The sequence below is a fragment of the Lucilia sericata genome, unplaced genomic scaffold (assembly GCF_015586225.1).
Source record: "Lucilia sericata isolate MDLA Ls3-8-SP2 unplaced genomic scaffold, ASM1558622v1 Contig001087F_arrow, whole genome shotgun sequence".
NCBI lineage: Eukaryota > Metazoa > Arthropoda > Insecta > Diptera > Calliphoridae > Lucilia > Lucilia sericata.
Genome location: NW_023995062.1, coordinates 1 through 127,500, shown reverse-complemented (window position 1 = coordinate 127,500; position 127,500 = coordinate 1). Strand labels below are relative to the sequence as shown.

The 127,500-nt window shown below is 30.2% G+C and overlaps 14 protein-coding genes across 26 annotated transcripts in view; 5 read left to right on the top strand and 9 right to left on the bottom strand.

Annotated features, from left to right (window-relative positions):
• The window catches only part of LOC119609929 (F-box/LRR-repeat protein 20), a 38,127-nt gene extending 32,913 nt beyond the window's left edge, over nucleotides 1-5,214 (bottom strand). The window contains exon 1 of the mRNA XM_037964965.1: nucleotides 4,427-5,214. Within this exon, the coding sequence (XP_037820893.1) occupies nucleotides 4,427-4,501 (75 nt within the window). The 5' untranslated portion in view covers nucleotides 4,502-5,214. The remainder of the gene's footprint in view (nucleotides 1-4,426) is intronic.
• A 1,573-nt stretch (nucleotides 5,215-6,787) lies between these two features.
• Nucleotides 6,788-11,511, top strand: LOC119609938 (myosin-2 essential light chain). Of its 2 annotated transcripts, XM_037964990.1 has the most exons (3): nucleotides 6,788-6,920; nucleotides 6,988-7,015; nucleotides 10,836-11,511. In XM_037964990.1, the coding sequence occupies exons 1-3, from the start codon at nucleotides 6,918-6,920 to the stop codon at nucleotides 11,246-11,248; spliced, it is 444 nt and encodes a 147-aa protein (XP_037820918.1). In that variant the 5' UTR covers nucleotides 6,788-6,917; the 3' UTR covers nucleotides 11,249-11,511. The 2 variants fall into 2 exon arrangements, with proteins under 2 accessions (XP_037820918.1, XP_037820917.1); XM_037964989.1 differs by lacking the exons at nucleotides 6,788-6,920; nucleotides 6,988-7,015 and adding an exon at nucleotides 9,835-10,121.
• A 71-nt stretch (nucleotides 11,512-11,582) lies between these two features.
• On the bottom strand, nucleotides 11,583-13,146 carry LOC119609937 (putative serine/threonine-protein kinase STE20-like). Its single transcript, XM_037964988.1, has 4 exons — nucleotides 12,707-13,146; nucleotides 12,210-12,647; nucleotides 11,899-12,147; nucleotides 11,583-11,840 (listed from the first exon to the last, which is right to left on the bottom strand). The coding sequence occupies exons 1-4, from the start codon at nucleotides 13,014-13,016 to the stop codon at nucleotides 11,764-11,766; spliced, it is 1,074 nt and encodes a 357-aa protein (XP_037820916.1). The 5' UTR covers nucleotides 13,017-13,146; the 3' UTR covers nucleotides 11,583-11,763.
• Nucleotides 13,147-13,466: 320 nt separating this feature from the next.
• Nucleotides 13,467-15,970, top strand: LOC119609940 (N6-adenosine-methyltransferase MT-A70-like protein). Its single transcript, XM_037964991.1, has 5 exons — nucleotides 13,467-13,799; nucleotides 13,861-14,178; nucleotides 14,238-14,350; nucleotides 14,441-15,393; nucleotides 15,458-15,970. Exons 1-5 carry the CDS (start codon nucleotides 13,598-13,600, stop codon nucleotides 15,888-15,890), a joined length of 2,019 nt encoding a protein of 672 aa, XP_037820919.1. The 5' UTR covers nucleotides 13,467-13,597; the 3' UTR covers nucleotides 15,891-15,970.
• A 2,585-nt stretch (nucleotides 15,971-18,555) lies between these two features.
• Nucleotides 18,556-26,401, bottom strand: LOC119609933 (mitochondrial Rho GTPase). 5 transcript variants are annotated; one of them, XM_037964976.1, is made up of 8 exons: nucleotides 26,152-26,401; nucleotides 25,587-25,860; nucleotides 25,316-25,527; nucleotides 25,087-25,239; nucleotides 23,553-24,407; nucleotides 23,131-23,480; nucleotides 20,007-20,069; nucleotides 18,557-19,496 (listed from the first exon to the last, which is right to left on the bottom strand). In XM_037964976.1, the coding sequence occupies exons 2-8, from the start codon at nucleotides 25,783-25,785 to the stop codon at nucleotides 19,361-19,363; spliced, it is 1,968 nt and encodes a 655-aa protein (XP_037820904.1). In that variant the 5' UTR covers nucleotides 25,786-25,860; nucleotides 26,152-26,401; the 3' UTR covers nucleotides 18,557-19,360. The 5 variants fall into 5 exon arrangements, with proteins under 5 accessions (XP_037820907.1, XP_037820908.1, XP_037820904.1 ...); XM_037964977.1 differs by lacking the exon at nucleotides 26,152-26,401 and adding an exon at nucleotides 26,017-26,091 and having other exon boundaries at nucleotides 19,361-19,496; XM_037964979.1 differs by lacking the exon at nucleotides 20,007-20,069 and having other exon boundaries at nucleotides 18,556-19,496; nucleotides 26,152-26,373.
• Nucleotides 26,402-26,641: 240 nt separating this feature from the next.
• LOC119609944 lies at nucleotides 26,642-27,368 on the top strand. Of its 2 annotated transcripts, XM_037964996.1 has the most exons (2): nucleotides 26,642-26,726; nucleotides 26,842-27,368. In XM_037964996.1, exon 2 carries the CDS (start codon nucleotides 26,862-26,864, stop codon nucleotides 27,294-27,296), a length of 435 nt encoding a protein of 144 aa, XP_037820924.1. In that variant the 5' UTR covers nucleotides 26,642-26,726; nucleotides 26,842-26,861; the 3' UTR covers nucleotides 27,297-27,368. The 2 variants fall into 2 exon arrangements, with proteins under 2 accessions (XP_037820924.1, XP_037820923.1); XM_037964995.1 differs by lacking the exon at nucleotides 26,642-26,726 and having other exon boundaries at nucleotides 26,733-27,368.
• Nucleotides 27,369-29,433: 2,065 nt separating this feature from the next.
• LOC119609931 (F-box/LRR-repeat protein 6) lies at nucleotides 29,434-35,444 on the bottom strand. The gene is made up of 9 exons (XM_037964972.1): nucleotides 33,852-35,444; nucleotides 33,433-33,771; nucleotides 33,160-33,370; nucleotides 32,923-33,092; nucleotides 32,724-32,864; nucleotides 32,493-32,660; nucleotides 32,194-32,423; nucleotides 30,633-30,767; nucleotides 29,434-30,574 (listed from the first exon to the last, which is right to left on the bottom strand). The coding sequence occupies exons 1-9, from the start codon at nucleotides 34,659-34,661 to the stop codon at nucleotides 30,259-30,261; spliced, it is 2,520 nt and encodes an 839-aa protein (XP_037820900.1). The 5' UTR covers nucleotides 34,662-35,444; the 3' UTR covers nucleotides 29,434-30,258.
• A 3,349-nt stretch (nucleotides 35,445-38,793) lies between these two features.
• LOC119609928 (probable cytochrome P450 4aa1) lies at nucleotides 38,794-53,096 on the bottom strand. The gene is given in 7 exon segments (XM_037964963.1): nucleotides 38,794-39,604; nucleotides 39,606-39,644; nucleotides 39,646-40,243; nucleotides 40,320-40,386; nucleotides 40,467-40,847; nucleotides 42,841-43,012; nucleotides 52,951-53,096. Coding segments are annotated over 7 exon segments (1,515 nt in total). The 5' UTR covers nucleotides 52,969-53,096; the 3' UTR covers nucleotides 38,794-39,364.
• Nucleotides 53,097-57,843: 4,747 nt separating this feature from the next.
• Nucleotides 57,844-84,556, bottom strand: LOC119609941. Its single transcript, XM_037964992.1, has 19 exons — nucleotides 84,252-84,556; nucleotides 69,849-70,053; nucleotides 69,274-69,778; nucleotides 66,519-66,714; nucleotides 66,195-66,443; nucleotides 64,949-65,080; nucleotides 64,752-64,880; nucleotides 64,606-64,691; nucleotides 63,389-63,584; nucleotides 63,077-63,316; nucleotides 61,032-61,163; nucleotides 60,842-60,970; nucleotides 60,719-60,776; nucleotides 60,582-60,588; nucleotides 60,249-60,447; nucleotides 59,948-60,187; nucleotides 59,751-59,882; nucleotides 58,388-58,513; nucleotides 57,844-58,282 (listed from the first exon to the last, which is right to left on the bottom strand). Exons 2-19 carry the CDS (start codon nucleotides 70,044-70,046, stop codon nucleotides 58,174-58,176), a joined length of 3,063 nt encoding a protein of 1,020 aa, XP_037820920.1. The 5' UTR covers nucleotides 70,047-70,053; nucleotides 84,252-84,556; the 3' UTR covers nucleotides 57,844-58,173.
• A 17,656-nt stretch (nucleotides 84,557-102,212) lies between these two features.
• LOC119609935 (protein CDV3 homolog) lies at nucleotides 102,213-103,912 on the top strand. Of its 4 annotated transcripts, none has more exons than XM_037964984.1 (4): nucleotides 102,213-102,328; nucleotides 102,435-102,674; nucleotides 102,841-103,119; nucleotides 103,525-103,912. In XM_037964984.1, the coding sequence occupies exons 2-4, from the start codon at nucleotides 102,474-102,476 to the stop codon at nucleotides 103,765-103,767; spliced, it is 723 nt and encodes a 240-aa protein (XP_037820912.1). In that variant the 5' UTR covers nucleotides 102,213-102,328; nucleotides 102,435-102,473; the 3' UTR covers nucleotides 103,768-103,912. The 4 variants fall into 4 exon arrangements, with proteins under 4 accessions (XP_037820912.1, XP_037820910.1, XP_037820913.1 ...); XM_037964982.1 differs by having other exon boundaries at nucleotides 102,214-102,328; nucleotides 102,838-103,119; XM_037964985.1 differs by lacking the exon at nucleotides 102,213-102,328 and having other exon boundaries at nucleotides 102,339-102,674.
• Nucleotides 103,913-104,261: 349 nt separating this feature from the next.
• LOC119609936 (putative gamma-glutamylcyclotransferase CG2811) lies at nucleotides 104,262-107,118 on the bottom strand. Of its 2 annotated transcripts, none has more exons than XM_037964986.1 (3): nucleotides 106,661-107,118; nucleotides 106,482-106,589; nucleotides 104,262-104,700 (listed from the first exon to the last, which is right to left on the bottom strand). In XM_037964986.1, the coding sequence occupies exons 1-3, from the start codon at nucleotides 106,981-106,983 to the stop codon at nucleotides 104,640-104,642; spliced, it is 492 nt and encodes a 163-aa protein (XP_037820914.1). In that variant the 5' UTR covers nucleotides 106,984-107,118; the 3' UTR covers nucleotides 104,262-104,639. The 2 variants fall into 2 exon arrangements, with proteins under 2 accessions (XP_037820914.1, XP_037820915.1); XM_037964987.1 differs by having other exon boundaries at nucleotides 106,391-106,589; nucleotides 106,661-107,117.
• An 858-nt stretch (nucleotides 107,119-107,976) lies between these two features.
• LOC119609943 (receptor expression-enhancing protein 1-like) lies at nucleotides 107,977-108,899 on the top strand. Its single transcript, XM_037964994.1, has one exon. It carries the CDS (start codon nucleotides 108,094-108,096, stop codon nucleotides 108,769-108,771), a length of 678 nt encoding a protein of 225 aa, XP_037820922.1. The 5' UTR covers nucleotides 107,977-108,093; the 3' UTR covers nucleotides 108,772-108,899.
• LOC119609942 (GATA zinc finger domain-containing protein 1) lies at nucleotides 108,890-110,035 on the bottom strand. The gene is made up of 3 exons (XM_037964993.1): nucleotides 109,452-110,035; nucleotides 109,200-109,386; nucleotides 108,890-109,136 (listed from the first exon to the last, which is right to left on the bottom strand). The coding sequence occupies exons 1-3, from the start codon at nucleotides 109,917-109,919 to the stop codon at nucleotides 108,946-108,948; spliced, it is 846 nt and encodes a 281-aa protein (XP_037820921.1). The 5' UTR covers nucleotides 109,920-110,035; the 3' UTR covers nucleotides 108,890-108,945.
• A 1,855-nt stretch (nucleotides 110,036-111,890) lies between these two features.
• Nucleotides 111,891-122,113, bottom strand: LOC119609932 (zinc-type alcohol dehydrogenase-like protein C1773.06c). 3 transcript variants are annotated; one of them, XM_037964973.1, is made up of 3 exons: nucleotides 121,776-122,113; nucleotides 114,294-115,115; nucleotides 111,891-113,098 (listed from the first exon to the last, which is right to left on the bottom strand). In XM_037964973.1, exons 1-3 carry the CDS (start codon nucleotides 121,814-121,816, stop codon nucleotides 112,681-112,683), a joined length of 1,281 nt encoding a protein of 426 aa, XP_037820901.1. In that variant the 5' UTR covers nucleotides 121,817-122,113; the 3' UTR covers nucleotides 111,891-112,680. The 3 variants fall into 3 exon arrangements, with proteins under 3 accessions (XP_037820901.1, XP_037820902.1, XP_037820903.1); XM_037964974.1 differs by lacking the exon at nucleotides 121,776-122,113 and adding an exon at nucleotides 118,394-118,537; XM_037964975.1 differs by lacking the exon at nucleotides 121,776-122,113 and adding an exon at nucleotides 115,629-115,769.
• Nucleotides 122,114-127,500: the final 5,387 nt, after the last annotated feature.

Sequence of the window (127,500 nt, the reverse complement as noted above, 5' to 3'; positions counted from 1 at the left end):
AGTCTATAGTCCAGACTATTGTCTAGTCTATAGTTTAAACTATTAACTAGTCTATAGTCCAGACTCTAGTCTAGTCTGTATTCTAAACCAAAGTCTAGTCTATAATCCAAGCAATATTCCAGACTTTAGTCTAGTCAATAGTCCAGAATATAGTCTATAGTCTAGCCTATAGACCAGACGGTAGTCGAGTCTATAGTCCAGACTGTAGTCGAGTTAATAGTCCAGTCTATAGTCTAGTCCATAATCTAGACTTGTGTAATATATTGCTCAAACTATGTATAGTCTGTCTATCGTCCAGACTATAGACTAGTGTATAGTGCAGACTAAAATTTTGTCTACAGTCCAGACTGTAGTCGAGCCTATAGTCCAGATTTAGTGCTGACAATAGGCTAGTCTATAATAGAGACATTCTTTAGTCCAGCCTATAGTATCTATTGTTAGAGAGTAGTCTAGTCTATAGTCCAGTGCAGACTCGGATCTAGTCTTTAATATTTATTAAACTCTAGTCTTGATTTTCGTCCAAACTACAGTCTAAATCAAATGCATCCATCAAAGTAACCTAAGATTCTCCGACCTCTTCGGTATATTAGCAAATACATTCAAACCATTCCCATTTAGCCAATAAATATCGGTGAAAAACATTTGTTACTGATTTAAATCTTATCTTGTTTTATAAAATAAAACACAAATATACTATATTTCTTATCACAAATCCTTTAGATAAGCACCAAATAACATTTTTGTTATTATTTTTCTATTGATAAAAATTCAGATCCGTTTTATTAGTTATAGTTCATTCTATTTCATTAATATCTAACATAAAGTGAAAACTTTTACCTTTTTGTTCTACGCTCAAAATCGATTAGTCAGTTATGTCCGTCCGACAATTTTTCTGTCTATCAAAATCATGATATGAAAATGCATTAGATAATTGGATATTTACTCAATCAAGCCTTTCATTTATTTATTTATATTTACCTTATCGTTCAAAACATTTAAATCAGAAACAAATAAAACAGACACATTCAATGACAGACAATAACGTTTTTTTACCCAAAGACAAAGGGTAATGTTCGGGAGTTGCTGTTTTTATCGTAAATTGAAAAATAGTAGATTCGAAATGTATGAATGCGAATCCAGACATAGGAGGAAAAGTAATAGAGTGAATAAAAAAATAGAAAAACAAAAAAACAAAATTAATAAATTACGTTTTAACAAAAAAATATTTCTTGCTAACAATGGAGTTAAATTTGTATTTGTTTTTACTCATTGGTTTGACTCAGTTACATGGGAAGTATTAGTTTTTTCATTTGAGTTTTAAAAGGTTAATGATCAATTTCATAAATGACAACTGTCAGATTTGCAACTGAACTAGAACTGAACTAGAACTGAACTAGAACTGAACTAGAACTGAACTAGAATTGAACTAGAACTGAACTAGAACTGAACTAGAACTGAACTAGAACTGAACTAGAACTGAACTAGAACAGAACTAGAACTAGAACTGAACTAGAACTGAACTAGAACTGAACTAGAACAGAACTAGAACTAGAACTGAACTAGAACTGAACTAGAACTGAACTAGAACTGAACTAGAACTGAACTAGAACTGAACTAGAACTGAACTAGAACTGAACTAGAACTGAACTAGAACTGAACTAGAACTGAACTAGAACTGAACCAGAACTGAACTAGAACTGAACTAGAACTGAACTAGAACTGAACTAGAACTGAACTAGAACTGAACTAGAACTGAACTAGAACTGAACTAGAACTGAACTAGAACTGAACTAGAACTGAATTAGAACTGAACTAGAACTGAACTAGAACTGATCTAGAACTGAACTAGAACTGAACTAGAACTGAACTAGAACTGAACTAGAACTGAACTAGAACTGAACTAGAACTGAACTAGAACTGAACTAGAACTGAACTAGAACTGAACTAGAACTGAACTAGAACTGAACTAGAACTGAACTAGAACTGAACTAGAACTGAACTAGAACTGAACTAGAACTGAACTAGAACTGAACTAGAACTGAACTAGAACGGAACTAGAACGGAACTAGAACTGAACTAGAACTGAACTAGAACTGAACTAGAACTGAACTAGAACTGAACTAGAACTGAACTAGAACTGAACTAGAACTGAACTAGAACTGAACTAGAACTGAACTAGAACTGAACTAGAACTGAACTAGAACTGAACTAGAACTGAACTAGAACTGAACTAGAACTGAACTAGAACTGAACTAGAACTGAACTAGAAACTGAACTAGAACTGAACTAGAACTGACTAGAACTGAACTGAACTAGAACTGAACTAGAACTGAACTAGAACTAGAACTAGAACTGAACTAGAACTGAACTAGAACTGAACTAGAACTGAACTAGAACTGAACTAGAACTGAACTAGAACTGAACTAGAACTGAACTAGAACTGAACTAGAACTGAACTAGAACTGAACTAGAACTGAACTAGAACTGAACTAGAACTGAACTAGAACTAAACTAGAACTGAACTAGAACTAAACTAGAACTGAACTAGAACTGAACTAGAACTGAACTAGAACAGAACTAGAACTAAAATTAAACTGAATTAGGACTGAACAAGAACTGAACTTTTGTTTTGAGGATTATTGCACTTTTAGAAGTAAAACAAGGCAATGAACTAAATATTTTTGACTTTACATTTAGAAAAAAGAAAATTAAAAAAAAAGATTGTTGAACTTCTTCTGGTTACCAAATAGATTCTAACAAAGATAAAGAACTGTGGAAATGTTCTGCTTTCAAACAAAGGACTCTACACCGAAATAGCTAAAATATATTTGCTTTAAAAATATTTCAAGTTTTTTATGATAAAGGATATAAAAGTTGGATGCATAACTACCAGAATTTAAAATTCATTATATCAAAAAAAAAAAAAAAAAATTGTGCAATTCAATAGCTTTTCGCTTTTTACGTAAAAGGTACAAAGAACTCATAGCAACAAAAGGTTGTGAACTTGTTAAATGCCAACCAGCAACATTTTTATTTATGCTTGAATGGAAGACTGGTGGTCGGTCGGTTGTATAAATTTGTAAGTAAATATTGTTGGAACAAAGACATTTTTTTTAAATGTTTACACATTTAAAAAATGTTTAAAGAATTTACCGGAATTATTATAAACATAATAAATAAAGTAGGGATAAACAAAAATAAAAACAATGGAAGAATTTAAATGTTGTCAGACATGGAGATATTTTTAATACAAATGGAACGATCATTCAAAATTCGCTAGTACATTCGGATTCAATAGATTGTTTAATAGACAATAGTCATTCCACAAAAGTCTTTCGACTTTTTTATAGAGTTCTCCGTAAACATGTTTACTTTGGTTATAGTTCAGTTCTAGTTCAGTTCTAGTTCAGTTCTAGTTCAGTTCTAGTTCAGTTCTAGTTCAGTTCTAGTTCAGTTCTAGTTCAGTTCTAGTTCAGTTCTAGTTCAGTTCTAGTTCAGTTCTAGTTCAGTTCTAGTTCAGTTCTAGTTCAGTTCTAGTTCAGTTCTAGTTCAGTTCTAGTTCAGTTCTAGTTCAGTTCTAGTTCAGTTCTAGTTCAGTTCTAGTTCGGTTCTAGTTTAGTTCTAGTTCAGTTCTAGTACAGTTCTAGTTCAGTTCTAGTTCAGTTCTAGTTCAGTTCTAGTTCAGTTCTAGTTCAGTTCTAGTTCAGTTCTAGTTCAGTTCTAGTTCAGTTCTAGTTCAGTTCTAGTTCAGTTCTAGTTCAGTTCTAGTTCAGTTCTAGTTCAGTTCTAGTTCAGTTCTAGTTCAGTTCTAGTTCAGTTCTAGTTCAGTTCTAGTTCAGTTCTAGTTCAGTTCTAGTTCAGTTCTAGTTCAGTTCTAGTTCAGTTCTAGTTCAGTTCTAGTTCAGTTCTAGTTCAGTTCTAGTTCAGTTCTAGTTCAGTTCTAGTTCAGTTCTAGTTCAGTTCTAGTTCAGTTCTAGTTCAGTTCTAGTTCAGTTCTAGTTCAGTTCTAGTTCAGTTCTAGTTCAGTTCTAGTTGAGTTCTAGTTCAGTTCTAGTTCAGTTCTAGTACAGTTTTATTTCAGTTCTAGTTCAGTTCTAGTTCAGTTCTAGTTCACTTCCTCAAAAATTCCTTTACATTATAACAAAATTTATAAAAATTGGCAACCCTTAATAACAGCTACAAAAGGGATTAAGAAAAGAAAAATCAAAACAAACTCAATAAAAAACCTAAAAGATAGCAAGGCAAATATGTATGAAAATTGAAAAAAGAAGGAAATGAAAATGAACATGAAAACAGATAAGAATGAAAGGATCAAAATATAACTAGATAAAATTGTTATACTTTTTTTTTTCGTATGAAAAAGATGACAAATGATAAAATATCTAAAGGATAAAAGAATAACGAAAAATAAAATTATGAAACTTACATCGTTACGTTGATTTTGATGTGTGATGGTTTTTCCAAGAGAATTCATGGTTTTCGGTTGAATTTTACATGACATTTAAAACAAAATCAAAAGAAAATTTTATTTTATTTTGCATTAAAATGTTAGAAAGAGAACCCAAATAAAAAGGAACTAATAAATCAAAAATGAAAATAAAGCAAAAACGAATAATCAATGATAGCCAACATGAATTAATGACTTTTTTTTCGATTTTTTTTTTCTGGCAAATTTTCTTTTATAATTATTACATTAGTAGTTTTTCTTTTAATTTTTTATCCCAACTTCTAATATTGCACTCAATTCAGATTTTTTACTTTTTCTTTGATTGAATTTTTTCTTTTAAATTGAAAACCACAATTCAATTAATGATGTGTTGCTTTGCTTTAATTTTATTAGCTTTTATGTTATTAATTTATTTTAATTTTATTATAATAACTTTTCCACAATGACCGACACAATTTTTCTTTTATTTTTTTCTTTATTTTGTTGATTTTTGTAAATGCGTAGTTAAAGTTTTGTTGCAATTTATTCGCGAAACATTTGTAGTTGTTGCTGGTTCTTTTCGTTTCCCCACAAAAGAATTTCTTTTCTGCTCACTTCTTTTTTTCTTCTTGCTTTTAATTTCACACTTTTTTTATTATTTGTTAATTTATGTTTTAATTTTCTCCTTTTTTACTCAATTATTAAATTGTTTACAAATCTACGCGTTATTTTCATTCAACCACACTTTAACTGCACTTGTATAAAACTGATTCGAAATACAACAAAAACAATGTATTTTAAATACAAAACACAAAAAATCTTCTTTATTGTTGTTGTTGTTGTTAAATCAAGACGAAAAATACAATTGGGAATTTTGTTTTTGTGTTTCATTTGTTTTGATTTTTTTATTTGTTATAATGTGTTGCCAGACTTAAGATTTGCTTGGATACACTTAAAAAATAAGAGTAGAATTGGAAAAATATACAGTAAAATTATTTTAAGTAGAGAAAACTTTTATACAAGAGATTTTCTATAGTAAAAACTGTTATACAAAATAATTTCTGTAAAAGTATTTGTTATAGGAAATATGGAAACTCTAAATATAACTTTTATATATATTTTTTCTGTAAAAACTGTTATACTAGAAATTTTCTGCAGAAATAATAGAAAAATAAAAACAAATTAGAGATAAATTATCTGCAAACAAAACTGTTATACTATATATTTGTCTAGAAAGAACAATGAAAAAACATTATACAGGAAGTTTTCAAAAAAAAAATAACTGTTATACACAAAAGTTTTATAGAAAAACCTGTCATTTTTTAACGAAAACACAACACAATAATTTATAAAAAAAAACTGTTATACAGAAAGAATGTTTTTTAAAATAAAAACTCTTATACAGAGTTCTTTTTCTGACTTCGATCTATTTTTGACTTATTTTTCAATATATATGGCAAAAACTATTATGTTTCAGAAATGAAAAATTTTGTTTTTAAAATTTTTGTAATAAAAATATAAAAAATTTAGGTGTTTTCATAAGTTTTAGATTTTAAATTGATTTTTTATAAAAATATTGGATATAAAAGTGAAAAAGTATTAAGATTTTCTACGTCGTAACAAAAAATAAGTTTGTTCAATATCAACTTTTTTCGATTGATTCCAACGTCTTAAATATTTTTTACAACTTATTGACTTTATCAAACATATTTAGAACTTTTTCGATTTTTTTACGCTCGACTTTGTTAAAACAAAAAGTCACTTCGACTTTTTAACATTTTGGAATCAATATTAACATTTTTTAATTTTGTTTGAAAGGTAGTACTTATGTCTTTCAAATAAAAAAACAAAATTGTAGATTGGTTTCATTCCAGCAGGCATTAAAGAGTTATTTATAGTTTTTAATATCGCTTAAGGTGGAAGTACACAACACGCGGTGTACGCGGCAACGCGTTATAGGCTTCTGTCAAAAAAAGTTTAAATAGTGTATTTTCATTTAACAAGTTACACATTGTAGTTTGTAACGCGTTTGCCGTGAAAAGTTCAGCAAGTTTCAACTTTTGACACGTCGGCAGCTGATCACGGTTGTATTTTGTTTTGTGTAGATACTAAAATTAAAAAAAAATTTCTCTAACAATGGAAGAAAAATATTAAAAAACTTAAATTTTGATTTTTAAAACAGTTAGTCCTAAAAAACATCAAAAGAAAGATCACAATGATGCGTAGTGTGTAACTTGCCGTTTATAAAGCGCGAAAAGTTTGAAAAGAGTGAAACGCGTTGCCGCTTCAACGCGTGTTGTGGACTGCCACCTTTAATAATTTATTACACACATAGCTGCAAACTTAGGCGTATTAACGCCGTTTTTCAGACGCCGTCGAATTTTTTTGTGTCAGCAGACGCCGACTTAAATGTTTGTCGGCACAGCTCTTTGGTGACACATTCCAAAAGTGTTTTTTGCAAGAAGAATTTTTATTTAAACAACAATAAAAAATGGTAAGTTTGAATATAAAATTAAATAAAAAAATTGTATATAAATTAATAAAATATCTTTTTTAATTAGGCCAACTATTCCGAAGATCAATTAGCTGGTAAGTTTTATTATTTATTAAAAACAAAACGAGTAGTTCGTGGAAAATTAGTTGGTGTTGGAGTCTCATAAAAAAAGTTCTTGACAATTATTGGGGAGTTGCCGTGAACAAAGTTTTTTTCGTTGTTAGGGCTGGCTGTCTTTTTGAGTTTAAGAAATCTTAATGGAAATGAGTCATATTAGGAGAAAGAAAGAAATCAAGTAAATATTCGTATTTGTGAAGAAACAAAAAGTAAACAATGATATTGTTGAAAGTTTTGCATACAACATATTATTTTTGTGTGTAATTTCTTAATTATTCGGTTGATTTGGTGCCAACTCATCTTGTTACAGTGTTATAAGTACTTCAGTTAGGTTTATTATAATAAATAGCATTGTTAGTCATCGTTTTATTTATTATTTTTGTTAAAATTTTTGATAAGATTTGTCGTTATAGTATTTGATTTAAAGCAAATAGTTAAATTTTGTCGGTATGTACTAGTCATAGCTCCTATAAGTAGTATTGTTTTTCTTAAAATGTTTAACAATTTTCCGCCAACAATTTAATTTATAGCATTTTCTTTTTTCTGTTAAATACTCGTGAAAATTTTGTTTCTTTACTCGATGTTTTTGTTAGCCATATAAAGCTCAAGAGACGTTCTATAGATAGCGACTATACATTTAGCTGTATTTGCCTTAAATGGTAATGTTTACTGCTAAAATAAATGGCTTTTATTTGAAATCTGTCAGCTTTTTGTTTAAACTCATAAACAGTTTTACTAAGGTTTATTATTTTCGTTTTTGTTCAGTTTTTTTTTATTTATATGTGTAAGTTAGTTTTTATTAAATATTATGCAACTGACTAATATTTTTCTATTATTTTCTTTTTGTTTTATTTTCATATCAGTTTATTTCTATATAAAATTAACTGCTAATCTTAAAATTCTAGTTATTGTCGATAAAATATTGATAAGACTTTGGTTTAAGTAGTACTTTCCATTAAGGTAGTTAAAGATTAAATAAATGACGTTTTTAAGGAGATTGATAAACTAAAGAAAATTTGGATTAACTTGTTTTCTCTCTACGCACTGGACAGATCCGAGCTTTTTAGTTAAATTTTAATAATTTTCTCTTACCTCACAGTTATAAGATAGATAAATAGATAGATAGATAGATAGATAGATAGATAGATAGATAGATAGATAGATAGATAGATAGATAGATAGATAGATAGATAGATAGATAGATAAATAGATAGATAGATAGATAGATAGATAGATAGATAGATAGATAGATAGATAGATAGATAGATAGATAGATAGATAGATAGATAGATAGATAGATAGATAGATAGATAGATAGATAGATAGATAGATAGATAGATAGATAGATAGATAGATAGATAGATAGATAGAGAGATAGCTAGATAGATAGATAGATATATAGATAGATAGATAGATAGATAGATAGATAGATAGATAGATAGATAGATAGATAGATAGATAGATAGACAGATAGATAGATAGATAGATAGATAGTATGATAGATAGATAGATAGATAGATAGATAGATAGATAGATAGATAGATAGATAGATAGATAGATAGATAGATATATATATAGATAGATAGATAGATAGATAGATAGATAGATAGATAGATAGATAGATAGATAGATAGATAGATAGATAGATAGATAGATATATAGATAGATAGATAGATAGATAGATAGATAGATAGATAGATAGATAGATAAATAGGTAGATAGTTCTGTTCTAGTTCAGTTCTAGTTTAGTTCTAGTTCAGTTCTAGTTTAGTTCCAGTTCAGTCTTGTTCAGTTTTGCTTCAGTTCCAGATCAGTTTCAGTTCTATTCTAGTTTCAGTTCAGTTTGAATTCAATTCTGGTTCTAATTCAGTTCAGTTCTAGTTTAGTTCTAGTTCAGTTCTAGTTTAGTTCCAGTTCAGTTCAGTTCGAGTTCAGTTCTTGTTCAGTTTTGCTTCAGTTCCAGATCAGTTTCAGTTCTGTTCTAGTTTCAGTTCAGTTTGAATTCAATTCTGGTTCTAATTCAGTTCAGTTCTAGTTTAGTTCTTCTTTAGTTCTAGTTCTGTTCTAGTTCAGTCCTACTTCAGTTCTAGTTTAGTTGAGTTCTACTTCAGTTTAATTATAGTTTTAGTTCAATTTTAGTTCGGTTCTAGTACAGACAGAATTGATAGATAGATATAACGGGACCGTTATAGTGGTGTGTAAAGAAACTATTTTTGAAATGTTAAATTTTATTAATAATTTATATTGCATTGTTTACAACATACGTGCTTGCCATTATTAATTTTAATGAAAACAATTTTCAATGTTAGATTGTTTTTTTTTACCATAAATGGCATATTCACAACCCAGATTTTATTTGAGAGTCTCTACAAAAATGAGCAATTGATAATAGCAACAAATACAGTTTAAGAAAAACTATAAATTATACATCTACTGTAAAACGGAGGTAGTTTATCTTAAAATAGGGGATATCGATTGTTTTATATTTGAAAATATATAAAGGTTTTTTATTACAAAACAAATTCTATATGAAAATCTTTTTTTATGGATGATTTTCAATAAAATATCAACTCCTCTTCATAAACTACGCCTCTTTGTATTTAATCAAATATCAGTATTTGCTGTGTTCCATTATCATCATTAACGTTAGAGGCGTTTTAAAAGTTAAAACAAAACGAACACATACTCAATTCTTAGACAAATTTGGTATACAAATACTAATATACATACATACAGACCATAACCACATTTCATATGAATGAAAATCAAATCTCGGCGAAACGCTTAAATTGCAAGAGAAGACAACAAACAAGACGTTCTAAACCACTAAAGGGGGAAAGTAGAGGGAAAACAACGACTAAATAAACTTGCCACAATTGCGGCCTAGTAAACGACATGCAACACAAATAAGCTTTAGTTGTTATTGAATTATTACCCCGATAAATTGTGCTTATTTTCCACTTAAAGCCACAACAATAAGTTGTCAAACAGTTAGTGAAATAAAATTTATTTAATTAATTAAAGAAGAAAAAAAAATGTTCCTTTATGAGGCTCCTACAAAATATAAATTTTCCACTGTTGAAGGTTAGAGAGTGAATGAATCAAGAAGTTTTGAATTCTAAGGGAAAATTTAAAAGTTTTTATGTTTGAGAAACAAATCATTGATTTGTTAAATAATTTAATTAAGTGCGTGAACAAAATTAATTAATGACAAAAATTTATTGAAGAAATTTTTCAACATTTTTAATTGTTAAAAGAAAAAATTTAATATTTTTCTAAAAAAAATTTGAAAATCTAAAAATACATTTCTTTCAAAATTATAACTTTTTTAAAAAAATGTTATAAATTTTTAAAAATTTTAAAAATTATTTAAAAATTTCGAAATCCCCACAAACAAATTTTTCTCAAAATAATTTTTTATTAAATTTTTTTTTTAAATGATTTAAAAATTTTAAAAAATTATTCAAAAATTTTCAAAAATGATTTAAAAATTATTTGAAAAATTTCAAAAATTATTTAAAAATTTAAAAATTTTTTTAAATTTTTTAAAAAAAAATTATTAAAATATTAAAAAATTATTTAAAAATAGAAAAAAATTTCAAAAAATATTTAAAAATTTACAAAAAAAAATTTAAAAAATTATTTAGCAATCAAAAAAATTATTTAAAAATTAAATAAAATCAAAAAATTATTTAAAAATTAAAAAAAATCAATAATTATTTAAAAATTTTCCAAAATTAAAAAAAAGATTAAATTTATTTAAAAATATTTCAAAAATTTCCTTTCCCCCTTTTACAGAATTCCAAGAAGCCTTCAATCTCTTTGACAATCGTGGTGATGGCAAAATCCATGTCAGTCAAGTGGGTGAATGCTTACGCGCCCTGGGACAAAATCCCACCGAATCCGATGTCAAAAAATGCACACATCAATTGAAACCCGATGAGCGTATATCTTTCGAAGTTTTCTTACCCATTTATCAAGCCATTTCCAAGGCTAGATCTGGTGATACGGCCGATGATTTCATTGAAGGTTTACGCCATTTCGATAAAGATGCCAGTGGTTTCATTTCCTCAGCCGAACTAAGACATTTACTCACTACCTTGGGCGAGAAATTGATGGACGAAGAAGTGGAACAATTGTTGGCCAATCAAGAGGACTCACAGGGCAATGTTAATTATGAAGAATTTGTACGCATGGTTATGAATGGTTAGGAAGCGTAAAAAAACAAACGTAAAAGGAGAGAAGCCAAATATCAACTTTAAATGTATTTGTTTTTTTATTAACCACCAACAACAACAAAAAACTCTTCAATTACAGCCATTTTTTTCTTACCTAACTTATAAATAAAGTTTTTTTTTATAATTCGGCAACTTAACTTAAGTAGAAACCTTTTAAATTCCTAAAAACCCTTTTGAAAAAAGTATTTTGTAAAGTATTTTCTTAAACAAATAATTTATTTTCTGCTTGTTTTGCATTTAATGAAAAAAAAAAAGAAATTTTAATTTAAAAATTAACTTTATGCGCAAGTGTATTTATTAAATTTATTCCACATTTTGTTTTTCTTTTATAATTATAATATGTATTTTTAAAAAATTATACACTCACCTATAAAACACATACATAATTTACTAATTTTTTGTATTAAACATAAAAAAAGAAAACAAAAACTACTTTTTATTTCATTTAAACAAAAAAACAACTTAATTAGTTAAACAGCTTTTCCCATTCAAAATTCCCATTGCCAATTATTAGGATCATTTAAATTTAAATCATTTAATTCTTTATTCAACTGCAGGCTCTCATCTGCAAACAAGTAAACATAAGAATAAACATTTTATAATAAAGTTTTTCTATCACTCACCTCTTAACTGGTCATAGTCGGACAATTGCATGCCAAAACGTTGGGTTACATCTAGAATACTATTATGGCGGCATTGTTTGAAAAATGAATGTGATAAAAGCTTTAAGGCTGACCATCTATTGCTGGGTTTCTTTTCCATACAAATTTCGGTAAACTGATGGAATTCATCGGAAAACATGCGCTGCAAATAGATTTGCTGGGTTTCCGCGGCTATAGTTGAATCGGTTTTATTGGCAGTGGCTATGATTTCTAGAAAAAAATATGTAAAATTGTTTAGCTCTATGTGGATATGTGTAATGTTTCCAGACTACCTATCATTTCATCTACCGCCGGACAGGTAGAACGATCCAATAAAGTCGGCACATTGCCTCTAATCTTCTCGGTAAACATAAATGTAGGTTGGGAATCAGCAAAAGGTTCCACCCCATTAGCCAATTCACAGCAGGTAATGCCTATCGAATAAATATCTGATTTTTCATTATAACCAATAAGATTCTGTTCCAAAACTTCGGGGGCCAACCAATTTAAACTGCGTATACTGTGAGGAGGTAGTTGATGTAGGGCAGTGACACGGCCACCATGAGACATAAAACTAGTACAATCTCTAAAGCCTGTTAAAACAGCTTTCGTTTGATTAAGTAATATATGACTGGCTCTAACAGAACGATGAATATAACCGCGTCTATGTAAATACTCTAGGCCCGACAAAACATCACGCATTATTAAAGCAATAAGAATTTCAGGGAAACCTTAAAAACATAATCACAATTAAAATATTCCTTAACTACTCCTCAGCTTAATAGCTTGCCTGTGGGAAAACAATTTCTTATGGTATCCCGGCAACTGCCAAAACACATCAGTGGACTTACTACGCACAAATCAAATTCGGTTACAAATGTTGTATAGAATTTATGTAGATTGGGATGACTAAAGTGTCGCATAGCCAATACTTCGTCACGTATATTTTCCGCCTCTTCTTTGGTGGTCCTTTCCAAATGGTAGCGTTTCAAAGCTACATGCTGATCATTGGGTAAATATTTGGCCATATAAACAGTGCCATTAGAGCATTTAGCCAGTTCCAATTTTATATCATAATCACGTATATTCCAGCCAAACATTGTAAATATTTGGTTGGAATACTTTTTTGTATAAGAAATTTAATATTTGCTTAAAAAAATAGATTTTTATTAATTAATTTACAAATAGACACACTAAAATCAAAGTGAAAGAGAGAATCAATTGAAAAACAATAACAAATTTATTCATTTGAAATGTCAAATTTTGTAAAGCAACAAAAAAGAGTTGCCGGTAGTTATAGAGAGATGCCGGATTTCATTCTTTAACATTCATTACAAGTGGAAATTATTTTGTTATTTAAAATGTTTACTGAATATCTTATAAACAATCAAATGTAAAAACTAAAGAACCTAAATTATTAGCTTTTCATAAAAATACATTTATTTCTAAAATTTCTTCTATAAAATTCAAAATATTTAGTTTATTTACCTCGGTCTTTATCCCCATTTGCAAATTTTCACATCTGGTTACCTTTTGGCTTAACTTTGGCTACTCTTTGCCATCTGGCATCACTAATAATTTGCTTGTTGCAAAAATATAATTTTTTTATAGTTTATTTTTATAATTTTGCTATTTTTCTAGGAGAATTGCAAGGATTTTATAGAAAAAATCCTTTAAAAATATGGCTGATGCCTGGGATGATATCAAGGCATTGAAAAGCAAACGTAATACGCTCAGAGAAAAGTTAGAGAAACGTAAAAAGGAAAGACATGGTATTTTGCAAGCCACCGGTGGAGCCAGCAATTTAGCGGCTTCTTCAAAGACCGAAGACAACAATGTGGGTCTAGTCAAGAATCCAGCTATAGTCAGGAAAACGGAAAATGGTATTAAATTATTCACAAAAAAGAGCAAAACATTTTTATAATGACCTAAATTTTTTATTAGAATCCGACACTTTAGTAGAGCAAGCACTGCTGGAAATATTAACCACCCCATCGTTAGTATTGCCCATTATATCTACCCAATTGCTAGAAAAAGTTTCGCAGATAACAAAATCTCCAGTGGTAGCTGAAAGTGTTGATTATATTTTAAATAAATTGGCCAAACAGGGAGCCGTTTGTATCAAACGGGTGACAATTGGTGAAGAAAGTGGCTGTGAGGTTATTTCTTTGGAATCGAAGATATTATTAGATCTTTATAAGAGTTTCATAAATGACAATTTCGATTTAACGGAAGAAATTAAACGAAAATATAAGAAACTATGTAAGTTTTGAACAATTTTCTCAAAAGATGAAATAGACTTTAATAATTCAAAATTTTAGTTGAAGATGGTGATATGCTGGAGGACAATATGAGTAATGATCAAGCGGATGAAAGTGAAGATAGTTCAGATCGCAAAGATATCAATACAAATGCAGATTCGGATGATATAATGGTGGGTTAAGGAAACTATCAACTATTCTGTCTAGAAGCTGCGGAAACTTTACAAAATTGCTTTCTATTGTCCTTTTTTACTCTTTTCCAGTCTCTCCTCTCTATGCCCTCGACCCGTGAAAAACAAAGTAAACAGGTGGGTGAGGAAATTCTTGAACTTTTAACAAAACCTACCGCCAAAGAGCGTTCGGTAGCGGAAAAGTTTAAATCTCATGGTGGTGCCCAAGTCATGGAATTTTGTCCTCATGGCACTAAAATCGAATGCCTTAAAGCACAACAGGCCACCGCTGAAATGGAAGCTAAGAAAAAGAAAGAACAAATCGAAACTCAACACAAACTTAAAACTCAAAAGCGCCAAATAGCGGCGGAAGACAGCAACTCCGAATCACCCTCCACAGAAGATTTGGCGGTTAAACGTTTAAAACCCAATGAAGAAGGCGCAGATAACGAAGAAACCTCAGAAGAACTAGAAACAAAAGCTAATGACTCGGGCGCCGAAGATGGTGAAATAGTGGCGGACAATACAAAAGACGAAATCACCGTGCCAGGTGGTGAGGAGGATACAAACGATGAAAATCTACAACATTTGAATAAATGTACAAAATTGCATTTTAAAAAAATCATTCAATCGCATACAGATGAGTCTTTGGGTGATTGTAGTTTCTTAAATACTTGTTTTCATATGGCCACTTGTAAATATGTCCACTATGAGGTCGACACTCTGCCCAACATAAATACGAATAAGCCAACCGATGTCAAAACCAATAGATGTATTAAACGCAGCGTAGATCCTAGTGTAACTTTGTATCCACCTCAGTGGATACAATGTGATTTGCGTTTTCTCGATATGACCGTTTTGGGTAAATTTGCGGTTGTCATGGCTGATCCACCATGGGATATTCATATGGAATTGCCGTATGGCACTATGTCAGACGATGAAATGCGACAATTGGGTGTGCCAGCTTTGCAAGATGATGGTTTAATCTTTCTTTGGGTTACCGGCAGAGCCATGGAGCTAGGACGTGAATGCTTAATGTTATGGGGGTAGGAATTCAATCCAAATGATTGTAAACAAATTGTTAACCATTTAATTATTTTAAAATTCCAGTTATGAACGTGTGGATGAATTAATTTGGGTCAAAACCAATCAATTGCAACGTATTATACGCACCGGTCGAACCGGCCATTGGCTTAACCACGGCAAAGAACATTGTTTGGTGGGCATGAAGGGTAATCCGAAAAATCTTAATCGCGGCTTGGATTGTGATGTTATTGTTGCCGAAGTGCGAGCTACTTCTCATAAACCCGATGAAATTTACGGTATTATAGAACGTCTTAGTCCGGGTTCACGTAAAATCGAATTATTTGGCCGTCCTCATAATGTTCAACCCAATTGGATTACTTTGGGCAATCAATTGGATGGTATACGTCTAGTGGATCCTGAGCTTATAACACAATTCCAAAAACGTTATCCCGATGGCAATTGTATGGCACCAGCTACGACTAGTGTTACTCCCACTAATCCTACAGCTAAGAAATAAATTGTGAAGAGAATCAAGTAAATTGTTTACTATGAAATACAATCATGAATAAAGTGTTTTTATTAAGAGTTTTTCGTAAAGAGCGGGAGTGTTTTTTTTATTAAGAATTATTTAATAACATCTTTAAAAGTAATTGTGGTAAAGGAAAATATTAAACGACTTCCTAATAAGAATTTGACTCTACAGTAGAGTAAGCATTCTCTTCAAAGATCTTATTTGATCAGTTCTAGTACAGTCTTAGTTCAGTTCTATGTATTACGTTTCTAGTTCAGCTCTAGTTTCGTTAAGATCAGTTTTATTTCAGTTCTAGTTTAGTTCAGTTCCAGTACAGTTCTAGTTCACTCCTAGAACAGTTCAGTTCTAGTTAAATTCTAGCTCAGTTCCAGATCCGTTCTAGCCCAGTCTTAGTATAGTTTTGATGCAGTTCTATGAATTCTAGTTGCGTTCAAGTTCAGATCCATCTTAGTTCAAGTTCAGTTCTTGTATAGTTCTATTTGAGTTCTAATACAGATCTAGTACAGTTCTAGGTCAGCCCTAATTAGTTATTGTACAGGTCCAGTTCAGTTCTAGTATAATTCTATTACAGTTCCAGTTGAGTTTTAGTTTTGAACTTGAACTATAAGTTCAGTTTCACTTCAGTTCTTGTACACTTCTAGTTCAGCTCTAATTTGGTTTAAGTTCAGTTCTAGAACAGATCAGTTCTACTTAAGTTCTAGTTTAGTTCTAGTTCAGTTCTACTTTAGTTCTAGTTCAGTTCTTATTTAGTTCTAGATCAGTTCAAGTTCATTTCTAGTTCAAATCTAGTTCAGTTCTAGTTCTGTTCTCGTTTAATTCTAGTTAAGTTCTACTTTACGTCCAGTTTAGTTCAAGTCGGTTTAAATTCAGTTCTAGTCCAGTTGTAGTTTAGTTCCAGTTCAGTTCTAGTTTAGCTCAGTTCTAGTTCAATTCTAGTTCAGTTCTAGTTCAGTTCTAATTCAGTTCTAGTTCAATTCTAGTTCAGTTCTAGTTGAGTTCTATTTCAGTTCTAGTTCAGTTCTAGTTCAGTTCTAGCTCAGTTCTAGTTCCGATCTAGTTCAATTCTAGTTCGGTTCTAGTTCAGTTTTAGATCAGTTCGAGTTCAGTTCTAGTTCGGTTGTTGTTCAGTTCTAGTTTAGTTGTAGTTCAGTTCTAGTTCAGTTCTAGTTCAGTTCTGGTTCAGTTTTAGTTCAGTTCTAGTTTAGTTCTAGTTCGGCTCTAGTTCAGTTATAGTTCAGTTCTAATTCAGTTCTAGTTCGGTTCTAATTCAGTTCAAGTTCAGTTCAAGTTCAGTTCTAGTTCAATTCTAGTTCAGTGCCAGTTCAGTGCTAGTTCAGTTCTAGTTCAGTTCTTGGTCTGTTCTAGTTCAAATTAGTTAAGTTCTGGTTCAGTTCTAGTTCAGTATAGTTCAGTTCTAGTTCAGTTCTATTTCAGTTCTAGTTCAGTTCTAGTTCTAGTTCAGTTTAAGTTCAGTTCTAGTTTATTTCTAGTTTAGTTCTAGTTCAGTTCTAGTTTAGTTCTAGTTCAGTTCTAGTTTAGTTCTAGTTTAGTTCTAGTTCAGTTCTAGTTCAGTTCTAGTTCAGTTCTAGTTCAGTTCTAGTTCAGTTCTAGTTCAGTTCTAGTTCTAGTTCAGTTCTAGTTCAGTTCTAGTTCAATTCTAGTTCAGTTCTAGTTCAGTTCTAGTTCAGTTCTAGTTCAGTTCTAGTTCAGTTCAAGTTCAGTTCTGGTTCTAGTTTTAGTTCAGTTCTAGTTCAGTGCCAGTTCAGTGCTAGTTCGGTTCTAGTTCAGTTCTTGTTCAGTTCTAGTTCTAATTAGTCAAGTTCTGGATCAGTTCTAGTTCAGTTCTAGTTCTGTCTAGTTCAGTTCTAGTGCAGTTTAGTTCTATTTCAGTTCTAGTTCAGTTTAAATTCAGTTCTAGTTTATTTCTAGTTTAGTTCTAGTTCAGTTCTAGTTCCGTTCTAGTTCCGTTCTAGTTCTAGTTCAGTTGTAGTTCAGTTCTAGTTTAGTTCTAGTTCAGTTCTAGTTTAGTTCTAGTTCAGTTCTAGTACAGTTCTAGTTCAGTTCTAGTTCAATTCTAGTTCAGTTATAGTTCAGTTCTAGTTCGGCTCTAGTTCAAAATTCCACTAAAAATTAAAATTCGACTAAAAGTTCGTAATTTCACTAAAACTGAAAATTTCACTAAAAATTCAAAATTTCAACATTAAATTAGATTTGTTACCAAAAATTAGCAATTTCACTACAAATTCAAAATTTCACCAAAAATTTAAATTTTCACTTAGACATTTTTAGGTGAAAAATAGTTTAAAATTTCACTATAAGTTAAAAAAACTTAAAATTTAACTAAAAATTTCAAATATCATTAAAATTTTTAAATTTCATTAAAAATTCAGAATTTCACTTTAATTCAAAATTTCACCAAAAATTTCAAATTTCACCAAAAATTTAAAATTTCACCAAAAATTTCAAATTTCACCAAAAATTTCAAATTTCACTAAAAATTCAAAATTTCACTAAAGATTTAAAAAGATTGACAATTTTTTTTAAATTTTGTTAAATTTAATTTTATAATTAAAGAAAATCTTTGTAGAATTCTTTAGTATATAGTAAGACAATTAAATTAAATTCAAACACATGTGGGCTATTATTTTTTGCAGAAATATTTGCTTTGTATTTTTTTCCTTTAAATTTCTATACAGTGTAGGTATTGTTTTCATTTCTTTTAATTTAAATATAATTAATATATAATATTCCAACTAATGTATACAATTACTTTTTTTTTTATTAGAGAAATATTATATAAGGAAATGTTTAGTAATTGTTAATAAAACAAAAAGATGTTTAAACTAAATGTTTACAAGTAGTCATTAGTATTAATATAATTTGTTTGGTACTTCAGGGGGAAGAGGGGAGGGAGTTAATCAAAGATTAGTAAAGGTTAGAGTTTAAAACGTAAAATCTTTTGATAAGAGTTTTGGGAAGGGAATTTTAATTAAGGAAGCTATAATTTATATACAATTTAAAATTCTTGTTGTTTTTATAAATTTACTTATTTAATATATAAAAAATATATTCTGTTATGTTAAAGTTAGGTTATATTTTGTAAAATGAAAACGTAAGAAAAAAAAAATAACGACAATTAATTTTTATATCCATTTTAAATGTATAATATGATTTGATCAACCTCCATTTACTTAAAATTGTGTTTTTTTTAATAATAAAAAAAATAAATTGCTTAAATAACCTGATTTAAATTACAAAAGAAATTAAAACATACAATTTGTAAAATATTTACAAAGAAGAAAACCAAAAAAAATTAACGACAACACAGACCTAATTGCTGTTGTCTAGTTTATAATTTATGATGATTATGAGGAGGACTAAATAGAGGATAAATATGTACGACTAAAATATGTTTGTGTTTTAGGTTTCTTGTCAAAATTTTCTTTCCGGCACATTTAACGTGAAGGAGATGTTAGACCATGGACTGCCTTTAGAACCACAAAACCTAAAACAGTGGCAGCAGCTACACCCAAACTAGCCTTCCACCACAAAGTAGGATCTTCAGTCATAAGGCCAAATTGACGTAAGTGGCTAAAGTTTAAAAGAAAAATAGACAAAACAAACACCAACCAAGTAAGTAAAACTATAATTTTCCATTAAAACAAAACATTCACACATAAAAACATTATTAAATAGTTTAATTATTATTAGTTATTACAATGAATAAGGAAAAAGTTTTACCGCCTGTAGCTGATTAGAAAAGCATTTTAAAAAATGTTGTTTTAATAACAATGAACTTGAATGAAATGCTTAATAATTTAAAATAAAAATAAAAAAAAAACTAAAAATCATAAAATATATAATAAAGTGCAGAGTTGTTTGCGCGCAGCAGCTTATGTTTTGTTTAATTTGTTGCTCATTATTTTGGTGTGTATGATTTGTTTAATTTTATACACAGAATATTAAAATAATAACAAAAATAAAAAATTAAATACATTTTATTGTATTTATATAGGAAAAAAAAAGTAAGAAGACATTGATAATATTGTTATTAATTAACAATTTATTGCTTTTTATTAGAAGTAGTTAAATTAAACTTACGCCGATTCCCACAGCTGTACCAACCTGTGCTTGTAAAATAATATCCATGCGGCTTGAAAGCGTCTAAATATTTTTGTTTATTTTTTTATGCAAATGTTTGGTTATATGAATTCCACATATTGTTTAATTAAGAAAGACATTTTAACCATATACCAGTTATGAGGTTTTTATTTTTTGGAATAAAAAAACACCACCATTTTATAAAAAAAAAGATTTAGTTTTTTTTTAAGAAACAGCAAAACAAAATTTGAAAAAATAGAAAAAGAAATTTTTATTATTATTGGTTTATATATTTTTAACGGTATTTCAATATTTTTAAACGGAAAAACTAACGTAGAATTTTGAAAAGAAAGTAAAAATTATTTTCGTGTAAATAAAAAAAAAAAATAATATGAATTACAAATTGAGGTTTGAATTGAGTGGGAGATATTGAAAACAAAATAAAATAAGAATTATGTATGTAACACAGAAAAAAGTTCTCAATTATTGTTTTAATTTTTAAATTTATGTTCCAAATATTTTTAGAAAGTAAATAGAACTGAACTAAAACTGAACTAAGTTTTAGTTCTAAGTGAACTAGAACTAAAGTAGAACTTTACTGGAACTGAACTAGAACTAAAGTAGAACTTTACTGGAACTGAACTAGAACTGAACTAGAACTGAACTAGAACTGAACTAGAACTGAACTAGAACTGAACTAGAATTGAACTAGAACTGAACTAGAACTGAACTTAGAATGAACTAGAACTGAACTAGAACTGAACTAGAACTGAACTAGAACTGAACTAGAACTGAACTAGAACTGAACTAGAAACTGAACTAGAACTGAACTAGAACTGAACTAGAACTGAACTAGAACTGAACTAGAACTGAACTAGAACTGAACTAGAACTGAACTAGAACTGAACTAGAACTGAACTAGAACTGAACTAGAACTGAACTAGAACTGAACTAGAACTGAACTAGAACTGAACTAGAACTGAACTAGAACTGAACTAGAACTGAACTAGAACTGAACTAGAACTGAACTAGAACTGAACTAGAACTGAACTAGAACTGAACTATAGACTGAACTAAACTAGAACTGAACTAGAACTGAACTAGAACTGAACTAGAACTGAACTAGAACTAAACTAGAACTGAACTAGAACTGAACTTGAACCGAAATAGAACTGAACTGAACTATCTATCTATCTATCTATCTATCTATCTATCTATCTATCTATCTATCTATCTATCAAATATCTATCTATCTATCTATCTATCTATCTATCTATCTATCTATCTATCTATCTCTCTATCTATCTATCTACTATCTATCTATCTATCTATCTATCTATCTATCTATCTATCTATCTATCTATCTATCTATCTAAATATCTATCTATCTAAATATCTATCTATCTAAATAGCTATCTATCTATCTATCTATCTATCTATCTATCTATCTATCTATCTATCTATCTATCTATCTATCTATCTATCTATCTATCTAAATATCTATCTATCTATCTATCTATCTATCTATCTATCTATCTATCTATCTATCTATCTATCTATCTATCTATCTATCTATCTATCTATCTATCTATCTATCTATCTATCTATCTATCTATCTATCTATCTATCTATCTATCTATCTATCTATCTATCTATCTATCTATCTAAATATCAATCTATATAAATAGCTATCTATCTATCTATCTATCTATCTATCTATCTAAATATCTAAATATCTATCTATCTAAATAGCTATCTATCTATCTATCTATCTATCTATCTATCTATCTATCTATCTATCTATCTATCTATCTATCTATCTATCTATCTATCTATCTATCTATCTATCTATCTATCTATCACATAAAAATTCAAAATTTCACTAAAAATTCAAAAAATCACTAAAAATTCAAAATTTCACTAAAAATTCAAAATTTCACTAAAAATTCAAAATTTCACTAAAAATTCAGAATTTCACTAAAAATTCAAAATTTCACTAAAAATTCAAAATTTCACTAGTTAGTTAGTTAGTTAGTTTGAAAGGAGGATGTATATACATCAAATCCGAAGAAATACACCTAGGCCTCTATCGGGCCTGTTGTGCGCTCCTTAACCAGTGCCTCAGGTGGGAATCGAACCCACCACCTCCGGTCTACCAGCCTAGAACACTAACCACTAACCTACCGGAGGCCACTAAAATTTCACTAAAAATTCAGAATTTCACTAAAAATTCAGAATTTCACTAAAAATTCAAAATTTCACTAAAAATTCAAAATTTCACTAAAAATTCAAAATTGCACTAAAAATTTCAAAATTTTACTAAATTTACAAAACTCAAAATTTCATTAAAATTTTAAATTTTTAGTTTAAAAGTTCAATAATTTCACTTGATTTCAAAAAATCATTGAAATTTAAAAATTTCACCAAAATATTTAAATTTTAAAATAAGCAAATCCGAAAATAACTTAATTGAACAGCGTTTAGAGACTACAACATCCTATGAGAAATTATTGATCAACTAGAGGATTTCTCTGAATCAAGATCCCTTTACTTTTATTTTTATTTTTCTTTTTAAGAAAAATTGTTGAAGAATTCTCTTTTGGAAAAAGTAATATATTTGCCAGTCACTATCTAACAAAGATGTTCTAAAGTTTTTTTCCTGTTAAGATAAAATATAATATAAATAGGCAATGAAGAAGACATTTTTGCTAAGGTCATCATAACCAACGTTATCTATTTTTAAAAATGCCATCATAAATGTTTTTAAAACAATATTAAGTGCAAGCGTACCTAACATATAATCTGATTGATGCAAAATATGTATTTTATAAATATTCCTACAAACCTACAAAATTAAGCGTAAATTTAACGATTTTTTCCTATTTTCCCAAAATTTTAGTGATTAATTACCAAAAGCAATTAGCCTTCGCTATGGAAAAGATTAGTATAGCCGCTAAATTCCAAAAAAAAACAAAATAACATTTAACAAAACCTCTAGACAAATGAGAATGGAATTAATTAGGAATAAAAACAGGACAATGAATATAGTTTGAACAAGATGCCAATAAAAAAAAAGAAATTGGATTTCAAAAAAAAAAATGTATGAAAGAGAAAAAATACTTACGGAAAAGCCGCCATGGTAGCCAATTTAACATACAATTCTTTTTTATCACTTTTCAAGCTAAACAGATGAGGTGGTAACAGCTTGTATTTATCGCAGAATTCAGCAGGCTGCAGCAGATAATCCTGACGACGCTCATCCATATCCGATTTGGTGCCAACAATCATGACGGGAATTTTACTCTCGGCATAGTATTTAATGTAAATGCGTGCAATATATTCAAAAGAACGAGGATTGGAAGAATCATAGACCAAACAGGCAACATCACAATTAATCTCTTGGGGTTGTAGAGGATCTAAAGCGTGTTTAACATCGATATCACGTAAAATTAAGTGTTTCTCTTGGCCATAGACCTAAGAAAAGGGAAATTTTAGAAAATTATTATTTGCAAATATTAAGGTTTTTTCTTTCCACCTTCTCCTTACCTGGACCGTATTGCAGCAGTGTACCACATTTGTTTTAAACTCTTTGCCTATTAAAGATTTCATATCATCCTTGAGTAGAAAACCACGACAAAGACCAGTTTTTCCTGAACCCTTGGGTCCTATAACATGACACATATACACTGAACGACTGCTTTGGCGTTTAGCCAAATCTATGCGCCTCTCTCTTGTCACATGTATGGCGGCCAATTGTGTATCATTTTCATGCACATTAAAACCCAAATAAGCCAGATATTCCATGGTTTTATAAACATCTGTTAGAGTCATTAAAGTCCAACGACACAGCCAACCATTTAAATTAACCCAACCCTGTTCATTGACGGGACATGATTTACGTATATCCGTGGAATAAGACCAGGGTGGTGTAGGACATGTACTAAATAACATTTTATGCTCCTCGGGTGATAGAGCACCATCAGCATCCTTGTCATAACGCTCGAATAAAGCAATTAAGAACTGTTGGCCACGATGTGATAATTCGGTACTACTTCCTGGTGGTATTTTCAAAGTGGGCTTTAAATAATCTTTACACATTTCCAATTGTTCATTGTAACCGAAACGTCTTAATACCGCCCAAGTGGTTTCATTGCGTCCTCGCTGTATAAATAAACAGTGAAGGAAAAGGAAACCTTTTAATGTTACCGAATCATTGTAAATGCCATCGGCTACATTTTTCTGTATAACCGATTTGACTTCATCGAGAATTTGTGGCTGCAAGGGTGTGTTGAAACAACGTCTTTGGAAAAGATTCAGCTCGTAGTCGTTGAGAAGATTGTCACCATCAATGTCACAAATTTTGAAAATACGCACCAGAGATTTTTTGCAAGCGGGAGTGAGCTAAAGATAATTGAAATGTTTTTATTAATTTTGTTTTTGAACTAAACTAGAACTGAACTAGAACTGAAGGAGAACTGAACTAGAACTGAACTAGAACAGAACTGGAACTGAACTAGAACTGAACTAGAACTGAACTAGAACTGAACTAGAACTGAACTAGAACTGAACTAGAACTGAACTAGAACTGAACTAGAACTGAACTAGAACTGAACTAGAACTGAACTAGAACTGAACTAGAACTGAACTAGAACTGAACTAGAACTGAACTAGAACTGAACTAGAACTGAACTAGAACTGAACTGAACTAGAACTGAACTAGAACTGAACTAGAACTGAACCAGAACTGAACTAGAACTGAACTAGAACTGAACTAGAACTGAACCAGAACTGAACTAGAACTGAACTAGAACTGAACTAGAACTGAACTAGAGCTGAACTAGAGCTGAAATAGAATTGAACTAGAACTGAACTAGAACTTAGCTAGAACTTAACTAGAACTGAAGTGGAACTTAACAAAATCTAAACTGGAACTAGAACTACTAGAGCATAAAGAATTTTTTCTTAAAACAAAAATATTGTCAACAGCAAACCCTCTTCTCTGCTGACTCACTCAAATTCATACATGTTGAAATTGTGTCAAATTGTTTAAAAAAAATAAAACTATTGTGAAACTACTTACATCTTGTTCTTCCATAATATAGAGGGGGGATGTTGGATGTAATACTGCCTTTTGTGCGTAATAAAACATTTCGGATATATTGTGTAAAGTTTTGGCCGAACATTCTACACAACTTTCAACCTCAGGGAAATCCTCCATAATGCAAAGAACACTCTGCAATCAGAAAGCAAATAAAATATTATAATATACATAGTTATTAAGCAAACAAATTGACAAATAATAAACTAACATTAATGGTTGAGTAATCGATCAAATCAACTTTATTGCCAACCAAAACAACCGGTTTCCTAGGTTGATCTTCACCCACAGCATTACGTATCAAAGGCAACCAATGTGAAGTAATACGATCCAAAGTATCATCATCATCGACCGCATAAACAATGCAGACAACATGAGATTTAACGATTTCTTCATTTAAGATTTCGTCGTTTTGTTCAATGCCTATGCAATAGAAAGCTTATTAATAAATATTTTCTAAAATCCTAATACTTGCTACTTACTTGAATAATCCACTATATTGGTGGGCACTTGCTCCGGTGTAACATTAGCAGGTATGGTGATCTCTTCTGCTTTAGGGGGTACATCTTCTGGAAATTCTTCACTTACCAGGGAGAGTATAAGGGAAGTTTTGCCAACGCCCGCATCACCCACCAATAGTATGCGGACATTTTTTCGTTGTGCAGCATTAAAGGATACCATTTTTGTTTTTTTTGTACAAATATTCTTTGTCTATGTCTCAAAACTAAAAAGCACGCCCAGTCTGGTTAAAGAAATCTGTAAATAAAAAGTGAAACTTTTAAGAATGTCCATATTATTCAACTTGGAAAATTGCTACAACTTTTAACCACTAATGTATCTACATATATTTTTCTTTTTATAATAAACACTATTTTTAATTAATTAGCCACATGGGGGGTCGGTGTCACTAACAACTTGGCATCCATCTGTATGGTCTTACTCATTTGCAGAGATTCTTTTACGATTCTTGTTCTTTGTCTCCCTGCCAGAGTCGGTCGGTGAGTGTGTCTCACATGCAAATCAATAATTTTCTTGTCACATACTTACATTTATTTTGTTTTTCTTTTACTCTTCTCACTTTTCTTATTATCCTTTTAAGGTTTTATAACTAAAGTTTTTTCTATTTTGTTACACAGCTAAACTAAAAACATTGTAATTTATTTGTTTTTAAAATTATTTAAACTAAAATTACATAAACCCTTTAATGTAGAAGTTTAGTCGGAAAATATAATTTTTTTCTTCTAATTAGACAAAAAAAGTATTTCTTTTGACAAGTTGCGAAATTTATGTTGCCGGATGGTTGAGGGAAAAATGTAAGAAAAATTTAATGTGGCCAGATGGTAAAACAGTTTTAAAAGTATATAAGGGAGAGTAAAAGTTAAAAATTAATGCAAAATATTATTTTCTTTTAGAAAAATCAACGCACAAATGGTTTTGTAACTATTAACACCAACAAAAATACCATAATTAATTAAAAATTTTGTAAATTTATTTTTAAGCCTTATTGCAAATCTGGCAGCCTGCTTTATTAGTTACAGTATGATTCATAACTAAATATTTTTGTTGTAGCTATAATTTTTGACAACTATTTGACAGCCGCATTTTTATATAACAAATTTACAGTAAGCATTTTTTCTACCGGAGTGTTATATTTTTTGCATATAATCTCAGTTAATCTATTTAATTTATTTGTAATTTTCTCAAATTTTTTGTAAAAAAAACACAATAAAATGGCAGCCGCCGATAAAACCTGCAACATGTGCGATAAATTGGGTTTGAAACCCTTCACCAAAGAAAACATTTACTATTACTACATTCCCCTACAGGGTTTGGTCAGTTATGGAGCATTATCGGTTAATGTTATGAATCCCGCTTTGATCTCCAAGATTCTTACACCCAAAAAGGATTTAACTAATGTTTTGCTTTTGGGCTCAATTGTGGGTGGTGCTTTCTATGTCTATGGTCGTCCTGCCCTGGCCGAGGTGCCCAATAGCAAACGCGGTTTGTATGCTACCTTGGGTGGTGGTCTATGGGCCATGGGCTCTGTTTTAGGCTGGGCCATTATTAAATCTGTACTGCCTAGAGATAATGCTGCTGTGGCTACTATTGCTGGTTTGGCTACTGGTGCTGCCATCGTTAAGGTGACCACAGATTACTTTGCCGATACCGATAAATTGGCGAAAAAGAACTAAAATTATATGGAGTTCGTTCAAAGTTATCATAATCTTGAAACCTGTGTGCTAGTAGTAGAAGTAGCTGTGTCTTAAAAAAAACACCACTTTGCATTATGAAAATAAAAAAGAAAAAATTTCTAAACATGTTCTGCCAAATAATTGCATCATTTTCTACATCAGTTGCTGTGTGTCATAAACACAAGTGCATGTATAAAAATAAATATTAGAAAAAAAAAATAATGTAAAGCAGTTATGATTCTTTAAAGTTTTGTGTATATATAATTTTTTTAATTTATCATTTATTTCCTCGTAAAAATAAAAGTTACCAAAAGGATAAATCTATTGTGAAAGTTTTATTTATTGGTTGCGCTATAGGGTTTTTTTTTAAATTTCTAAAGTTTTTTTTAAGTATTTTTAGTTTAATCGAATTCCTTTTAATACCTCTTCGGTCAGATGTAAATGAACTTTTGGTTAGTGTTGTTAATTTAGTGATTTTTTTATACTAATTGATTTTTCAATGAGAATGTAGAATAAAATATTTCCAAAAACGTTTCAAATTCCGGAATAATACTATGAAATTTACCAAGTGACCTTTTGATAAACCAAGGACGTATAACATATTTATGATTGAACAGTGGGAGTCAATCTGCAAAAGGTTTCTTCAACGCTTACAACCGTTTGGAAAAGGTAAAAAGTTAACGGTATTTAGGCTAAGAATATTTTAGCGGTAACGGTAGTAAAGCTGAAAAGGGCAAATTCAGCATAATTCTGACAAATTTAGAAAAATCGTTAAGAAATTCAAAAGAATTTTGTTAAATTTAATTTGCGCAAGCGACAAGTTTCAAAATAACACTACCGCTTGCGACAAGTTTTCAAGGAAACCTTTAATATGGCGACAAATATTCATAGAAGATCTTGCGCTAGCGATAAATTTCAGAGAAAAGCCCGAGTTACATACAGTTATATAAAAAATCTTTGCGACAACGAGCTAGTCACAACTTTTCATAGAAAATCTTGTGCTAGCGACAAATTTTTAAAAGTTAGCGACAGGATTTCACAGAAAACTTTGCGTTAGTGACAAGTTTAATAGATGATCTTCCTTTTACTACAACTTTTCATATAAAACCTTTCGTTGGCGGCAATTTTTCAAAGAAAATCTGATTTATCAAAGAAAATCTCAAGCTTGCGACAAATTTTCATAAAAAATCTAGTGCAGCTACAACAGTTCATAGTAAATCTTACGCTTGCAACAGGTTTTCACAGAAAATTTTACGTCAGCGACAAGTTTTTTAGAAAATCTTGCTCTTTCTACAAATTTTCAATTAAAACCTTGCTAGCGACAAGTTATCTTAGAAAATCTCGAGATAACAACAAATTTTAATAGAAAATATTGAATCATTAAACAATTTTTATAGAAAATCATGCGCTTAACTATTGGCTTCAAATCTAGCGACAAGTTTTCATAGAAAATCTAGAGCGACAAGTTTTTATAGAAAATCTAGAGCGACAAGTTTTCTTAGTTAATCTAGATTGACAAATCTAGCGACAAGTTTTAATCGAAAATCTTGAGTTAACGACAAGTTTTTATAGAAAATCTAGAGCGACAAGTTTTCTTAGTTAATCTAGATTGACAAATCTAGCGACAAGTTTTAATCGAAAATCTTGAGTTAACGACAAGTTTTTATAGAAAATCTAGAGCGACAAGTTTTCATAGTAAATCTTGTGGTACTAGTTATCATAAAAGTTATCATAAAAAATCTTGCGTACGCCAGAAATTTTCATAGAAAAATCTACGATAGCGAGAATTGTTTAAAGAAAATCTAGAGCATGCGACAAATTTTTTCAGAAAATCAAGCGCAAGCAGTAAGTTTTCATAGTAAGTCTCGTGCTAGCAACAGTATTTGATTTTGTTTGCAACAGGCGAAAAGTTTACATAGAAAATCTTGAACTACAAGTTTTTATGGAAAATCTAGAGCGACAAGTTTTCATAGTTAATCTAGAGTGACAAGTTTTCATATTTCGCTAGCGTTAAAAATTCATAGAAAATTCTGCGCTAGCGACAAATTTTCTTAGAGCGACAAAATTTCTTATAAAACCTTTCTTGCCTTTCAAATTTAAACTAAAACAAAGCAACGATAATATAATTATTTTTTATACGATTTTTTTAATGCAACAAAATATAATTTTCTTATAAATTACATTGTTTTTTTTTTAATCTTGTATGTTTTGTTTTTTTACGTTAGTAAAGAGGCTGTGAAAAGATTTTAAAATATAATTTAAAAAAATCTGTAGATAAAAACCGTTTGCACATAAAAGATAAACTAAGAAAGAAAATTATGAATAATTTTGCTTAAACCTTAAATATTAATAATCTTAGATAAGATTTTGTTTTTACTTGTGATTTTTGTGTTATTTATTAAAATGTTGTAGTTAGAAATTTTAAATTTTTCAAATTTAAAATATTGCTATAAACAGGTTTGTTATTAATTATTACAACTTGTCGTATAAGGAGAGAGATAATAAGATATAGAGTGGTAGGAAGGGGGAGTTAGGGAAATGTGTAGTATTATTTATGTATATGTTGTTATTAATAAAATATTTAATATACAAATTACAACACAAATATTAAAAAAAAGGATTTTATTAATATAAACAAAAAAATTCAAAAAATTTACAACAAATCATAAAAAAGTTAAAATAAAAAAATTTGGAAAAAATTTAAATTTAAAGAAATCTAATATGTATAAGGACGCTAATACAAATACAGTTGTTGTTTGTATACAAAGTATTACTAAAATTTTGGAAATTATAATGGAAGAGAGTGAGAGAGAGGTATGGAAAATGTTCAAGAAAAGCTATTACAAATATAGCTAAAGAAAATTAAAAAAAAAATAATAAAATTTGGACAAATAAAACTTTGAAAATAAAAGGATAAATACATTTAAATTATGTAAAAATATATATATTTTTAAGATAAACACTATAGACTACCAACACCACCACCTCCACCACCACCATCGTTTGTATTTGCACTCGTTGTTGTGGGTCCAGTTGTAGACGAAGACGACGACGCTTCATTTTGAGCTGCTGTTACAGTTTCTGGTAATTTGACTTTTAATTGAACTTTTAAAACTTCTCTCAATTCATTGAGTTCTTGGGGTCCTTGCATTTGACGTTTAACTCCGCGTGGCAAACCACGACATGATGACAAATTTAATGTGCTCATTAGAGGACAATTGGCTAAAATCTCTTTAACAGCATCTTCGGAAACGGACGAACCACATAAATTAAGATGACTGCAAAAAAAATTATTATATTTTTGTCTATAACTTTAAATAAAAAAAAAAAACTTACGCTAAACGTGACTCAGCGCCCTTGTCGGCCAAGGCACGTAGGGCGTTATCCAACGGAAGTTGCACATTAGCCCAAGCAAGATCCAATTCGATTAGACTATGAGCCCATTTTGAAGCAATCAATTCAAGACCCGATCTAAAATAAAGGTTTTTTGTTAATACATTTCAAGTTAGAATTAAAGTTGCCTAAGGAACAATGTTCCTTTTTAAAATCCTAAGCTAGCGACAAATTTTCATAAAAATATTAAGCGACAAGTTTTCGTAGAAAATCCAGATCTTGAGCGTCAAGTTTTAATAGAAAATCTAAAACATAAAAAAGCTGAGCGACAAGTTTTCATAGAAATTTAGAGCTAGCGAAAAGCTTAAAATGTTGAGCTAGCGACATGTTTTCATAAAAAATCTTGAACTAGCGACAACTTTTTATAGAAAATCTTGAGCAAGCGACAAGTTATAATAGAAAATATTGTGCTAGCGGCAAGTTTAATAGAAAGTCTAGAGATAGTGAAAAGTTTTTACAGAAATTCTGTGCTTGCGACAAGTTTTTACAGAAATTCTTGAGCTAGCGACATATTAACATAGAAAATCATGAGCTAGCGACAAGTTTTCATACAAAATCTTGAGCAACAAGTTTTTATAGTTAATCTAGAGCTACCTGCGATTTGTTTATAGAAAATCTTGATGGAAAATTTTCATAAAAACTCTTGAGCGACAAGTTTTAATAGAAAATCTACAGCATAAAAAACGTTGAGAGACAAGTTTTTATGAAAACTTCTTCAGCTACAAGTTTTCATAGAAAATATAGAATTAGCGACAAGCTTAATACTAGCGACAAGTATTCATGGAAAATCTTTCGCTAGCGACAATCTTAAGACAAATCTTGAGATAGCGACAAGTTTTTCTTGACCTAACTACATCTTTTCATTTTATAGCAAATCTAGAGTGACACATAGTTAATCTAAAGCGACAAGTTTTCATAGTAAATCTTGAGCTACTAGCTACTTGTTTATAGAAAATCTTATGCTATTGACAAAGTTTCACAGAAAATCTTTAGCTAGCGACAAGCTTTCATAGAAAATCTTGAGCTAGCGATAAGGTTTCATAGAAAATCTTAAGCCAGCGACAAGCTTTCATAGAAAATATTGAGCTAGCGAAAAGTTTTTATAAAAAATCTTAAGCTAGTGACAACTTTTCATAGAATATATTGAACTAGCGTCAAGCGTTCATAAAAAATCTTAAGCCAGCGACAAGTTTTCATAGAAAATCTTGAGCTAGCGACTTTTTATAGAAAATCTTGACCTAGCGACAACCTTTTCAGCGACAAGTTATTATGGAAAATCTAGAGCGCCAAGTTTTATAGTAAATCTTAAGATACTAGCGAATTGTTTATAGAAAATCTTGTGCTAGCGACAAGGTTTAATAGAAAATAATATAAATTTTCATAGAAAATCTTGAGCTAGCGACAAGATTTCATAGAACTAGCGACAAGTTACCATGAAAAATCTTGAACTAAAGATAAATTTCCATAGAAAATCTTACGCTGGCGGTAGAAAACAAAAACTTACCCCATATCTCTGGTAACTGAGCAGCCAGATAAAAATAAATGTTTTATATCCCAAGCAGGTAAACGTATAAGACTTTCATGGGTTAAACGAGCGCAGCCACGAACATCTAACAGTTTTAATTTTGAAGATGATTTCAAAATACGTTGAATATGTTCATCGCCAATAACACGTGATTCATCGGTAACAGCCACAGAAAGTTCCTCCAATTCGGGAAAACCTGGGGAATCCATCTGGAGGGTGAAAAAAAAGAAATGAATAAATAAATATAAGAGTCATATTGACGCAATAATTTCAATTACCATTTCCTGCAGTGAAGCTGTACTTAAGGTTATATGAGAATTTGTAATACGCAAAACTTTAAGTTTTGGACAGCCTTGCTGTAATTTTTCTATATGTAAAATACCATGAGATGTGGCTTGAGTTGTTACATTTGATAAGTCTAAAAGTACTAAATTTGGGCAATGAGTCTGTAAGAAAAATTAAGTTTAAATTTTAGACATTCTAATGTTTTCTTTTTTGAAATATTTTACCGATAAAACATTGACTAATTGTGGTATGCCAGCTAAACGATTGTGCGCCAAATAGAGATGCGTTAAACGTTCGCCCATTACTTGCATAGAATTGCACAGTGATTGTACTCCCACAGCACTTTTACTAGCATTCATTTCAACCTATTAAAAAAAGGAATTGTAAAGAAAAATCCTTGTGTTTATGGAAATGTTTACTTACATTAACGGAACTTAAATCTATACGTTCGAGTTTTTTCATATTCTCAACCAGATATCCCAAATGATCATAAGTGAAACCTTTCCAACCGGACAAAGTGATACTGGTTAAATTTGGAGCACCCACAGCAAGTTTTAACAAAAAACAATTGATATCAGTGACTTTCCATTGTGCTATACGAAAAAAAAAAAAGAAAATTAGGTTAAAAAACAGCAAAAGTTAATTATAGACAATACTTACAAACATTCAATTCTGTACAGCAGCTACAACGATTATCCACAAACCATTTCAGCTTCAACTCCGTGCGATACTTTTCCTTTATCCAAGTACTTAAATCCATAACACGCCATAAGGTAGGGGACAATGAAACGCGACGCCACAGTGAGCATACCCTACCCAAACGGAATAGTGTTGGAAGGCAACCTTCTTTATCCACAACATATTGAAAAATCTAAAAGTTTAAAAACTTTTTTAGGACTAACGTTTAATATTAAAAATTATTTGTATAAAAACCTTAAAAAGTACTGGTTCTGGTAATTGTGATCCCCATATGGTCTGTTCTATTGCTTCTCTGGGTTCATCAGTGTCATTTATTGTTACGGCCGTGGCTGAAGGTGTTTGTCTTTTTGTATTACGTTCTTTTTTACGTTTAGGTTCATAATCCATTTCATCGTTTTCATGATCATCCAGTTTAACACGCTGCTTAACAGTTCTTGAACTTTTACGACTTCTCACCGATGATGTGCCCGATTTATTAAGACCTCTGGCTACGGCAGCCATAACGGCTGAGGTATTCAGTGAACTGTCTGATTTCTTTATGCACAACTTAATGCCACTCTGATTTTCGCTTATCTGTAAATTAAATAAAGAGAAAATTATGGTATCAGTCTGCAAACTTACTAAATGTTTTAGTAAAAAGATTTAAAACTTACCTCACTTTCATACATGGCCACCGATGACTTTGGTTTTCGTGTACGTGTTGTTTTTACAGATCTTTCCAATTTTTTACTCATGGTCGATAGCAATGGTTTGCCAGCATTCGGTATTGTGCCGTTGCGCACCACATTGATGGGCTGTTGTATACAATTATTGGCCAAAGTAGTTGGACTTTGGGGTACAGATTCGGGAGAATGTTTAGGCGTACTGGTGTCTGTGGGCGGTGTATTAACAGATGAATTCGCTGGTGAACGTTCTTGACCCATAGCTGGGCCAACAACTGTCGCTGAGGGAGGTGTGGAGCCGGGAGTGGAAGCATGAGGAGAAGTTATACACGATGATTGTGTTTTATCATCATTTTCACAGGTTAAACTGGGGGGTGATTGTATTGAGGAGGGTAATTCGTTACTAGAATGTGTTGCTTTATCCTTGGCTGTATTATTGGTATCATCTGGGGCGGCGGACTTAAGGTTGGCATGATTTTTTATTTCTCCTTGAAGAATGCCTGCATTCTTATTGTTTTCCGTTTCATTCAACAATTTCATTTCAATATCGTGCTCTTCTTGTTCCAAAGAATCATTTCCATCATCTTCATCTTCCTCACCTGTATGTTCATCTTCCTCGTCCTCATCATCCTCAATCTCTGCAGGCACTTGATTAACTAACAACTTCTTAATAGAGCCATGTTCATCACTACTTGCCGCTTTTTGGGTATTTTCACTAGTTGGCCGATAGTTGTCAATATTCAAATCCATACTTGCGCCACAAGAATCTTCCTTATCCGTGGAATTATCATTCGAATCCATGGATTATATGGAAAAAGCAATCACTATTTAAACTCTCGTATAGAAACTCTAAATCCTTTCGTCCATCAACTGAAGAATGAAGTTTATTTTTAGTTGTTGTAATTTTCTCTACGTATTGTTGTTGCTTCGTTTCTTATTATTACGTTTAGCGGTTTTTTGGTCTATTTTTATTATTTTTTTCTTTAATTCTTGTCTTTACACTACAAGTACAGTTATTTTCCTATTTAATACTTGTTTTATGCATTTTTTACAACAACAATTACTTTATTATAATTTATTTTCTATTTATTAATAAAAATTATTTGTGCACTATTTTTTTTTTTCAAATTTTTCTTATTTTTTGTAAGGATATTTTTTGCTTTTTGACTTTCTTAACGTTGATTTGTTAGTGGACGCGACTAAAGAAATTTTTTTCTTCTTCCAGTTTTTCTGTACTCCCGCACTCACTATTTATTTCATTCTCTCTCTACTGGCTCACCACATTAGAGTGAAGAGTTCAGCTATAGGTGTACTCTTCAATTGTTTTTATTTTATTGACTTTTTCATCTTTTTCAATAGATAAACAATTTTATTTATTACATTTTCTTTGCTCGTTGATGTATATTTTTTTTTGTTTTATAAAAACTTGTTTTAGTTTATTTTCTTTAATGTAGTTTTTATTGAAATTGCATATTTCTAGTTATTAAAGGTATTTGTTATTTTATTTCCCACCATTTAACGACGTAGAAAAGTAATGCAAAATTGATGACGATAAAAAGTTGTCTTTTACTAAATAACGATTACTTGCCGCAAGTGGTTACTTAAAGGTTTGTGTAGGGAGAAATTAAGCAAAAAGTAACCAGTAAATTTAGTGATTAGTTATGTTGAAGTGGCGATAATTTTAAAAGTACAAGTTATCGTTTAAGGAATAGTTGGACAGTTTAATTTTGAATATTGTTTGTAGAGGAATGGTTTATTAAGTAAACACTAAGTTTATTAAGTAAACACTAAGCCTAGCCGCCGAACAAAATGTCAAAGCCGCAGCCGCCGCTGAAAATTTTTCAGTTTAATAATTTCTCCATATTTTGTACAATTTACAGAACTCTTTCGCTAAATTTATGGAATTTTACAATATAAAATTAATTTGCTTTCATTTAAGCAAGTTTTTTTTATCTAATAATAAGCCGCTCATTGAAATTTGGCCGGTGAAAACTTTGCTCAACGTTCGATGCATATGCTTCGCCTCAGATATTTTTGTGTTTACGTGCCTAATTCGAGTCGCTGCTTTTACTTCAAACACTTTGTGTTTGTAGCAAACACGAGATACGAAAAATTTATTGCTGATTGACAAACCAGAGTTTCCTATGTCGTCAAACAAATGTATTTTAAATGGGACGTCAAACAAAATCTGTTTCCGAAGGAAAAATTCTGAAATTTTTTGCGCGCAGTTGCATGTTTTCGCGCCAATTTTTGCAAATTCTTTATTTGATCTTCTGTCATTTTACATACATTTTGAGTTTGTAACAAACGTAGAACGTGTTCAGTTTGGAAATTGTTTGAATTTTTTTTAAAAAAGTTATAAAATATACTATATTGAAAATAACATAATTGTTTATTGAAAAAGTGTTAATACTAAAAATATTAAATGATTTCTCCTGTTTGTGAGATCTAGAAGATTAAAAAATGTATGTAATGATGTTAATTAATTATTTATTTGTCTCTAAAGAACGTCTGTCTTTTAAGAAAGAGCAGGCATCATGATGTTCTCCTGGAAGAATTCCCACAAGAGAGTGGCAGTTGTATACCTCCCTAGTCACCTAGGCGGGTGGTGGTCGGTCGGCTAGTAGTGACATGGTATATTATCACCTAGAGGCAATGGACGGACGCTGATTGCCGTATCCAGGGGTTACCACAAGGATACATACTTATTATTATACCATTGATCTCAGCAGAATCACTACCATACACCCATAATAGAGAGCGATATCTGTCTGGTGTGCCTTTCAGTGAAGCTCTTGTTGTCTCCAAACACTATGGTGGCCGAATATTTACAAGAAACAATTTGTAAGTCGCCTTTTTCCATATAATCCATGGATTCGAATGATAATTCCACGGATAAGGAAGATTCTTGTGGCGCAAATATGGATTTGAATATTGACAACTATCGGCCAACTAGTGATAATACCCAAAAAGCGGCAAGTAGTGATGAACATGGCTCTATTACGAAGTTGTTAGTTAATCAAGTGACTGCAGAGAATGAGGAGGATGATGACGAGGAAGATGAACATATAGGTGAGGAAGATGAGTATGATGGAAATGATTTTTTGCAACAAGAAGAGCAAGACATCACGACAATCTTAAGTCTGTCGCCTCAGATGATACAGCCAAGGAACACAATATATTACCGAATTACCCTCCTCAATACAATCAACTCCCAGTTTAACCTATGAAAATGATGATTAAACTCAATCTTCGTGTATAACTTCTCCTCATGCTTCCACTCCCGTCTCCACACCTCCCTCAGTGACAGTTTATGGATCAGCTATGGACCAAGAACGTTCACCAACTGTTAATACACCGCCCCCATACAAGTACACGTTCCCCAAAGTCCAAGTATTTTGGCAAATAATCGTATACAACAGTCCATCTATGTAGTGACCATGAGTAAAAAATTGCGAAGTGTAAAAACAACACGTACACGAAAACCGAAGTAAGTCATCGTTGGCCATGTATGAAAGTGAGGTAAAGTATAAATCTGTTTAGTATTATTTAGTAAGTCTATCTATCTCTATATAAAAGCCCATTACTGCGGTGATAGATAAAGATAGATGATGATAGATAGAATGATCGATAGATAGTATCGATAGATAGATAGATAGATAGATCGATCGATAGCTATAGATCGATAGATCGATGCTAGCTAGATAGATAGATAGATCGATAGCTAGCTCGATCGAGCTCGATAGCTCGCTCTATCGCTCGTCTCGCTCTCTCGCTAGCTCGCTCGCTCGCTCGCTCGCTAGCTCGCTCGCTCGCTCGCTCGCTCGCTATCGCTCGATCGCTCGCTCGCTCGCTCGCTCGCTCGCTCGCTCGTCTCGCTCGCTCGCTCGCTCCTCGCTCGCTCGCTCGCTCGCTCGCTCGCTGCTCGCTCCTCGCTCGCTCGCTCGCTCGCTCGCTCCTCGCTCGCTCGCTCGCTCGCTCGCTCGCTCGCTCGCTCGCTCGCTCGCTCGCTCGCTCGCTCGCTCGCTCGCTCTCTCGCTCGCTCGCTCGCTCGCTCGCTCGCTCGCTCGCTCGCTTGCTCGCTCGCTCTCGCTCGCTCGCTCGCTCGCTCGCTGCTCGCTCGCTCTCTCGCTCGCTCGCTGCTCGCTCGCTCGTCGCTCGCTCGCTCGCTCGCTCGCTGCTGCTCGCTCGCTCGCTCGCTCGCTCGCTCGCTCGCTCGCTCTCTCGCTCGCTCGCTCGCGCGCTCGCTCGCTCGCTCTCGCTCGCTCTCTCTCGCTCGCTCGCTCGCTCGCTGCTCTCGCTCGCTCGCTCGCTCGCTCGCTCTCGCCGCTCGCTCGCTCGCTCGCTCGCTCGCTCGCTCGCTCGCTCGCTCGCTGGCTGGCTCGCTCGCTCGCTCTCTCGCTCGCTCGCTCGCTCCTCTCTCGCTCGCTCGCTCGCTCGCTCGCTCGCTCTCTCGCTCGCTCGCTCGCTCGCTCGCTCTCTCGCTCTCTCGCTCGCTCCCGCGTGTTCCGCGCCCCGTTCTCTCGCTTTTGTTCCTCCCGCCCGTTTTCTTCCTTTCTCTTTTGCGCCTCTGTCCTTTTTTGTTGTGGGCCTTTCATTTCTTCCCCGACATTTCAGTTTCGCCATTTCACCCCTGCCATTAGAACCTTTCCAGGTGCCTTTACCCGTCGAGAACTTACTTATTCGCATTTTGGTTTCATTAAGCTTTCTATTTCCTTGATCACAACATGATCATGATTATTATTGAAAATAACCTAAGATCTTAGAACTACAAAGATCTTAAAACTACAAAGTAAATAAAACAAAATTTAGAATATTTATTTAAGAAATTAACACCTAAGCAGTATTTACTTCTTAAAAAGTTAACAAGAATACAAAAATACATACAATTATTAATAATTTCTTTAAAAAGGCAAAACCATAGCCATATACTTTTTTTTATAAGAATTTATTTATTTTATTAGTTTTGCAATGAAAAGTTTTAAATATTAAATACTTGCTACATGTGACTATAAAAACTTTGTATTTAAATTGTTTAAATTATTATTAAGCTAAGAATAGGGGTTTTTTCCTTTTATTAACCTTAAACCGGGAGGAAAATTTAAGGAGTGTTTTTTTTCTGTAAAATAAAACTTTTTTAATTTTTATATTTATTTTGGTGTTTAAGGTGTTAATTAATAGCTCACTAGAGGGTTTAATGTCTGCTAGTTGTTAGCATATTACTCAGTAGATTTGACCAGAGTTGGACCATGTTTTTAGTGTAAGTGTGAAAGCTAATTAGTGTTAAACGGCAAGTGCTGGGCAAACTACTACGTTCTGCACGAGTTAATTTATATGTTTTTTTTTATTAACTACATAATTTTTAAATATTTTTTTTATATTTTTAAATTCCTCATTTTTTTCATCACTTATAAAACTAATTACTTTAAGCTTAAATCTAATTTACATCTATTATATAAAACTATAAAAGATTATTTCGAGTCCTTGATTACACTTTTGTAGATTTAACAACTAAAATTTGTCATTTTATGTTCTTTGGCCTTTAAACGTACCCATAAGCCTCCTGAAGCCCTTAAGGTTATACGAAATGTGGCCTCAAAATTTGTTTTTCCCGGCACTGGTAAAATATAATAACTGCGCAATAATCTAGAGATGACAGTTTTCATTTCCATAATAGCAAAACGATTGCCAATGCAATAGCGAGGCCCAGCACTGAAAGGCAAAAAGGCATAAGGATGTCTTTTTTTCCGCATTTTCGGGAGAAAAACGTTCTGGATCAAACTTCTTCCGGTTCAGGATAGATATGCTCCAAACGGTGGGTGGCATAGGGACAGATAAAAACATTACTACCCGCCGGCAAAGTGTATTTAGCCAAACGCACCTCTTCACCCAGTTTACGTGCTATTAAAGGAACACTAGGATATAAACGCAATGACTCCTTAATGCACATTTCCATATAACGCATGTCGCGTAAATCTTGCATTGTCGGTGCCCGTTGATCATCACCAAATATACGCTCTAACTCCTCAGCACATTTCTCTTGGCATTCTTCGTTTTGAGCCAATAAGAAAATGGTAAAGGCTACTGCTGCTCCCACAGAATCTTGACCGGCTAACATAAAAGTACATGCCTCATTGACTATATCTTCTTCGGTGAAATCAGGATTATTATCTGATATATCGATCATATAGTCCAGTAAACATTTCTTCTCTGTTTCATTATTGTTACTCTTCAGTTCACGTCGTTTGCAGATCATTTTCCTAGTGAATTCATGCAAACGTTTCTTTTGATTAAGTTCATCCGAGGCCAGTTTAGTCATGTGATAAACACTATCCCATAAGAGCCAAGGTTGCAGGAAACGTTGTGGTATCACCAGTTTTCCCCTGTAGACAAAGAAAAAGGCAAAATTAAGAAAATTTTATTAAGGAAATGGTTTAGTATTGAAAACTAAATACTTACTGCCTGAAAGGTGATTGTTCCATATCAATGTTATTCTTTTTCTTAACCGGCACTCCCAAAACCGCTTCTGGAATAAAAAGAGCATTTTAATCAAATTAACAAAATCCATATTCTTGTTTTCACCATAATAGTTCTAAGAAAACTTACCATTTAATATATCTACCACACAATTATTAACATATTTGGCAATATTTATTTCCTGCCCACCGATAACATCCAACGATTCATACAAAGCCTGTGAGGCATCTGCAAAGGTACCAATAAAACGTTCCAAAATACTTAAATGAAAGGTGGGTTGTATTAAACGTCTATGATTGTGCCATTTATCACCGCTGCTCGTAATCAAGCCATTGCCCAAGAAATTATGCATTAAACGATAGAAAAACACTTTATTGGTATGTTTTTTCGAAGATAAAATCAGTTGCAAATCATCTGGCTGAAGAACAACAAAAAATGGAAATAGTAAAACCCAAATGCGTACCAAAGAACCGTAGAGACTGAAGGCATTGGCGGCACGTTTGCGCATTACTGGAAATGAAATGGAGAAATATATTTTATTTTTTTTTTTTTTGTTGTAATTTATAATATATTTTTTGAAAATTTTCTATAAAAACGGAAAATTTCGTTAAATTTCTTTAAAAAAGAGAAAATTTGACAATTTTCTTTAAAAAAGAAAAAATTTCGATAATTTTCTTAAAAAAAAGAGAACATTTCGATAATTTTTTTTTTAAATAGAAAATTTCGATAATTTTATGAAAAAAAGGAGAAAATTTCTAAAACATTCTTTTAAAAAGGAGAGTAATTCGATAATTTTTTTAAAAAAAGATAAAATTTCAATAATCTAAAAAAAAGCGAAAATTTTGTTAGTTTTTCTTTAAAAAAGAGAAAATTTCGATAATTTTCTTTAAAAAAGGGAAGGAAAATTTTCTTTAAAAAAGAGAAAATGTCGATAATTTTTTGGAAAAAGAAATATAAAATTTCAATAATTTTTTAAAAAAATTTCAATAATTTTCTTTAAAAAAGAGAAAATTTCGATAATTTTTTCAAAAGAGAAAATTTCAATAATTTTTTTTAAAAAGAGAAAATTTCAATAATTTTTTTAAAAGTGAAAAATTTGATAATTTTCTTTAAAAATTAGAAAAAGTTAATATCTTTTTTAATAGAAAATTTCAATAATTTAAAAAAAGTGACAATTTCAATAATTTTCTTTAAAAAAAGAGACTAATTCGATAATTTTCTTTAAAAAGAGAATTTTTGTTAAAGAGAAAATTTCGATAATTATCTTCAGGTTAGGTTGTCACATAGCCAATGCAGCTTTACTTGGGTCCAAGACGTTCCAATTGAATATTCTACAATTCGGTTAGACCGCCAAAGTAGGTCTATTCAAGCGTCCGAATTCGGGTCTCTGCCAAGGCTGGACAATTACAGAGAAGATGAGATATAGTCTCTTCATACTCATTTTGACAACTCCTACAGAAGTCCTACAATCGGTCACGAGCAATAGAATAACAGTTCTCACTGATCTGTCTATTTATTGCAAGAAGTGGAACACTACAGAACTGATCGATTTCCAGTCCGCTAAGCGTGGTTCCAACTCTTGCCAAAGTGTCAGCAATATTATTGTCATACGTACTCCCGTGTCCCCTGACCTAAAAATTAGGGTGATGTTCGAATGTCTCACCATCTCGTTGAGAGACGTCTGGCATTCATGGACAATTCTAAATGTGGAAAACACACGAATTATATGGCTATCGTTATAAATTCCTATTAGATATCCGATAGTATGAAGATGCCATCACCAACACTTTTCGTCGTCTTGGATCCGTCTGTATACACACGGCAGCAATTGCTTGGCGGAAGAAGGGATTCTTGAGACTCCGTAGATATGTAATACAGGAATTGTCTTATTAGAAACTGTTCCGGAATGCAATAATCAAAAGCGTTTGTTTCGCGTGACCCATGGAACAGTTGTTCCACTTGCCAGTTAAGCTCAATCTGGCCGCAGTGGACAAGCCAATTTCTTGGCTAGAAGATCAACTGGAAGCCAGTTGAGCATAATAAACAACACCTTTGAAAAAGTTGTTCTAAGGGCACCGGTTATGAGAAGCCCATGACCTTTTCAAGGTGCTGCCTGATTGAAGCTTTTGCAAGCATATGTCACCAGACAACTACTTCATGCAACATTTATTGGTTTAAGTCAGTGAACATTTCTCGGGTTTATACCCCCGCATGATCCTATTGCCTTCCTGCAAATGACTTTAGATGCCCTAGATATCACATTAAGAGAAAATTTCGATAATTTCCTTAAAAAGAGAACATTTTATAATTTTCTTTAAAAAATACAGAAAATTTCGATAAATTTCTTTAAACAAGAAAAAATTTCGATTGATTCCTTTTAAAAAGAGAGATAATTTTGTTAAAAAACTTTAAAAAAGAGAAAATTTCGATAATTTTCCATAAAAAATGGAAAATTTCGAAAATTTTTAATGAAACATTTCGATAAAAATAGAGAATTACTTACAATCTTTTTCTTTGATTAACAAACAGTTGCCCAATATGGGTACGGGGGCAGGTCCTGAAAGTTTCAACGACAGAAACACTGTTTTCAAATAACCCCAGAAAGTATAAATAACAAATACTCCCAGTGAGAGAGTAAAAAAACTCCACAATTCTGATTGGGAGGCATTGTCAATCTGTAAAGAAATTAAAAAAAAGAAAAAAATTTCAAAAACAATGAAATAATTTTACAGTTTTATAAACCAAACGAATAGTTTGAGTGACAGATTTTACAAGTATTTTGTTATTATAAAGTAACAACATTTTCCTTTGGTTTATAGAAACTGTTAGTTATTTTTCCTATATTTCATATAAAACAGGTGTTAATAATACATTTATTTACTTAATAGTGTGAAGAGAAATATTTACATTTATTTATTGTTTCCTATTTATTTATTAAATAATAAACAATAAATTTTTAGTATAAAATTACTTGCAATATTTATATTTATTTATATATTTTTCAATAATTTTTAAATATGTCATTTATATATATGTCAACTTCTATGACCTTGAAACACTTGTATGTATTTCCTAAAACCTTTTGATAAACTTAAGACAAATGTTAACAATTTGTCAAATAGAAAGGAAGAATAAATAATATAAAATAATTAATTATTTTTGCACATGTCTTAACGTTTATTGTCAAAAATTAAGTCATTTCCCTGTTATGTTATTGTAACAATTGTATTTCATTTAACTCTTCACATTCATCTTCATTATAGTTAAATGTCAAATTAAAAAGAATAATAATAATAACAAAACGTATGTAGGTGATAGCTTTTAAATCATTAACATTTTTTTTGAAATAAAAAGCCATCTAAAGATGTCACGTATTTGTTAAATATTTACTTAAAAACTCCATTACAAAAAGTAAAACAAAGTTTTTTTATTTATAGTAATTGTTGCTATTTAATTTCATAAATTTTAATCTAATTTTATAATGAGTTTTTTAGAATTCTGAAGTTTAAAATTTGCTTCATTATGGGCAATATTTTTTAATCAAATTGCAATTTATTAGTTAATGTTCATTTACTTTAATTATTTTTATGGACTTCTTTTCTAAAAATATATAAAACAACCGACTTTTTATCAAAAAAGTTGAAGCCGACTATTTTGTTTTAAAAAAGTGGACTTTATATTGTAAAAAAAGTAAAATTATTCGATTTTGATGAAAATCAAAAAGAAGTCGAATTCAGGAATTCAAAAAGTAACATAGTCTAGTTTATAGTCTAAACCTATAGTCTAATCTATAGTGTAGCCTATAGTCTAATCTATAGTGTAGCCTATAGTCTAATCTATAGTCTAATCTATAGTGTAGCCTATAGTCTAATCTATAGTCTAGTCTATAGTCTAGTCAATAGTCTAGGTCTATAGTCTAGTCTATAGTCTAGTCTAGTCTATAGTCTAGTCTATAGTCTAGTCTATAGACTAGTCTATAGTCTAGTCTATAGTCTAGTCTAGTCTATAGTCTAGTCTAGTCTATAGTCTAGTCTAGTCTATAGTCTAGTCTATAGTCCAGTCTATAGCTAGTATAGTCTAGTCTATAGTCTAGTCTATAGTCTAGTCTATAGTCTAGTCTATAGTCTAGTCTATAGTTCTAGTCTAGTCTAGTCTAGTCTATAGTCTAGTCTATAGTCTAGTCTAGTCTATAGTCTAGTCTATAGTCTAGTCTATAGACTAGTCTATAGTCTAGTCTATAGTCTAGTCTATAGTCTAGTCTATAGTCTAGTCTAGTCTATAGTCTAGTCTATAGTCTAGTCTATAGACTAGTCTATAGTCTAGTCTATAGTCTAGTCTATAGTCTAGTCTATAGTCTAGTCTATAGTCTAGTCTATAGTCTAGTCTAGTCTATAGTCCAGTCTATAGTCTAGTCTATAGTCTAGTCTATAGTCTAGTCTATAGTCTAGTCTATAGTCTAGTCTATAGTCTAGTCTATAGTCTAGTCTATAGTCTAGTCTAGTCTATAGTCTAGTCTATAGTCTAGTCTATAGACTAGTCTATAGTCTAGTCTATAGTCTAGTCTAGTCTATAGTCTAGTCTATAGTCTAGTCTATAGACTAGTCTATAGTCTAGTCTATAGTCTAGTCTATAGTCTAGTCTATAGTCTAGTCTAGTCTAGTCTATAGTCTAGTCTATAGTCTAGTCTATAGTCTAGTCTAGTCTATAGTCTAATCTATAGTTAGCCTATAGTCTAATCTATAGTGTAGCCTATAGTCTACAGTCTATAGTCTACTATAGTCTACCTATAGTCTATCATAGTGTAGCCTATAGGTCGAATCTATAGTCTAGTCTATAGTCTAGTCAATAGTCTAGTCTATAGTCTAGTCTATAGTCTAGTCTATAGTCTAGTCATAGTCTTATAGTCTAGTCTATAGTCTAGTCTTAGACTAGTCTATTAGTCCTAGTCTATAGTCTAGTCTAGTCTATAGTCTATTCTAGTCTATAGTCTAGTCTAGTCTTGTCTAGTCTAGTCATAGTCAGTCTATAGTCTAGTCTATAGTCTAGTCTATAGTCCTAGTCTATAGTCTAGTCTATAGTCTAGTCTATAGTCTAGTCTATAGTCAGTCTATAGTCTAGTCTATAGTCTAGTCTATAGTCTAGTCTATAGTCTAGTCTATAGTCTAGTCTATAGTCTAGTCTATAGTCTAGTCTATAGTCTAGTCTATAGTCTAGTCTATAGTCTAGTCTATAGTCTAGTCTATAGTCTAGTCTAGTCTATAGTCTAGTCTATAGTCTAGTCTATAGACTAGTCTATAGTCTAGTCTATAGTCTAGTCTATAGTCTAGTCTAGTCTATAGTCTAGTCTATCTAGTCTATAGTCTAGTCTATAGTCTAGTCTATAGTCTAGTCTATAGTCTAGTCTAGTCTATAGTCCAGTCTATAGTCTAGTCTATAGTCTAGTCTATAGTCTAGTCTATAGTCTAGTCTATAGTCTAGTCTATAGTCTAGTCTATAGTCTAGTCTATAGTCTAGTCTATAGTCTAGTCTATAGTCTAGTCTATAGTCTAGTCTATAGTCTAGTCTATAGTCTAGTCTATAGTCTAGTCTAGTCTATAGTCTAGTCTATAGTCTAGTCTATAGACTAGTCTATAGTCTAGTCTATAGTCTAGTCTAGTCTATAGTCTAGTCTAGTCTATAGTCTAGTCTAGTCTATAGTCTAGTCTATAGTCCAGTCTATAGTCTAGTCTATAGTCTAGTCTAGTCTAGTCTATAGTCTAGTCTATAGTCTAGTCTATAGTCTAGTCTATAGTCTAGTCTATAGTCTAGTCTATAGTCTAGTCTATAGTCTAGTCTATAGTCTAGTCTATAGTCTAGTCTATAGTCTAGTCTATAGTCTAGTCTATAGTCTAGTCTATAGTCTAGTCTATAGTCTAGTCTATAGTCTAGTCTATAGTCTAGTCTATAGTCTAGTCTATAGTCTAGTCTATAGTCTAGTCTATAGTCTAGTCTATAGTCTAGTCTATAGTCTAGTCTATAGTCTAGTCTATAGTCTAGTCTATAGTCTAGTCTATAGTCTAGTCTATAGTCTAGTCTATAGTCCTATAGTCTAGTCTATAGTCTAGTCTATAGTCTAGTCTATAGTCTAGTCTATAGTCTAGTCTATAGTCTAGTCTATAGTCTAGTCTATAGTCTAGTCTATAGTCTAGTCTAGTCTAGTCTATAGTCTAGTCTATAGTCTAGTCTATAGTCTAGTCTATAGTCTAGTCTATAGTCTAGTCTATAGTCTAGTCTATAGTCTAGTCTAGTCTATAGTCTAGTCTAGTCTAGTCTATAGTCTAGTCTATAGTCTAGTCTATAGTCTAGTCTATAGTCTAGTCTATAGTCTAGTCTAGTCTAGTCTATAGTCTAGTCTATAGTCTAGTCTATAGTCTAGTCTATAGTCTAGTCTATAGTCTAGTCTATAGTCTAGTCTAGTCTATAGTCTAGTCTATAGTCTAGTCTATAGTCTAGTCTATAGTCTAGTCTATAGTCTAGTCTATAGTCTAGTCTATAGTCTAGTCTATAGTCTAGTCTATAGTCTAGTCTATAGTCTAGTCTATAGTCTAGTCTATAGTCTAGTCTATAGTCTAGTCTATAGTATAGTCTATAGTCTAGTCTATAGTCTAGTCTAGTCTATAGTCTAGTCTATAGTCTAGTCTATAGTCTAGTCTAGTCTATAGTCTAGTCTAGTCTAGTCTAGTCTATAGTCTAGTCTAGTCTAGTCTATAGTCTAGTCTATAGTCTAGTCTATAGTCTAGTCTATAGTCTAGTCTATAGTCTAGTCTATAGTCTAGTCTATAGTCTAGTCTATAGTCTAGTCTATAGTCTAGTCTATAGTCTAGTCTATAGTCTAGTCTATAGTCTAGTCTATAGTCTAGTCTATAGTCTAGTCTATAGTCTAGTCTATAGTCTAGTCTATAGTCTAGTCTATAGTCTAGTCTATAGTCTAGTCTATAGTCTAGTCTATAGTCTAGTCTATAGTCTAGTCTATAGTCTAGTCTATAGTCTAGTCTATAGTCTAGTCTATAGTCTAGTCTATAGTCTAGTCTATAGTCTAGTCTATAGTCTAGTCTATAGTCTAGTCTATAGTCTAGTCTATAGTCTAGTCTATAGTCTAGTCTATAGTCTAGTCTATAGTCTAGTCTATAGTCTAGTCTATAGTCTAGTCTATAGTCTAGTCTATAGTCTAGTCTATAGTCTAGTCTATAGTCTAGTCTATAGTCTAGTCTATAGTCTAGTCTATAGTCTAGTCTATAGTCTAGTCTATAGTCTAGTCTATAGTCTAGTCTATAGTCTAGTCTATAGTCTAGTCTATAGTCTAGTCTAGTCTATAGTCTAGTCTATAGTCTAGTCTATAGTCTAGTCTAGTCTATAGTCTAGTCTAGTCTATAGTCTAGTCTAGTCTATAGTCTAGTCTAGTCTATAGCTAGTCTAGTCTATAGTCTAGTCTATAGTCTAGTCTATAGTCTAGTCTATAGTCTAGTCTATAGTCTAGTCTATAGTTTAGTCTATAGTCTAGTCTATAGTCTAGTCTATAGTCTAGTCTATAGTCTAGTCTATAGTCTAGTCTATAGTCTAGTCTATAGTCTAGTCTATAGTCTAGTCTATAGTCTAGTCTATAGTCTAGTCTATAGTCTAGTCTATAGTCTAGTCTATAGTCTAGTCTATAGTCTAGTCTATAGTCTAGTCTATAGTCTAGTCTATAGTCTAGTATAGTCTAGTCTATAGTCTAGTCTATAGTCTAGTCTATAGTCTAGTCTATAGTCTAGTCTATAGTCTAGTCTATAGTCTAGTCTATAGTCTAGTCTATAGTCTAGTCTATAGTCTAGTCTATAGTCTAGTCTATAGTCTAGTCTAGTCTATAGTCTAGTCTATAGTCTAGTCTATAGTCTAGTCTATAGTCTAGTCTATAGTCTAGTCTATAGTCTAGTCTATAGTCTAGTCTATAGTCTAGTCTATAGTCTAGTCTATAGTCTAGTCTATAGTCTAGTCTATAGTCTAGTCTATAGTCTAGTCTATAGTCTAGTCTATAGTCTAGTCTATAGTCTAGTCTATAGTCTAGTCTATAGTCTAGTCTATAGTCTAGTCTATAGTCTAGTCTATAGTCTAGTCTATAGTCTAGTCTATAGTCTAGTCTATAGTCTAGTCTATAGTCTAGTCTATAGTCTAGTCTATAGTCTAGTCTATAGTCTAGTCTATAGTCTAGTCTATAGTCTAGTCTATAGTCTAGTCTATAGTCTAGTCTATAGTCTAGTCTATAGTCTAGTCTATAGTCTAGTCTATAGGTCTAGTCTATAGTCTAGTCTATAGTCTAGTCTATAGTTTAGTCTATAGTCTAGTCTATAGTCTAGTCTATAGTCTTGTCTATAGTCTAGTCTATAGTCTAGTCTATAGTCTAGTCTATAGTCTATTCTATAGTCCAGTGCTGCCTTTTCAGAGGTAGGACTAATAAATTAATTTAGCTTTTAATTGGTTAAAAAAAAAAACATTAAAAAGAGAAAGCAAATGAAAGAGTTTTAAAAAATTTAACGAATATAAAAGAGAATGGGTCAACGTCGTATTAAATTTAAAGGAAGCCAAAAATACAAAAAACAAAATATGTAAGATATGCAATTAACGATTTTAATAAATTCGACCGGTTTTAAGTGTAATTTTCAAAAAAAAAACGAATATTCTGGAATTAGAAAGGGGTTACGAAGGGGGTAGAAGTAATATTGATTGTTGTTAAACAGTAATTATATATTTTATTACAAATATTATATATATATTTTTTTCAAAATCTTTCACTCCTTTTATGGAATACCGGTTTAAAAACTGTACTAGGGTACTTTTTAGAAGCCTATCCATCTTAAAAAACAAGTCAATTCAGATATCAAATTTACTTATATTTATAACTTGTCCAAAAATTGCGTCTAAAAATTTGGTGTTTTTAGAAAATTTGAAATTTTAAGACGTAAAAATTGTATCTACATATATTTGGTACTTTTATAAAAAAATCTATAAATTTTTAATTATAGACTTTATTTACGATATTGGAAGTTTTTGCTTTTTGAGCAAATCTATGTTAATCTGTGATATAAAATATTTAAAATTTTGAAATTGTACTGTTATAAAAAGTGTGTTTTTGACCGAAAGGGGAAATATGGTACTTTTCACACATTGTTGCACATTTTCATCCTTCTCAAGATATTTTTTATTTTAAAAATATTAGTAAAGACCCATGGATTTAAACAGCGGCCTGATTGACTGACAATCTACAAAGGAGAACTTTTTTGGTACTTTTTTGAATTTTCTTTAGAATTGAAACTAGAAACATGAAATTAAAATTGAATGAAAGTCTGTAATTGGAAACTTTTTGGTACGTTTTTTCGCAAGGTCCTAATCGAATGAAAGTCTATAACAGGAGACCTGTCGGTACTTTTTCGCCTCCAAACGTAACTTTTTGAATTGTTTATATTATATGAAGAATACAATCTACAATATATTTATAAACTGAGAATCTATAAGAAGGAACTTCTTGGTAAATTTTCGATCTTCAAATAGATCTTTTTGAATTTTCTATAATATGGAACTAAAATATATCGTGACCCTATATTCAAAAAGTGCGAACTCAATTTTGGGCAAAGTGAGTTTTTGATGCAAAAGGATTCCTCAATGCATGATCCACGTCTGGTATAAATTTGAAACCAAAAAAGTAATTTTTGCACTTTTAACAACAATTTTTGTTAATATGCTATCTCAAAGTTAAATTTTTATTGAAGAAAATAAGTGCTAACTTCCATACAAATTTTAAAAAATTTTTTAAAACTTCAAATTTATTTAAAATTTATTTTGTATATTAACAAGATGAACATGCTGAACACAAAACAGGTGAAGATTAATAAATTTAATGTATAGTTTTTAAGATATTATCATTTATATATTTGTATATAAAGCCAGTTTTAGACTTTAAATAATGTTTTTCCGAAAAATGTAAAGTTATTTCAGAAATCGTTTATAACATTAAGATCTATAATATTCTATGGTTGCAATTTATAATTTTTATTATAAAAAAGTCTTTAAATGTGCAAATTATGGAATATTATTCAAAAAATATTGGTACTTTTTATATTCAAAAACGTTTCATAATTTAAAATATTTGTACTGAGAATAAGGAATAGTAAACAAGCAGATATGCCATGAGTTTTTCTACTTAAATGGTGTAAATACATCTTATTGGACTTATTGGTTTGACTTATATCCCTTTAAAAAAAAAAAAAAAAAAACATTTCATAAAATTATAAAATAACGCATATTATTAGAAGAAATTTTTGTTCTATTCTTTGAACAAAACATGCTAACTTAGAACAAATATTTATTTTTTGTCGACCAAAAAGTGCTATCTTAAATAAGTCGCTAAAATGTGCAAAATATTAAAATTTTTTTATAGGTAAGAATTAGTAAGTATGTTAAAAACGTATTATGGAAGAAATATTCTCTTTTAGTGCAATATTTCACGAATTAAATAGTTTTTTTGCTTTCCTGAAAACTAGACTTTATTGATTTAGCACTTTTTGAATATAGGGTAACGATATACAATTTAACATGTAAGCGATTGATATTCTATAAAGAAAAGTTTTTGGTACATTTTCGTTCATTAAATGTTAATTTTTAAATTTTATATAAAACAAAATCTAGAAACATTTAATCGAACCTTAAACGGTCCAATTAAATAAGAATCTATAAAAGGTAACTTTTTGATACTTTTTCGTTCATCAAAATTTCTATAATATTGAACCTAAGAACATCAAATTAAACATGCAGGGACCCGAGTCAATAAGAATCTTTAAAAGGGAACTTTTTGGTACTATTTCGTCCTTCAAATGGTACTTTTCGACTTTTCTATAATATTGAAACTAAGCACAAACAATTTTAACATGCGGGGATTTGATTGAATAAGAATTTATAAAAGAAAACTTTTTTGATACTTTTTCTTTCTACAAATGGCACTTTTTAAATTTTTCCTTCTTCAAATTGTACTTTTAGAATTTTCTTATAACATTGAACCTAAAACCGGGAAATTTTAACATGCAGGGAGCTGATTGAATAAGACTTTATAAAGGAAAACTTTTTGGTACTTTTTCTTTCTACAAATGGTACTTTTTTAACGTTTTCCTTCTTCAAATTGTACTTTTTGAATTTTTTAATAACATTGAACCTTAAAAACGGAAAAATTTAACATGCAGGAAGCTGATTGAATATGATTTTATAAAAGAAAACTTTTTGGTACTTTTTTGTTTTTCAAACGATACCTTTTTTAACTTTTTCCTTCTTCAAATGTTACTTTTTGAATTTTCTTATAACATTGAACCTAAAAACGGAAAAATTTAACATGCAGGAACCTGATTGATTAAGAATTTATAAAAAAAACTTTTTAGTACTTTTCGTTCTACAAATGGTACTTTTTTTAACATTTTCCTTCTTCAAATAGTACTTTTTGAATTTTCTTATAACATTGAACTTAAAAATATAAAATTTAACACGAAGGGACCTAATTTGAATAAGACTTTATAAAAGAAAACTTTTTTGTACTCTTTCGTTCTACAAATGGTACTTTTTTTAACATTCTATAATATTGGATATAAAAACTTGTTGGTACTTTTTGAATATTCTAAAATATTGAGCCTATTAACATAAAATTTAACATGTAGGGTTTTAAATTAAATGAAAATCTTTTAAAACTAACTTTTTGGTACTTTTTCATTCTGCAAATAGTACTTTTTGAATATTCTATATTCTATATATATTTAAATTTGAAACCAAGTGACAACAGTTTATATTTATCTTAAGTAACTTTTGCATATGTTTGTTTTAATCCTGTGATATATAATAATTAAACTCATAACTTTCTTATCAAAATTTTGATTCTAAATTCTTGATTCTTGATATTAAAAATCGCAATTCATTTGTTTAAATAGAATAAAAAAAGAGACAATGACCTGAAATGAGTTTTTGTTTTGCCAAAAATGTACCCAATAATTAGTTACTTTCAAGGTAATAATACTTAAATACACACAAATATTAGATGTGAACACAGTTTGGTTTATAGACAATTTATTTTCAATATTGTCCTATAGACGAGTCCACTTATAGATTTAATAATATATAGATATGATATATTAGTGGATTAACTTGTGGTAACTTATGCTTGTATATTATTTTGTTAATCATAAAGTTTTTTTTTTTGTATTTAAAGCTTCCGCTCCTATTTAATAATATTTTCAATATTTAGTTTTGAAATTAACACTTTAACACTAATTAAAATAATGATTACGTTGAGTTTTTTCTTTTAATTTTTTTATATTTTTATGAATACTTTTTAGTCATAGATTTTGTATAATAGTTATTTTTATATATTTTTTAAATTTTTTAGATATTTTTTATATAAATAAAATTTACATTTTACATCTATTTCGGGGGAGTGTTATGGGAAAAACTATTTTTTTCTTTAAATTTTTATAGATGTTAATTTATTAATTGCTTTTTTTATGATACTTATTAAATTTTTTATTAATTTTAGCACTTTTTTTAAGTTTTCTTAAGAAAAACTCACCACTTTTTGTATAAACATTTTTAATTTAAAAGTTTTTTTAATATTTAATAATAAAACCGTTAAACAGTTCTTTTAAACATAAATAATAATATATATATTTTTTTATTTGTAACAATTTTTTATCCGTTTAGTCAACGCCCGTTAATAGTTAAAATCGAAATGTTATCTTCTAAACCTTAACACTTGTATTTATAAATGTTTAAGTTTTTCAATATTCGGGTTTTGTACGATTTTGAAAAAAGGGTACTTACTCTCTCTTGGGTACTTTATACTAAATGATCATCATGTATGTACATTATGATCATTTTAATGTTAGTTGTAGTAGTAGTGGTAGTAGTTAGTGTGTTTATTTAGACATTTGCTAGGGAGCGGTAGCAGCAACAACAATTCATTAGTTCATTTGTTTAATCGATCTAACGTGTGTACTCGATATGTGTCAATTGATCTATAGATCTTAGTTTTGAATACATGCGTATTTATGGGTGAATGTGTGTAAGAGTTTATGTTTTCGAACCGTCCTCGCTTTGGAGGAGTATGATTTTACGTGATTTTTTTCTTCTTAACGCTAGAATTGTGTGATGAAATGATAGCGTTGGTACTTTGTTTAGTTTTTTAAGAAATAAAGATAAAAAGTACCATTTAAAGAATGAAAAAGTATCAAAAATCACAAAACATTAAAAAGTTTCATTTGATAAAAGAAAAAGTACCAAAAGTTGATTTATAGACTAGACTATAGACTAGACTATAGACTAGACTATAGACTGGACTATAGACTAGACTATAGACTAGACTATAGACTAGACTATAGACTAGACTATAGACTAGACTATAGACTGGACTATAGACTAGACTATAGACTAGACTATAGACTGGACTATAGACTAGACTATAGACTAGACTATAGACTAGACTATAGACTAGACTATAGACTAGACTATAGACTAGACTATAGACTAGACTATAGACTAGACTATAGACTAGACTATAGACTAGACTATAGACTAGACTATAGACTAGACTATAGACTAGACTATAGACTAGACTATAGACTAGACTATAGACTAGACTATAGACTAGACTTTAGACTAGAATATAGACTAGACTATAGACTAGACTATATACTAGACTATAGACTAGACTATAGACTAGACTATAGACTAGACTATAGACTAGACTATAGACTAGACTATAGACTAGACTATAGACTAGACTATAGACTAGACTATAGACTAGACTATAGACTAGACTATAGGCTAGACTATAGACTAGACTATAGACTAGACTATAGACTAGACTTTAGACTAGACTATAGACTAGACTTTAGACTAGACTATAGACTAGACTATAGACTAGACTATAGACTAGACTTTAGACTAGACTATAGACTAGACTATAGACTAGACTATAGACTAGACTATAGACTAGACTATAGACTAGACTATAGACTAAACTATAGACTAGACTATAGACTAGACTATAGACTAGACTATAGACTAGACTATAGACTAGACTATAGACTAGACTATAGACTAGACTATAGACTAGACTATAGACTAGACTATAGACTAGACTATAGACTAGACTATAGACTAGACTATAGACTAGTAGCAGTAGTAGTTAGTGTGTTTATTTAGACATTTGCTAGGGAGCGGTAGCAGCAACAACAATTCATTAGTTCATTTGTTTAATCGATCTAACGTGTGTACTCGATATGTGTCAATTGATCTATAGATCTTAGTTTTGAATACATGCGTATTTATGGGTGAATGTGTGTAAGCGTTTATGTTATCGAACCGTCCTCGCTTTGGAGGAGTATGATTTTACGTGATTTTTTTCTTCTTAACGCTAGAATTGTGTGATGAAATGATAGCGTTGGTACTTTGTTGGTACACACTATAGACTAGACTATAGACTAGACTATAGACTAGACTATAGACTAGACTATAGACTAGACTATAGACTAGAACTATAGACTAGACTATAGACTAGACTATAGACTAGACTATAGACTAGACTATAGACTAGACTATAGACTAGACTATAGACTAGACTATACTAGACTATAGACTAGACTATAGACTAGACTATAGACTAGACTATAGACTAGACTATAGACTAGACTATAGACTAGACTATAGACTAGACTATAGACTAGACTATAGACTAGACTATAGACTATAGACTATAGACTAGACTATAGACTAGACTATAGACTAGACTATAGACTAGACTATATTTTGTAAACAAATTCTTGCAAATCTTCCTTATTTGGCAACGATTTATTAACAATAATAATATGTTTCCTTAGATCACTGTTATTTGCCGCTAAAAATTTATAGAAATCATAAATACGTAATTTTTTAATTTGTTTAATTCACACAATTAATTTTAAGAATTATTAACACATTAATTTCGTTACAAATTTTTATTCAATAATAAATATTTTGAAATTTGCCTTGTTTTTGAAATATTTTGTTTATTACACAGTTGGCAAATATAAATGTCTAGTAAAACATTTACATCACATTTTTAATTGACATTTTTTCCCTAATATTGATTTTATGCAATTTTTGCTAAACAAATATTTGCGCAAATTTTTAGACAAGTACCGCTTGGTTAACTTAGAAATTATTCAAAATGAATACCTAATAGAAAATTTGATTATCCAAAAGTTTCGCATTTACGACTTTTAAACTATCGACTTGTTTGTCGAAAAAAGTCGAATAATCGTTTTTTTAAATATATGTAGAATAAGCGATTATGTACATAAAAGTTAAGATTAAAACTATTATGAAAAGTCCTCTATTTCAAAACCTTTTCAAAGTTCATTTTGACACTAAAAGTCAAATTGTCAATAACTTTTTTTAAAACATACTCTCTGGCTACGTACATACTACATACATACATACGTTCAGTAGTTTTTGTTTTCACTTCAACAAATCGATTACTAAATAAATACTAAGTAAGTTATTTACTTATTTACGTTTTATTATTATTATTATTGTTTAATATTTGCCAACTTACAAGTGTTCTAAACGAAGTGTAACTTTTATTGCTAATTAGCATATGATTTCAAATATTTTCGTATTGAAAACAAAAGTTAAAAAAAAAATTGCAATCTATTTACTTGTAAACGCATTAAACCGCAAGTAAAAACTCATTAAATAAACGTTAAGTTTGTGGGAAAGCAGTTTTGATTTGCAAGTAAAGAAATTTGTTAAAATTTCAAAAAATTTGTTAAAAATTGCAGCGAATATTCCAGAAATTCAACTTATGCCCAGTGTTCTAAGTGTGAAAAGATATGTAACTTCTTCCAACATTAAACTAAAGTTCAACGTCTTTACACTTTAGTTTACTTAGTTACACTTAAGTAACCTTTAATTCTATTTTATATTACTTGTAACGTAACAGGTAATCAGTTGCTTACTGCTTTTTTGAGTTCGTATTACTGAAAACTAACTTAAAGTGTATATGACCACCTTTTAAACTAAAGGGCAATTAAAAACTCATGATAATAAGGCCGTTACTTGAAAAAAACTATTGCCTACATTAGGGAGTTAAAAAAAAACGATACACTTAACCCTCTTTTATAGGTAGATATGTAGATAGATAGATAGATAGATAGATAGATAGATAGATAGATAGATAGATAGATGATATAGATGATGATAGATAGATAGATAGATGAGATAGATAGATAGATAGATAGATAGATAGATAGATAGATAGATAGCTAGATAGATAGATAGATAGATCGATAGCTCGATCGCTCGATGCTCTCCTAGCTCGCTAGATCGCTCGATCGCTCGCTCTCTCGCTCTCCTATCGCTCTCGCTCGCTCGCTGCTAGCTCGCTCGATCGCTCTCTCTCTCTCTCTCGCTCGCTCGCTCGCTCGCTCGCTCGCTCGCTCGCTCGCTCGCTCGCTCGCTCTCTCTCTCGCTCGCTCGCTCGCTCGCTCGCTCCTCGCTCGCTCGCTCGCTCTCTCGCTCGCTCGCTCGCTCGCTCGCTCGCTCGCTCGCTCGCTCGCTCGCTCGCTCGCTCGCTCGCTCGCTCGCTCGCTCGCTCGCTCGCTCGCGCTGCTCGCTCGCTCGCTCGCTCGCTCGCTCGCTCGCTCGCTCGCTCGCTCGCTCGCTCGCTCGCTCGCTCGCTCGCTCGCTCGCTCGCTCGCTCGCTCGCTCGCTCTCTCGCTCGCTCTCTCGCTCGCGCTGCTCGCTCGCTCGCTCGCTCGCTCGCTCGCTCGCTCGCTCGCTCGCTCGCTCGCTCGCTCGCTCGCTCGCTCGCTCGCTCTCTCGCTCGCTCGCTCGCTCGCTCGCTCGCTCGCTCGCTCGTCTCGCTCGCTCGCTCGCTCGCTCGCTCGCTCGCTCGCTCGCTCGCTCGCTCGCTGCTCGCTCGCTCCTCGCTCTCTCGCTCTGCTGTCGCTCGCTCGCTCGCTCGCTCGCTCGTCCTCGCTCGCTCGCTCGCTCGCTCGCTCGCTCGCTCGCTCTCTCTCGCTCGCTCGCTCGCTCGCTCGCTCGCTCGCTCGCTCGCTCGCTCGCTCGCTCGCTCGCTCGCTCGCTCGCTCGCTCGCTCGCTCGCTCGCTCGCTGCTCGCTCTCGCTCGCTCGCTCGCTCGCTCGCTCTCTGATAGATAGATAGATAGATAGATAGATAGATAGATAGATAGATAGATAGATAGATAGATAGATAGATAGATAGATAGATAGATAGATAGATAGATAGATAGATAGATAGATAGATAGATAGATAGATAGATAGATAGATAGATAGATAGATAGATAGATAGATAGATAGATAGAAGATAGATAGATAGACAGTACTTACTACAGTCTCGTATTATTGAAAGAAAACAGTGGAGTATTATATATTTCATTTATTTTTAGTAAATTTTTTCTATAACACCAACAAAAAATAATACAAGAATATCATATTTAATTAGATATATACAAAACAATTAACAAATAATTATATAATGATGAGGTTATGATGATTATATTGAGCCCAAGGGTAAAATAATGTAATACTCTTTAATAAAATTTAATAAAACATGTTAAATACCTAGATGTCTATCAAAAGAAACGCAGATCCTTTAGGTAAGGTTAACTGTAACATAGATTGCAAAATACCATATTGTACAAATGAAATGAATACTCTAAACGGAAATAAATGATAGTGATGATACGTATATAAGATCTTAAATTAAAACACAAAATTCTTAACAAAATAATCAGCCAAATATATCATTTATAAAGTCCATAACTCCAAGTTTTGTAATTAACCAATAGACGAAATAGCAACAGATAATGGTTTTGCAAACACGATCCAAAACGTACATGCTGAAAGTAAAGAACATTTTTGGATAAAAATGGTTGAGATGTGGAGGTTTTCAAAGCTACATTTCTAATTTGTTTAAAATTTATTTAATTAACTTGCGGACTTACCATTTTAATTGTACACGAGCCTTGGGTAAAGTACATAAAGGTTCTTTCACAACATATTGGCGACCACCCAAAATGCAACTCTTTAAATAATCGGAATCGTCGATATCTTCCGTGTTGATTTTGAAACTAATTGAACAAATTATAAATAATAAAAATCAGATTTATTAGTAAAAATGGGACGTTTCTTTAAATAAAAATCTCATACTTCAGTTGTAGTTCTAGTTCAGTTCTAGTTCTAATTCAGTACTAGTTCAGTTCTAGTTCAGTTCTAGTTCAGTTCTAGTTCAGTTCTAGTTCAGTTCTAGTTCAGTTCTAGTTCAGTTCTAGTTCAGCTCTAGTTCAGTTCTAGTTCAGTTCTAGTTCAGTTCTAGTTCAGTTCTAGTTCAGTTCTAGTTCAGTTCTAGTTCAGTTCTAGTTCAGTTCTAGTTCAGTTCTAGTTCAGTTCTAGTTCAGTTCTAGTTCAGTTCTAGTTCAGTTCTAGTTCAGTTCTAGTTCAGTTCTAGTTCAGTTCTAGTTCAGTTCTAGTTCAGTTCTAGTTCAGTTCTAGTTCAGTTCTAGTTCAGTTCTAGTTCAGTTCTAGTTCAGTTCTAGTTCAGTTCTAGTTCAGTTCTAGTTCAGTTCTAGTTCAGTTCTAGTTCAGTTCTAGTTCAGTTCTAGTTCAGTACTAGTTCAGTTCTAGTTCAGTTCTAGTTCAGTTCTAGTTCAGTTCTAGTTCAGTTCTAGTTCAGTTCTAGTTCAGTTCTAGTTCAGTTCTAGTTCAGTTCTAGTTCAGTTCTAGTTCAGTTCTAGTTCATTTCTAGTTCAGTTCTAGTTCAGTTCTAGTTCTGTTCTAGTTCAGTTCTAGTTCAGTTCTAGTTCAGTTCTAGTTCAGTTCTAGTTCAGTTCTAGTTCAGTTCTAGTTCAGTTCTAGTTCAGTTCTAGTTCAGTTCCAGTTCAATTCTAGTTCAGTTCTAGTTCAGTTCTAGTTCAGTTCTGTTCTAGTTCAGTTCTAGTTCAGTTCTAGTTCAGTTCTAGTTCAGTTCTAGTTCAGTTCTAGTTCAGTTCTAGTTCAGTTCTAGTTCAGTTCTAGTTCAGTTCTAGTTCAGTTCTAGTTCAGTTCTAGTTCAGTTCTAGTTCAGTTCTAGTTCAGTTCTAGTTCAGTTCTAGTTCAGTTCTAGTTAGTTCTAGTTCAGTTCTAGTTCAGTTCTAGTTCAGTTCTAGTTCAGTTCTAGTTCAGTTCTAGTTCAGTTCTAGTTCTAGTTCAGTTCTAGTTCAGTTCTAGTTCAGTTCTAGTTCAGTTCTAGTTCAGTTCTAGTTCAGTTCTAGTTCAGTTCTAGTTCAGTTCTAGTTCAGCTCTAGTTCAGTTCTCGTCTAATCTACTTACATTTTCTTCTCTTCTTCTGTTAGCAACTTATAAAGTTCTCGGAAATTATTCGATTTAAAATCCCAGGCACGTGTAGTGAAAAACTGTAAAACTTCTAAACCGGTGGCAATACGTTTTTGAACACGGACCATGCTGAGAATTTAAAGAAAATAGATTTTAAATAGAATACAAAATTTACAGCTTCTATATGAACCTACAATCTCCTCTGACGAAATAGGGTCAACAAACAATCCACCAAAACGGCTGGTAACCACATAAACAAGACGACACAGAACCAGTGATAATATTTATTACTGGTCATATTTCCATCTGGATACCAAAGACCGACTTCAAAAGGATATTTTTCAGCAAACTCCCTTCCCTTATCCATAACCCATTTCCAGGTGCGTTTCTGGGATTCATGCACAGTCAAATTGAATATGGGTAAATGGGCGGGTCTAGAAACCATAATTTTTTTATGATCGGATAAAAAGTGATATAATTAAGCTATTTTAATACCTCTCCTTCAATTGATTCACATAATAGGGTATAACAATTAAACCATTTATAGCTATATCCACTGGTATTACTTCCGATTTTAATTCCCCATTACACAGCATAGAACGTATAACACCTTTGCCGGCTCCTATCATAACACCCGTGGGACCATTTAAATTATCCACCCAACCCGGTAAAGGTTCTTGAAATGCAGGCGTCACTATAGTTTTTTTTTTTATTTTTAAGAAATTTGGAAAATATTTTTATTATAAAACTTTTATTAATAGAGGAAAACTAATTAAAACACTTATCCAAAGATATAGTTTACATGTTTTTTTACAAAATTTTTATTACTTCGACCCTGTACATTAATTCATTTACATATATTTAATATAAAAAAACCTAAATAATCTAAAAGTAAATTGTTAATTATAATTAACAAATGCATAAATTGTTTAGAACATGGCTAAAACTCCAGTCCATTTTAGTACATAGTACAAGAAAAGACCCACAATTAAAGTTTTGCAAACTTTATCGACCACATATTGGCTGAAAAAGAAAAGATATAAAAATTTAATAAAATTAGTAAAATTTTTTTGATAAGAAACACTTACATTTTCATGTGAAGTCTAGCCTTAGGCAAATCTTCCAATTTCTCTTTCAAAATAAAGAGACGAGCGCCCTTGGCACAGTTAATCAAATATTCCTCTTCAGTTTCTTTGGGATCCATGTTCATGTTAAAGCTATAAGTAATTTCTTTTATTATTAATCACGTTTTTAACATATAACAACTTTTTTGCTTACATTTCCTTATCTTTTGGTGTTAAATTTTTCCACAAGGCACCATAATTATCTGATTTGAAATTCCAGGGATGCAAAGTAAAGAATTGCAAAACCTCTAGACCAGTAGCAATTTTGTTTTGAATTTTAATCATGCTGTAAGTTTAAAAGAAAAAAATTTATTAATAAAATATTTAAACTATAGATTAAAGATATAAATGATCAACACGTTGAATTAAATTAAATTACATTGATTATGAATTTTTAATGAGCAATAATGAATACATTATTTAAATCAATGAGGAGTAAACGTGGAAATTTACAGGGTCATTAGGGAACTCAGTAACTAGAGTATTTAGTATTTATAGTAATAAATCTGGTATTTTGAAATATCGAATTTTTAGTTCTAGTTCAGCTCTAGTTCAGCTCTAGTTCAGTTCTAGTTCAGTTCTAGTTCAGTTCTAGTTCAGTTCTAGTTCAGTTCTAGTTCAGTTCTAGTTCTGTTCTAGTTCAGTTCTAGTTCAGTTCTAGTTCAGTTCTAGTTCAGTTCTAGTTCAGTTCTAGTTCAGTTCTAGTTCAGTTCTAGTTCAGTTCTAGTTCAGTTCTAGTTCAGTTCTAGTTCAGTTCTAGTTCAGTTCTAGTCAGTTCTAGTTCAGTTCTAGTTCAGTTCTAGTTCAGATCTAGTTCAGTTCTAGTTCAGTTCTGGTTCAGTTCTAGTTCAGTTCTAGTTCAGTTCTAGTTCAGTTCTAGTTCAGTTCTAGTTCAGTTCTAGTTCAGTTCTAGTTCAGTTCTAGTTCAGTTCTAGTTCAGTGCTAGTTCAGTGCTAGTTCAGTGCTAGTTCAGTTCTAGTTCAGTTCTAGTTCAGTTCTAGTTCAGTTCTAGTTCAGTTCTAGTTCAGTTCTAGTTCAGTTCTAGTTCAGTTCTAGTTCAGTTCTAGTTCAGTTCTAGTTCAGTTCTAGTTCAGTTCTAGTTCAGTTCTAGTTCAGTTCTAGTTCAGTTCTAGTTCAGTTCTAGTTCAGTTCTAGTTCAGTTCTAGTTCAGTTCTAGTTCAGTTCTAGTTCAGTTAGTTCAGTTCTAGTTCAGTTCTAGTTCAGTTCTAGTTCAGTTCTAGTTCAGTTCTAGTTCAGTTCTAGTTCAGTTCTAGTTCAGTTCTAGTCAGTTCTAGTTCAGTTCTAGTTCAGTTCTAGTTCAGTTCTAGTTCAGTTCTAGTTCAGTTCTAGTTCAGTTCTAGTTCAGTTCTAGTTCAGTTCTAGTTCAGTTCTAGTTCAGTTCTAGTTCAGTTCTAGTTCAGTTCTAGTTCAGTTCTAGTTCAGTTCTAGTTCAGTTCTAGTTCAGTTCTAGTTCAGTTCTAGTTCAGTTCTAGTTCAGTTCTGGTTCAGTTCTGGTTCAGTTCTAGTTCAGTTCTAGTTCAGTTTTAGTTCAGTCTAGTTCAGTTCTAGTTCAGTTCTAGTTCAGTTCTAGTTCAGTTCTAGTTCAGTTCTAGTTCAGTTCTAGTTCAGTTCTAGTTCAGTTCTAGTTCAGTTCTAGTTCAGTTCTAGTTCAGTTCTAGTTCAGTTCTAGTTCAGTTCTAGTTCAGTTCTAGTTCAGTTCTAGTTCTTTAGTTCTTCTAGTTCAGTTCTAGTTCAGTTCTAGTTCAGTTCTAGTTCAGCTAGTTCTAGTTCTGCTAGTTCAGTTCTAGTTCAGTTCTAGTTCAGTTCTAGTTCAGTTCTAGTTCAGTCTAGTTCAGTTCTAGTTCAGTTCTAGTTCAGTTCTAGTTCAGTTCTAGTTCAGTTCTAGTTCAGTTCTAGTTCAGTTCTAGTTCAGTTCTAGTTCAGTTCTAGTTCAGTTCTAGTTCAGTTGTTCAGTCTAGTTCGTTCTAGTTCAGTTTCTAGTTCAGTTCTAGTTCAGTTTAGTTCAGTTCTAGTTCAGTTCTAGTTCAGTTCTAGTTCAGTTCAGTTCTAGTTCAGTTCTAGTTCAAAAACGACTCCTATAGAGCAAAAATTTTAAAATGCTTTCAAAATTGCGTCAAAAATACACCACATATTGAACCGATAATAGTTTTGAACATTAAATTATTCGTATTGACTTACAATCTCTTTTGGCCGAAAATCAGCATAAGGAAATCCAAGAAATAGGCTGGCAACCAGTGGAACATAAGGACATTGAACTGATGATATAATTTATTTGTGGTCACCGTGGGATTAGGATACCAAAGACCGGCATTAAAGGGATATTCCTTATTAATGCGTTTGCTCATTTCGATGACAGTACCGCCCAACATTTTACGATGTTCAGCATTGGTGATATTATAAACGGGAACCTCAGCAGGTCTAGATAAGGAAAATAATTAACAATTTAAAATACTTTCTACTTATTTTAATATTACAACAAATTAAACTCACCTTTTGCCTTTGTTAAACTCGTAGGGTATAACAATTAAGCCATTAATGGCATAATCAACGGGTATAACTTCCGATTTATTATTCTCATCTACCAATACGGAACGTATAACACCTTTACCGCAACCGATCATAAGACCAGTGGGACCGTTAAGGTTATCAACCCAACCACGTAAGGGTTCATAAGCAGCTGGTGATACTGTTGTTGTTGTTGTTTGGTAAAGATTTAATAAAATTGTGTTAAAATTTTTTTGGAAATTTATAATTTGATCTTTAAAATACATGAACCACTTACATGATTTGTTAATGATTTGAGGAGATGATGTTTGATAGAGATTTTTTTCTTCCATGATATTTTTTTTTTGACACTTATGTAGTTAGAAAAGCTGGGTTTATATTTCAAGTTTAACTGTAGTTTAATTAAAATTTAATTAACTATAGTTTAAACTTAAAATAAGCTTGAATTGGTATTGATGTTTGTATTAGGTGTGAGGGTAATGTATGTATGTATTTGTGAAAGTGTTAAAATGTTTGCATGTATTTGATGTTTATGTTTAATTGTGAGTAAATTTTGTGTTAGTGTTTGTATGTTATTAGGTATGTGTAAGTTTTGAGTTAAACTTAAGTTTAAATTATAAACGCGATACTTTTGTTTTGCGTAATACATATTTTTTAAAGCTTTTCAATATTTAAAATTTTGCTTTAAAAAAAAAGCTTGTTAAAATTTTAACGAAAAAAGCTTAAATAGTAAAAAAAGTTTATAAAAAAAAATTAAAAAGCGTTTTTAAGAAAAAAGCTTAAAAGTCTTTTGGAAAAAAACTTAAAGCTTAAAAGGCTTTTTAAGCAAAAAGCTTACACAATCTTTTTAAGAAAATAACTTAAATAAGCTTTTTATGAAAAAAGCTTAAATAAGCTTTTTATGAAGAAAACTTAAATAAGCTTTTTATGAAAAAAGCTTAAATAAGCTTTTTAAGAAAAAAGCTTTAAAAGGCTTTATAAGAAAAACGTTTTATAGAGATTTTTAAGAAAAAAACTTAAAAAACTTTTTAAGAAAAAAAATTTTTTTTTAATTTAAAAGCTTTTTAAGAAATACTTCATTTATTATCTAAAACTTAAAAACTAGCAACCCTTTTACAAAATAAAGCTTTCTTAAAATAAAATAAACAAAAGATATAACAAATTCATGGAAAAACCTAAAACATTAATTAACTGTTAAGCACTCACTAGAGGCTTAACAAAATTATAAGTCCAATAACAGAGAAGACCCAAAAATACGGCCTTGCAAGTTCGATCAAGTAAATACATGCTAAAGGAAATAAATATTATTTAATTATAATAAAATAATTAAGAAAGCTCCAAATCTCACAATTTTAATTGTCTTCTCGCTTTGGGTAGAGTATCGGGTGATTCTTTCATCAAATATTGACGACCACCTTGTATGCAAGATATCATATATTCTTCTATATTATCGACTGTGTCCATATTCATGTTGAATCTGAATTTTTTTTTATAGAAATTTATACAGTTCGTAAATTTTATGTAAAATTTTATTTCAAAGCTTACATTATTTTGTCTTCTTCGCTTAAATTCTCCCATAATAATTCATAGGCTTTTGATTTGAAATTCCAGGCGCGCATGGTAAAGAATTGTAAAACCCCTAAACCGATTTGTACACGATTTTGCACACGAATCATACTAGAGTAGTTGGAAAATTGTGGACTTTTATATTTGTTGAAAGAAATTTTACACCAAAACAACATTGATGAAGTAGTATGAACAATGTTGAAAAAGCTTTTTATGAAAATACGCTTTAAATAGCTTCTACTGAAAAAAGCTTTGAAAAGCCTTTTATGAAAAAAGCTTTTTATGAAAAAAAGTTTTAAAAAACTTATTATGAAAAAAGTTAAAAAAAGCTTTTATGATAAAAAGCTTAAAAAAGATTTTTATAAAAAAAGCCTAGAAAAGATTTTTATAAAAAAAGCTTAGAAAAGGTTTTTATTAAAAAAGCTTAGAAAAGCTTTTTATTAAAAAAGCTTAGAAAAGCTTTTTATTAAAAAAGCTTAGAAAAGCTTTTTATTAAAAAAGCTTAGAAAAGCTTTTTATTAAAAAAAGCTCAGAAAAGCTTTTTATTAAAAAAGAGAAAAGCTTTAAAAAGCTTTTTTAGGGAAAAGCTTTTAAAAGCTTTTTATGAAAAAAAACTTAAAAAACCTTTTGAAAAAACTTTTTATGAAAAGAGAAAGCTAGAGAAAAGCTAAAACTTTTTTTTAGAGAAAAGCTTTTTTTTAGGAAAAGCTTTTAAAAGCTTTTTATGAAAAAAGTTTTAAAAAGCTTTCTATGAAAAATATTATTAAAAAAACTTTTTAAGGAAAAAGATGTTTATGAAGAAAAGCTTATAAAAGCTTTTTAAGAAAAATCTTCAAAAAAGATTTTTAATAAAAAAGCTGAAGAATTTTAAGAAAAAAAATTTAAAAACGGCTTTTTAACTTAAAGAAAGCTTTTTAAGAAAAAAACTTAAAGAACAAAAGACAACGTTAAAGACAAAAGCTTTTTAAGAAAAAAAACAACAAAATTTTTATGAATAAAAGCTTAAAAATCTGTTTCTGAAAAGCTTTAAAATGGAATTTCTTATACAAATTTTAATATTTTAATAATGTTCACTCTCTTTGAACTCCCCTACTATCACAATTCATGTTGTTTTGGTGTTAATGCTCTTTTCAAAAAACAAACACTACAATCTTCAAAATATTGTTTAAGAAAAAAAGTTTAAAAGAAAGATGAACAACAAAGTATAAAATGGAAAACAACTTACAATCGTTTTTGACCTAATAAAAACAATATGAAATCAATAAAGTAGGCTGGCAGCCAATGAAAGAGTATGACATTAATTTGATGATGTAAACGATTTGTGGTTATACAACCGTCCGGATACCATAAACCGGTTTCCATGGGATATTGATAGCCAATTTTTTTACTCAATTCTATAACAATGCCCCACGGTACTTTACGTCTCTCGGCGCAAGTGATATTATAAATCGGTATCTCCTCCGGGCTGTAAAATGTTATATTTTTTAACGTTTACGATTTTTTTACAACAAAAAAAAAAATGATTTTTTGAAAATTATTAAACAACTACCGTGGTTTCGTGCAGAATTCATAGGGTATTACAACCAAACCATTGATGGCATAATCCACAGGTATAACCTCAGATTTGTGCGATGTATCGATTAACATGGAGCGTATAACACCTTTGCCAGCGCCCACCATTAGTCCGGTGGGTCCATTTAGATTGTCCACCCAGCCAGGTACAGGCTCATAGGCCGATGGTGATACTAAGTTTGATGAATAAGTTTGGTTTTTTTGTTTTAGAAATAGTGTTACATAGAAAGCAATTTTAAGCGTGTTTCTGCAGAAAGGGGGGAGAGAAATTTTTGCCAGCTGTGTGGTTGTTGTTGCTGTTTTAGGAAAGGCTTTTCGTCCGGCACTAGAATGCATTATTCGAGCAGCAGCAGCGGCAGTTTCAATTTGAAAAAGTAAGGCAACTGGGAGAGGCAAGTTAGAGTGTGTATTTCAAGAGAAAATTTCTTTTTTAGAAAATTTCCTTAAATTTTAAAGTTGTTGTTTTGTTTGAGCATGTTATTTACAAGTGCTTTAGAGTTTTTCGTGGGTAACACTTTGTTTTGAAAAGCTTTAAAAGCTTTATTCTTAATGTATTTATTTTAAGCTGTTGGTTAGCTGTTGTGGCTTTAAAGCATTTTAATTATTTTGAGAGTTTTTGTAACACAATTTTCATTTATTATTCACATTTTGCAATATATTTTGTAAAAGCACACTAGGAAAACTTTAAGAAAATACTTTAAAAGAGATCGGAAACTGAGTGTAAAGAGTAAAGCTTAGGCTGTTTTAGATAAGAGAGTTTTATTGTTGTTCAAAGCTTTTTGCAATTTGTTTATGTTTGTTACATATGTTCCAGATCGCGGAAATCTATAACTAGCTTGAGAGACTCTAGACTGATCTGTAGTCCTGACTATGGACTGATTTGTAGTCTTGACTATAGACTGATCTATAATCGTAACAATAGAGTGATCTATAGTTTTGACAATAGAGTAATATATAGTCTTAACAATAGACTAATCTAAAGTCTTGACTATAGACTGATCTATAGTCTTGACTATAGACTTAACTATAGTCTTGACTATGGAATAACCTATAGTGTTGACTATAGACTGATCTATATACTAGACTTTAGATTGATCTATTCTCTTCAATATGGACTGGTTTGTAGACTAATCTATAGTATTGACTATAGACTTATCTAAAGTAGTTACAATGGGCAGATCTTAACTACAGACTTACCTATAGTCTTAACTATAGACTGATATATAGTCTTGACTATAGACTGATCTATAGTCTTGACTATAGACTGATCTATAGTCTTGACTATAGAATGATCAATAGTCTTGACTATAGACTAGTCTTGCCAATAGACTAATCTATAGTCTTGACTATAGACTGATCTACAGTCTTGACTATAGACTGATCTATAGTCTTGGCTATAGACTGATCTATAGTCTTGGCTATAGACTGATCTATAGTCTTGACTATAGACTGATCTATAATCTTGACTATAGACTAATCTATAGTCTTGCCAATAGACTAATCTCTAGTCTTGACTATAGACAGATCTACAGTCATGACTATAGACTGATCTATAGTCTTGGCTATAGACTGATCTATAGTCTTAACTATAGACTGATCTATAGTCTTGGCTATAGACTGATCTATAGTCTTGACTATAGACTGATCTATAGTCTTGACCATAGACTAATCTATAGTCTTGACTATAGACTAATCTATAGTCTTGACTATAGACTAATCTATAATCTTGCCAATAGACTGATCTCTAGTCTTGACTATAGACAGATCTACAGTCATAACTATAGACTGATCTATAGCCTTGACTATAGACTGATCTATAGTCTTGGCTATAGACTGATCTATAGTCATGACTATAGACTGATCTATAGTCTTGACTACAGACTGATCTATAGTCTTGGCTATAGACTGATCTATAGTCTTGGCTATAGACTGATCTATAGTCTTGACTATAGACTGATCTATAGTCTTGACTATAGACTGATCTATAGTCTTGACTACAGACTGATCTATAGTCTTGACTATAGGATGATCTATAGTCTTGACTATAGGATGATCTATAGTCTTGACTATAGGATGATCTATAGTCTTGCCTATAGGATGAGCTATAGTCTTGACTATAGACTGATCTATAGTCATGACTATAGACTGATCTATAATTTTGACTATAGACCGATCTATAGTATTCATTATACACTGATCTTTAGTCTTGAATATAGACTGATCTATAGTAATGACTATTGGCTGATCTATAGTATTGAAAGTAGGCTGATCAAGAGCCTTGACTTAATAATGATCAAATACTGTAGACTCAACTACACTCTTAACTAGAGACTGTAGTCTATACTATTACCTAATTTGCCGTCTTGACTAAAGGCTTGGATTTACTTAACTTTTATTTTCTGCAATTTTTGCAACATAAAAATACTTTTAATAAAATTGTAAAAACTTTTGCACAAGCAGAGCTTTTGTTTTTTTCATAAATATGAGCATGAGAGTTTGATGAAATGAAAATTATATTATAGAAAGTAATTCCATAATATTATTAACATTTCGTTATATTGTTTTTAATTTTTTAATTAAAGCCAAGCATAAATGTTCATAAATTAAATAGCGTACATATAGTTTTTTTTTTTCTTGCAGTTATTTAAATGATCACATTGCCATAAGCTAAAGCTCCCAAAGTCTTATAATTCGAACATAAAATGAAACTTAATAACATTACTAGCACTTACCAATACTTGGACGAGCAATGATCACTGGCATTGTCTCGTAATGATCACGTATAAATAACTCAGCCAAACGTTTCGAATACGTATAAGTGTTGGGATGTGGTTTCAACAAATCGGGTGTAATATTCTCCAATGTCTTCAAATCCATCCATTCGGCCAAGCGCATAAGATCTTCGGGTTTGTGAGGGAAGTCGTAAACCTTTTCATACATTACTTCCTGATCACAATTACAGAAGGCCGTCGATAGATGTACAAATGCTTCCAAGTTTTTCATTTGTTTGGCCACATCTAAGGCACGTCTAGTGCCAGCTAAATTCATATCAATGGCATCTTTTAAATTGCCCTCCAATTTTAAAGTGGCTGCCATGTGGAAAACAATGTTAGTGTTATCGCAGACATGCTTAAGATTTTCGCCCGATAAGCCCAACATTTCGTAGGTAACATCACCTTGATAAATGGTTACCTTTTTCAAAACATGTGGTCTTTCCTCTTTGATACGTTGGAAGATCTATGTAGAGAGCATTACAATTTGATGACTTTTTTTAAAAATGAATTTTTTTATATATATATGTACTTACGGGCAATTTAAACATATCCTCTAAACGTGATTCAGGAGTCTTGCCTCTTTTGGGACGACAGATCATGATAATTTCTTTTAGCTCATGACAGGAGTATAAGAGTTTTTCCAACAAAACTTTACCCATAAAACCGGAGGCACCGGTAATGAATATGGTTTTGCCTTTATAGTATTCTTGTACAGGAGTTAATTCGGGCATTTTGTAGCTGTAAAACAAATAATAATAATGAAATAAAGTTTTTTTATTTTTTTAATTAAAGCAAGATCAAAGTTCATTAGTGGGATTTTATTTTTAAAACACCTGCACTATGTTAAATAAATTGCCTATTTTATGTTTTTAATTTGAAAATAAATTGCATTTGATATTGCACAGTGGTTACAAATGACTGATCTATAGTCATGAACCAAGACTGTGTTGTTATATTGCTTCTAGACTGATCTGCACGCTGTTCTATAAACCTAACTATTGACTGCTCTATAGGCTTGTCTATAGACTGATCTGCTGTCTTGTTAATATACTGATCTATAGTCTTGACTACGAACTGATCTTTAGTCTTGTCTATAGACAGATCTATAGTCTTGACTTCAATTTGATCTATAACCAATACTATAATGTGATCTATAATCTTGATCCATAGTCTTGACTAAGGACTGATCTTTAGGCTTGCCTATAAACTGATCTATAATCTTGACAGTCATGTTTATATCTCATCTATAGTCAATGTTATCCATAATCATGACTAATAACTGATCTAAATTCTTGATATAAACTAATCTATAGTATAGTTTTGAGTATAAACTTATATTCAGGTTGATCTATAGATTTGCCAGTGGATTGATCTATTATATTGACTACGGAGTGAAGTACAGATTTGCCTTTTAGACTCATCTATAAAATGATCTTTAGACCTGTCTATAGACTGATCAATAGTCTTGAATTAAAACTGATCAATAGATACGACTTTTGATTGAATCTCGACTATTGACTGATCTACAGTCTTGACTATTGACTGATCTACAGTCTTAACTGTAAACTGATCTATAGACTTACTGATATATTGATCAGAATTGAGTATAGATTGATCTGTAGACTTGACTGTACGCTGATCTTCTGATTTGACATAAATTGATCTATATTCTTGACTATAAACTGAACTAGATCTTTGATTACACACTGATCTTTAGTCTTAGCCATATATTGATCTATTTGGCAGAAAATAGCGCCCACTGTAAATATATATTTGCAAACTTTCAAAACAAAACAGATATTTATAGGTTTTGTTTTTCAACATAAATAATAATAATAATAATAAAAATTTATCCATACGATTATAAAGCTGGTGCAATGAAAAGAAGAAAAAACAACAACACAATAAATACAAATATCTCGGTGTTGCATTATGAACAATTGTGCAACCGAATATTTCCAACTATTTTACTCTTTCTCTTTTCTTAAGCTATAAAACCCCAAAAGAAGTAAGTTTTTCTTACAACTTAAAATACCAGCTTACTTACAACTCTGGTGTAATAATAATAATCGGTTTGGCGTAGAAAATAGGCGCTTGCAACTTTAACAACAAAAAAAGAAAAGCAAAAAAAAAAAAAAAAAAGATTAAATAAATATAGGCAAGTTGTAACTAAGTAAGTATTTATTGAAAACAATTGTTAACCACAAATTAGCAAATTACTTGCAAGTAAGTAACAACTAAATCCCATATAAAAACCTACAATTTCTTTAGTGAGGCAAATAAATACAATAATTGTAACAACAATTTGTGGATTATTGTTGTGATTTCTTAAAAATATACTTAAATGAGACAAAACCGGTGACAATCGAGTTGTAATGACAGCAATTTATATTGGGTTGACCTCATTTTTATTATGGTTTTGATGTTAAACTAAATTTAACTTTTTTTCTGTTTTATATTGTTTAATGTGTTTAATTTAAGAGCAGAAACATTATAATTTATATAAGAAAACTGCAAAAACTTTCAATGTGGAGTTTGTAAATTGCCCTACTAAAGGTATATCAGCAGTATAAAGTCAATAGCACAAACCTGCTTATAGTCAAGACTATATTTAGTCAAGATTGCAAGCTAGATCATACTATAGCCAAAAATACATATCAGTCTATAGTCCAGTTTGTATATAGGTTTTAACTTCACATTGTAGATCGGTCTATAGTCAAGACTATAGATCAGTCTATAGTCTATAGTCTTGAGTTAATAGTTAAGACTATAGATCAGTTAATATTCAATACTATAGATCAGTAGTTAGCCAAGACTATAGATTAGTCTATAGTGAAACCTATAGAGCAGTCTATAGTCAAGACTATAGTCTATATTCAAGACTATAGATCAGTCTATAGACAAGACTATAGATCAGTTTATAGTCAAGACTATAGATCAGCCTACAGTCAAGACTATAGATCAGTCTATAGATAAGACTATAGATCAGTCTATAGTCAAGAATATAGATCTGCCTATAGTCAAGCCTGTAGATCAGTCTATAGTCAAGACTATAGATCAGTTAATAGTCAAGTAAATAGTCAAGTCAATAGTCAAGACTATAGATCAGTCTATAGTCAAGACTATAGATCTAGATCAGTCTATAGTCAAGGCTATAAATCAGTCTATAGTCAAGATTATAGATCTGTCTATAGTCAAGACAATAGATCTGTCCATAGTCAAGACTATAGATCAGTCTATAGTCAAGACTATAGATCAGTCTATAGTCAAGACTGTAGATATATCTATAGTCAAGACTGTAGATCAATCTATAGTCAAGGCTATAGATCAGTCTATAGTCAGGGCTATAGATCAGTCTATAGTCAACACCATAGATCAGTCTATAGTCAAGATTATAGATCTGTCTATAGTCAAGACAATAGATCTGTCTATAGTCAAGACTATAGATCAGTCCATAGTCAAGACTATAGATCAGTCTATAGTCAAGGCTATTGATTAGTCTATAGTCAAGACTATAGATCAGTCTATAGTCAAGACTATAGATCAGTCTATAGTCAAGACTGTAGATATATCTATAGTCAAGACTGTAGATCAATCTATAGTCAAGGCTATAGATCAGTCTATAGTCAGGGCTATAGATCAGTCTATAGTCAACACCATAGATCAGTCTATAGTCAAGACTATAGATCAGTTTATAGTCAAGACTATAGATCAGTCTATAGTCAAGACTATAGATCAGTCTATAGTCAAGACTATAGATCAGTCTATAGTCAAGACTATAGATCAGTCTATAGTCAAGACTATAGATCAGTCTATAGTCAAGACTATAGATCAGTCTATAGTCAAGACTATAGATCAGTCTATAGTCAAGACTATAGATCAGTCCATAGTCAAGACTATAGATCAGTCTATAGTCAAGGCTATAGATTAATCTATAGTCAAGACTATAGATCAGTCTATAGTCAAGACTATAGATCAGTCTATAGTCAAGACTATAGATCAGTCTATAGTCAAGACTATAGATCAGTCTATAGTCAAGACTATAGATCAGTCTATAGTCAAGACTATAGATCAGTCCATAGTCAAGACTATAGACCAGTCTATAGTAAAGATTATAGATCAGTCTATAGTTAAGACGATGGATCATCCTATAGTCAAGACTATAGTCAACACCATAGATCAGTCTAAAGTTAAGACTAAAACTGACATATAGTTAAGATTAGAGATCAGTCAATAGTCAAGACTATAGATCAGTCAATAGATTAGTCTATAAATAAGTCTATAATCTATAGATCTGTCTATAGTCAAGACTATAGATCAGTCTTAAGTCAAGACTATAGATCAGTCTAGAGTCAAGACTATAGATCGGTCTATTGTTAAGACTACGATTTAGTCTAAAGTCAAAACTATAGATCAGTAAAGTCAGTAAGACGAAGATCGGTCAAGACAATCTTTATTCTAAAGTCAAGACTATAAATCAGTTTGGAGTCAAAACTATAAATAGATTCGTTATTATATAAGTATATAGTTTATCGACCGTTGTGTAGTCAAGACTATAGTTGAAGTAATCGATCAATCTATAGTCAAGACTATAGATCAGTTTATATTTAAGACTATAGATCAGTCTATAGTCAAGACTATAGATCAGTATATAGTCAAGACTATAGATCAGTTTATATTTAAGACTATAGATCAGTCTATAGTTAAGACTATAGATCAGTCTATAGTTAGGACTATAGATCAGTCTATAGTCAAGACAGTAGATCAGTCTATAGTTAAGACTGTAGATCAGTCTAAAGTCATTAGTGTAGATCGTTTTCCAGTCATACATTTTCATTATTTTTTACAATTTTATCATTTGGCATGAAGACACAAGTAACTATTACCACAGTGAAAGAAATATGATATCTACAAGATTCATGCACCAATGATTTCAGAAAAAAAGACAGCATTTTTTCAACTTTACCACCTTCACCAGTAATTGTCTGTCAGCTAAACAAAACGGGAGTGGTTAGTGATGTTTTGGGGGATTTGAAATCAACATTTTTTATTTTTTTATATTATAAATATCATACAGCTTTAGTCCTGTTTAGCATTTCTATGAGTTTCTATGATCAGCCAAATATTACACAACATGAAATATTTTACAGCTGCTGGTAAAATATTAGAAAACTATTAAAGAAAAATCATTTATAAAATAAAAAAAGCTTAGTTGTGAAATTGTTGTTTGGCTTTAGTTTAAACGTAGTTTGAACGCATTGCGGCATACAATTGACTCAATATTGCAAGAAAAAATATGTGCAAAAAAAAAAAGCAACACATGATATATAAAACGAAAGACTTAAGCAATAAACTTGTTCAACTAACAACATAGATAGTCAAACAGCAAAAGCTGCAGCCACACTTCATTCCAAGAGTCTGGTTTATTGGCTAGCTTTGGTTTTTTTTTAGTTGGACTACTGCAAAACTAAAGAGTTGTTGTCTATATGAGGCAGCATTTTGCTATTATATGTTTACCAACAGTTTAAGTTTATGTTGGAAAGTGTGAGGCATGTTATTTTTTTACTTAAAGTTGCACTTTTCAAATGCTGTTAATACTTTAATAAGCTGAGGAATTTAAGTTTTATTTTCCCATTTATTGTCATTAATAAGAGGTTGTTTACTTATCAGTTACATTGATAACAATAATAAATATGTTGGTGCTTAAAATGACAACTTTTTTTTTAAATTATAACAGCTACTTTTAAAAGCTAAAATACCAAAGAGTTTTTTTTTAAGGTTTCCAATGACTAGTTATTACCTTTTGTAATATAATATATATTAAATAACTGATATCTAATAATAATACCCCTGATCTTAATATTACGCTTAAAGTAAGTAGCAACATGTCTAACTAAAATTTAAATGTTGCAACTCTAGTCATAACAAATTAACCATAAATCATTTTGTTTTTATTTATGTCGTCATTTCCCCCAGATTTCAGCAACTTAGCTTCCGATATTCTTATTGCATGTTGAAGAAAAACTCAAGCTATCAATTTAATTTAAAAAAAAAAAAAAACTTTGCCATGCGTATCAATATGTCGAAAAACAATATGAAAAAAACGGAAAAAATCCAAATTAAAATTAAAAATCTTTTTTTGTAAATTATAGCTTTATACCACTAAATGGCCCTGAAATGTTGTTTTTTTTTTTTTTTTGGTCTTAAGTCTTCTTAACAAGAAGTTAAAGTGGAAAATTCCTTTAATATTTTCAATTAAATTTTCCATTAGAATGAAGCAAAAACAAAAAAAAAAAAAACATGCCAACATTAAAAGCCTTAAATAAATGCTTTGTAAATAGTTGTTTACACTAAAACTTATTTATACAATTTGTTAATTATAGCATGTATTCTTATAATAGCTTAACATTCGATTATTGTCTAGGTTAAGAACTTTAAATGAGTTTTTTTTTTTTAATTTAAAGTTAAAACAGGTTGCAATAAGCAATTTCCTTCTTTAATAATTTCTATTTTTATCAAATAGCAAACACTGTGTTATGTAATGAATTCATAGATCAGTTTATGATCAAGACTTTTGATCTGTCTAAGATCATAGATTAGATCAAGACCTTAGATTAGTTTATAGAAAAGACTAAAGATCAGTCTATAGTCCAGTCTATAGGTCAGTCTGTAGTCAAGTCTATATTTTGGACTATAGTCGAGTCCTTAAGTCGAGGCTATAGATCGGTCTTTAATCTAGGCTATAGAACAGTCTATAGTCTAGGCTATAGAACAGTCAATAGAACAGTCAATAGCCAAGGCTATAGATCAGTCTATAGTCTAGGCTATAGAACAGTCTATAGTCTAGGCTATAAATTGGTCTATAGTCTATACTATAGATCAGTCTATAGTCTATGCTATAGATCTGTCTATAGCCTAGGCTATAGATCAGTCTATAGTTTAGGCTATAGATCAGTCTATAGTGTAGGCTATAAATCAGTTTATAGTCTAGGCTATAAATCAGTCTATAGTCTAGGCTATAGATCAGTCTATAGTCTAGGCTATAGATCAGTCTATAGTCTAGGCTATAGATCAGTCTATAATCTAGGCTATAGATCATAGTCAAGCCTATATTTAGGACTATAGTCATTAAGTCGAGGCTATAGATCAGACTTTAATCAAGGCAAAACTGTCTATAGTCAAGGCCATAGATTAGTCTATAGTCTATACTATAGATCAGTCTATAGTCTTTGCTATAGATCTGTCTATAGCCTAGGCTATAGATCAGTTTATAGTCTAGGCTGTAGATCAGTCTATAGTGTAGGCTACAAATCAGACTATAGATCAGTCTGTAGTCAAGACTATGGATCAGTCAGTAGTCGAGATTATAGATTAGTCTGTTGTCAAGCCCGTATATTAGCCTGTAATAAAGACTATAAATCAGTCTACAATTAATACCATTAATATGTTTGTGATCAATACTATAAATGTAGTTAAGACTACATATTAGTCTATAGATCAACCTATAGTCAAAACTATAGATCAGTCTATAGTCGAGACTATAGAACGGTCTATAGTCGAGACTTTAGATCAGTATATAGTCGAGACTATAGATCAGTCGAGACTTTAGATCAGTCTATAGTCGAGACTATAGAACAGTCTAGAGTCGAGACTTTAAATCAGTATATAGTCGAGTTTATAGATCAGTCTATAGTCGAGAATATAGAACAGTCTATAGTCGAGAATATAGAACAGTCTATAGTCGAGAATATAGAACAGTCTATAGTCGAGAATATAGATTAATCTATAGTCGAAACTATAGAACAGTCTATAGTAGATACTATAGATCAGTATATAGTCAAGACTATAGAACAGTCGAGACCATAGATCAGTCTCTAGTCTATAGTTAAGACTATAGATCAGTCTATAATCAAGACTATAGATCAGTCTCCAGTCGAGACTATAGATCAGTCTATATTCAGGACTATAGATCAGTCTATAGTCTATTAGTCTATAGTCGAGAATATAGATCCGTCTGTAGTCAAAACTATAGATCAGACTATAGTCAAGAATACAAACCGAACCATAGATCAAACTATGCTCAATACTATAGATCAGTTGAAATTAGAAATCGGTCTATAGTAAAGAATATTGATCAGTTTACAGTAGAAACTACAAATCAGTCTATAGTCAAGAGGCTTTTGATCTGTCTCAATTCAAGACATTAGATCAGTTTATAGTTAAACATTGTTTTTGCAAACCAGTGTAATTATTAATTAAGCTTAACAAATGTGTTACATTTTAATTACTGTTTATAGCAAACGAAGGGCATTTCAAATAGTAAGTAGACAGTTAAATCCGAACCTATAGTGCAAACATGCTTTTAGCAAATAAAACTCTAATTGCAACTGTGGGAATTCACAACCTTCAAATTTTTGGCACTGTGCAATCAATAATGAAGATTTAGTGATTAGAATTTTTAAATAATATTTGATACAACTGATGCAAAAGTTAAATCCAAAACTTGTAAATTTAGTACAAATAAACTTTAATTTTAACCTTGAAATTAAATAATTTTCTTCTTAATATGCTAAATAATAATTTCGCTTAAATGGATTATAACAATTTATTTCTTGCAACCAAAATTGTACATATTAGTTAAGATTTATATAGAGAAGATTTGACACATAAAACCATAAATTTATTTAAATAAATACCCACAAAACTAATTCATTGATTGCTTAACCATTTTTGGTAAACAACAATAATATTAATCAAAAAAAAATAAAAATATAAAAAATAACCAAAAAATTTCATATAAAAAAAAACTAACAAAAAATCGGTCATAAAAAACAGCACTGCAACTGTAACAAGTTCATGACACGGCCTTGACTTGTGTGTGTTTCATTTTCTGAATCCCTCTAGCGGTCTAGTTGTATCTTTTTTATATCTAGTATTTGTCAGTTATGTAAACATCAATACCTTAACAGTTTCCAACCACAAACCGGCTTGATAAATCTACACAAAAATATTTTTTTTTTCATATAAAGGTCTCAAACATTAATTATTTAAAGAGTGAACACAGAAATTATTAAAATTAATATGCACTCACACACATACACAGAAAAAAAAAAACTAAATAGAAATAAAAACCTTTAAATGCTTGACTTATCACAATCAGGTAATTTTTAATTACACTGTAATTAAACTAAAAATAGTATTTTAGACATTTAAACTAGAAATATCAAACGCATTAAATGTTTTTTTTAAGGGTTTTGAATTGCGGTGGTGAGCTAAATAAAATTATAAGACATAGTATTTCATTTAGTAAATTACTTTGTGAAATACTAGAAAAACTATTACATTTTACTATATAAGTAGAGTTTGTTAGTAATTTTCTTATGAATGAAACAGACATTAACAAAGACCTACTAAACGTTTTTAAAACAATTAAAAAAATTATGCATATTTTAATTGTTACTATTACAATTTTTGTTTGTTTTTATGAAGATAGTAAAGTAAAGGTGTTCGAATAGGGACCTCAGATTAGTTTTTAGTCAAAACTACAGATCAGTCTATACTTAATACTATGGATCAGTTTATAGTTAAGACTATAGATCAGTCTATAGTCAAGACAATAGATTAATATATTGTTAACTCTGTAGATCAATATATAGTCAAGACTATACATCAATCTACAGTCAAGACTATAGATCAATTTATAGTCACGACTGTGGATCAGTCTGTTGTCAAGACTATAGATCAATTTATAGTCAAGACTATAGATCAATCTATAGTGAAGACTATAGATCAACCTATTGTCAAGACTATAGATCAATCTATAGTCCAGTCTATAGTGAAGACTATAGATCAGTCTACAGTCAAGACTATAGAACAAAAGTCAAAACTATAGATCAATATATAGTAAAGACTATAGATCAGTGTATAGTCAAAACTATAGATCAATCTATGGTCAGGACTATAGATCAGTCTATAGTCAAACCTATACATCAAGGCTATAGATCAGTCTATAGTTAAGACTATAGATCAGTTTATAATCAAGACTATAGATCAGTCTATAGTCAAGACTATAGATCAGTCTATAGTCAAAACAATAGATCAGTCTATAGTCATGACTATAGATCAGTCTATAGTCAAGACTATAGATCAGTCTATAGTTAAGACTATAGATCAGTCTATAGTCTAGACAATAGATCGGTCTATAATCAAGACTTTAGATCAATCTATAGTCAAGACTATAGATCAGTCTATAGTCAAAACTATAGAACTATAGATCAATCTATAGTTAAGATTATAGATCACTATATAGTCAAGACTATAGATCAGTGTGTAGTCAAGACTACAGATCAGTCTATAGTCAAGACTATAAATCAGTCTATAGTCAAGACTATAGATCAGTCTATAGTCAAGACTATAGATCAGTCTATAGTTAAGACTATAGATCAGTCTATAGTCTAGACAATAGATCAGTCTATAATCAAGACTTTAGATCAATCTATAGTCAAGACTATAGATCAGTCTATAGTCAAAACTATAGAACTATAGATCAATCTATAGTTAAGATTATAGATCACTATATAGTCAAGACTATAGATCAGTGTGTAGTCAAGACTACAGATCAGTCTATAGTCAAGACTATAAATCAGTCTATAGTCAAGACTATAGATCAGTCTCTACAATAGATCAGTCTATTGTCTAGACAATAGATCAGTCTATAGTCAAGACTATAGATCAATCTATAGTTAAGATTATAGATCAATATATGGTCAAGACTATATATAGATCAATGTATAGTCAAGACTATAAATCAGTCTATAGTCAATACTATAGATCAGTCTATAGTCAAGACTGTAGATCAGTCTATAGTCGAGACTGTTGATCAGTCTATAGTCAAGACTATAGATCAGTCTATAATCAAGACTATAGATCAGTCTATTATCAAGACTATAGATCAGTCTATAGTCAAGACTGTAGATCAGTCTATAGTCAAAACTATAGACCAGTCTATAGTCAAGACTATAGATCAGTTTATAGTCAAGACTATAGATCAGTCTATAGTTAAGACTATAGATCAGTCTATAGTCAAGACTATAGATCAGTCTATAGTCTTGACTATAGATCAGTCTAGACAATAGATCAGTCTATTGTCTAGACAATAGATCAGTCTATAGTCAAGACTATAGATCAATCTACAGTTAAGATTATAGATCAATATATAGTCAAGACTATAGATCAATGTATAGTCAAGACTATAAATCAGTCTATAGTCAATACTATAGATCAGTCTATAGTCAAGACTGTAGATCAGTCTATAGTCGAGACTGTTGATCAGTCTATAGTCAAGACTATAGATCAGTCTATAATCAAGACTATAGATCAGTCTATTATCAAGACTATAGATAGGTCTATAGTCAAGACTGTAGATCAATCTATAGTCAAAACTATAGACCAGTCTATAGTGAAGACTATAGATCAGTTTATAGTCAAGACTATAGATCAGTCTATAGTCAATACTATAGATCAGTCTATAGTTAAGACTATAGATCAGTCTATAGTCAAGACTATACATCAGTCTATAATCAAGACTATAGATCAGTCTATAGTCTAGACAATAGATCAGTCTATAGTCTGGACAATAGATCAGTCTATAGTCTAGACAATAGATCAGTCTATAGTGTAGACAATAGATCAGTCAAGACTATAGATCAATCTATAGTCAAGACTATAGATCAGTCTATAGTCAAGTCGTTACTCAACTCAAGACTATAAGATCCAACTATAGTAAGATTATACACAGCTGTTTTTAAATATATATAACCAATTCATTCAATATTTTATTAATTCGTACGCTTAACATACTTATAATGAGAGCCCTAATTTAAGTATTTATTACAGACTTAATAAAGTATGTTTCTGAAATTTCTTTCATATTTCCTTTGATATTTCTACTTAATTATTAAAATAATAATAAATCATATATGTATATAATTTATATATATTTAGTTTAATTTTAATTCTGAAATAGTATAGTATTTATTGTCATAATTATCGGTTGAACATTGTACCTTGTCTTTTAATTGGACTTAACTATATAGACTGTTGTTGAAAGCCCAATTTAAATGTCACTAAATAATTATTGAACAAATAGTATCAAGGTGTAATTACAAGTTGTTTAAAAATGATTTTGAAGTAAAAAGTCGCTTTATGCTTTTTGTGAAAAATATTCGTATACATTCATATGGGAAATCTCGTGTCAAGTGATCAAACTTTAAAAATCGATGTCTTCCGATTTGGATGAAATTTACACCGATGTTAATACTATGGGATAGTAGATCAGGCATAAATTTTCAGCTTAGACCATTTCCTTTAAGAGCTTTGTGGTCACTTAGTGGGAACTTTCCTTTCAAAGCTTTTATTTTGCAGAAAAAGCTATTTTAAGTTTTTTTTTAGAATTTTTTTTAGAAAATGCTATTTAAAGGGTTTTTATAGAAAAAGCTTTTTATCAAGATTTTAAAGCTTTCAAAGATTTTTGTCATAAAAAGCTTTCAGAGTTTCTTCAAAAAGCTTTCAAAACCTTTAAATCTTTTTGCAGGAAAAGCTATTTAAAGTTTTTTTTTTAGAAAATGCTATTTAAAGGTTTTTTATAGAAAGAGCTTTTTATTAAGATTTAAAAGCTTATTTCATAAAAAGCTTTCAAAGATTTTTGTCATAAAAAGCTTTCAAAGTTTCTTCATAAAAAGCTATTTAAAATTTTTTATTTAGAAAAAGCTATTTAAAGTTTTTTATTTAAAAAATGCTATTTAAAGCTTTTTTTTTTTTTTTAAAAAACTTTTTATTAAGATTTCAAAGCTTATTTCATAAAAAGCTTTCGAAGATTTTTGTCATAAAAAGCTTTTTAATCCATAAAATTAAATTTTTCTTTAAAATAATTTTCTTCTTAAAAAATTATTCTTCTAACAGATTTTTCATAAAAAAAAGCTTTTTAAAAAGATTTTTCAGATTTTTTTAGAAAAAGATGTTAGTTTTTTTCAGAAATAGCTTTTTAAAGCTTTATTTCGTAAAAAGCTTTCAACGCATTTTCATAATAAGCTTTAAAAAGATTTTTTTTGCACTAAAAATTAAAGAACGCTTTTAAAGTTCTTTTAAGTTTTTGTTTCTTTTTTTAAGTTTTTTTTTTTTTTAATTGCAAGCTTTAATAAGCTTTTTTTCATTTTCCTTAAAAACATTATTCTTTAAAGAGCTTTCTTTACAAAAAAGCTTTTTAAAAAGATTTTTCAGAATTTTTAGAAAAAGCTTTTTTTGTAAAAAGCTTTTAAACGCATTTTCATAGTAAGCTCTCAAAAGCTTTCTTCATTAAAAATAAAAGGTTTTTAAGCGTTCTTTTCCGTTATTGTTTTTCCAAAAAAAAGATTTTTAATAAGATTTTAGCTTTTTTCAGAAAAAGCTTTTGTCTCAAAAAGCTTTTAAACCCATTTTCTTAATAAGCTTTCAAAAGCTTTCTTTATTAAAAATAAAAGGTTTTTAAAGCGTTATTTTCCGTTATTGTTTATTTTTTAAGTTTCTTTTCGTTGGAAGCTTTAATAAGCTTTTTTCATAAAAATATATTTTTCTTAAAATTATTTTCTTCACCAAAAAATTATTCTTCAAAGAGCATTTTTGATTAAAATGATTATCTTTAAACAGCGTTCTTATATAAAAAAAGCTACTTTTCATTATTGGACTTAGCATATTTGCTAAATAAACACAACAAAAAAAATTGCTTTAATCGTACGATCAAGTTAAACATTAAGTTGTTTTCTGGACATTTACATTAGATTTTTATAACGTTTTGTATTATATACGTTTTTATTTAAAAATTTTATTTTATAAAAAAAACATTTTTGTAAATTTTATTACATTCCCTTTGAAATGCTAATTTCATTTGTTACAAAAATAGTTTTATTTTTAAAAGATGTGCAAAAAACTAGTTTAAAATAGGTTGTATGTGATAACGGTTTCAAGAAAAAGTCTTCTTTTTATATAAAAGTCTCGTTTTAATTTCATACTGGTTTTTATTATTTGTTGTTTTATATTTTGATTAGTTTAAAAATATGTACTAGAGATATTTATTTATGTTAATAAAGGAATTAATTAAGTTTATTTAAATAATCATAAGAATACATAATTTACAAAAAGCTATTTTAAACAACAATTATTTTAGTATTTCCTTAAAAAAAAGAAGACAGAGAATGAAAATCTAGTAATTTGTTAGAAAACGAACACGTTTTGTAATATTTTAGTATTCTATTAAATAATTATTATTCAAAAACTATTAAAAGTTATTAATTGTAATTAGCAAACAACAAAACTATTTTTGTTATAATTTCCATTTAAACTTTAAAATTTTTTATTATGTAAAGTTTTTGGTTATTAAAGTTAAAGCTCATCATAAATATTGATTTTGGAAAATAAGAAAGAAAACAAAAAGCAAAAAAACCCATTAAAAATTCCCCCTTAAAAAAGTGATACAATATTTTGAAACAAAAACCATAAAGAAATAAAAAAACAATATGTTAAAACTATTTTTGACATAAAAGTTAAAATATTCCATAACAACAATTTCTTAATTATTTAAAACAAAAAAAGTTAATTTATTGTTGCAGCAAATTATAACTGATTGATGTTTGAGGATAAACAGAAAGAAGAAAAAAACAACAAGATCTACCAATCGGACACTTTACCCTGAAGAAAACAAAAGACTTAAGACAGCAACCTTAAACTGATTAATAAAATACAACAATTTTGAAACTTTTGTTCATTATTGTTTTTTTTTTAAATTATTTTATAAAAAATCACCAATATTTTCAAAACAACTTTGTTAGTAAACTTTTTATATTGTTATTTTTTTCTAAAACAAACACAATTTTTATTTTTTAAAAAAACTAAATTTTAATTACCTTTTAATACGTTTAGTTACTGTTCAATAAAAATCTATTATTAATAAAGAAATTACACGTTATATTTCTTTCTTTTTTTTATTCAATATTAATTAATATTGCACGTTTTATTGTACTCTGAACACAACAACACAACAAACGTTTCGTTTGTTTTTAATTTTGTTTTTTCAAATTCAAATTTTTTCCAATTCAAACGGTTTCTGTTAATCGTTTCGTTGTCTTTTTAATTAGAAAAAAATTTGTTGTTTATAGTGTGGCGTCCGAGCCAAGACTGAGCATCTCTTGTCTGTTGTCTGGTATTATGAATGTCTTTTGCGAATCGTATCAAAACTAAAGCTGTGTATGAGGTTTGTTGTTTTTATTTTTCGACGTTTTGCTATTGTAAAAAATCAACAAAACTTGTTCTTGATAAAGCGGTTCAATGTATAAGAGGGTTATTTAACATATATTTTATAAAGTGTACAGTGGTTTATCAAAACTTTATAAGAGCTTTTTTTCATAAAAAGTTGAAAAAAACATTTTTATTTTAAAATTTATTCCATAAAAATATTTTTAAAGCTTTTTCTATGTTTAAAGATTTTGTCAAAAGCTTTTTTATGTATGAAAAAAGTAAGAATAAGGAGCTTTTTAAACTTTCTTTTACCTAAAAAGCTTTTTTAACATTTTATTATAAAAAAACTTTTTTAAACTTTTATGTCTTTTTTCGTAAAAAGTTTTTAATAAAAAGCTTTTTTTTTTCTTAAAATATAGTGAAACTTTTTTATAAAAAGCTTTGTTAAGTTTTTTTCATAGAAAGCTTTTGTACGATTTTTTAATAAGAAGCTTTTTTCATTAATTGCTGTTTTAGGCTTTTTTCATAAAAATCATGTTTAAGCTTTTTTCATAAAAAGCTTTTTAGCTTTTTTTCACAAAAAGCTTTTAAGCTTTTTTCATAAAAGGCTTTTTTAAGCATTTTTCATAAAAAGCTTTTTTAATCTTTTTGCACAGAAAGCTTTTTTAAGCTTTTTTCATAAAAAGCTTTTTTAAGCTTTTTTCATAAAAAGCTTTTTTAAGCTTTTTTCATAAAAAGCTTTTTTAAGCTTTTTCCATAAAAAGATTTATTAAGCTTTTTTCATAAAAAGTTTTTTTTTCAAAAAAGCTTTTTTAAGCATTTTCATAAAAAGCTTTTTTCATTAATTGCTGTTTTAGTTTTTTTTTTCATAAAATTTTTTTTAAGTTTAATAAAAAGCTTTTTAAGCTTAAAAAAGCTTTTTTCATATTTTTATTATTTTTTAAGCTTTTTTCATTAAAAGCTTTTTAAGCTCTTTTCATTAAAAGTTTTTTTAAGCTTTTAAGTGTTTTTTATAAAAATCCAATTTAAGCTTTTTGTGAATGTTTTTTTTTATAAAAAAGAAGCTTTTTTTACCTTTAGGATATCATAAAAAGCGTTTTTTTCATAAGAATCACATTTAAGTTATAAGTTCTTGAAGATTTTTTTCATAAAATTTTCTTAAAATTTTTTTATAAAAAGCTGATTTTAGCTTTCTTAACCTTCTATAATAAAAAGTCTTTTTCCATACAAAACTTTTAAATAAAAATTGGTTTTTCATAACAATGTTATTTAAGCATTTGTTTTTCTAATAAAGCTTTTTATTTTTTTTTTTTTTCATAAAAAGCTTTTTAATTTATTTTTTGTATAAAAAGCTTTCTAATTTGTTTTCATAAAAAGCTTTTTAATTTCTTTTTTGTATAAAAAGCTTTCTAAAATGTTTTTATAAAAACCTTTTTATTTTTTTTTCATAAAAAGCTTTGTTAATCTTTTTCCAAAAACAATTTTAAGTTTTTTCCATAAAAAGCTTTTTATCATAAAACATCATTTTAAACTTTTTTCATAAAAATCTTGTTAAGGTTTTTTCATAAACATCTTGTTTAAGCTTTTTCCATAGAAAGTTTTTGTTAAGCTTTTTCCATAAAAATCTTTTTTAAGGCTTCTTCTATAAAAATCTTTATCTAAAAAAATGTTTAAGCTTTTTACACATAAAGCTTTATTTTTTTGATTTTCTGAAAATATACATTATATTACAACTCTAAAAATGTATTCACCTGTAGAGCTTATTACAGAAAAGCTTTGTAATAAAGTAAACAAATATAGAAATGCTAAATATTAATTTGTGTGATTGAATGACTTACAAACCACTGTTCCGGACAATATTAGCCAGACTGGTGGTGGCTTGTCTACTTGTTACGCTAAACTGATCATGCTTTGTTTACTACAAGTTGTCTGTCTGTCTCTCCGTCCGTCCGTCTGTCTGCCCACTTGTGTGCATCTCGTGTATTTTGCCATAGTGTGATAAAAAGAAATAAAAGTTTCTTGCTGTATTTTTAGCAAAAATAAAACAATAACTCTTTCAGGCAAATTTGTTTTAAAATTTCAATTAATTTTACTTTCGATCTTTCAAAAGTTGATAACACTTGTCGGTTTGTTTTTTGTTTCTTTCCTTAATTAAGTGTAACAAAAGGAAACGTAAACAAACGACAAATGATCTACAAAAATCTAAATAAAATTAATCTAAATCAAATAAGAATATAAATATTATTATAAAGCAATAGATAAAAAATTGTATTAAGTATTTTGTAAATATTTTTGGTATTTTTTAAAACAATTTGTCCTTGTCTTGGTGAAAATAAATATTTAAATGTATGAATCAATGTTTACTTGGAACTTTAAACACCAACCCAAAACCAAACCAAAAAATAACTTAAAAGTTAATAATTTAAAGCTGCATTTAAAGAAAAAATTAAGTACAAGTAATTAATAGCAATTGTCTATTTAGTATTTATCTTCTTAATGATCATTCATAAATAACAGATACAAAATCAAACAGATTTTGGTTTTAAATATTTGTGAAACTTAGATTTTTGTTTAGTTTCTTTTTTTTCTTCTTAATATTTACATGCGAAACATAAAGTATCTACATACATACATGCATACATACATACATATGTATGTATAGATTAAATATTAATTAACAAAACTTAACCAATATTTATTGACTAAAAAACAAAAACAAAAAATATTCATGTCTTTCAAAAGTTATTTTAGTATAAGGTGGGTAATTGGACCTGATCTTAATTCTACTACTACTATCTAGATATTTGGCTGTTTCTCCTAAACGGAAAATAACGTATTGTTATAATTCGCACCAAAAAAAAAAAAAAAACGGGGACAACTTTAAGCTGTTTCAATACTATGGAAATTTATCAAATGTCCAATAAAAATATAATAAAAACTACTACCAAAACTGGTAATATTTACCGGTGTTATTAATGCATTTTATACTAGCAAAAGTATTGCTTCCTGAAATTAATAAGTCTATAGTATAGAATTATTAAATAATTATTGTTTTTAAATCTGATTTTTAGAGAAGTATCTTTCCTATAACCCTTGACTTCTTCTATGGAATATTAATTATCAACAGATATTTTCTTCTCTATATGTATGTTATCTATACCATAGACTACATTATAAATTACACTATAAACTAGACTATAGATCAGACTATAGACTAGACTATACTATAGACTAGACTACAGACTAGACTATAGACTAGACTATAGACTAGACTATAGACTAGAATATAGACTAGACTATAGACTAGACTATAGACTAGACTATAGACTAGACTATAGACTAGACTATAGACTAGACTATAGACTAGACTATAGACTAGACTATAGACTAGACTATAGACTAGACTATAGACTAGACTATAGACTAGACTATAGACTAGACTATAGACTAGACTATAGACTAGACTATAGACTAGACTATAGACTAGACTATAGACTAGACTATAGACTAGACTATAGACTAGACTATAGACTAGACTATAGACTAGACTAGACTATAGACTAGACTATAGACTAGACTAGACTATAGACTAGACTATAGACTAGACTAGACTATAGACTAGACTATAGACTAGACTATAGACTAGACTATAGACTAGACTATAGACTAGACTATAGACTAGACTATAGACTAGACTATAGACTAGACTATAGACTAGACTATAGACTAGACTATAGACTAGACTATAGACTAGACTATAGACTAGACTATAGACTAGACTATAGACTAGACTATACACTAGACTATAGACTAGACTATAGACTAGACTAGACTATAGACTAGACTATAGACTAGACTATAGACTAGACTATAGACTAGACTATACACTAGACTATAGACTAGACTATAGACTAGACTATACTAGACTATAGAATAGACTATACTATGACTAGACTACAGACTAGACTATAGACTAGACTATAGACTAGACTATAGACTAGACTATAGACTAGACTATAGACTAGACTATAGACTAGACTATAGACTAGACTATAGACTAGACTATAGACTAGACTATAGACTAGACTATAGACTAGACTATAGACTAGACTATAGACTAGACTATAGACTAGACTATAGACTAGACTATAGACTAGACTATAGACTAGATTATAGACTAGACTATAGACTAGACTATAGACTAGACTATACACTAGACTATAGACTAGACTATAGACTAGACTATAGACTAGACTATAGACTAGACTATAGACTAGACTATACACTAGACTATAGACTAGACTATAGACTAGACTATAGACTAGACTATAGACTAGACTATAGACTAGACTATACACTAGACTATAGACTAGACTATAGACTAGACTATAGACTAGACTATAGACTAGACTATAGACTAGACTATAGACTAGACTATAGACTAGACTATAGACTAGACTATAGACTAGACTATAGACTAGACTATAGACTAGACTATAGACTAGACTATAGACTAGACTATAGACTAGACTATAGACTAGACTATAGACTAGACTAGACTAGACTATAGACTAGACTATAGACTAGACTATAGACTAGACTATAGACTAGACTATAGACTAGACTATAGACTAGACTATAGACTAGACTATAGACTAGACTATAGACTAGACTATAGACTAGACTATAGACTAGACTATAGACTAGACTATAGACTAGACTATAGACTAGACTATAGACTAGACTATAGACTAGACTATAGACTAGACTATAGACTAGACTATAGACTAGACTATAGACTAATGACTAGACTATAGACTAGACTATAGACTAGACTATAGACTAGACTATAGACTAGACTATAGACTAGACTATAGACTAGACTAGACTATAGACTAGACTATAGACTAGACATAGCTAGACTATAGACTAGACTATAGACTAGACTATAGACTAGACTATAGACTAGACTATAGACTAGACTATAGACTAGACTAACTATAGACTAGACTATAGACTAGACTATAGACTAGACTATAGACTAGACTATAGACTAGACTATAGACTAGACTAGAAGACTATAGACTAGACTATAGACTAGACTATAGACTAGACTATAGACTAGACTATAGACTAGACTGTAGACTAGTCTATAGACTAGACTATAGACTAGACTATAGATTAGACTATAGACTGGACTATAGACTAGACTATAGACTAGACTATAGACTGGACTATAGACTAGACTATAGACTAGACCATAGACTAGACTATAGACTAGACTATAGACTAGACTATAGACTAGACTATAGATTAGACTATAGACTGGACTATAGACTAGACTATAGACTAGACTATAGACTGGACTATAGACTAGACTATAGACTAGACTATAGACTAGACTATAGACTAGACTATAGACTAGACTATAGACTAGACTATAGACTAGACTATAGACTAGACTATAGACTAGACTATAGACTAGACTATAGACTAGACTATAGACTAGACTATAGACTAGACTATAGACTAGACTATAGACTAGACTATAGACTAGACTATAGACTAGACTATAGACTAGACTATAGACTAGACTATAGACTAGACTATAGACTAGACTATAGACTAGACTATAGACTAGACTATAGACTAGACTATAGACTAGACTATAGACTAGACTATAGACTAGACTATAGACTAGACTATAGACTAGACTATAGACTAGACTATAGACTAGACTATAGACTAGACTATAGACTAGACTATAGACTAGACTATAGACTAGACTATAGACTAGACTATAGACTAGACTATAGACTAGACTATAGACTAGACTATAGACTAGACTATAGACTAGACTATAGACTAGACTATAGACTAGACTATAGACTAGACTATAGACTAGACTATAGACTAGACTATAGACTAGACTATAGACTAGACTATAGACTAGACTATAGACTAGACTATAGACTAGACTATAGACTAGACTATAGACTAGACTATAGACTAGACTATAGACTAGACTATAGACTAGACTATAGACTAGACTATAGACTAGACTATAGACTAGACTATAGACTAGACTATAGACTAGACTATAGACTAGACTATAGACTAGACTATAGACTAGACTATAGACTAGACTATAGACTAGACTATAGACTAGACTATAGACTAGACTATAGACTAGACTATAGACTAGACTATAGACTAGACTATAGACTAGACTATAGACTAGACTATAGACTAGACTATAGACTAGACTATAGACTAGACTATAGACTAGACTATAGACTAGACTATAGACTAGACTATAGACTAGACTATAGACTAGACTATAGACTAGACTATAGACTAGACTATAGACTAGACTATAGACTAGACTATAGACTAGACTATAGACTAGACTATAGACTAGACTATAGACTAGACTATAGACTAGACTATAGACTAGACTATAGACTAGACTATAGACTAAACTATAGACTAAACTATAGACTAGACTATAGACTAGACTATAGACTAGACTATAGACTAGACTATAGACTAGACTATAGACTAGACTACAGACTAGACTACAGATTAGACTATAGACTAGACTGTAGACTAGACTGTAGACTAGACTGTAGACTAGACTGTAGACTAGACTGTAGACTAGACTATAGACTAGACTATAGACTAGAATATGGACTATACTATACGCTAGACTATAGTTTAGACTATAGTTTAGACTATATTATAGGCTATACTATAGACTAGAATATGGACTATACTATACGCTAGACTATAGTTTAGACTATATTATAGGCTATACTATAGACTAGACTATACTGTAGGAAAGAGTATAGACTACACTATAGAAAATTATAGATTTCCGTTTAGCAAGATACTTATGATTATAGGTTACAGTTATCTTTATTTTAAACTTTCTATGCAAAATTTGCAACATTTTAGTTTTCAAGGCAGTAAAGTGAAAGTAAAACTAAATTTAATTAAAAGCTAAAAATATAATCTTTATGAATAAATAATCTTATTTGAAATAATATTATAAAAAAACAAAACAGTTAAATATTTTTTAACAGTTATAAATAAATAAATTAAAAATTGTTAATATCATTACATTAAAATATGAATAACATTGCCACGCCTCTTACTATAACTTAAAAGTTTTAAAAAGGATATATCTCTGTAAATATGAGCAAACATTCCCTTCTTATTTTATTTTTAAATGAGTACGAAACTCTATTTCTTATTAAATAACCTATACAATTAAAACACCCTATAGAAACATTTAAAATAGACAACGATTTGCACAAGTTATCGCCATCATTATGGAGATTTGTAAAAAAAGACAATACGACATCAAATGTGCAGAAAAACGAAATAGGAAGATTGCAAATTATCTATAAATGTTTTATTTATGATTTTTTTTTTTTTTGTCTCATCTAATATAACAACAACAAATTCGCATTTCTACTTATTTATAAATATTTAAATGTTACTAATTTGAAAATCTTATTTAATATTAGTAAAAGTGTTTTTGTGTTTTTTTCTTTTTGTATGTCAACTAATTTATGTTTTTTATAAATTTTTAAATCCATATGTATATTTTGTGTAGATTTTATTTAAGCGGAAAGTTTTTATGCAGTTTTTTCTATTTGTTGGATAATTGTTGCAGGTTTTTATATAATCGGGTCAATACACTTTTGAACTGAAACTTGAAGATTAATAAAAATTAATAAATTTTGAAAAAAAATGGATAGGTCAACGAATATTAATTTAAATTATGTAGCTTAGCTCTGTTTCTGTCACGTAACTTTAAATAATTAAAAATGCAGTCTTTATGTCATCGAAACTATTAATTAAATAAATTTTAAACTTTAATTATTGCCACGTTTTTTCGAGAACAACATTTGGTGTTTAGTTAATAATTTAGACCAGAATTCTCTCATAAATAAAATAGTCTAGTCTATAGTTTATAGTCTAGTCTATAGTCTAGTCCATTGTCTAGTTTATAGTCTATTCTATAGTATAGTCTATAGTCTAGTCTATAATTTAGTTTATAGTTTAATCCATAGTCTAGTCTATAGTCTAGTCTATAGTCTAGTCTATAGTCTAGTCTATAGTCTAGTCTATAGTCTAGTCTATAGTCTAGTCTATAGTCTAGTCTATAGTCTAGTCTATAGTCTAGTCTATAGTCTAGTCTATAGTCTAGTCTATAGTCTAGTCTATAGTCTAGTCTAGTCTAGTCTATAGTCTAGTCTATAGTCTAGTCTATAGTCTAGTCTATAGTCTAGTCTATAGTCTAGTCTATAGTCTAGTCTATAGTCTAGTCTATAGTCTAGTCTATAGTCTAGTCTATAGTCTAGTCTATAGTCTAGTGTAGTCTATAGTCTAGTCTAGTCTATAGTCTAGTCTATAGTCTAGTTAGTCTAGTAGTCTATAGTCTAGTCTAGTCTATAGTCTAGTCTAGTGTAGTCTATAGTCTAGTCTAGTCTATAGTCTAGTCTAGTCTATAGTGTAGTCTAGTCTAATCTATAGTGTAGTCTATAGTCTAGTCTATAGTCCAGTCTATAGTCTAGTCTATAGTCCAGTCTATAGTCTAGTCTATAGTCTAGTCTATAGTCGAGTCTATAGTCTAGTCTATAGTCTAGTCTATAGTCTAGTCTATAGTCTAGTCTATAGTATATAGTATATAGTATATAGTCTATAGTCTATAGTCTATAGTCTATAGTCTATAGTCTATAGTCTAGTCTAGTCTATAGTCTAGTCTATAGTGTATAGTCTAGTCTAGTCTATAGTCTAGTGTAGTCTATAGTCTAGTCTAGTCTATAGTCTAGTCTATAGTCTAGTGTAGTCTATAGTCTAGTCTAGTCTATAGTCTAGTCTAGTCTATAATGTAGTCTATAGTCTAGTCTAGTCTATAGTGTAGTCTATAGTCTAGTCTGTAGTCTAGTCTATAGTCCAGTCTATAGTCTAGTCTATAGTCTAGTCTATAGTCGAGTCTATAGTCTAGTCTATAGTCCAGTCTATAGTCTAGTCTATAGTCGAGTCTATAGTCTAGTCTATAGTCCAGTCTATAGTCTAGTCTATAGTCGAGTCTATAGTCTAGTCTATAGTCTAGTCTATAGTCTAGTCTAGTCTAGTCTATAGTCTAGTCTATAGTCTAGTCTATAGTCTAGTCTATAGTCTAGTCTATAGTCTAGTCTATAGTCTAGTCTATAGTCTAGTCTATAGTCTAGTCTATAGTCTAGTCTATAGTCTAGTCTATAGTCTAGTCTATAGTCTAGTCTATAGTCTAGTCTATAGTCTAGTCTATAGTCTAGTCTATAGTCTAGTCTAGTCTAGTCTAGTCTAGTCTATAGTCTAGTCTATAGTCTAGTCTATAGTCTAGTCTATAGTCTAGTCTATAGTCTAGTCTATAGTCTAGTCTATAGTCTAGTCTATAGTCTAGTCTATAGTCTAGTCTATAGTCTAGTCTATAGTCTAGTCTATAGTCTAGTCTATAGTCTAGTCTATAGTCTAGTCTATAGTCTAGTCTATAGTCTAGTCTATAGTCTAGTCTATAGTCTAGTCTATAGTCTAGTCTATAGTCTAGTCTATAGTCTAGTCTATAGTCTAGTCTATAGTCTAGTCTATAGTCTAGTCTATAGTCTAGTCTATAGTCTAGTCTATAGTCTAGTCTATAGTCTAGTCTATAGTCTAGTCTATAGTCTAGTCTATAGTCTAGTCTATAGTCTAGTCTAGTCTATAGTCTAGTCTATAGTCAAGTCTATAGTCTAATCTATAGTCTAGTCTAGTCTGTAGTCTAGTCTAGTCTGTAGTCTAGTCTATAGTCTAGTCTATAGTCTATTCTAGTCTATAGTCTAGTCTATAGTCTATTCTAGTCTATAGTCTAGTCTATAGTCTAGTCTAGTCTAGTTTATAGTCTAGTCTATAGTCTAGTCTATAGCCTAGTCTATAGTCTAGTCGATAGTCTTTTCTATCGTCTAGTTTATAGCAGGGTTGGCAAATGGAATTTTCAAATTGTACAAAACAGCATTCAAAATTGTACTTTTTTGATTCCGATTGTACCAAGTCAATTTTTTGTGAAATTTTATATCAATAAGAAGCATTTTCAATATTAACACTTCATTTGTATTAGCCCATGGCCTCCCTATGGACTAGTAGAATAGAATGGATAGTAGAATAGTCTATAGACTAGACAACAGATCACTCTAAAGACTAACTGGAGTAATGGAGATAAGTCTATAGAATAGTCCGAAAGTAATCCAAGTACCACTTCATATACTAGTCCCTAGACTAATTTATAAACTAAACCATAGAAAAGTCATTAGACTAGATCAAAGTCTGGTAAAAAGTACTTTAAACGTCTAAAATTTTTAGCGGTCTCTTTGTTAAAAGTTTTAGTGCTTGTCGGATTGTAATCTCTTCAAGAATTCTTAACAATATCAGAGATTTTACTTAAACAATAATTGTATTTTGCCTCTTCTGAAGTTTAGTAAAAATTTTACCGAAGTTGGTAGTCCTTTGAATTTTGTGTCAGAAGTACAATTTTAGTTTATTTTTTCAAAAGGAAATAAATTTAAAATTGTACAGAATGGGTCATTGGTGTACCATTGTACTTTTGAGGATTGAATTGTACCAAAAAAAAGTACGATTGTACCAATTTTGGCAAACCCTGGTCTATAGTCTATTCTATGGTCCAGTATGTTGTCTATAGTCTAGTTTATAGGCTAATCTATAGTCTAGTCTATAGTCTGGTCTATAGTCTAGTCTATAGCCTAGTCTATAGTCTAGTCTATAGTCTAGTTTATAGTCTTAAAACAGGATCCAAAATTATAAAAAATTTGTTGTTATAAATTTAAATGATATTCATAACTCATTAAACCATTAATCGTCTCAATGCCAAATTAATGAATCTTTATTATTCAAATAGATTGTTAGAACATTTATTTCCTGCTTAAATTTAACTGCATTCAGTATTTAAAATAAATTAAAAATGAAATTTTATTTTCATCTTTTTTTTTGCATAAGAATTGATTTATCCATATTAAACATGTGCTGAAATTCTATATTATATTATTAAAAATTTAAATTTGTTTCTAACAGAAAAAATAGTTTTATAAAATGTATGATTTTTTAAAACAATAAAAATGTGAATGATTTATTAAAATTGCTAATTTAACATATTTCATAAGTTTTTAATTGATTTTAAAACAAAGTTATATTTTTATTCTTATTTTTAATAAAATTGTATTCTAAAATTTAAATAAAAATTCTGAAATTGAAAATGAAATTTTTGAAATTTACACATACCCATATACAAATGTTGTTAATTAAAAGTTTAATTAATATCTTGTTTAGATTGGTCTTTATTTGAACATAACTCCAAAATGTTAACTTTGATTTACATAAATCATTTAAAAATCATTATTTCTTTAGAAAAATATACAGAGTTGTGATTAAAAACATTATGGCTACTTTAAACAATGTTAAAATAAACTTTACGTTGTATTTATGCATTTAAATTTGCTCTAAAACTTCGGTAAATTAAACATTTTAATTTCATATCCAAAAGTAAACAAACAGAATTTAATTAATCCTTAAAATATGCTAAACATTCAAACTCTACCATCACTACAAAAACAAGCAATCGATTGCTGTAATGACAACTAAAATACAACACTGTCGTGCCAGTGCTACCAAGTTTCGTTGGCATTGTTGTGACACATTATAGCTATCTTTCTCTGACCTTAGGAAAATAATAATTACCAAAATTCCCTTTTTTCTCTGGCAGATACGCGCCTAATTCGAGTCGCTGCTTTTACTTCAAACACTTTGTGTTTGTAGCAAACACGAGATACGAAAAATACATTGCTGTTTGACAAACCAGAGTTTCCTAGGTCGTCAAACAAATGTATTTTAAATGGGACATCAAACAAAATCTGTTTGAAGGAAAAATTCTGCAATTTTTTGCGCGCAGTTGCATATTTTCGCGCCAATTTTTGCAAATTCTTTATTTGATCTTCTGTCATTTTACATACATTTTGAGTTTGTAACAAACGTAGAACGTGTTCAGTTTGGAAATTGTTTGAATTTTATTAAAAAAGTTATAAAATATATAATTTTGTTATTGGAAATAACATAATTGTTCATTGAAAATGTATTTAACAGCTTGTTTTTCTAAAATGAAAATTTGTCTTCGTTCTTAAAAATAACGAACGAAATTGGCTTTACGTTTTTGTAACGAAAAAATAAATTTTCATGTGAGTGACAACGAAAGAGCTTTATTTTTCCATATATTTTTGGTTTTTAGAAAATGAATTCGTTCGTAATAAACGAAAGAAATGTCAGAAATAGACGATAGGCAAAGGCCTTTCGTTTGCCCAAAAAACAACGAAAATTTTACCAAAATACGTAATAATATGTGGCCATTTGAACCAGAATGTAATTCGCAATACAAACCTTTAAATTTCTTGAGACATTGCATACAATTTTCATGTTGTTTTTAAAAAAACATTTTTTCATAATTTCAATTTTTTTCTAAAATTATTTTATTTTTGTTTATTTTTTAGGGTTAACACCAAACACCTTATTACTACATGAAAAATATTTAAAAATTCAGAAATGAAATACGTAGGCAATAATGTTCTGTTACGATAGAAAAAGCTCATTTCATTTTAGACATTTTTAAACGAAAACTTTCAAATGTTTTATAAAAACCTAATTTTAAACTTGATCGTAATAAAATGATATGTTCGTGTGAGAACTAAATTGTTTTAGAAAAACAGGCTGTAAGTGTAATGTTTGTGATCTAGAAGATTAAAAAATGTAAGTAATGATGTTAATTAATTATTTATTTGTCTCTAAAGAACGTCTTTCTTTTTACTAAAGAGGAGGCATCATGATGGTCTCCTGGAAGAATGGCCACAAGAGAGTGGCAATTGTATACCTGCCTAGTCACCTAGGCGGGTGGTGGTCGGTCGGCTAGTGGTGACATGGTATATTATCACCTAGAGGCAATGGACGGACGCTGATTACCACAAGGATACATACTTATTATTATACCATTGATCTCTCAGCAGAATCACTACCATACACCCATAATAGAGCGCGATGTCTGTCTGGTGTGCCTTTCAGTGAAGCTCTTGTTGTCTCCAAACACTATGGTGGCCGAATATTTACAAGAAACAATTGTTAAGCCGCCTTTTATACAAATTTATCGCACTGTAGAGATTGTCTTCACGGACCTAGAGGATATAACCTGGCTAGGCTGTCGTCTTATATAGATGTTGTTTGGGCAAAATATTGGTGTTTGTTATTTACATAATTGCAATGCTTGGATCCGGTACTAACCATTGTGGGCTTTATGTCGACTTTAGATACCTTAAAGTTGTCACACTATATGAATCATTAATAAAACAAGTAAGAGTGCTATATTCGGCTGTGCCGAATTTTATATACCCTTCACCATAGTGTATTTAAAAAATATAAATTTTATAAAATTTAAATTTATGTACTCATTTAATTTTCCCGATTATATCATTATTATAGCAAAACAAAATGAACAACAACAACGCTAAACGAAATAAACACTCAAAAAACAAAATACACAAGGCAGTAAAACCAACAAACGAAACTGTACACCAACAAACAAAAACAATATACACAAGGCAATGAAACACACAGCCATCCAAACATACAAAACTGAATACACCAAGAAACAAAAACAATATACACATGCCAATGAAACACACAGCCATCCAAACATGTGAAACGAAATACTCAATGAATAAGCAGTGTTGTTGTTGTTGCTTATTAATCAAAGCATGAAAAAATTGTCTTTTTTAATGACATTTTCAGAGGTTGTCTCGGATTTTTGCTTATATCTCCGTCATTTATGGACCGATTTTGCTGATTTTAAATAGCGATCTTCTCGAAAGCATGTCTAACAGAATTATTGAAGATTCGGATCTCGCCGATATCTGGGGTCCTCTAAAAACTGATTTCAACAGACAGACAGACGGACATGGCTTAATCGACTCCGCTATCTATAAGGATCCCGAATATATATACTTTATAGGGTCGGAAAATTATATTATAGAAATTACAAACGGAATGACAAACTTATATATACCCTTCTCACGAAGGTGAAGGGTATAAAAAAACTGATGGTATTCCTTCCGATCACTTGATGTACTTGCGTCTGTATCATCAAAAATGGCAAAATAACTTTAGAAGAAATGAGGAAATGTGTTTGGATTTGAATGAATATCATTTCATTTCGAATGGCCTGTTGGAACAGATCTGAAATATGCGTACTCAATTGGTTCATCACAATTTTAATAAATAGCAAATATCATCAAATAGAATTTTTGGTCTATCATTAAAGCCGCCCTTCTTGATGGGATGTATCCTAATAAATGTATGTACATATGTATGTATGTGTATTGGATTCTAAGGTTAATCATATTAAATCGCCCTGCAGAAGAGAATTCTTGAATTTAGACTATGATGAGTTTGTTGAATTTTGGTTCACCCTGGATAGTGTACGGAAAAGAAACAAATAGTTTCAGTTGTATTGGTGTACAATGTAATACTGCTGTGACGCCTATTACAGTTGCTTTGTTTGCAGGTTTGTTGTAACAAATTCGGTTCCTTTAGGGAATAAACAGGTAAAAGCTGTATTTTGGTACATTTTTTGCATCTCATGTATCTTTTATTTTTGACTCCTTCATAACTTAATGAAAAAATAAAAATATGAATTGATTACTTTTTGAATATTCGGACGTTTAAGGGATGAAAATTGTACCCTTTTTCATAAAACATTGTTTTTGGTTTATTAACTTACATATATGTAGTATGAATGATGAATACATAATAACGGGATCCCACTATGATGTTGCAACTTTTTGGAATACAATTTTTATTTCGTTAATGGGGAGGAAAAAGTACCAAAAGGAGGTAAAAACGGGAAATTTGATTTTATTCAAACACAATGAGTCAATTTAGATAACATTTTTAGATTTAGAAACACTAAATATGCTAATAGGGAGTTATTTGAAACCCCGGTAGCAAGTGATATTTTTAGTACTTTTTCGTTCTTCAACTGGTACTTTTTGAGTTTTCTATGATATTAAAATCGAAACATGAATATAATAATAAAGATACTTTTAGGTACATTTTCGTTCTTCACTGGTACTTTTTTGAGTTTTCTTTAAAATTAAACCTAGAAACATGAAATTAAGCACGGAGTAAAGGTAGAATTACCCGAACGTTGCTGCCCACGTACTGTAACGTAACGTACTGTTAGCACGTTTGTTCAATTATAGAACATTTAAAAACGTAACACTTGTTTTGAAAATAAACACAAAATAATTGAAGTTTTCAGACGTTTTTTAATATAAATGTTAAATTAATTCGCAATAATTTGCTTATTTTGTTATTTTCTTAAGAATATTTTATGTATTTAAAAAAAAAATTCAACATCTATAAAAAACAAAAATAAAGTACAATAAATATTCAATCAGCTGTTCGAAACAGTGATGGTTATTGAGAGGCACTTTCTTTAAAATGTTTAAGTAGAAAAGGTACCAAAATTAAAAAAAAATATATATAAGTAAAAACGTTTAACTCATCAAGCGTTCTATTCCTGTTGAATACACCATATGATAGCACTTCTTCCTCTGAGTATAAAAGTGGAAAAATATTTATCTTCTCTATTCAGGTGCAGGAGTTATAGGCTTTCAAAGTTGTGATATATAATTGAATATGTCTCGGCTACTAATTATTATATATTGTCAACATGGGTATCAATAGAAAGGTCTCAGAAATATCTATCTATCGATCGATATAGAATATTACATATATCTTTAACCCATTGAGACCAAAAGTCAAATGTTTTCTGATATTGACTTTTTTACAAAAGCATAGTTATCTCAAAAATATATCGATATAACGGTTCTTCATATCACATCAAATTTTGTAGACAACATGTTGGGCTTCCATGTGATATATGATTGAGAGGCCTATCTCATCTCAATCGCGCGATTTTTTACCTGGCTCTCAATGGGTTAATAATTTATGTCATATTATATATCAATCAAATGATATTTCAAAGACCTTATTATTGATACCTATATCGATCATATATATATATATATATATATATATATATATATATATATATATATATATATATATATATATATATATATATATATATATATATATATATAATTAATCAAGATATAATCAATTATATATCAACATTTTGGAGACCTCTAACTCCAGGAGAAATATTTTAATCATGTATATTTTTTTCTTGGAATTAACTGAATTAGAACGTTTGACTTACGCCTGCTTCTACAATTAGAAGGTTTTTTGAACAGTCTAACTATGATTTCTTAGAGTTTGATATGTTATTAATGTATTTTCTATAAAATTTTATGTATACAAATTACTAACATCACATATGCAACCTAAAAATTTAAAAGCTAAACAATTTTATTAAATTTATGCATAATAATATAAAAATTCAAATTTGTACATACAATTAAAAAAAAGTAAGAAAAAAGGGAATTTGTGCCACAGTTCTATTCTACATACAAAAGTGCCATCACTGTTCTAAAAATGTCACGTAACAACGTTATAAAATTCTATTTTATACAGGTTGAAACGTTACGGCTACATTTCGGTAAGCATTTTCATTGCATTTCCTTAATCAAATCAGCTGACACGTTTTCTTACGGTTACAGTACGTTGCGGTTGGGTAATCCTACCTTAAATGAGAACTTATAAAATGGGATTTTTCGCTACTAAAAAGGTACTAAAAGGTACTTTTTGAATTTTAATATTGACCTTTTGGTAGTTTTTCGTTCTTCAACCAGAGGGCGAAGTCGACTTAAAATTGTCGGCGGCGGCGGCTGAGCTAAAAAAAATTCGGCGGCGGCTAGCAGTCGGCTCAGAGCCGAACGTTTTTAAGAAAATTTAAATTCTTAAATGTATGCTCAAAAAGAACAAAAATTATCAAAAATAAAAGATTGAGAGAATCTAGTCTCTTTGCTTAAAATATTAATAATAATTGATTTATAAAAAAGGTATCCAAATATAGTCTTTGGTGTCGTACGATTTAGATTGAATTTGGAAAAACGGAAAAAAAGCGTTTCGGTAAATTTTATTGAGGATTATTATGTATTAATTTCAACGAATTATATTAAACTCATCTGTGTTAAAATGCAAAAAATCTGAAAATTTTACGAAAAATTTAAAAATTCCGATTACTTTTACTGTTACCCAAAAATTTCTGATATGCCATTGTAAACGTCTCTCAAGGACCTTTCAGCTCACCAAATATTGACCTCAGGACAAAAATTTTGAGAAACGGAATCTTAGAATCAATTAAAATTTAATTTTAGTCGGGAACATCGACACCTTATTTTTCCTCCCTAATGTATTGAAAATTATAAAATATCGCTTGTTACATATATCCTTTGTGAAAATCGTGTACGTTTTCAAAATATAATTTTGTTACAGAGAACGAATATCGATTTCGTAATGATTCCGAAAGTAATTGGTCTCACATAACCATATAAAAACTTTAAAAAATGTTAGTCGACTTAAGCCGCCTGTTTCGGCGGCGTCTCAAGCAACTGAAGATTGTTCGGCGGCGACTAAGCGCCGACTCGAAGCCGGTCGACTTCGCCCTCTGTCTTCAACTGGTACTTTTTAAGTTTTCTGGGTAAGAAAAATGTGTAAAAAAAGAAATTTCCGCATGCTAAATATTTTTTGCATTCAAGAATTAAATTTAATAAAAATTAATTAAATATAACTTCTACAACTTGCAGACGATCCGTCTCCGTAACAACAAAACCTTTGCTAGCAACATGGCCGATTTAGATGATTTCTTTGCCAAGAAAGACAAGAAAAAGTCGAAGAAACCAAAATTTCTTACGGCCGAAGAATTGGTAAAGAACTTGGAAGAAACAAAGCGCGAAGTAGCAAAAGCGAAAAAACCTGAACCAACAGTAGTAGCGCCAGCCGTAACAACTGTCGGCGAGACTGTTGAGGATAAACCAAAAGAACAAGTGAGTAATGTATGATGCAGTGGTTTTGTTTTGTTTGTAATTGAAAAAAAAAAAAAAATGAAAGAAAGATTTAGTGCTACAATGAAAACAAAGACACGCTGGCAAAATAAAAAAGAAATTATTCAATAATATTTTATGCATTCCGGTTTTTTCAATTTTTCAGCAGGTTGAGGATGAATGGAAAGAAATTGAGGAGGAACAGCGCAAAGATTATTCCGGTCTTAAAATTGGCCAATTGACCTTAAACGATGATGAAGAAGAGACTGACTCCGAAGGTCAAGAAGACGATGGCGAAAGTGATGGCAATCAAAATAATGAATCTTCAAAGCGTAGCGGTGGTGGGCCATGGAAGAAGGTCATACCTGCCGAGGAGGTAACACAAATACCTATGGAAATGCCTAAGCCAGTTTCGAAAGTTTATGTGTCGCCAGCTTTAAGAGCAGCTGTAAGTATAACGAAATATTTCAATGAAATGTTTATTTACTAAATTAGTTGTGAGATTTTGTTATAAATAGACTCAAGGTCAAAGCATTTTAACGATTTCCTCCCTAGGATGTATACCAAACGTTTTATAAAGATTTATCTCTTTTAGTCACTGTTGTTAAACAGGTAGCAAAATAATCAGGTATCGTAAAAGGAGTCCGAGAGGTAGTCAATCGTTAGAAAATAGTTAGTTAATCCAACGGAACTAATCTAATGAAAAGTCATTTATTAGTTTGTAATAGTTTTGAAGATATACAGGACTTGCTTGTAGAAATATTCCGAATTTCTTTTGAGAATTCAATAAATAACATTCTTTAACAACTAAACCATCATAAATAATATCGCAACTTTATTCATCTCTTTACAGCAACAAGGTTTAGGTCCCGGCTTGAAACCTAAACTACGCAATAAGGCTGCCCCTGATATTACCAATGCCGATTTCTTCCCCACCTTGGGTGCTGCTCGTCCCGAAGAGCAACGGAAAAAGAAAAATGAACCTGCATTTGAAGAAGTTCGCCATGGCATGCGTGTGCAAAGAGTTAAGGAACAAACTGTAGCCCCAAGTGCTGCCACTAATCGTTTCCAATCGCTGGACGAAACTGAAAGCTAGACCTTTTAAATAAACATAATCATTCTTAAACAAAATAAAACAAACAAAATAAAGAGTGGCCGGCCGGGTGTTAATTAATAATAATAATAAAAAAAGAGCAGTCATTAACATTTGGCAAAGACTCCAACGTTTAAACTCGTTTAAACTTCTTAACAGATATATTTTCTTATTCTGCAAATATCTATTACAAAAAACAACAAGAAACATACACTCACACATTTCCTCCTCTTCCTGTTGGCGTAAGCCTTAAACTGCCCCTGCCAATAGCGAAGAGGAGGTAGTGTTATGTAATATGAAATTTTCTTTAAAAACATCCTTTTTTTACAAAAAATCAAACTACTATGGTTTATTTTAATTTATGCATTTTTATATAAATACCTTCATAAATATTTTTTAATTATTTAAAACAATTGTCCTTCCCCTTTTGTTCCGCCCTCAAGTAAAAAAACTATGTTTTTATTTTTATAAAAACCTTATATTGTTTTATTTTCTGCTAAAATTTAAAACATTTTTTCTTTTGCAAATTATGTTGATTGATTTTAAAAAAAGCTAAATAACAGTTTTTCTTTGTTAAACATCTTTTTTTTTTCTCACCGTGTAAACATGAATACAAAAAGCCCGCTTTTTTAAAAAAACTATTATAACTATTTCTTATTTGTATTATTTTAAAAAATGATGGAATAACATAAATGAAAAAAACGGGTAAATAAATGGAAACGTAAAAAGAAAACAAGCAACATATTAAGCAAAAAATACTAAACAAATAGTAACAAAAGTTGTTTAAATGTAAACAAAAATGTTTAATAAACATTGATTTAATGGAATTGCAATTTTTTTTTACTTAATCAACGAGAATAACAATTTCATAGAGTTCAGGGTTTAGGCGGAGCTTCTTCATCTTCATACATGTCATCTTTGCAGCTGTCCAAATAACTGTAACATTTTTAAAATAGGATTTTAATTATTTTGTTTTTGATTTAAGAAAGTGATGAGATAATTTAGAATTTTCGGTATTGATATTTTATAGTGTCCGTCCAATGGTTAAGAATCGATTACGAATTTCTTAATAATATACATAAACTGATCTATAGTCTAAACTATAGATTGATCTATAGTGTAGACTATAGACTGATCTATAGTGTAGACTATAGACTGATCTATAGTGTAGACTATAGATTGATCTATAGTGTAGACTATAGACTGATCTATAGTGTAGACTATAGACTGATCTATAGTGTAGACTATAGACTGATCTATAGTATAGTAATATAGACTATATAGTATTCACTGTTGGCTACAGACTAACCTATAGTAAGACTATAGACTAATCTATAGTATAGACTATTGACTGATCTATTTAGTATATAGACTGACCTATAGTATAGACTGATCTATAGCATAGACTACAGACTCATTTATAGTAGTATAGAGTGGTCTAAAGTATAGACTATAGAATAGTCTATGGACTAGTCTACAGTCTAAACTGTAGACTGATCTTAAGTCGAGTCTATACACCGTCCTATATAGTTTGGAGTCTAAACTTTTCTATATCCTGAACTATAAACTGATCTATTGTCTAGACTGACCAATTGTATAGACTATGGGCTGATATATAGTATAGACTATAGACTGATCTATAGTAGAGTATAGACTGATCTATAGTATAGACTACAGACTGATCTATTGTATAGACTATAGACTGATCTATAATGTAGACTATAGACTGATCTATAGTATAGGCTATTGACTGATCTATAGTATTCACTAACCTATAGTTAGACTATAGACTAATCTATAGTAAAGACTTTTGACTGATCTATATATAATATATAGTATAGTATAGACTGATCTATAGCATAGTCTACAGACTGATTTATAGTATAAACTATAGAATGATCTAGTATAGACTATAGACTAATCTATAGTATAGACTATTGACTGATCTATAGCATAGACTACAGACTCATTTATAGTAGTATAGAGTGATCTAAAGTATAGACTATAGAATAGTCTATGGACTAGTCTACAGTCTAAACTGTAGACTGATCTTTAGTCGAGTCTATATACCGTCCTTTATAGTTTGGAGTCTAAACTTTTGTATATCCTGAAATATAGACTGATGTATTGTCTAGACTGACCAATTGTATAGACTATGGGCTGATATATAGTACAGACTATGGACTGATCTATAGTAGAGTATAGACTGATCTATAGTGTAGACTACAGACTGATCTATTGTATAGACTATAGACTGATCTATTGTATAGACTACAGACTGATCTATAGTATAGACTATAGAATAGTCTATGAACTACTCTACAGTTTAAACTGTAGACTGATCTATAGTCGAGGCTAAACACCGTCCTATATAGTATAGAGTCTAAAATTTTCTATATCCTAAAGGCAAAACTTCTTTAAGGAAGGTCTTTTCTTAAAAAAAAATTCCATTTTCTTAACAAAAATGAAGACTTCCTAAAGAAAACAGCATTTTCTTAGGTAAATTGAATTCTAAACGAAAATGTGGTCTGCCTAAGAAATACATAAATCTTCTCGCAACTATGGAAATGAAGTATGATTTTAAATAAGTATATAATTGTATGAATATCTTTGCACAATAAAGCACCTGTTGTCATCGGGTGATTGCTGCACAATAATTTTCATACTTTTAATATGACATATCATCACTAGCTTTAATATTCATATCACGTTCAGACCTTTCTCTATATGGCTGCTCTTTGGTATTGTGATATGCTGTTAAATAATCTTTCTGCAAAAGTTTTTCGGGAAAGTTGCGAATCAAATACAACCAACATTGTACCTGCCTTAAAAGAAAGAAACATTAAAAGTTAGCACAAAAACTATCACCACTAAATGTAAACTCAACCAAACTCACTCATTATTATTCAACGTTATAGTTTGTATTTCCCGATCATAGTACACGGGATAATCTTCTAAAATATCTAAATTTGCGAACATTTTCTCATCGACCTCGTAAATTTCTCCTTTAATATTGTGACCATGGCCACGTTTATCCAATAGGAAGGGTATATTGTAACGGGTACCAATAACGAGGGGAAATCTTTCCACTGTTGTACCTTCACCCACAAAACGTGCAAAACCATTTTCATTACGCGTCAACCAATGATGATTGGGTTCACCACGTTTGAGTGTTCCATAGACGAAAACTTTTAGTAATTCTGCAGATAATTTAGGCATTCTTGCGTTATTTTAGTTGAATAACTGAATTAAGATTATTTATCAATTACTTTAACCCTATTAACTAAATTATTATTGTTTATCATCACAGTAGTTGTGTTGTCAGTAGTAGTTGTTATCAAGACAAAACAAAATAATGATACAGTAAAACAAGGTTATAATGAATTATTGGATATTAGGGAGAATATTTTAGTGAAACTAAACTTCAAAAACATTGGTTTAAAAAACTTCCTCGAGGTCAAAATTTTTACAATATTTATTTCGAAAGTAATTTTCTTTCTTAAAAGTTGGTTTATGAGAAATTTATATATTAGGGGAGTGCAATTTGCATAAAAAAATCTTAAAAGTAATTTGGAGGAGGCAGCTCTACTAGATCCAGCAGTTTTCAAGCTTAATACTAAAAACATTTCAAAAAGATTGATGTTCGTTTTAGTTTGATTTTACTGTCTATTAATTTGTATAAAAAATGTAGTGTTCTACATGAAACACAAAAAGTCGACTTACGACAGCTTCCTGATAAAAAGGTCGACTCTTAAAATTCGTTTTTCAATATCGTCTTTGCGCAAATGTATCTTTTTATTTAGAAAACTTTTTAAACTTTTATAAAAAATTTTTAAAAACTTCTTATTTTTATAGAAAATTTTCAAAATCGTCTTTTTACGATATTTCTGAATTTTTGATAAAAAAATATATATTTTACGGAAATCCGTTGAACATTTATAATTTTCGAAAAATTGTCTTTTGATAAAATTTTTTGATAAAATCTTATTTTTTGTGAAAAATTCTCTTTTAATATAAAAATTTTCAAAAATACTCTTTTTATAAGGTAAACTTCCAGATTTATGGAAAATTTCCAAAAATTATCTTTTTATATGTGAATTTCTTTTCCCTGAAAATAAGTGAATTTTGTTTATTTCCAAACCCTGTCATGTTATTAACAGCTATGTTTGCAAAAATGTTAACTCCATGGTTTTAAAATTCTGTTAATTTTTCTTTGTGTATGAAATTTCTAAAAATGTTTATCATTTTGTTTCATTATTAATCCTTCGCAGTTAACGGCACTACCAACTCCAACATTATATTTTAATTAAAATAAATAAATAATTAAAAATGATAAATATATTATTTTCCCGTATTTGTGTACTTACCTGTGGCACTTTGTATCCCGGTTATATTTCATTTAAAACGGTGCGCGCCAAAATTGTCGAGGACTATGTAAAATGGATGATGTATTGGATTGTTTTTGCCATTTTTACCACAGCCGAAAATTTTACGGATATATTTTTAACTTGGTTTCCATTTTATTATGAAATTAAAGTTGTTTTAATACTCTGGTTATTGCCCACTATGGGCAATGGCAGTTCATTTATATATAAAAGTTGTATACATCCTTTGCTCAAGAAACATGAGACACGTGTTGATCATCATTTGGAACAAGTTAGAGAAAAAGGTCAGGATTTGATTTTGCACTATATGCGAGAAGCTGTGCTGTGTATTGGCAGAGCAGTAATGAGTGTTATTAATAAAAACTTTCCCAACGGTATATTGGGTTTGTTGGCCAATAATAATCCTTATACAACTGGCAGATCTATACCGGCTGCTAGTAATATTGTTATAGAAGAGGAAATTGTGCCACATATTGTAAAGAAAACTACCACAGGACGTAAAACTGCGAATAAAGCTTCCACTAACCATAATGAAACGGAAGAGCCTCATACCTCACGTGGTCGTAGTCGCAAAGCACGCCAATCTAAGCCTGACATTGATTACAATTTAAATGAAAGTTAAGTGTGGCAGCACAAAGAATTGTTTTAAGATTTTATACCTATTTCTGATAATTTTCTTTAGATGTAATTATTACTTTTTTTGTATTCCAACTATTTATTAGAAATTGTAGTCCTATTTGGTTTTTTATATGTTTTTATTGTATTAATTTAAAATAAATTGTAATTTTATGTGTTTTTACGCCTCCACTGCTGTTTTATTTCTATGATATTCCGGTAGGGTAGTCCATATATAGCCACCTGGTTTGGTGTCATATTCCATACTATCTGGCAGTGGATAGGGGGTAGAGCGGTCCAAATAATAGTTGCTAGGAGCATGCATAACAAATTCCAAGCAGGATAATTTACGAGACAATTCTTCGTCAGGTCCTAAAATGACATGACATACATACATGTTAGTTTAAAAACATTAACATTTACCTTCTTACTTGCCTATTAAATATGTAGCAGCATCAAAACCTTCCTTGGGATCGGGACTTTCTTGAGTGGGTATGAGCCAAGTAAGAAACGCCGACTTTTCGCAATAGTTATCTATTAACAAACCTCTTATTTGGGCATAATACACATTATCCTCGTTATCCACTAATGACACTATATCACCCACTTGTAAATATGAACCCTAAAATCATAAACACACATTTCTTAGTGCCTTTCTATTACTTACAAACCAAAATTTATAAAAACCTTATGAAATATACTCTCCACTGAGTGGGTAGTGGCCTGTGCTAATGGCGTCTTAAAGGGTATCCTCTTGAATAAACTTCTTCGATTACGTCCTTTTGTTTGTTGTTTTCCACTGCTGCTTGTGGTCGTTTTCTCTCCATTCCCATTTGTTGTGTTACCATGATTGGCACTTATTTTCGTCTTAAAGCGTGTAGCTCTGGTACTTTTTCTCAAGCGTGCTCCCCGTTCCTCCGCTAAGGTGCTGGTGATTTCTTTTTTATCTGTTTTCACCTCTTCTTTGGTGTCTTTATCTTTGTTACCCTTTGTTTTCTTATCCTCAGTGACTTCCTGGGATTTAACATTTTCACCATCCTTAGCTTCTTGTAGTTCAAAGCAGGCCTGACATATTTGACCATTTTCCACTGAACGCCACAGCAAGGATTCTGTTTTTTTACACTCTATACAAGTTGGTGTAGCTTTTGGAGGCATTTTTCGTTAAGTTTTATATTAATAAAATTAAGTTTTTATAAAAAAAATCTATATAGTTTCTCCACAACAAGAAAGTTTGTTTTTATTATGAAAGCTTCTTCTTCTACAGAGACATAAATTCATAGCGAACTGATAACACTAGCAGGGTCCATAACTAAAAGTTATAAAATATATATAATTTTGTTATTGAAAATAACATATTTGTTTATTGAAAAAGTATTTAAGTGTAAATATTGAAAATATTGATTGATTTGGCCTTTTTGTGAGATCTAGAAGATTAAAAAATGTAAGTAATAATGTTAATTAATTATTTATTTGTCTCTAAAAAACGTCTTTCTTTTTAAGAAAGAGGAGGCATCATGATGATCTCCTGGAAGAATGCCCACAAGAGAGTGGCAATTGCATACTACCCTAGTCACCTAGGCTAGTGGTGGTCGGTCGGCTAGTGGCGACATGGTATATTATCACCTAAAGGCAATGGACCACCGCTGATTGCCGTTTCCAGGGGTTACCACAAGGATACATACTTATTATTATACCATTGATCTCAGCAGAATCACTACCATACACCCATAATAGAGCGCGATGTCTGTCTGGTGTGCCTTTCAGTGAAGCTCTTGTTGTCTCCAAACACTATGGTAGCCGAATATTTACAAGAAACAATTGTTAAGCCGCCTATTTTACAATTGTATAGCTTTGTAGAGAATGTCTTCCCGGACCTAGAGAATATAAACTGGCTAGGTTGTCATCTTATATATGTATGTAGATGTTGTTTGGGCAAAATATTGGTACTAACCATTGTGGGGGCTTTATGTCGACTTTAGATCCCTTATAATTGTCACACTATACCCAATAAGCATTCTTGCTGGAATAAAAGTTTAAAACAAGTTTAATTCCAGCCAAACACTCAAATTTCAAGTGTTGAAATACACTTTCATTACACTTTAATTCAATAGCTTTCTCCAGTGAAAAGGAAACTTGAATTCAGGTCGAACATTACAATGTTTTTACAGTATAATTCAAGGCACGAAATCTATATATATAAAATTCTTACGTTACTGACTGACTGATTCATCATCGCACAGCCTAAACGGTTGAAGCTAAAGTGCTGAAATTTGGTCAGGAGGTTGGTCTCCCACCAAATAGATCCACAAAGACGGGATTTTTGGAAATTCGAATGTTAAGGGGCTAAACAGTTTAAAGCTTATCGTCGTACATTTAAAAAAAAGTTGTTGTTCAGTTCTAGTTCAGTTCTGGTTCAGTTCTAGTTCAGTTCTAGTTCAGTTCTAGTTCAGTTCTAGTTCAGTTCTAGTTCAGTTCTAGTTCAGTTCTAGTTCTAGTTCAGTTGCAGTTCAGTTCTAGTTCAGTTCTAGTTCAGTTCTAGTTCAGTTCTAGTTCAGTTCTGGTTCAGTTCTAGTTCAGTTCTAGTTCAGTTCTAGTTCAGTTCTAGTTCAGTTCTAGTTCAGTTCTAGTTCAGTTCTAGTTCAGTTCTAGTTCAGTTCTAGTTCAGTTCTAGTTCTGTTCTAGTTCAGTTCTAGTTCAGTTCTAGTTCTAGTTCAGTTGCAGTTCAGTTCTAGTTCAGTTCTAGTTCAGTTCTAGTTCAGTTCTAGTTCAGTTCTAGTTCAGTTCTAGTTCAGTTCTAGTTCAGTTCTAGTTCAGTTCTAGTTCAGTTCTAGTTCAGTTCTAGTTCAGTTCTAGTTCAGTTGTAGTTCAGTACTAATTCAGTTCTAGTTCAATTCTAGTTCAGTTCTAGTTCATTTTAAGTCTAGTCCTAAATCAGTTCTAGTTCATTTCTTATTCAGTTCTAGTGCAGTTTTAATACAGTTCTAGTTCAGTTTTAGTTGGCCCCAATTTGAAATAACTTTTCCTTTTAAATAAACACAACAATTTATATTTTCAATTATTATAATTAAATTTTTATTTTTAATAACTTTTTATTTAGTATGTATATTATTATTGAATTTGTTCTTCTTTTATATCATTTTTATTAAATTTATATTTTTGTTTGAGTGATATCTAAGCCAAGTGAAATAACATTAGAGTTAAGCAATTTAACAAATTTATATGTTTGTTTTTGGTAATTTATATATAATTTAAAAAAACATTCAATGTTTCAATAGCATTTAATATTTTATAAAAAAATGAAAAATAAAATTAAAAAATAAAATTAAAATAAACATTAAAAACTTAAAATAACTAATTAAAATAAAAATTAATAAATATGTAATAAAGTATAAGTAAGTTTGCTTATAAAAAAAAACATAAAACAATTAATTGCTTTATTAGTTAAGCTCAATATTTGTTGAAAAGAATACTTGTGTTTTTGATTAAATCAAACTTAAATTAAAAAATAAAATTCAAAGATCAGAGCATAAAACTTACAAATAATAAGGAAAATTATTACTTAATTATTAAGTTATGAGTAGTACAACATCTAATATGATGACCTGTTTTGTAATATTTTTGTTTTTAATTCTACGGTCCAAATATTAACAATAAAATAGACATTTACTGGGCATCAACTATAAATGGATGCCTGAGTTTTTTTTTTGTTTTGTTTAATGATAAAAAAAATGTATGTAGTATTTGCTGTTAATAGCAAGATAATGATGTTAAAACAAACTTTTCCAAAATACTAGTTTAGACCTGATTAGATTTCCATTTCTTTTTGTTTTTCTTTGTTTGTTGCTTGTAATACTAAAAATGATTTGGGTTTTTTTTTTGATGTTAGTTGGTGAAACTGTTTAAAATTTTTGGGAAATTATTCAATATCATGGAAACGCAAGATAGCACGTCCAGGTATTTCAGAACTACACAATTTCTGTATAACTTCGGCAGCCTGTTCACAGGGAAATACCGAATGTGGTGGTGGTTCAATTTTCTTATCCGCTACTATCTCGACCAATGTACGCAATTGTTCAACCGAACCACTAGAAATGGGTATGATTTGTTGATTGTTCTCAATGGAGAGTCTGGAAAATTTGGGCATTAATTTCTCAGCCACATCCTCGCTAATGAGCACAACGCCGCCCTTATTGAGACAATGCATGGAACGATGAAGACTGCGTGAAGTGGTGCCAAAATCAATGACAATATCGACGGGACCACCGCACAGATCTTTAGTACGTTCAATCAACTGAGGTTCATACAAGCATTCATTCCATTGTACAACACTGACACTGTAAGAGAAGAAAGAAAAGTTTGATTAGTTCTAGTTTTATGGGAGTTTTAGTTCTAGTTCAGTTTTGGTTCAGTTATAGTTCTAGTTCGGTTCTAGTTCAGTTCTAGTTCAGTTCTTGTTCAGTTCTAGTTCAGTTGAGTTCTAGTTCAGTTCTGGTTCAGTTCTAGTTCAGTTCTAGTTCAGTTCTAGTTCAGTTCTAGTTCAGTTCTAGTTCAGTTCTAGTTCAGTTCTAGTTCAGTTCTAGTTCAGTTCTAGTTCAGTTCTAGTTAAGTTCTAGTTCAGTTCTAGTTCAGTTCTAGTTCAGTTCTAGTTCAGTTCTAGTTCAGTTCTTCTAGTTCAGTTCTAGTTCAGTTCTAGTTCAGTTCTAGTTCAGTTCTAGTTCAGTTCTAGTTCAGTTCTAGTTCAGTTCTAGTTCAGTCAGTTCAGTTCTAGTTCAGTTCTAGTCAGTTCTCTCGTTCAGTTCTATTTCATTCTCTATTGCAGTTCTATTTCAGTTCTAGTTCAGTTCTAGTTCAGTTCTAGTTCAGTTCTAGTTCAGTTTTAGTTCAGTTCTAGTTTCAGTTCTAGTTCAGTTCTAGTTCAGTTCTAGTTCAGTTCTAGTTCAGTTCTAGTTCAGTTCTAGTCAGTTCTAGTTCAGTTCTAGTTCAGTTCTAGTTCAGTTCTAGTTCAGTTCTAGTTCAGTTCTAGTTCAGTTCTAGTTCAGTTCTAGTTCAGTTCTAGTTCAGTCTAGTTCAGTTCTAGTTCAGTTCTAGTTCAGTTCTTAGTTCAGTTTCTAGTTCAGTTCTAGTTCAGTTCTAGTTCAGTTCTAGTTCAGTTCTAGTTCAGTTTCTAGTTCAGTTCTAGTTCAGTTCTAGTTCAGTTCTAGTTCAGTTCTAGTTCAGTTCTAGTTCAGTTCTAGTTCAGTTCTAGTTCAGTTCTAGTTCAGTTCTAGTTCAGTTCTAGTTCAGTTCTAGTTCAGTTCTAGTTCAGTTCTAGTTCAGTTCTAGTTCAGTTCTAGTTCAGTTCTAGTTCAGTTCTAGTTCAGTTCTAGTTCAGTTCTAGTTCAGTTCTAGTTCAGTTCTAGTTCAGTTCTAGTTCAGTTCTAGTTCTGTTCTAGTTCTGTTCTAGTTCTGTTCTAGTCTGTTCTAGTTCCGTTGTAGTTCCGTTGTAGTTCCGTTGCAGATCAGTTCTAGTTTAAAACTATTAAAACTTACTTCTTAATTTCTGTTGCTAAACGGAAGCCCTCATCTCTGAGACTGGCAACTGTTAGTTCAATTGAACTATCCACTCCTGTATTTGCGAAATGATAGGCGGCAAGACGTACAGCCCACAATGCCAGACCGCCAGTGCCAACTATTAAAATTTTACATTTTTTATTCGGATCATCGGCACTCTTGTTTTTCAAAGTCTGTGTTACAACTTCGTGAGCCTTGAAGACAGCATTCATGGCCAAGAGAGCACCAGTGGGCAACATGGCTGCTACCGGCATGGGTAAACCATCAGGAATGGGTACAACATATTTCAATTCTGGTACAGCCATCAATTCAGCATAACCAGTAGGTGCCTCCTCAAAGGGATAAACAATGACGCGCTGTCCGATCTTCAAACCCATATTATTCTTATCTGTCACCTCACTGCCCAACGACTCAATAACACCGGCCACTTCGTAGCCGGGGAAAAATGAACCCTCACGTACACCAGCATGTGCTGGTGATGAGCTGGCGGGCGGTGGACAATAATCACTCAAATCCGAAGATACCGATGACATGCTGGTTATGGAGGCCGAACGATCACGACGTCTATAGCAGGCACCGGCACATACAATTTTAATGCGAGCACCGCATGGTGGTGTATCTTCAATGGGTACGAAAAAGTTGAAAACACAATTTTTCACCTGTGGTCCAGGCGATTCAATTGACACTTGACGGCAGAGTTTATTCATGTTGAAGTGTTTGTAGCAGTTTTCAGTGGGCGAGCAAGAAGAGATAGGACTATCAGAACCGCTAAACGATGCAACGGGTATAGGAGCTGAAGCTCTGTAAAAAGAGGGGAAAAAAGGAAAACATTAGGGAAGTTGTCTAAAGTTTAATTTAAAAAAAAAAAGAGATTGAAAATTATATTTTTGGTTAAAATATTCCTTTTTGGAGATACAATCTAAGAAAATCTGTTATATTTTTACACTTTGTTTTATAAGGAAGCTAATTCTTTCTGTTTAACCTTCAATTCACTTTGAAAATATTTTGAATTAAGTAATTAAATTAAATATCTTCTGGCACAACATAATTTTTATTTAAAAATAAAGTTTTTTTTTTGTATTATAAAACTTTAATAATTAAAAAGTTTTAATTGAATTATGAAAAACTATAAAAATTTCAATTAAACCGATAAATAGTTGTAAAGTTTTCAATAAAGTTATTGAATTCGTTTGAGATTTCGAGCATTTCTAATATTCTCATTAAAAATTAATTTCATTTTTAAAATAGTTTAAAAATAGTATTCATTTTTTTATTCCAAACTTTCTTGAAAAGTTTTGTAATTTTATAGCTCACTTGGGTTAAAAGAAAATTCCGTTAAACTATTTCGTTTGAATTTGTGGCCACTACTTTTCGATCTACCCCATAGAACCAATTGTATTGAGATAAATATTTTCGTTTAGTTGTTTATTTTATTATTATTTTTATTTTAATTTCATTAGATAATTGTTGCTGTATGTTGAAATCACCTTGAAGATTGTGGGTACAAATTTGTTTAAAAAAAAAAATCTAATTATTTATTTTATTTTTTTTTTTTTTTTCAAATTTTTAACAAATATTTGTACACCTTAGAACAACATGTACTCTCTAGATAAATGGGTGCGAGTGAGTATTTGAAACTCAAATAAATTTCTATGCTTTTTCAAAATTCAAGTATTTGTTTATCGAAAAAATTAGTAATAAATATTTTTAAAACCATTTCGTTCCTGATTGTCTAGTTAATTTATCAAGTGTTGTAGTTAAAGCAATTGTTATTGTACTTATCGTAAATTTGTAAATAAATGACGTAATTTGTTTATAAATTTATTTAGTTTAACGCACATGTTTCTTATTACAACTTTACTTTTTTTTTAAACATTAAAACAATTGCTGTTTAGAATTTTTTATTAGATCAAACCAGAAGAATAATTTTTAATAAAATCTATAAACAAATGAATTCATTTAATTGTCTAGAAAATGAAAGGAATTATTTGATTTATTATTTTATTGCTGATTTAATATTTATAAAGTTTTAATATAAAAAAAGTTAATTTTATTTGTCTACCATTTTAGAATGTTAAATAAGAATACTAAAAAGTGGTTAGACTTTGTAACAGCTACCACTGAACAGCTGTTAATTGTTTTTAATTAATTGAGGAATTAATTACTTTGTTTATTTTTCAATAAGCTAATGCTGCTTTTAAGTTAAGTACAGGTCATTTACAAAGTACTTTTATTTGGGGAAAAAGTCCATAGTTACGTTTTAGTTCAATTTTAGCTGAGTTCTGGTTTAGTTCTAGTTCAGTTCTAGTTCAGTTTTAGTTCAGTTCTAGTTCAGTTCTAGTTCAGTTCTAGTTCAGTTCTAGTTCAGTTCTAGTTCAGTTCTAGTTCAGTTCTAGTTCTGTTCTAGTTCAGTTCTAGTTCAGTTCTAGTTCAGTTCTAGTTCAGATCTAGTTCAATTCTAGTTCAGTTCTAGTTCAGTTCTAATTCAGTTCCAGTTCAGTTCCAGTTCAGTTCTAGTTCAGTTCTAGTTCAGTTCTAGTTCAGTTCTAGTTCAGTTCTAATTCAGTTCTAGTTCAGTTCTAGTTCTAGTTCAGTTCTAGTTCAGTTCTAGTTCAGTTCTAGTTCAGTTCTAGTTCAGTTCTAGTTCTAGTTCTAGTTCAGTTCTAGTTCAGTTCTAGTTCAGATCTAGTTCAATTCTAGTTCAGTTCTAGTTCAGTTCTAATTCAGTTCCAGTTCAGTTCCAGTTCAGTTCTAGTTCAGTTCTAGTTCAGTTCTAGTTCAGTTCTAGTTCAGTTCTAGTTCAGTTCTAATTCAGTTCTAATTCAGTTCTAGTTCAGTTCTAGTTCTAGTTCTAGTTCTAGTTCAGTTCTAGTTCAGTTCTAGTTTAGTTCTAGTTCAGTTCTAGTTCAGATCTAGTTCAGATCTAGTTCAGTTCTACTTCAGTTCTAGTTCAGTCTGTTCAGTTCTAGTTCAGTTCTAGTTCAGTTCTAGTTCAGTTCTAGTTCAGTTCTAGTTCAGTTCTAGTTCAGTTCTAGTTCAGTTCTAGTTCAGTTCTAGTTCAGTTCTAGTTCAGTTCTAGTTCAGTTTAGTTCAGTTCTAGTTCAGTTCTAGTTCAGTTCTAGTTCAGTTCTAGTTCAGTTCTAGTTCAGTTCTAGTTCAGTTCTAGTTCAGTTCTAGTTCAGTTCTAGTTCAGTTCTAGTCAGTTCTAGTTCAGTTCTAGTTCAGTTCTAGTTCAGTTCCAGTTCAATTCTAGTTCAGTTCTAGTTCAGTTCCAGTTCAGTTCTAGTTCGGTACTTTTTCAGTTCTATTTCAGTTTTAGTTCTAGTTCAATTTTAGTTCTTGTTCAGTTCAGTTCTAGTTCAGCCTTTAGGCTTTGGCTCAGATTATGGACTAGTCTACTGTAATATAATCCTTGGACTATTCTATGAACTTTATTTCCCCTAAAAAATGAAATATTTTCAGCTAATTAAAAGTGATGCCAAGTTTTTAGCACAAAATTAAATTCTTATAAATTTAAGATTTTAAAAGTTTTATTATTCCTTTGTTTTATAAAGCCCGAGGACAATTTATTGAAACCTTTGTTTTAAAAAGTTTAAAAATAACAAATTAATTTGTTAATAACAATTTCATCAGAATTTTTGTTTGAGTATTTATTAAAATGTTTTGTCCAAAGATTACATCAGTTTTGAATTCTTTGTTACAAATGTTTGAAGCTTTAGCAGTAATTGGTTTAATTATTAAAATTTTCTTGAAAATCTTTTCAATTCTACGAATTCATGCAGTGAAATATGTCATTTATTATTTGTCATTATCAGTATTGAAATCAAATCGTTTTACAGAACCAATTTTTAAATGTTTTACTTTGAAATTGTCCACTGTTTTATGTATATTAACAAGATTGGGATCAATTCGTTATACAATTCTGATTTTGGGTCCAGTTCATTAAGTTTCTAAGTTTTTAATTAACAGTTTTATTTAAATTTTCAATCTTTTTTTTTTTTTAAATTCACAAGAAGTTTTCATCACATTTTTTTATTTCATTGAAATATTTTTTTAAAAACCATTTAATTTACTCGTACCGTAAAAGTTATATTATTTTTTGGTATATATTTAGAAAATGTAAACCACTCGTTCGACTTGACTCGCGTTACTGAACTAATTTCAAGAAAATTACTTTATTGCTGCCAATTCAAGGCAACAGACAACTTAAAAAATGAAACTTTGACAGTACACCATTTCTAATTTCCATTTATTATATCTGAAATTCATTCTATAAAACTAAAAGAAGTAAATCTTGGAAAAGACGTACATTTTTTAAATGTATGGGAGTCATTTACTTTTTATTGCGGCAGTATTGTGATAAAGTTTTCAATTTGTTTATTTTTTTCTGAAATTTTTCTTTAGTTTTTATTTTTCGTTTCATATAGCAAATGGTGTATAGTCCACTTTAGTCTTAATTTTACACTAAAGAAATAAATTACATACAACAATTATTTGGCAATTGTTTAAAATAACAAATAACAATTATTTCAAGTTTTTTTTTTTCGCTCTTTTTTTAGCTGTTGCTTTTTTTCGTTATTTTTTATACAGTCGATGACTATTTAAGTGATCTGACATCATATTTAAGATCATTCTTCATTGCTTTTAATTAATAAATATACATGCATAATCATGAAATACATTACTGATGATCATTTAACAAAATTGTGTTAGACGCTTAAGAGCCATTGGTCTTCTTTTCTTTTAAAGAATTGAAAAAAAAAACAAGATCATTAAAAAAAAACTTAATGTTCTAAAAAGAATTTTAAAGAAATGTTTGGAAAGAGAATAGAATAGAAACTAATTATCCAAATATAATTTTTAAGTATTTTGTGGTCACGAACTGAGCAAATGTTTTAAAAGTGCCAGTCACTGTTAAAGCACTTGATCAGCAATTGAAATTTGAACAATTTTTTGTTTAATTAATAATTTAGTTTTTTTTTTATAGCAAGTATTTAATGTAATTTTAATTTAACTTTTCTCTTTAATTGAGATTTTTTAAAATTTTGAGAATTTTCTTTATAACCTTGCAAACTTGCTAATAATTGCAAAATTACAATAACATTATTTTTAATGTGTGGTTTTTGTGAAGCTAGTGAGAAAGTTAGCACTTTTGCAAGGGCAAAAAACGGTACCTTTTTTATAACAATAACTAAAAAACAATATTTTAATAATTTTCTTTTGAATTTCTATTTTAAAAATACTAACTAAATCTGTAACTTGAATTGTTTTCTTATTTAGTACAATTAAATTTATTTATTTTTAATACTTTGTTTACTTATTTTTTATCAAAATAATATATTGAATGTTTTAATATATTTCTAGGTCTGTAAACATAAATTTTATTTACTCATATAAACCACATATGTACATATTTTATTAAATTAAATATTGTTTTTATCAACAAAACCACATTCTAAATTACAATACATTTTAGTAGAATTTCTATGTCTATTTTAAAATCTATATAAATTTTCCGTAAACAATTTAAACGAATTGGCATATAGACAGATAAAAATACTATACAATATTCATTGAATTGTATGGTAATTTCAATTTTATTGTATTTCTATTTGTAATTGACTAATGGCAATGTTTTAATTTAGAATTTAGATTGTAAACGAAATTTTTCCAATGTAAACAACATTTTACCGCAATGAATTTCTACACCATTTCTTGGCAAGTTTGAGTAATAATAAAAATTTAGAGAGTATTAGTGTATGGAGTAGTGTGTGGACTATTCTGCTGAGAAATGTTTGAACTAGACTAGAGAAGTCTATGGTTTATAGACTACGGACTTTTGCTTTCGCTGTCAAAATGTACGTATAAAGTTCAATATTATAGAATTTGCCATCTCTGAATTCAACTATAGATATATGTAGATATATGTAGATAGATAGATAGATAGATAGATAGATAGATAGATAGATAGATAGATAGATAGATAGCTAGATAGATAGATAGATAGATAGATAGATAGATAGATAGATAGATAGATAGATAGATAGATAGATAGATAGATAGATAGATAGATAGATAGATAGATAGATAGATAGATAGATAGATAGATAGATAGATAGATAGATAGATAGATAGATAGATAGATAGATAGATAGATAGATAGATAGCTAGATAGATAGATAGATAGATAGATAGATAGATAGATAGATAGATAGATAGATAGATAGATAGATAGATAGATAGATAGATAGATAGATAGATAGATAGATAGATAGATAGATAGATAGATAGATAGATAGATAGATAGATAGATAGATAGATAGATAGATAGATAGATAGATAGATAGATAGATAGATAGATAGATAGATAGATAGATAGATAGATAGATAGATAGATAGATAGATAGATAGATAGATAGATAGATAGATAGATAGATAGATAGATAGATAGATAGATAGATAGATAGATAGATAGATAGATAGATAGATAGATAGATAGATAGATAGATAGTAGTAGATAGGTAGATAGATAGATAGATAGATAGATAGATAGATAGATAGATAGATAGATAGATAGATAGATAGATAGATAGATAGATAGATAGATAGATAGATAGATAGATAGATAGATAGATAGGTAGATAGATAGATAGATAGATAGATAGATAGATAGATAGATAGATAGATAGATAGATAATAGATAGATAGCTAAAGAACTTCTTAAGAGTTTTCTACGAATCTGTTCTTTGACACTAATTATATACTAAAAGTAATGAATGTATTTTAGGTATTCTGCATCTTGACATTGTCAAACAAAATTCAATAAAAAAAGAACTAGTTCAAAACTGTTCCTAAGAAGATTATTTGTTCTTTAGATAATAGGTTATGTTACCTTACAACATTTGTTTTCTAAACATTATCACGAATTAATACTAAAGCTATGTACCTATATACGGTTGTTAGATCTTACAACGTTGGCAGTAAAATGTCCAGAAAATGTCTAACAACAGTGTCAAATCTTGTCTTGCAACATTGTCAGTAATGTTGCTTTTTCTGACAACGATGCAAAAGAAAAATTGTAAGTTTACACAATTGTTAGAAATTTTAATGACAACGTTGTAAGATCTGACAACCGTGTATCACAGCTTTAAGAATGATAATGATGAACAAATATTTCAAAATAGAATCACTAAATTTACATTTTCCGGAAAATTTTTAATTCTCAATCTTAATTTTAAAAATCTTTAATAATAACATTCAAAAAATATTCGCTATTAATGTCACTAATATTGCACTAATTTAAAAAATGAATTGTAATACATAAATCATCAAGGAAATGGTGTTAAATATGTATCTATGTGTTTTGCATTTACATATTATTAAGATCAATTTTCCATTCTTGATATTTTTTTTATTTCTATTAATCATTTATTTTAAATAAATTTATTTGTTAATAAATACCTTGGTGGCACAAATTGTTGTGTATAAATATCAACCGGCATTTTGGAGGAAATTCAAATAAATTATAAACTTGAAACTCAATTCACAATTATTTTCACAAAGTTTTGTTTGTTTTTAACAAATTCTAAAATACTTGAAAATTTTCTTTTCTTTTTTTGCAATAAATGTTTTTAGTTTTAAATTTAAACAGTTTTGTAATATTTTGTTTAACTGCTTTTCTTCTTTTAAAGAGAGTTTTTCTTTTCTTTTACAATGTTATTATTTTAACTTGTTTGTTTTGTGTTTTACTCTTAGGAGTTTTCTTTTTGTTTGTAATTTTAGCTTTAATAGTTGTGGAACGACTAAACTTTTATGGTCTTGATCAGCATTATTATATTGGATTCTTAACAAACAATATCTATGTATATATGTAGCTGTGTATATGAATTATTTACGTTTGAGTTAACACTCACTCACTCAAAAACCACAAAAACGAGTATTTTTTGTTGTTTTGTTTACGCATACATATTTATTTATTTACCTACAAACGTGTATCCACAAGGTTGCTTTGAGTAAAATTGAGTGAAATTTTGTTGACCGTATGATCGCGAAAATAAAAACTAAGTAAACAACATGAATTGTTGTAAACATGTGTGTTTTTTTAAAAAGGTCTTGTTGTTTCTAATATTTTTCCAAAACATATAACGACATTATGCACTCACAATAAAATCTTAGTTAAAATTAAGTGTAAACAATGAAAATCATTGTTTGCAATTTGCAAATTATGATAAACAATTTTGTCAGAAAATGCGTAATTGTCGTTATTTAGCAATAAGTAAGATTCTATTCAAATTAATAAATGTTATTTAATTGCGTTGCAATTTTAGAATTTAGAATAAACGTTTCATGTTGTTTACTTGTTCTAATACCTATTTAGACTACGTGCATTAAAACATAAACATTTTCCAAAGAAAACATATTTTTTCTTTAGATCTTTCAATTTGACCTTTAATGGGGGCGTAATTTTTTGTCCCACATAAACAAATAGTGAAAATTTGTCAATGTTACCAGAAACTAATTTCATCTTGGCTTGGGGATGCCAATTATAATTTTCCATAAAAATTGATTTTGAAGATAGGTAGATAGATAGATAGATAGATAGATAGATAGATAGATAGATAGATAGATAGATAGATAGATAGATAGATAGATAGATAGATAGATAGATAGATAGATAGATAGATATGGGTCTTGTTTAGATTCTAGGAAGATAAAGGCATATACGATCATTCAAAAACTATGGAAATAAGGAAAGGGAGGATTGTTCCATGAGTCCTCATGTAGGGTTTTTGTCAATTTTATGGCACATGCTTAGATATTGGATATATTAGATATGCTATATGTAGTCGCATATACATAATTAGTGCTAGTAACTCAAATAACCAGGATATGATTAGGAAATAATTAGAAAAACAAAACAGCCATTATGAAAAATTTCCAATGCATATTCATGTAAATATTAACACAATAACTACTAAACTAAATAATTAAATAATAAAACAGTTGTTTACTACAAAATTATTAATAAGTTTTGTAAATATTATTGACTAGTAGTAGGTTTACACCATCAAACACGTGTCGCTACTTAAACAGTCAAATAAACAAACTGGTTATAACTTTAGATTTCAATTGTGTTTTAAAATTTTTATAATAAAAAAACATTTAAAACAGAAGTTGTTTACTCTGTTTTTAAGGTTTTGGTAGAATGTTATGTTTACGATTATAGATATTTTTATTGTTATGGTTTTTGCTAAAAAAAAATATGCATAAAAAATTAGTAAACATCTATAAAAATTTTAAAAATACATACACGCTTATTGAATTTTAAAATTATGTCAAATCATTCGAAAACAGAAATAATTTACCATTTAAAATAAAAATAAACATTCTGTATGTACGTAAGTATGTATGTTTGTATGATGATGTAGTTTGAGACAATTGAAATTTAATGTTTACAGACCAGGGATGGTAATTTTGCGTTCCACATTCTTTTTTATGAGTGATTTTTGTTCAAAATTGCCACCATCGATCCATAGTCAAGTTGAATTTTTCTATGAAAAAGTAAGACTATAGTCAAGACAATAGAGTGATCTATAGTTAAGACTGTAGACTGATCTATAGTTATGACTATAGACGAGGGTGTGTATATTAGAGTCTGTGTACTGATCTGTAGTCACGATTATAGACTATTCTACAGCCAAGAGTTTAGACTTTATTTCTATAGTCTTGACTATAGATTCATCTATCGCCAAGACTTTAGTTTGATCACGAAGACTATATATAGACTGCTCTATAGTCAAAATTATAGACTGTTCTATAGTCAGGATTATACATAGACTGTTCTATAGTCTTGACTATAGACTGTTCTATAGTCTTAACTATAGACTGTTCTATAGTCTTGACTATAGACTGATCTATAGTCTTGACCATAGACTGATCTATAGTCTTGACTATAGACTGATCTTTAGTCTTAATTATAGACTGATCTATAGTCTTGACTATGGACTGTTCTATAGTCTAGACTATAGACTGTTCTATAATAGTCTTGACTATGGACTGTACTTTAGTAGAATTGTTGTTTTGCATTACTTCATTTGATCTTTCGCAACGTTTCTTCAGAACCCCCAGACCGTTTAATAATAAACATTTTACTGTAGTACTTTATAAGTACAAAATTACTAAACTTTCCATTTCCGAATTATACATAATTATGATCGTATCTGTATGTGTTCATGTGTTTACAAAATAAACAAAAACCAGCCCCTCACGCCCAATTTGGTCCATAATATAGTAGAGATCACGTACAACATAAGCTCCAAACTAAAATGACGATAACCACACGCCAACAAAATACATTTCAATTTACGCTCAAACTTTAAACGTCAACATTTTATAACAAAAAAGTATAATAATCCGGTATTAAAAAAAAAGCCGGCGACTTTTAAAGAATATGCTCGAATTGAGAATAGCGAAAATCGAAAAAAGTATTGTATACAAAAATAAATTCAAAACAATTATTGTTTACCAAGAAAATATTATTTTTTTTTTAATTTTCCTCAAGTACAATGAAAATTTTCATTTAAATTAACAAGAAAAGAATATTGTTGGGGGATAAAAAAACAACGATAATTAAATTCATTTGTAGAACAAAAGAAAAAAATTGTATTAAAATAAACAATAACAACAAAAAAATTAACACAGCTAACAAATGGAAAAAAAGAAGAGGAAAAAAACATTGTTTTACTGCTGTCTAGTTATTTGTTGTTGCTGCTGGCTGTGCTTGCTGGCTGTTCAGGCAATCTATACGTGATCGTCACGCATTTGTGTAGTGATCAACAGAGAGTTTTTACCAACAACCAACAATCCACTTTCTGTCTGTGGTGCTATGGTAGTTTCACTCTGCCTTTACCAGTCCAGTCCATAGTAGGTATCTACTCATCGTTATTTCTGTTTGTTTTCTCCCCTTTATCCAATTTACATTTGTATATGGTGGAGATACACTCATTCATACACATCTACATAATAGTCAAACATACGATTTTTGTTTACAACTCAGTTTGTTTAAAAACAACAAATTTGACAGAATGCATAACAACAATACAACAAGAAAAAATGCAAAATAATTGTATTTATGTTTGTATGTATGATCTCCAATTGGAGATCGACCATGACTAATAACTATAGGCTAAATATTTGTAAAATCCACAAATGCATTTTCTATATATATAAATAGGTACTTGTTTGTATGGATGTATATTTAAATTTTGCATAAATAAAACCAGTTTTGCGGTTAAAATACGCATTTATTAGTTTGTTTTGAAAATATATTCTACAACAACACTCGTCTTTCTCAAGCTCTCTGTTATATGAATGAGTGTTTTTTTTGTGTGGTTTCGATAATATCAAACTTATTTACAATTTGAGTTGTACTCCAAAAGTAATAGACTCTCAGACTAGTACTTGGCATAAAATACAGCCAAAGAAAAATTAATGTTAAAATTTGTAACGTTAGTTTTTGTCGCTATTGTTGACTATAGGATTTTTAAACAGTTTTAAACCTTTGTTGTATAAACAAGTATTTATTTACAGTTTCTTTGTTCGTAAATGAAATCTGAACTTCAGCATGACGGGTTTTTGTTAACAGTTACTTAATTATAAATTAATTATTTAAGTTAACAGGTACTAATTATAAATTAATTTATAATTAAGTAACTGTTAACAAAAACCCGTCATGCTGAAGTTCAGATTTCATTTACGAACAAAGAAACTGTAAATAAATACTTGTTTATACAACAAGGTTTAAAACTGTTTAAAAATACCTATAGTCAACAATAGCGACAAAAACTAACGTTACAAATTTTAACATTAATTTTTCTTTGGCTGTATTTTATGCCAAGTACTAGTCTGAGAGTCTATTACTTTTGGAGTACAACTCAAATTGTAAATAAGTTTGATATTATCGAAACCACACAAAAAAAAACACTCATTCATATAACAGAGAGCTTGAGAAAGACGAGTGTTGTTGTAGAATATATTTTCAAAACAAACTAATAAAATGCGTATTTTAACCGCAAAAACTGGTTTTATTTATGCAAAATTTAAATATACATCCATACAAACAAGTACCTATTTATATATATAGAAAATGCATTTGTGGATTTTACAAATATTTAGCCTATAGTTATTAGTCATGGTCGATCTCCAATTGGAGATCATACATACAAACATAAATACAATTATTTTGCATTTTTTCTTGTTGTATTGTTGTTATGCATTCTGTCAAATTTGTTTTAAAAAAACTGAGTTGTAAACAAAAATCGTATGTTTGACTATTATGTAGATGTGTATGAATGAGTGTATCTCCACCATATACAAATGTAAATTGGATAAAGGGGAGAAAACAAACAGAAATAACATGATGAGTAGATACCTACTATGGACTGGACTGGTAAAGGCAGAGTGAAACTACCATAGCACCACAGACAGAAAGTGGATTGTTGGTTGTTGGTAAAAACTCTCTGTTGATCACTACACAAATGCGTGACGATCACGTATAGATTGCCTGAACAGCCAGCAAGCACAGCCAGCAGCAGCAACAACAAATAACTAGACAGCAGTAAAACAATGTTTTTTTCCTCTTCTTTTTTTCCATTTGTTAGCTGTGTTAATTTTTTTGTTGTTATTGTTTATTTTAATACAATTTTTTTTCTTTTGTTCTACAAATGAATTTAATTATCGTTTTTTTTTATCCCCCAACAATATTCTTTTCTTGTTAATTTAAATGAAAATTTCATTGTACTTGAGGAAAATTAAAAAAAAATAATATTTTTCTTGGTAAACAATAATTGTTTTGAATTTATTTTTGTATACAATATTTTTCGATTTTCGCTATTCTCAATTCGAGCATATTCTTTAAAAGTCGCCGGCTTTTTTTTTAATACCGGATTATTATACTTTTTGTTATAAAATGTTGACGTTTAAAGTTTGAGCGTAAATTGAAATGTATTTTGTTGGCGTGTGGTTATCGTCATTTTAGTTTGGAGCTTATGTTGTACGTGATCTCTACTATATTATGGACCAAATTGGGCGTGAGGGGCTGGGTTTTGTTTATTTTGTAAACACATGAACACATACAGATACGATCATAATTATTATAATTCGGAAATGGAAAGTTTAGTAATTTTGT

What these genes read in the sequence shown, in the direction of transcription:
- LOC119609943 (XM_037964994.1), top strand. Translation starts at nt 108,094, where the DNA reads ATGATAAATATATTATTTTCCCGTATTTGTGTACTTACCTGTGGCACT.
- LOC119609944 (XM_037964995.1), top strand. Translation starts at nt 26,835, where the DNA reads ATGGCAGCCGCCGATAAAACCTGCAACATGTGCGATAAATTGGGTTTG.
- LOC119609933 (XM_037964976.1), bottom strand. Translation starts at nt 25,785, where the DNA reads ATGGTATCCTTTAATGCTGCACAACGAAAAAATGTCCGCATACTATTG. An exon ending in CAATATAGTGGATTATTCAA is followed by an intron (nt 25,528 to 25,586) that starts GTAAGTAGCAAG and finishes TCTATTGCATAG; the next exon opens with GCATTGAACAAAACGACGAA. An exon ending in ACTGCTGCAATACGGTCCAG is followed by an intron (nt 23,481 to 23,552) that starts GTAAGGAGAAGG and finishes CCCTTTTCTTAG; the next exon opens with GTCTATGGCCAAGAGAAACA.
- LOC119609937 (XM_037964988.1), bottom strand. Translation starts at nt 13,016, where the DNA reads ATGTTTGGCTGGAATATACGTGATTATGATATAAAATTGGAACTGGCT. An exon ending in GGCGGTAGATGAAATGATAG is followed by an intron (nt 12,148 to 12,209) that starts GTAGTCTGGAAA and finishes ATTTTTTTCTAG; the next exon opens with AAATCATAGCCACTGCCAAT. An exon ending in CGACTATGACCAGTTAAGAG is followed by an intron (nt 11,841 to 11,898) that starts GTGAGTGATAGA and finishes ACTTGTTTGCAG; the next exon opens with ATGAGAGCCTGCAGTTGAAT.
- LOC119609932 (XM_037964973.1), bottom strand. Translation starts at nt 121,816, where the DNA reads ATGCCGGTTGATATTTATACACAACAATTTGTGCCACCAAG. An exon ending in CAACAATTTGTGCCACCAAG is followed by an intron (nt 115,116 to 121,775) that starts GTATTTATTAAC and finishes CTCTTTTTACAG; the next exon opens with AGCTTCAGCTCCTATACCCG. An exon ending in TTAGCAACAGAAATTAAGAA is followed by an intron (nt 113,099 to 114,293) that starts GTAAGTTTTAAT and finishes CTTCTCTTACAG; the next exon opens with TGTCAGTGTTGTACAATGGA.
- LOC119609940 (XM_037964991.1), top strand. Translation starts at nt 13,598, where the DNA reads ATGGCTGATGCCTGGGATGATATCAAGGCATTGAAAAGCAAACGTAAT. An exon ending in CAGATTCGGATGATATAATG is followed by an intron (nt 14,351 to 14,440) that starts GTGGGTTAAGGA and finishes ACTCTTTTCCAG; the next exon opens with TCTCTCCTCTCTATGCCCTC. An exon ending in GAATGCTTAATGTTATGGGG is followed by an intron (nt 15,394 to 15,457) that starts GTAGGAATTCAA and finishes TTAAAATTCCAG; the next exon opens with TTATGAACGTGTGGATGAAT.
- LOC119609942 (XM_037964993.1), bottom strand. Translation starts at nt 109,919, where the DNA reads ATGCCTCCAAAAGCTACACCAACTTGTATAGAGTGTAAAAAAACAGAA. An exon ending in TGGAGAGTATATTTCATAAG is followed by an intron (nt 109,387 to 109,451) that starts GTTTTTATAAAT and finishes TTATGATTTTAG; the next exon opens with GGTTCATATTTACAAGTGGG. An exon ending in TGCTGCTACATATTTAATAG is followed by an intron (nt 109,137 to 109,199) that starts GCAAGTAAGAAG and finishes ATGTCATTTTAG; the next exon opens with GACCTGACGAAGAATTGTCT.
- LOC119609931 (XM_037964972.1), bottom strand. Translation starts at nt 34,661, where the DNA reads ATGGATTCGAATGATAATTCCACGGATAAGGAAGATTCTTGTGGCGCA. An exon ending in CTGTACAGAATTGAATGTTT is followed by an intron (nt 33,093 to 33,159) that starts GTAAGTATTGTC and finishes TTTTTCGTATAG; the next exon opens with CACAATGGAAAGTCACTGAT. An exon ending in AATTAGTCAATGTTTTATCG is followed by an intron (nt 32,661 to 32,723) that starts GTAAAATATTTC and finishes TTTTTCTTACAG; the next exon opens with ACTCATTGCCCAAATTTAGT.
- LOC119609938 (XM_037964989.1), top strand. Translation starts at nt 10,073, where the DNA reads ATGTTCCTTTATGAGGCTCCTACAAAATATAAATTTTCCACTGTTGAA. An exon ending in TAAATTTTCCACTGTTGAAG is followed by an intron (nt 10,122 to 10,835) that starts GTTAGAGAGTGA and finishes CCCCTTTTACAG; the next exon opens with AATTCCAAGAAGCCTTCAAT.
- LOC119609941 (XM_037964992.1), bottom strand. Translation starts at nt 70,046, where the DNA reads ATGCCCGAATTAACTCCTGTACAAGAATACTATAAAGGCAAAACCATA. An exon ending in AGGATATGTTTAAATTGCCC is followed by an intron (nt 69,779 to 69,848) that starts GTAAGTACATAT and finishes CTCTCTACATAG; the next exon opens with ATCTTCCAACGTATCAAAGA. An exon ending in GCTAGACTTCACATGAAAAT is followed by an intron (nt 60,777 to 60,841) that starts GTAAGTGTTTCT and finishes TTTCTTTTTCAG; the next exon opens with CCAATATGTGGTCGATAAAG.
- LOC119609935 (XM_037964982.1), top strand. Translation starts at nt 102,474, where the DNA reads ATGGCCGATTTAGATGATTTCTTTGCCAAGAAAGACAAGAAAAAGTCG. An exon ending in AGGATAAACCAAAAGAACAA is followed by an intron (nt 102,675 to 102,837) that starts GTGAGTAATGTA and finishes TCAATTTTTCAG; the next exon opens with CAGGTTGAGGATGAATGGAA. An exon ending in CGCCAGCTTTAAGAGCAGCT is followed by an intron (nt 103,120 to 103,524) that starts GTAAGTATAACG and finishes ATCTCTTTACAG; the next exon opens with CAACAAGGTTTAGGTCCCGG.
- LOC119609936 (XM_037964986.1), bottom strand. Translation starts at nt 106,983, where the DNA reads ATGCCTAAATTATCTGCAGAATTACTAAAAGTTTTCGTCTATGGAACA. An exon ending in ATAACGTTGAATAATAATGA is followed by an intron (nt 106,590 to 106,660) that starts GTGAGTTTGGTT and finishes CTTTCTTTTAAG; the next exon opens with GCAGGTACAATGTTGGTTGT. An exon ending in GAGCAGCCATATAGAGAAAG is followed by an intron (nt 104,701 to 106,481) that starts GTCTGAACGTGA and finishes AAAATGTTACAG; the next exon opens with TTATTTGGACAGCTGCAAAG.